Here is a 144,179-nt window from a genome sequence, read left to right on the forward strand (position 1 = left end):
GCTACTACAATGTAACTCATTTTTGGTACCTTTGTATGTATCTGAAACAAGAATATGTATTAAGCATTGTAGTCACCTGCTTAAGGTTTATGTTATTTGTAAGTTACTCATATGCTAATTATATCTATGCCTTATATATAGTGTCTGGAATATTAATATTATTTTATGTACTGACGAAGCCTATTTCATCTTGCATGATCAATGGCTAATAAAGAATCTTGAATCTTGAATCTTGAATCTATCTTTTTCGCGTAATATTCTCAAGGCTCTTTTCTGGAGTTTAAATACTCGGTCTACATGAGTTTTGAAAGCCCCGCCCCACAGAGCAAGACCATATGCTAGAAATGGACGTATTAAACCAAAATGCATCATCATCATTGTTTGGGTATTGACATATGGAGCTATTCTTCTTAAAACATACAGGCTAGATGATAGCCTTGCACATAGTCAATTTGTTGTGTCCATAGTTGCTATCTATGCATATACCTAGGAATTTACACTCACTGCAGATTTTCCCTACGATGTAACTATCTTGAGAATCAATAAAAGTTTGCAAATCACCAACATTGAAGGGGATTATATTTGTTTTTTGTAAGTTGACTTTTAGATTGTCATTTTCAAACTTTTCCTTTGCAATATCTATAAATTTTTTTACCTCTATGCCGAGATTGAGAATATCATTTCCCCAAGAAAGGCCTGAAGTGTCATCTGCATACATTGTAACGAAGTTATCATTTTTTACTATCTTTGGGAAGGGGAGCTATTAATATCAATGGGGGCTACTCTGGGAAGAAGGTAGAGCTGGCAGAGGCTGCAAGTAAGATGGGTCTGGACGTTTTAGCTGTTAGTGACATTCGGGTAAGGGGTGAGAAAGAAGAGGAAGTGGGAGAATACAAGGTCTACCTGTCAGGAGTCAAAGCAGGAATAGCACAATGGGGTGTAGGGCTTTACATCAAGAAAGAAATGGAACCCAGCGTAGTTGCAATAAGGTATGTAAATGAACGACTACATTGCTCTTAATAATTTAGGTTTAACATCAATAAAACTTCATGGCTTGTCAGAACAAAGTAAAGTGTCTTATTTTAAAAGGAAGGTAAGCAGTATTGAAAAGACTGCAAAAAAGGCGGTTTCAAAAGCATTAAAATATGATGCACCAAGTTCTGATGATGACGAAGAAGATACAAGTGTGGTTGAGAAAGCAAAGGATTTTGATGTAATGATTTCTCTTATGAAAGAAAAGATTTCATCTGTTGGGAGGTCTAGAAAAATCCAGATTCTGACCTTGGCTCCAGATTCTCGGAGTCGAAATAAAGTGATGAAAGAATTTAATGTAAGTGAGTACATGGTGCGACAAGCTAGAAAGCTAAAACCTGAAAAGGGTATTTTGGAAACTCCTGGTCCAAAAAAAGGGAAAACTCTTTCTGAAAATACAGTAAGACTTGTAACAGATTTTTATGAAAAGGATGAAAGTTCCAGAGTGCTACCTGGAACAAAAGACAAAGTCAGTGTTCAAAAAAATGTGTACATGCAAAAAAGATTCATTTTGTGTAACTTGAGAGAACTCTATTATTCTTTCAAACGGGAGAATCCCGAGGTAGAAGTAGGGTTTTCAAAATTTTGTTTCTTGAGACCTAAATGGTGTATCCTTGCTGGTGCTGCAGGCATACACACTGTATGTGTATGGAGTATCCACCAGAATGTTAAACTATTACTGGATGCTGTGAAAATTGAAGAATCTTATAAAGACCTAATTAAGATGCTTGTGTGCAACACAGAAAACCAAAACTGCATGCTACATCATTGCGACAGCTGTCCTGCAAATACTGCACTAACTGAGTACTTAACTGAAAAACTAAGTGAAGATTATGATTTAGAAGAAGAAATTGTGATCAGTCAGTGGGTTAACACAGACAGGGCAGAAATGATCAAACAGTCTATCAGTGTTGAAGACTACATTTCTTTATTGGTTAGGTCATTGGAAAAGATCACCCCGCACTCATTTATAGCAAAATCCCAATCAGCAGCCTTTAAAAGATTGAAAGAAGACCCACCACCCAAAACAGCAATTATTGTGATGGATTTCAGTGAAAATTATTCCTTTGTTATACAAAATGAGATCCAAAGTTACTACTGGAATAGAGGTGGTTGTACTCTACACCCAGTTGGAGTTTTTCTAAGAAATGAGAAAAACAATGTTTTTGTTTCCAACCACTGTTTTATTAGTGATGACCAAGAATATGACACTGGTTTTGTTAACTTTGTACAAAAAGAAATTACAAAGTGGCTGTCATTACATCATACTGACATTGACTCAGTTCACTACTTTACAGATGGTTGTGCTTGGCAGTACAAAAATAGAAACAGTCTTAAAAATTTGACTGAGCACTTGAGAGACTTTAATTTGAAGGCCCAACACTCTTTTTTTGCAACAAGTCCTGGGAAGTCTATTTGTGATGGCCTAGGAGGAACTATTAAAAGAATTTTAAGGAAAGTCAGTCTACAGCTTTCAGACGAAGAACAAATAATGACAGCAATCGATGTGTACAAGTTTTGTGAAAAAAATATTGAAAACATTCATTTTCACTTCATTGAAAAAAAAGAAGCTGATTTGCTACGGTTAAAACTAGAAAAACGTTTTTCAGCAACCCGAACCATTCCTGGAACAAGAAGTTTTCATAACTTCAAACCACTTTCAACAAACAACCTTGAAATTAGAAGGACTACAGATAGTGTAAAACCCTCCTTAGTCTTTTCTTTCCATTCTTCTTCTGATTGGGTTCGTGTTGAACTATCCATAAATAGCTATATGGCTGCAAATTATGATGGTAACTGGTACTTTGGACTGGTGAAAACAATATTCAATGATGAAGAAGATGCAGAAATTCTATTTCTACATCCTTCAGGACCAGCTGCATCATTTTATTGGCCTGAAAACAGATTCTTGCATAGTGCCTTTGGAGCACATAGTCTGTGTAGTTGACACACCTCAATCAAGCAGCACTGGAAGAATGTATTACTTCAAAAAAACTATATCAAAAGAACTGAAAGCTCTTGGATGAAGTGGAAAAACAGTTTGAATCAGCATTAATGTTTATTAAAAAGACAAAATTACTCAAAAAATTCAATGTTTCAAGCAATCAGTTGGGTTATACATAAGTGTTGTAAGTACACTATCTTTGTACATAATTCTAATGTAATCTACTATAATTAATAAACATGTTAAAAAGCCATGATTGTTTTTGTTTTATCAAGTAGCCTATATGTTTAAGAGTAAATTAAAACAAATTTGAGCATTCTATCAGGTCTGAGACTCTAGATATTGCAACTCTTATAAAACAAAACATCCGTTTAAAAAAAGAAAAAAATATATATCCATTTTTTCATAGAAAATATTAATATATTTTAATAGTATCATTTTTATCTTCAAATATGTGTAATAAATAAACTTGCTGCAAAAATTCATTATGTTATCTAAAAGAGTTTTTAAGATATGCAATTTTAAAGTTTTGAATACAAATTAAATTTACCATTTCTGAAGGTTCAGAAAACGCTAAACATAAAAACTTTAAAAATTTATAAAAAAAACTGTAAGAGGTACAGCAAAATAAATTGCAGGTGTTGTCAGGATGGTATTAGAACCATTTGAGCCAAATTTCATGAAAATCTAAGGAGGTGGGTGTAAAATTTATTTTTTATTGGGTGATTTGATATGGAATGACCCTAAAGTGATTTGGGTGTTAAAATTTGTTGGTCATGCGGCCTTTTAAAGCTGGCTTTAGCAGCTAGCCACTCAACAGTTCCGCCAAGGTCATTGCATGCACTCTTGCCATGGGATGTTGCAAACTCAACTTCAATATCAGTTTTATGCAACCACAAATTAAGGAAGTTTTTCTTACTTTTATATTATGCAGCACTGCCATCAGAAAAGTAAGTAATCTTTCTAAGTCCAAAAGGCTATTTTTGCTTTACGATTTCTAGCAGTTTTTTTCTGGAATACATAGAAAGCGACTGCATTATGTTTTAGGCAACCTGATATGAAGACATACTGCAGATGTTTTAGTTTCCCCTCCCATTTATAATATATGATGAAAGGATGCAGTGTAGCTTCCCCATTACATCAAGGTGGCCATAAGTGGGGTAGTGGCAAAAACTAGAGCCTCGAGCCTATATGAAAATTTCACATTTTTTTATAATAAAAAGTGAAGTCGTACAAAATTGCAAGATTCTTAAGTTATTATTTTTTTATATATTTTATTCTCACACTAAAATATCATTTAATGAATTAACAAACAATAAGAGGGTAATGTTGCACAAAAAGGCTAAAATAATAATTTAAGTTTGTTAGAATTACATAGGCCTACCTTAGTATTCATAGCCTAGAAATAGTCTGCTTTCACCTCACTAGTGTGTATTGTGGCAGTAAAATATTATTTTATACAAGAACCTATTGAGATCCCATCTTGAAATTTTGCATGCATGTGGACAGTTAGACTGGACAACACATACAATTTTTATAAAAAAATCCGAGGGTAGGTATTTTGGAAATTTCAAAAATTTTCAGATTTAGGTAGCATAGTCATGTTACATATCAAATTTAATCGAATTTTCAGAGGAAAAAAATGGTGCAAGTTTGAGCTCTCTACGTTGTATAGTCTTTGAGCTACAGCATTTTAAAATAATCATCAATTGCTCAAAAACGGAGGTTTTTTTGATTTTTAAACCCTTGAAACTCAAAAACCAAAGGTCAGAAGAACTTGAAATTTCAGATTTAAACTAGTGTTAGTGGGTACATTACCTGAAAACAATTCATCCATATCTGAGATATCAAGGTTCAGACTGTTAGTTGATTTGAGATGGAATGACCCTACTAAGCCTTATGGCAGTGCTGCGTTTCATTTTCCTCTTTCCATGTCATCATCAATAACACCGTAAACGGTATATTATACTCCTAATACACCCTTCTCATTCGCCTAACTAGTAAATCTGAAATAACTCGACCCACACCAGTAAGGTATGGAAATGGTGAGAACTAGAAAGATTTGCTCCAAACCATGAGCCACACAAATAAATAAAACTTCTCTTATAAGTTACCATGGGTCTGCAACAGGAAATTTCAAATGGCAATGACTTCAATTTCCTCTTAATTCAAAAACACCATTTATAAACAAATTTCGCGGAATGCTGTTGACAGTCTGTAACCACAATCATGATTCTGGTATTGTTGTACTCTCATATTCGAGCCACTGGGTGTGGCAATTAAAGAAACAGAGAGGGAGAAACACTATGTGACATACAGCCTACCCTTTCAAATAGCACCAACAGGTTCGGTAAGATTAAAAGGTTCCATCCGACTGGCACGTGTATCTCGTTCAACTGAATTACCATGCTACGTTGCCTTCGGCTATTCAGAAAACATTAAGATTTTGGAATTTTCTGTACGTGGACGATTCAGCAGGCACATCGATTTAATAATATACCATATAGAGAAATGAAAATCCTACATAGGGTCAGCTGTACGATAGCATTAACGTGGACCTCAACAACCAATTCGTGTTCGCTGCAATAACTGCATTGATGTAGATGATATGCGGAATATTCTAAAACAGGTCGTCCCTCATTAGTGACAGAAAACATCAACGTGATGTTGATATGAATCACAAAATTACTTATCTTTCTTCCGCAACGAGCAACAAGATAATCAACTCATGACCCAGTCCATTGACGAATTCAAACTATCGACAGCGGAAAGGGTATTGTTTTACAATTCAACCTCTAGAATTTTATAATATTCTTTTTCTTTAATATTTCGACGGTAACAATATCAGTGCGTTTCATCTTCAAACGCTTATAATCAAGACAAGTATTACAGCTATCCAACGCCCGTAAAAAAGAAAAAGGAAAAAAAAGGAAACTGCACTTGAATTACTATGATAATCGATAACCGCACCACTTCTTGATAAGATGCAAAATCTACAACACTGAAATCGTAGTCAGTCGAATAAAAGTTACGCTGTCCAGAAATTATTTTGACGCTCTCGCGCTTCGGGAGGTCTGTTTTTGTTTAAATTATTTCGACGCTCGCGCACTTCGGGAGGTCTGTTTCTTTTGAATTACAGATATGATAAACGAATCATTAAAAAGTATACAAAGATTTCCTAACCTTCGGCTACCGTCTAATTAACTTTTTTGAAAGAAAAATCGTAATCATCTATTCAAAATATTTTAGCCGTGTGCCTCCCATCATGTGTACACAACTGCAAAAATCTCTCTTCTTTATACATACTAATTTCAATTACCTTGCGAAGACGGAATACGTAAAGAACTGATATAGCTGCATTATCTTTTTAAGTAAGACGGATGCGTATTTGTCACACTGTCAACATGTCTTCATGCTAATTCAATGTAGTATGTGTAACTGACAGACGTCACACAGATCAGCTTGAAGGATGCAGTGTTACACATCTTTTACTCCATGATATCGCTCACACAAAATTCATTTGTTCCATTTTCATCATAAGAACAATATCTGTAAAATTTCGACTGCGGACTCAAAATGTGTAAGAGAATAACTATTGTCTATACGGTATAAATCACGACTAACATTCAAACAGAATTGTACGTCGTTTCCTTAAGATATACATCAAATTATTGGGTTTGAGTGGGAGGGGAGGGGAGTGAGCGGAGATACCGTACATCTATGGCAAGGATAAAATATTCATTTGGCTTTTAGCGTTGTTGTACCAAACAGGCATCACATTTTAAATACCGTACAAAATCTTAAATACACGAAGCATACGTCCATTATCTGAAATTAGGTATAGGACCTACCTGACATCTGTAATTTGAGTTTGTAAAACAATCTATACAATTAATTAACAGCGTTTATAAAATACTGACAACACATTATTCAAATTATTCATTATTGCTTCATTGTCCAGTCAGCTTATATTTTATTCTTTCTTACTCCAGATGAATATAGCTGTTTTTTTTATAAACGTCAGCTTTATACAGTATTTTCACGGCTGAACATTGTACAGAATGACGGTCTTCTATAACCCTCCAGTGGTCGCGCCGAAAAAAGTTACACGATAGATTATGTGAACGACAAAAGTCACCCATTGTGTTTTTCAGTGTTAGACGATTGTCACGAACGGTTCCAGAACACTTTTTTCGAACCGGCGACTTATCATTTAGCGCTACCTCCCTCACACTTTTCCCTCGTACACTTTCACACATGTCAGATTTCGCAGCAACAAATCTTGCACTCGGGCGTCCCTCGCACCCATCCCAGCTTGGCGCGGCAAGAGGCCACTACGAACGATAAGTCGTGTGTAGAAAGTTTCGGTGTCTCTGTCGCGCCTGTGAGCGTGGTACCCCAAGCCGTGGCTGTTGTCGCTTTGGCCTTAAACCGGGCCTGACGATTGTACAATATATTTTCATTTTTACCTTTATTAAAATGTATTATTACCATACTATGTGATTCAAAAAACATATTATACGTTAATGACTTATTGTTAAACAAGTATTACCTTAGCTTGTATAAAAATGAGTACGAATACCAAACACAAAATATACAAATGTAGTAAACTATTACAATGCACTTCATAAACGTATATTTGACGATATACGAGTTGAATTGGACAAAATTAATAAACGAAAATAAAAGCATTCAAAACATTCGTTACACACGTCGAAACAATGATGTGGGCATACCCAGTCTAGACATTTTGAGCAGGACCTTATCGTGATTTTATTTTTCTCTTGGCCACATATCTGGCATCATCCACTTGTACCTACTGCCCAGTGTTCAGGTGGATTCAATTTTGGTACTTCCATCTTGAGCAAAAGAGCCCCTCTTTTCCTAGTATCGACTGATACCCAAGTATGTTCCACACTTCGTTGTATTTGGGGTGAAATCAGTTCACAGCAAAATGACTCTATAATCATTTCGTTCGACTGTTCTGTAGCCATTATTTACTGAGCATATGCACAATGCGTTAATCATAGACAAGTTCTGGAGACTACAGCAACATTAACTTTTGTCTGATTGTAATAAATGACTATCTCCAGAAACTGTATCAATTGAATCATCTTCGTGCGTGAAAATCGTGACTTAGTTCTTTCTTTTGGTATACGAAACAAAAGTCTTATTTTATTGAAATCCAAAAACTGAAGTTTCTGTTGTTTGTTTTTATTTGGAAGGAACTCTTTCGGCAACTCTCTTTTATTTTTTTAAAACCGCACATACGGTAAGTAACATTTAAAAAAAATAATGCTTGAAAACCAATTATCTTCAGTAATGTGCCATAAATTGGTTTGTCAAGGCGAAGGGCAACACCTTTTCCAGCACTGCTGACTAAATACGGCCTTGGTTCCTGTTTTCCGCAATACACTTCTAAATCATCGTGTACGTCATTATATCATTATACGGTCTACAAGTGATAATTCTTTTATACCGCGTTTGGCACGTTTGCTTAGAATAAACTGCTGGAAGAAACACTTTCTCCTAAAAGGAAGCATTTCTTCATCATCCCTGAGGTATTCGCCTTGTGTGAAATATCGCTGAAAATTCTTTATAAATTTTTCCAAAAGATGGGAAATTGGAGCCAAATTTCCTGATTTTCTCCTGTCTTCTCTCGTTCTGTAGTCAGTAAAGCGGAGACATCGCACCAAAAAACGAAATTTATACTTGCTCACTGCTAAATAGCAAGCTTCTGTTCCGCATCCTTTGCAGTTTTACCATAGTTTATTAGTACTTGTCCTGCTACAACGGCGAGAACAGATAAGGAAAATGATTCCTATCGGAACGCTAATTTCAATTTCATCTCTCAGACGAACATCGCTATCTCCAAAGAAATCATCTTTATTTTCTGAATGTACTGATTTGTATTTTCCTGATGATATAAAGTATTCTGTCAACAAGTAAACACAGTTTATCTATTTCTGTTTTAGCATCTTTAGCTCTGTCCATCGGTCCTGGTAAGTGGCTTATTATGTTATGTGAGTGAATTTTCACCTTTTTCTGGGGCACATTTTTACTCCGCTTAGTGGTTCTGTGGCAGCCGTACCACAGAATAGCGCGGACTGTGGTACGCCAATATTCGCCCGTGAGTGCAGATTTTACTGCAGGGAAACTTTGGCAACGGTGCAGTGCCCACGGGCGCGGAAGAGACAATGCGAAAGCCAGAGCAAGCTGGACTTCTGTACTGTGTAGACATTTACGCCGATCGCAGTTTGTCAGCTGCAGACAACGGAGGTCGAGTAAAAAGTGTGCTCCCTACTGAAGCGTTCGCGTATTTGAACTCGCGCCGATCGTTCGCTCCGTCCCGTCGCATACACGAATTAAATGGCGCCCCCCACCCCCGAGATGAGAGGTAATTTGCGCCTTCAGCTGGACACACGTCCGGTGTCTCTACGCGACCATGAGATCATACTACGCGCTCGAGCATCGATGAGTGTGCATCCACTAGAGTTAATGGTCGAGCTATTTAGCGCAGTGACGCGATCGCAGCGTGTAAACATTTCAGACACTTTGTGAGTTTGTTAGTGTACTCACCTTTACCAATACATGTATTATTACATAATCACGTCTTTAATCAATTACCGTCCCCTAAGCCTACACCCTGAACTTAGTGTGAGGCAATAAAAGACGGCTCGCCACACAGTGGGCTTAGAAATGGTACAAATTACCTATTTCCTGGTTAAGGGGCTCCGGAAAGGCTCAAAATCATGAAAAGTTCAATTTTTACTTTTTTGCGTTTTCTGAATCTGCAGACTATTACCTTTTAATAGATATATAATTTATTCAATTCCGAAGACTACAACTATTTTTAATTTTTTTTTGAAATGTGTTCTACATGGGCGTGACCCACTGTGGCGCTGTTAAACTGCTGTCAAATGGTGTTATTATTAACCAATTATTAATAATTATTATTAATAATAATAATTATTAATAATAATAATAACTGAACTGTTGAAAAAGTGTATTCACAGAAAAACTCAAATCCCCAATGAAAGTGTAAATAGTGTTATATGGTCGAAAATCCCCAAGACTGTATTTGTTGGAATAGAAACACTTCACTTTGGTGTGTATGATGCTGTTGTGACTTTCAATGATGGCAACATTGTAAGGTGCAAGGTATTTAGAAATATGGGAATGAAGATAGGTTCTAACATGGTACGAGCGATGCTTGCTTTAGACAAGGAACGCCTTCGGGCTGCAGACAGGGCTGTAAAGAGTCTAGAAATACAAGCAAGAGTAAACAGGAGGAGGAACAAGAGGAAGCTGGAGGAGGAGTTTGCAGAGGATGAAGATAATCCATCCTATGGACCTGGAATGCACTAAAAAGTTAATCCAATCTTTGTCGCTCGATTCCCAAAACTTTTATTTTCTCATACTAATTACATGTTTTCTAAGGATCTTCCAAACATATTTGTTTCAAACTTTCAGTAAATGTTACACAGTACCTTCTGCATAATTTAACACAGCCTTTTTCTAAAAAAACTGTATATTTTTGAATATATAAATAAAAATTGCAAAAAAATGTTGTGAATTTTCATTACAATTGAAAAAAAATCATCTTTAATAACTGAACTAAAATTTTGTAAAATCCCTGTGTTAAGTTGTAGCCCATATTCCAATAAATAATCTGTAAAAAGTTCAACTTCCTACCTCAAATACTTTGTGAGGAAAGACGTAATTTATAAGCGTTATTTTAACATTGCAAGTATAGGGCGTTCCGGAGCCCCTTAACTGGTTACCCTGACATGATCTGTAGGGAAACACGTGGTGATGCACTGGATCGTTAGAAGTGACACAGAACCATACTCCAGGAGTAATGTTTCTGTGTTGGGCACTGCTGTGCATGCACATGGTCTGCATGTTGAATGGATATTCTTTTTGTGTGCAGGTTTTCTTCGTGCACGTTTTCCGCTGTGCATGAATACTTAGCTATTGCATTATGACGACTTTGGAGGAACTCCATGAGGCAATAGAAGAGCTGTCAGCACACAATCGGCCCCTGGAGAATGAGCTATAGACATGGCGTGCACATATGGAGCTGGCCCACCTGGAACCAGCTCATGAGAATTTGCACTGGCAAAACTGCAACACATTCAACACCACCCCCTATCAATGGGGCAACAACTAGCTCAGGTTAGGCTGCCCCCATTTTGGTCCCACGACCTCTTCATGTAGCTTAGCCAAATGGAGGTGGTTTTACTAAGTAATGATGTTACTTGCAAGCTCCCCAAATTTGGACAAGCAGTGAGTCAGCTCGGTCAAAACTACATAGCCGAAGTACAGAACATAGTCACCATTCTGCTGATGCAGTCCTCATATAAATCACTAAGGAGAAATTATGATTTCGTCGTCCAAAGAACAAAGGGTGCACCAGGTATGGTGCCAAGAGGAATGTGGTGACCAGAAATGTTCTCAGTTCCTGCCACAGGTGCAAGTGGTCGTAGCCATGCAGACAGATAAGCCCCTGGACACCATCGAGGACTTGGCTGATCACGTAGACGACATGCTGGCAATGGCAGCTAGCACCACAGCCACAGCAGCCTTCTACACTGCATCCCCATCTCCACTGCGGCACACATCTCCTGCATCCATTGACTCAGAGTCCTATCTACAGCATGTGGCACCACTCACCACACAGGTCGATTGGTCAGCACACTTACAGCCACAGGGCAGCAGGCATCAGAGCAACAGCAGATCTGGCTATAAATGACCCAGCTCTCGCAATCAGAGACACAGCAACAGCCATTCTAATGTACCCTGTCGAGAATAGAAGCACCAATGGGCCATTAATGTAGTAGTAGGGAGATGGCTGCAGCATTCCAATTTTTATATCAAATTGATATGCAAATTAATTAAATTGCTCAATTAATCACCCCGCGCCCATGACCATGCCTAACCCCACCTCTGGATGATGTCATGTGTTTTTCTCAGCCTGCACATGGGCCTCAGCCTCCTCCCCTCCCCACCCTCCTCCTTCTTCAACCTGCCCTATTGGTAGGAATTTCGAATTTTGGCGGGAATTTCGAATTTGGAGGGAATTTCTTCGTCCCAGGGCTGTGCTGACGTCCCACCCAACCCCACACCCACAAATTGGTGGGAAATTAAAATTGGCGGTACCCTTTCCGGGACTTGAACCCTGGTCCCCTGGACGGAAACCCCAAGTGCACACACCCTGACACAATTATACCATCATAACACAATTATACCACCAAAGGCATTTGGAATTGAAGGGGAATTAAAAAGTGTGGTGCAGTTTCAGGGACCTGAACTCAGATTAGGACAATCAAAGCCCAAGTGCTCCCCTCAACACATGTAAACTGACCAGATGCAAGAGAGGAAGGTTAGTGCATTTTATTTATTTTGGTCAGGAAAATGAAGTAAAATAGGTCCTAATTACATATTTAGTCATAAATATTGGACGTAATTACACAAATATATGTGTAGCGCTACACAAGAATGACCTAAAAGAGGAATACAGCCCAAAAACTGACGATACCATACAACTGGTGTCATCCTGCTGCGAAAAAATTTCATAATACCACTCAAAACTAATGACAGACACACTCAAACTCTACCCTTCACCTACAAGCTGGCGGGAAAAAGGCAGGGGTATAAGGTACTATCTTTATTCTTTTTGGCTGGAAATATGTTCAAGTGATAGGATGCTGGTGTTGGACAGAGAGGAGTCTAAAAAGTGTATTACCTGTAAGCATACAGTATCTATTGTCATTTGACATCAGAGTTTGCTCCAGACGCCTGCTCAAAAAGCATCCTGCAGCCCAGGTAACTGAAGCCAATAGACACTACCACATCTGATAGAAAAAAATGCTTTGTATAGTGGGGGTCGATACTGAATGGATGTAATATTATAAAAATTTAATTTTTTATATTTCAATTAATGTTTGCCAGTGCCTTCTGCCTTGTGGATAGTTTCAGCTCGTAAGTCATGTTGCATTATACTGGACAGAACCTCTTCAAAACTCACGTGTTGAGCCATCAGCAGCTAAGCTCACATATTGCTGACGAGGTAACGCTACTGAACCATGCGTCTACAATTTGGCTGTTCAATAGGGAGGTTTGGAGGTGGTCACATGGTGGTGGAGCCACAGCCAGCTGCCGGTAGTGGACACGCCATCCCTTCTCTTCTACTGGCAGCTTCCGACCTGTGATGGCTTCTCTAGGCCTGCCTTCAATCACATTTTACTGAAATAAACAATCATGTCCATCATAAAATGTTTAACTTCATCACCTCAATGGGTGCCTACTGCTTGCCCTTCCTCACCAGTCCTGACACATTAACATCTGGTGTCAGAAGTGGGATCGCTCACTGTTAGGCCCGTCTTATCGACCTAACTGAAGTTCTACATGCCGTACCCAATGAAGCTGCCAGATGCAACGTGCAATAACAAGAGCACGAATTCATGGTTCGCCACTCAGCCTTCTGTCATTTCGGCGTTCTCTCCTAACAGCTGCCACAGGGAATGCCAGGCCATTAGTTGGGGCTCGGCACGCAGGTGTCAACACCGCTGCTGTTTCCTGCCGCCATCATCCAACGGGATGCAGCTATCGACAACCCACCACCGCTGCAACTACAGCTTTTGTATGTTCTTCAATCAATTTTACTTCGTCGCCGCCTCCTTGCTGCCAGCTAAGCCATTATCTTGTTGAGTGTAGGCCCTTTTTTTGTGCTCTAATTGTAAAGTTTTCAGCGAGCACTACGTGTCCTAATATTGTAACCATGCCTCAAACCCATAGTACTGGCACTGGCGAAGGGTACTCCCCACCTATAGAAAAACCAGACCTAGTAGCTGCCCTTCAAGTAGAAGTCGATAAGTTAATGTTGAGAAAGATAGAATTGACGGAAGAATGCCAAAATTGGCTTAAACCCAGTCCGCCGATATAAGTGCGTCAGAAACACACCCTGCTGTGTTGCAAATGACAGCTTCAAGGACCTTTAGTAGCACAGTACCCCAGCCATCCGTTGTAACAGTTTCCCTACAGTCAGTTTCGTTCTGACATTTTCCAGGAAACCTAATGAACAAATAAATTCTTTTCTACAAATTGTTCGAGATGTAGGCCACGTTTGAGCTTGGCCAAACGATTTCCTATTAAATGTACTGCACCTTAAATTGTCAGGTGACATCTGTACATATATTGAATACCATCTCTTTTGCCACATTAGAGGCGGGGTTGAAAGAGAGGTATTTGGACAGGAGCGATGCCAGCTATTACAGTGACAAGTTGTCAACCCTCTTCCAGAAGCAAGAGGAGGATGTAGAGACATTTGCTGACGGAATCTGCAGTGTGGCTTGCCACACTTACTCACTGGGTTTGGATTCTGCCCGTAATGAGGTGTTAATCGATCATGCAGAAGCCCGCTCGATTGACGTATTTATACGTGGAATTGACCAATATGTTGGAGGAGAGGTAAAAATAGCAACACACACCTCGTTGCAAGATGCCACATGACTTGTGATGGTGCGAGAGGAGGTAGGGCATTTTATTGCCAGTTCAGTGCATCTGAATGAACAACAGTGTCCAATTTTTAAATACGAGCAGGCATGCCAACGCTGCTGAAAGGCAGGCCATGCTGCTGCACAGTGCCACACACTTTATCATACTCAGTATGGGACCATAGGGCATATGAGTAGAAACTGCCCGCAGAATCCGGGAAATGGGGGCCCCTTACACAATCAGCAGAGGGAACAAATCACCAACAATTCACCATGACCCCAAAATCAGCTGGGAAATGGTTGGAGAGCCCGACCGTGTCCCCTGTAAAATTCACGCACCCAGCCCACCATGGTGTCGTAAATGAGGCGGCGAATATCCTCCTCAACACAAAGTTCGAGGAAAAAATGTACGAGTGCTTATCGACACTAGAGCACAAACCAGCGTACTATTCATAGGACATGGGGACAGACAAGTGTTAAAACCACCCTGTTACCACATTAACGGTCTGAGTGAAGAAATAATCATACCCGCTGGGTATTGCCTAGTTAAATTGAAAATCAGAGCCAGCCACTACTGTTTTGACATGGATGTAATCCGAAAACGAAGGCAAGATTTTGACGTCATCCTGGGCAATGATTTCCCCCATCACTATCAGTGTGTAGTAGATTACAGGATGCAAACTGTCTGTCTCGGTGAGGAAACCCATCGTTTCAGTGGCCTCCACATCATTCCGCCGCAGGGTGCTTGTGAAACGCGGCCGCTTCCACAAGTTCCTTCCGCGCAGTCATGGACATTATGTACAACTACCTATGTTAGAATCAGCGGTCGCACGGAATCCATTCTCTGGCTTGGGGTCACATCTGACGAACTTCCGAGAACAACTGTATAGGTGGACCATCTTCGTCAAAACGACAGATTACAGGTACATGTTAAATGTGGTTTAATGACAGTGGAAGTGCAGGGAAAGAAATTATATGTTCCCGTCTATTTGGACAACTTTGGAATGAAAGAGGCAGAAATTTCTAGTGGCACCATTATAGCTAGCGGCCATGAGACTGAAGATAACCACCCTGTACAAGGGCAGTTAAAACCTAACTGAAAACAACGGTTTCCAGAATGCAGCATATGTCATACTGCTCCTGTGCTCAGAGACAAATTTAAAGATAAGTTAGCTCGTCTGCCTGCTACTGACCAAAAAAAATTGTACTCTGTCTTGGAAGAACACTTCTAGTTATTCAAGAAAAGACGTTATTTGCTGGCTACTGACCTTGTTTACCACGAAATTCCCACTGGAGATGCAAGACCCATTGCGCAGAAACCATATACACTACCATATCACCTTCAGCCTGTTGTGTAGGAAACTATCCAAGGCAGCTAGAGGCAGGGATGATACAACCCACCGCCAGCCCCTGGTTGTCTCCAATCATTGTCGTCCCAAAGAAATCAATCAATTGAGAGAAGACCTACCATCTTTGCACTGATATGAGAGCAGTAAATAAGGTAACCACTCCTGATACTTACCCTCTCCCATGTATCGACAAAACACTGGACAGGCTAGGAAATTGCAAATAATTCACCACCCTTGACATGAAGAGTGAGTATCACCAAATACTGATTGCACCACAGGACAGGCTAAAAACACCATTCATAGTTCCCTCCAGTCTATATGAATTTTTGAGAATGCCATTTGGGCTGCGCAATGTGCCAGTCACCTTCCAACACTCTGCTGACTTACTTTGAAGAGGACTGAAACCTACAATGTGCCTAGTTTATCTAGATGATATCATTGTCTTTTCCAGAACCATAGATGAACATGTTACTAGGTTAAGAAATGTTTTGTCTAGATTAAGAAATGATAATTTAAGCTTGAAAATAGAAAAATTTTCCTTTGCTAAGAGTCAAGTACAGTATCTAGGGCATATTATTAGTGCTGGTGGAGCAAAGCCAGATCCCCACCTAATTGAAGCAGTTAGAACATTTCCTTCCCCTAAAAATGTAAAAGAATTGCAAAGCTTTATGGGACTCAACAATTATTATAGGGTGTTTTGTAAAGGACTATGCCACAGTAGCCAAACCCCTTACCCACCTGTTCGAAAAAGATGTACCCTATCAATGGACCCCCAAGTGTGAAGCTGCTGTGCAGCATATCAGAGATGTTCTGACTAGTTCCCCCCTTATTGATCTATCCCGATTTCGACAAATCATGCACTCACTCCTGTCACAGGTCCAGTTTTGTGGTGGGGGCTATTCTGAGTCAAATTATTTATGGTGAGGAAAGACCAATTGGCTATGCATCCCAACAGCTGAAACAGGGATATTAATTACAGTACTACAGAGAAAGAATTGCTGGCTTTAATATTTGGAGTCAACTACTTTAAATGCTGTCTTTATGGGAGAATGTTTACTGTGGTAACAGCACTTCAGTGGCTATTAAGTTTAAAATACCCTAGCAGCTGTCTCACCCACTGGACCCTGAAGTTGAGTGAGTATGATTACCAAGTGAAGTACAAAGATGGAAAATTGCATCAAAATACTGACGCCCTTAGTAGAAAAGTGAGAGTAGCTCAAACAGACTACGTGTTAATTAACGAATTAAAAGGCTCACAGGAGAATGACACAAAATGTTGCCAGTATTGCTAGCATACGGATTTTGTTACAGAAGATGGAATTCTATACCGCAAGACCTTCCTGGGTAAACGTATGGTAATACCTAAAGACCTACAATCCAGAATTATTGGCCAGTGCCATGACAGCATTCAAGCTTGCCATAGTGGATGAAGAGCCACAAACGCCCACATTGCCATGAAGTATTGGTGAGACAAAAGATGGTGAGATGTTGCTAAGTATATAAAAAAAAAACTGCCTATCATGTGTCCAAAGAGCACCACTCCTACGGATCAAAATTCCCTTACAATCTCTTCCTGAGGCATCAAAAATCTTTCAGTTTGTGGCTTTGGACATAGTCGGGCCATTCCCCATAAGTACACAAGGACGTAAATATATTCTATCCGTTATTGATCACCTTTCCCGATACCTTATTTTGGTACCCATTGCTGACATGTCAGCAAAAACAGTAGCACGAGATTTTGTGGATCATCTTGTCCTTCCTTTCGGAGGCCCTAAAGCCATTATAACAGGTCAAGGAACCAATTTTATGTCCGCCTTATTTGCCCAAGTTTGCAAATTGCTGAGAATTAGAAAATGGAGAACCACCCTTTTTCACCTCCAGGCAAATGGCTGCATTGAGCATGTCCGTTGTACTGTGAAATGAATGGTTTCCTATTACATCAACTCAGCCCACACTTACTGGCAAAGATACTTTCCGTATGTGGCATGTGTGTACAGTAGCTGTTTCCACAAAGCCACTGAACATACCCCTTATGAGATAGTGTTTGGCCACCCAATGGAATCTCCCTTTGAGATCGATAAATTATCTCTGGGAATCGATCACAGCCGTTAAGGGGCTAGCCTGCCACCTTAAGGCCATTTGTAAGAAGTTGCAAGGGACTGACCGCAAACCAACAAGGAAACAGATCGAAAGAAGTAAACCTGGTGATTTGGTTTTGCTAAAAAAAACCTAGTATAAAGAAAGGAAGAGTGAAGAAACTTACCCCTGTGTATGACGGACCACATTCAATCATTCAGCTCTCTTCCCCTGTCAATGCAGAATTACAACTGCCTGACCACAAGGTGGTCGTCAATTTTGATAGACTAAAACCCTGTTCAGGAACTATGCCTCTCCCGCTGCCTTCTGAGACAAGCACCAGACCTGCAGCAGGTTCTGCCACCCTAGATATACTCTGAGATCTAAACAACCGTATGCCCTTAGATCCAGGGACTAAACACCAAGGTACTGTTTCTTACTTTGGAGGTTCCCAGGTATATCAACTAAAAGATAAAAGGGGAACAAGGCTTAAGCAACCACGTTGTTACTTTCCTTTGCAAATGAACATTCTGCCTATACAATACATATGTTATGCTGCCATGCTATGATAACTAAGATGTCACCCTAGCCTCCCTCTCTGAAAGAGGTTATCAGAGCTTTACCCACCCAGTCTGTTCTGCAATGCTGGCCTAGCCTAGTTAATCCATAGTTTTAACCAGTATTTTTATTATGTTCCCATGATATGCCTAGTGGTCAGACAACTGCTCTATTTTCAATACCAATACATTTAATTCTAAATAAAAGTATCATATGGAGAAGTTATGGCTCAGTATCAGGATATGGTATGAAGTAATGAATGCAATAAGTCTCTACCTTTTCATTCCAAAGACTTTCTCCCTGAAATGGTACCATGTTTCAATAAGTAATTTTCCCATTTGAACACCCAGAGTGATGATTAATAACATGCAGTACTAACTGAGAAATTTGCTCTTAACAAAGATACATAACTTGTCGCTTTGACACCAAAAGAAATGTTAGATAACTCAATGATTATTCTTGTACCACAGCCGAGTGGCCTACACACAACAGTAACACTCTAAATTACCCCTACCATCCCTCATGGACGCCCGTTCTTTTTCAGGTTAACTCAGATGGTAAGTACAGCCGCTCGGTGGTATTGCGAAGTTGTAAACATGTGTGCTCCGCCTGTCAGAATCAGGTGAACCCGTCAACAAGGAGTCGCACGTGCGGCGGCCATAATATGAAGGGCGGAGTCACTTCAAACACTTGGCACTGCTGTTACCTCCCTGCCCCTTCCCAACCCATGCTGTCCCACTAGCATGCGCTGGCTGTCACCATCTGATTCCCCCCCTTTCCCTCTCTCCGTGCACTGTCCGTGTGCCTGACTGCCACCGTTAAAGAGACCTTACACATATTAGAACATACTATCTTCACTATCAACCAATGCATAGCAATTTAATACAGAAAGGTACCATCTTCTTATGTAATATCTATTTCAAGCGTGATTTCTTCCATCCTACCATCTCATACCTGGGTAACTTCAACAAGTTGAAAACCCACACGTAAATTTACTTGCACTTCTACACCCTTAACATGCCCGCTGACCAGACTATAACTCTGAGGGGAGTATTGAAGTAAGCGACCTCCAGCTGGTAGAATGCAGAGGGGAAAAGCATTGCAATAATGAAGTGCGTCACTATGGGGTGTCTTCCCGTGCACCGCCATTTAGCTTGGTGGCACTCTGCATTTCCCAGCCTCTTCCGAAGTATAGTACCACCATGCCACCTTCCGTCTAGTCTGACACATCTTAAGAACCAACTACCTGCTCCCTTTCCAAATCCTTCAATGGTTTCACCATTACATGCCCACCACAGCCTATTTACTTTTCCCACCACAAAAGTAATAAAAAAAATTATTTATAAATGAGCTATAGTAATTTTACCCAATAAACCCATATAAATTGATTCATCCGAGAAAGGAGTTAGAATACTATTTGCAACATTCACTAATCCCACTCTAATATTATTAATTTATGTGAAATGCATTTTATAAATGGTTAACTCAAACATCCCAAGCAGCCGTGAAAATCTTTCACTTAGAAGATGCTGGAGCTGTTGCCATGACGTGCTACACATGCTGCGCAGCCGTTCCACTATCTTGGCATTAACCTGAAACCTGCTTCCATCGCAGCACATCTGCTTGTGCCTCTTGCCAGTTTTATAACACTACCTGCTTCACCATGTACCGAGTTTGATAAATTGTTTTACCACTCAGTTTGGCAGCACCTAAAAAAATCTTACCATACACGCATCTCCACCAATAAGAGTACCCCCAAACAGACAAACTTAAGAATTAATACCGCGAATTAAATATTACGTAGCTATTCACTATACCCTGCACCTCAAACATAAGACTTATGAAAATCGACTATTGAATTGTCCCCTTTATACTCCCGATAACTTTACAGGTATTAGGAGAGAGCACACGACCCAAGAGAACCAGGCTTCGAGCCTCGGCCATAGCCGACAAGAAAAAAATAATTAGAGGTAAGTCCATCCCATCATTACAACATGATACACCACAAGAACACTAAAACAATTACACCCCACCAGTAAATGGTGCCTAACCTCTTCTTACCCATCCAGAACACCATATACTAGAAGGCTCAGTATTATGCACATTTTGTATGATTAGGGGTGTTGAGCAATGTCCGACCCACTATGCATTGCCAGTTACTAGCTGATTAATAATTGATACCCAGTAACTTGTATTTTTTCTCCCCTTATGATTTTGTGTTATGTTTAAGCATTTCACAGTCATTTTGCTGCACAGCAAAGCCCTTGCTTTACCCTATGTGTTATACACTGCATGTATTTTTATAATTTATGCCATTTGTTTTGTACAATATGCACTTGTATTTTATATTTATGACCCCAGTTTGTAAAGGCCCACCACAGCCCTGGATTCTGGATATGTTGCACTATATCAATACTCCCATTACATAGGATCCCCCTTCAGTCATGAATTCAGTTGGGAGCAACATGCTAATGAACTGCTAAAGCATCTAAACAAGTCTGTGTCTGCAATGCAAATGATGTCAGACATAGGAGATATATAAAAAAAACTGGCATATTTTGCTTATTTTCAGTCCATTATGTCGTATGGTTTCATACTTTGGGTTTAACTCCACAAACAGAGAATAGTTTTTTAGAGTACAGAAGCGTATAATAAGAGTAATGAGTAGTGTAAATGCAAGAACATCATGTTGAAACCTATTCAAAGAATTGGGCATATTAACCACAGCTTCTCAGTATATTTATTCCTTAATGAAGTTTGTTGTAAATAATATATCTCTTTTTCCAACTAACTGCTTAGTACACAGTATCAATACTAGGAATAAGAACAATATACATAAAGATTTAAAATCAATCACTCTTGCCCAGAAAGGAGTCCAGTATTCACCAACGCATATTTTCAATAAGTTACCAGCAACCAATACGAGTTTAGTTTCAGACAAGGCACAATTTAAACGCAATTTAAAAGAATTTTTGGTGGCCAACTCCTTCTATTCCATCCATGAGTTTCTCAACAAGTGCAGTAGACCATTTTAATGAAAATTTATTATACCTTAATTTTTGACAATACTTGGTTGTAACACCCAAGTAACTACCTACTGTGTGAATGATGGATGGATGGAAAGCAGATGTAAGTCTTAAGTCTGTAAATAGTGGAAGTTTAATTTTAAATTTTGTACATAATCGGACTGTTCTTAACTGAGGATCACTGAAATGAATAATTTACTTTAATTTTTGACAATACTTGGTTGTAATAGCCAAGAAACTAGCAAATGTTTGAATGATGGATTTAATGAAAGCAGATGTAAGTATTAAACCTGTAAATATTAGAAGTTTAAATATAATTCATGTATGTAATTTTACTGTTTATTGACTGAGGATCATTAAAATTAATGAAACTCAAGTTTTTCTAATTACATTTTTGTAATGTGTTTATCTGACATGTTCCACATCCAGGAGGATTCCCTCTTTTATGGGTCTATGGAATGAATAATTAATCTGATCTAATCTAATCTGAGGCAACTCTCACATTGTAGCTTGGTTGAGCTTGTGTCCAGATGGCTTGAGACCACGATTATTTGGATACTAAGATTCACCTACCAGTCACTTGTGCTGACTGTGAATTTGAAAGCTGCCGTATCCACCTTTTTCCAGTATACTGGCCTGCCATACAAGTTCACGTTATGTGGAAAAACCACAAAATCCTTGTTATCAGTAAGAACTGCCAGCCCCATAAAAAAGCGTGCGAAGTCACGTTGTTTGTCACTGAGCAAGCAACCCCCATCTGCAGCCATCTGGTTGTACCAATAAATGAATCCCAGTTCTTTGCTATAGGCAACAGTATTTTATACACTGTACCCCACCCAGTAACAGCCACTATCATGTGTTACGAGTACCTTCGAGCAATTCAGCCCTACCATGTGCTACTCAACGGTAACAGTTTATTATTTAATAGCTCTCACTGCGATATCACTACCCCCACTGAGGAAGTGTTTGCACACTTGTCTTACGCCCATAACATGCAACTCCCCCCTCTCCTGTGGTATTTACCTGAGCAACCGATGGTATTACCACTGCCTGACAATTGGCCATCTCTCCCACTCTCTCACATTCCCAGCTGATCCAGTCTTTCACTGACCTGGTAAACAAAGAGTCAGGGCAGATCACACTAGACCATGCCACCACGCATATCATGGTTTGCACAACCATCAGTATCTCAGTCACATAGTCATTCCCAGTTCTGTGTGTACACCTCTAATAATTATCCTTATTAGTTTATTGCTATGAGTAGCTTTTAGAAAAGCACTTTTTGCACTACTTTGATCGCCCCTCCCTGCTGTCCCTGAACAGCAGGCTCTGGGGGAATATCACACTTAAGTTTTTGTAATGGGAACAGGAATTTTTCTTGTTGCCTCATACTGTAGTAGTCCAGTAGAAAATTGCCATGGTCTGAGTACCATGTGAGTAGAAAAGGAATAATAAATAAGTAAAATACCTCCAAAAAGAAAAGGCCTAGCCCTCCTTTAGGTATAAGCAACAAAGTGAATCACTGTATGCGTGTGAAGTAATGAAAAAGTGTTAATCCCCTTCTCTCCTGGTGATCTGTGCTTTGCCCCTTCTGGAAACCCCCACTTATATGCTCCAGCAGAAGTTGCAGTGTGCCACAGCCTGCCGCTGCCACCGCTGCCATTGACCTTCGCTGCTGCCAGCGCCAACAGCTGATCGCCACACCTTGCGCTGCCACTTGCAGTGCCTCACAACACCCCCACACAATCCGCTGTCATCCAAATTTTGTCATGTAAGATATTAATAAAAAAATATTGTCATTCATTTAATACTTTTCCTAAGCAAAAATTCAAAATAAAAAATGTATTGTCAAATATTATGTAAGGCTGTTCTTCACAGGAGCCCCATAGTAACTGTCAAATTGCCTCCCCATGCTTCACTCCTGCAGAGGGGTCTGTTACAAATGGATGTAATATTATAAAAATTTAATTTTTCATTTTTCATTTGATGTTCTCCAGTGCCTTCTGCCTGGCAGCTAGTTTCAACTCGTAAGTCATGTTGCATTATACTGGACAGAACCACTTCGAAACTCACATATTGAACCATCAGCAGCTAAACTCACATGTTGCTGATGAGGTAATGCTACCGAACCGCGCGTCTACAATTTGGCTGTCCAATAGGGAGCTTTGGAGGTGGTCACATGGTGGTGGAGCCGCAGCCAGCCACTGGGAGTGGACACACTGTCCATTCTCTTCTACTAGCAGCTTCCAACCAGTTAGAAGCTCTCCTCTCCTGCTCCTTTGGGCAGCAGCCCACTTAGTTTCGGTGGCTTCTCTAGGCCTGCATTCAACCATTTTTTACTGAAATAAACCATCATGTCTATCATAAAATGCTTAACTTAATCACCTCAATGGGTTCCTACTGCTTTCCCTTGCTCACCAGTCCCGACACATTAACAGCTTCACAGTTCTAATTACAGTTCAAAATTGTCTTGAAAAAACCAGCACTCATAATGAATGAGTCATAATGCCACACATGTACTGGGGAAAACTGTCATCCCAAAAGACTGCAGAGGGATTGGTAATTGAATGTGCGTTCTCCTTGAGAATCATTCACAAACTCCTGAGAATCGAGGCACTCCCCACTCCCACCCTCCTTCCTTCTATCCACCTATGGGGGGGGGGGGGGGCTTTTTCAAATGGTCAACTGCTCTGCCGACCACCTTATAATTTTTCTGTGGCCAACAGCCATCGCATCGTGTTCGCTGATCACACCAGGACTTCCACTACCCTCCACAGTTGCTTGCGGTGCATGGCATGCCTTGAGGCAATGGCCTTAGCCAACACAAAAGGGAAGTTTAGCAGCATCACCCTGCCCTTCTGGAGAACACTCCAGATGGCTTTTTCAAAGTCAGCTCCTTGCCAAACAGGAAGCCTTCTGCCTAAAGTGACCACAGCCTCACAGTGCAGTGTCTTCAATACAATGTGCTCTGGCAAGCATGCTGCTGGGCAATCAGCATTATTGACTCCGACAAAAGCTACATATACAATAGAGTGCACCAACGGCATCCCTCAGAACAAAACTGTGATAAATGAGGGCTATTCTGACCACAAGTTGTTTGTCTAAAGGGACAGCCGAGACTTCTTAGGTAATTCGGCCACCATGCTGTTCTGAGCACTGGACTGTAACATTTGTATTTAACATCAATGTGACTCCTATTACAAAGCAAGTATTAAAAAAGGGAAAACACAATCGTGAAATAATAAATGTCTGCTTTCCATGAAACAAGGCACAGACCAATTTTTTTAGGTTTATGAGCAAAACTCTTATAGTTTTTACATTCAACTGCAGGATACAATTTACATCTCATTATTTTGTGACATCCAGTGATATGCACCACTGCTGATCACAGATGATCACGTGTGTATTACAGACATTTCAGTCATGTGAAATAACATTAGAGAATACAATTTTTTGCATTAGCTCACATGTTGGAAAAAAAGTACACAATCATTTTACTTTCGACAGTACCAAGCTATAATTCAAGAGGACGTAGCTGTTTTGTACACTATGACACGTCTCATTTTACCATTGCGATGCTGTATCGTACAGGCATTTACAAAACAAATCATGAGAGTCTGTCTTGTAATAGAACCACCTATAAGATTTTACCACACTTCTCTTCCGTTACATCGAAACCAAAAATGTTATCAGCATGCTTACATTTCACATTTTTGGTGCATAACTCACCTCTTCCAACATGTCTGTAAAGTTTCTGTCATACAGAAGGAGATTCTTGCATTATAGTTTTGAAGGAATGTGATCATTAAAACCTGTTTCACACAATCTACTCACATGTTGAAGAAAGGAACCACTATCATTTCTAGATTCCACAATGAGTTATAATTCAAGTGGTGTCTACTTTATAATTAGAGGTTATGAAGCATGAAATAACACCTATTTTTTAAACATGCAGTCATGATGACAATAATAAAAAAAGAACACAGTCACAAGTCCATGAGAATAGAGGCGGCTGATTCGTATTAGTTTTATGAGCAAAATTGGTGTAGTTTTGAGTGAACTATCTGCTTCCAAACTTTAACCAGTTATAGCATTCCTTTTAATAGTATCTCCTGTAAGACTTTGTTGCATCTCTCTCTCTCTCTCCTGATATATCAAGAAACAATTACCATCTGCGAGTTGTCATTGAGCATATTACATATACCATATCGCTCCACTGGAACTGGAAGTCAGTGCTCGAAGTCCTTTGCACAGTTCTGTACAAAATTTTGTCATCTGTACTGGAGGAAGACCATATGCAGAAAACTATTAATCATACAAGCGGGCTCCTGTATTGTTCCTTCATAAGCAGTGTAAAAATTTTTCATTCCCCTTACGGTTCTCATAGTTTTCCATGTCAAATCCATACCTTCCCTTACGACAGGACATAGTCATTTTCTTTGCACATGTCGGAACACCCATATACTTTATAAGCCTGCTGCTCAAAGCTGATCTTTCACACATCCCCTACTGCTACTTAGTATAATACTTCACCAATAACTGAATATTGGCGATATAAAACAATACTGAGTGAAAATCAGTGATGGGTGGACATGTCTCTCAAGTTTTTTCCTTGTGCGTGGTACCACTGTGTCTTAAAGGGAGAGGCGTAATCATCTTACAAGCTGCCAGATTTAAAAAAACATGATCGCAATGACCATGTTACTATCACTTATGGTCTTGGTGCTACAGGTGCTCACAAGTATCACTAACGATATCCATGTTAAAAACTATACAAGCCATATAAATTGAGGTAAGGCATTACTTCCAAATGAAATGGTTTTTCCACACAAATACCTCAACACTGAATATAGACGGCGATCGCAGGAGTGTGTATTTACAGACTGACAGTGCTGACAATGTAAGCTCGTAATAAAATCATGGAATTTAGAAAGTGATTCGGATAAGGAACATGGTATGAAGCTGGTATGTCTCCAGTATTTGTAATGCGCTCTGTCTTGATGCCACATCAGAGGTTCTGCGATGTATCCATTAGGTTATAGGCTATGGCTGACTGAGAATGATCACATACAATAGATGGTATGTTGATTGAGGTCGTAAGAAATGTACACTGGCTTTTCAGATCTCTAGTGTTACACTTTCTGGTAGAAATGCTGTCTGCAATATGGAATCTAGTCTTTCCAATCAACCAAATATGAAAGAGATCTCCAGTTGCTTTCTAGTTCACCTTTCTCTCTCCCCGTATATTTTTATTTTGATTTTCATTTCAGCCTCATGTTACACTTTCCAGCTTCCACCTTTCCACCTTCTAATACCATGTCACCCTCACAACATCCCACAATGACCCCATTAAGTTTTATCTACATTCCTCCGCAAACATGCCTTCGCCCTAGCCAGATTACTCTCCCACATTTTATTTACTCAGGCTTGTCTGACATTTGGCATTACTCCCAAAGGCCTCACACTTAAAGTTCCCATCTCTGGCTGTAACCCTTCTTTCCATCAGTCCCTATACCAGTTCCAAACTGAACAATCCATAGGCCTCACCCACCTAATCTGTCACCTACACATCAACTCAGCCAATGAACACACCCGTCAACTCCTATCCTTAATAAAAGCCCTCAATCTTTCCTCTCCCACATCCACACTGGCTGTTCAGAGCATCCTCCTACAGGCCAACCACAAATTAGAACACCATGCCACCCTCCACCTCAGAAAACTATCCAATCTCCTGGTTTCCCACCTCCAGAAAGGCAACTCACTCACCCTCCACAACCTTTCCAGCAAACCTCAACCTCCTCTCATTGCACACAGACCCAGTCTCTCCCATCTACTCAAAGTCCCACTTCCAGCTCCACTCCCCCCAAAACCTCAAAATTCTAATCAACACAATCTGGAACCACAACATCCTAATTCAGTAGTTAACCTTTCCTCCAAACCTCTCTCCCAATCCGAAACCTCTGTCCTATCCAAAGGCCTCCCCTTCAGCCTCACTCCCAGATTTAACCAAACAGCCCTCGTCAAAGATTTACTGTCCTACACCCGTACTCTCTGCTGGAAATATCACTTTGCTATGAAGAAAAATGATCCTAATCCTACTCCTGATGATCCAACTCCCCAAGACACTATCCAAATTGAACCATGCCTGGAACAGTTCCGTCCTCCGTCACAGCGGGACCCACCTCCTCTTCCTCAAAATCACCCTCTCCTAACCTTCCAGGAATTTCTCACTTCCAGCCTTGCCTCTCAATCCTTCTTAAAAAACCTTAATCCTACTCCCAACATCACCACTGCTGAAGCCCAGGCTATCCATGATCTGAAGGCTGACCAATCCATTGTCATTCTTCCGGCGGACAAGGGTTCCACGACTGTGGTACTTGATCGTCGGGAGTATGTGGCTGAGGGACTGCGTCAGCTTTCAGGAAACACTACTTACAAATTTTGTCAAGGTAATCCCATTCCTGATGTCCAGGTGGAGCTTCAAGGAATCCTCAGAATCTTAGGCCCCCTACAAACCCTCAAATCCTGCCCTGAAATGAGATCCATCCTTCATGAAATCCTCCCCACTCCACCAAGAGTGTCTTTCCGACATCCACCTAACCTTCGTAACCTCTTGGTTCATCCCTATGAAATCCCCAAACCACCTTCCCTACCCTCTGGCTCCTACCCTTGTAACTGCACCCGGTGTAAAACCTTTCCCATGCACCCTCCCACCACCACCTACTCCAGTCTTGTAACCCGGAAGGTGTACAAGATCAAAGGTAGAGCCACATGTGAAAGTACCCACGTGATTTACCAACTGACCTGCCTACACTGTGAAGCTTTCTATGTGGGAATGACCAGCAACAAACTGTCCATTCGCATGAATGGACACAGGCAGACAGTATTTGTTGGTAATGAGGATCACCCTGTGGCTAAACATGCTTTGGTGCATGGCCAGCACATCTTGGCACAGAGTTACACCATCCGGGTTATATGGATACTTCCCACTAACACCAACCTATCAGAACTTGCCCTTCAATGTATCCTCTCTTCCTGCTACCCACCAGGCCTCAACCTCCGCTAATTTCAAGTTGCCGCCGCTCATACGTCACCTGTCATTCAACAACATCTTTGCCTCTGTACTTCCACCTCAACTGACATCTCTGCCCAAACTCTTTGCCTTTACATATGTCTGCTTGTGTCTGTTATGTGCGGATCGATATGTGTATTTGTGTGTGCGAGTGTATACCTGTCCCTTTTTCCCCCCGAGGTATGTCTTTCCGCTCCAGGATTCGAGTGACTCCTTACCCTCTCCCTTAAGACCCACATCCTTTCGTCTTTCCCTCTCCCTCTCTCTTTCCTGATGAAGCAACCATGGGTTGCGAAAGCTTGAATTTTGTGTGTGTGTTTGTTTGTGTTTGTTCGTGTGTCTAAAATAGAGAGAAACATTCCATGTGGGAAAAATATGTATATATATAAAAATATGCTGTAACTTACCAAACGAGAAAGCGCTGGTTGATAGACACAATGAAAAACACACAAACACACACACAATTTTCAAGCTTTCGCAACCCAAGGTTGCTTCATCAGGAAAGAGGGAAGGAGAGGAAAAGACAAAAGGATGTGCGTTTTAAGGGAGAGGGTAAGGAGTCATTCCAATCTCGGAGGGCGGAAATACTTACCTTAGGGGGAAAAATGACAGGTATACACTCGCACACACACATATCCATCCGCATATATACAGACACAGGCAGACATATGTAAATGCAAAGGGGTTGGGCAGAGATGTCAGGTGAGGTACGAGGGGTGGCAACTTGAAATTAGCAGAGGTTGAGGCCTGATGGGTAACAGGAAGAGAGAATATATTGAAGGGCAAGTTCCCATCTCCAGAGTTCTGATAGGTTGTTGTCAGTGGGAAGTATCCAGATAACCCGGATGGTGTAACACTGTGCCAAGATGTGCTGGCCATGCACCAAGGCATGTTTAGCCACAGGGTGATCCTCATTACCAACAAACACTGTCTGCCTCTGTCAATTCATGCGACTGACAGTTTGTTGCTGGGTATTCCCACATAGAAGGCTTCACAGTGTAGGCATGTCAGTTGGGTAAATCACATGGGTGCTTTCACACGTGGCTTTGCCTTTGATTGTGTACACCTTCCGGGTTACAGGACTGGAGTAGATGGTGGTAGGAGGGTGCATGGGACAGGTTTTACACCAGGGGCAGTTACAAGGGTAGGAGCCAGAGGGTAGGAAAGGTGGTTTGGGGATTTCATAGGGATGAACCAAGATATTATGAAGGTTAGGTGGACGGCAGAAAGACACTCTTGGTGGAGTGGGGACGATTTCATGAAGGATGGATCTCATTTCAGGGCAGAATTTGAGGAAGTTGTATCCCTGCTGGAGAGCCACATTCAGAGTCTGATCCAGTCCTGGAAAGTATCTTGTCACAAGTGGGGCACTTTTGGGGTTCTTCTGTGGGAGGTTCTGGGTTTGAGGGGATGAGGAAGTGGCTCCGGTTATTTTCTTCTGTACCAGGTCGGAAGGGTAGTTGTGGGATACGAAAGCTGTTTTCAGGTTATTGGTGTAATGGTTCAGGGATTCAGGACTGGAGCAGATTCATTTATCACGAAGACCTAAGCTGTAGGGAAGGGACCGTTTGATATGGAATGGGTGGCAGCTGTCATAATGGAGGTACTGTTGCTTGTTAGTGGGTTTGATGTGGACAGATGCGTGTGAAGCTGGCCATTGGACAGATGGAGGTCAACGTCGAGGAAAGTGGCATGGGATTTGGAGTAGGACCAGGTGAATCTGATGGAACCAAAGGAGTTGAGGTTGGAGAGGAAATTCTGAAGTTCTTCTTCACTGTGAGTGCAGATCATGAAGATGTCATCAATAAATCTGTACCAAACTTTGGGTTGGCAGGCCTGGGTAACCAAGAAGGCTTCCTCTAAGAGACCCATAAATAGGTTGGCGTAAGAGGGGGCCATCCTGGTACCCATGGCTGTTCCCTTTAATTGTTGGTATGTCTGGCCTTCAAAGGTGAAGACGTTGTGGGTTTGGATGAAGCTGGCTAAGGTAATGAGGAAAGAGGTTTTAGGTAGAGTAGCAGGTATCGGTGTGAAAGGAAGTGCTCCATCACAGTGAGGCCCTGGATGCGTGGAATATTTGTGTATAAGGAAGTGGTATCAACGGTTACAAGGATGGTTTCCAGGGGTAACAGATTGGGTAAGGATTCCAGGCGTTCGAGAAAGTGGTTGGTGTCTTTGATGAAGGATGGGAGACAGCATGTAATGGGTTGAAGGAGTGGATCTACATAAGCAGTGATACATCCTGTGGGGGCTTGGTAACTAGCTACAATGGGGCGGCTGGGATGTTTGGGTTTGTGAATTTTAGGAAGTAGGTAGAAGGTAGAGGTGCGGGGTGTCAGTAGGGTCAGGAAGTTGATGGAGTCAGGTGAAAGGTTTTGTAGGGGCCTAAGGTTCTGAGGATTCCTTGAAGCTCCGCCTGGACATCAGGAATGGGATTACCTTGGCAAACTTTGTATGTAGTGTTATCTGAAAGCTGACGCAGTCCCTCAGCCACATATTCCCAACGATCAAGTACCACAGCCTTGTCAGCCGGAAGAATGACGATGGATCGGTCAGCCTTCAGATCACGGATAGCCTGGGCTTCAGCTGTGGTGATGTTGGGTGTAGGATTAAGGTTTTTCAAGAAAGACTGAGATGCAAGGCTGGAAGTGAGAAATTTCTGGAAGGTTTGGAGAGGGTGATTTTGAGGAAGAGATGGTGGGTCCCACTGTGACGGATGTGGGTTTTAAGTGAGAGGGTAAGGAGTCATTCCAATCCCAGGAACGGAATTTAACGGTATTGGAATGACCCCTTACCCTCATCCTTAAAACCCACATCCTTTCGTCTTTCCCTCTCCTTCCCTCTTTCCTGATGAAACAACCTTGGGTTCGAAAGCTTGAAATTTGTGTGTGTGTTTGTATGTTTTTCATTGTGTCTATCAACATACCAGTGCTTTCTCGTTTGGTAAGTTACAGAATCTTTGTTTTTCATATATATATATAGAGTGTAGAGTAGAGAGAGATAGAGAGAGAGAGAGAGAGAGAGACAGAGAGATAAAAAAATCTACTCACCAAGAGGAAGCATATAAAACTATGAAGTGTTCTGATAATCTCACTTTACATAACTGAATAAAGCGGAAAAGCAGATTTTCATAATCCATTCATGTTAGGTGAGTGACACTCAGAAATCGATATGTGATCAGGTTAGCAAAATAGATTCAGGCCTAACAAGTAAACACAACAGCAAACATCTCATTCACATCTTGAAATTTGATTTTCACCATCCTAAAATTGTGTCACTTTCAAATGTGGTGATGATGGGTGGTGTGTAGCTGCATGACATTGCTGCACCTGTAAGAATAATTCCTCTACCCATGGCAGGCTGTGTGGGGAAGGGTTCTCACCCTCCACTCCCCACAACCCCTCCACCCTGGCAACAGCCAATTTACAGCTAACACAGTGTAATAATTCCTGACAGAGTTATTTACTTGCTACTCTCTCCCAGCTAAATAATTTACAGGGTTTACTGTCCTCGTCCAATAATCAGAAGCAAACAGAAATTCCCTCAGTACTATTTTTACTTTGTTCTGCCATAGAGAAATGATCAGAACCACAAGAAAAAGTTAACTGATATCCTTTCAGTAGGGGTGGGGGTGGGGGTGGGGGAGGGTGGGGAGGGGGTGGGGGTGGGGCTTAACAACTGGGCCTGAGTTGTTGTGACGTGCCACTGACTAGAAATCTGTACTGGAACTAAAGTTCTGTTGTACATGTCATAGTTGGCTGCAAGAAGGAGTTTCAATAAAGGAAGAGTTTCTCTAGGGCCACATACTCTCCTCACAGCTTTTCAACATCTATTTTGAAAAGATTTTCCAAGATGCTCTTGAGAGAAAGTATAAAGAAGTAGTACTTGATTCATATATCACCAGTAACTTCAGACATGCTGATGAGACTGTCTTGCCTGCAATAAGACTGGAAGATCTACACTGTTACTTAAGAGAGCAACACCATGGAGTACATTTACTTTGAACATCAAGAAGACAAAATGGATGGTTGTCAGCAGAAACTGAGATGTAGTCCAGAGCACTTTTACACTTGTTAATCATACAATAAAAAGGGTTTCATCATTTAAATGTTTGGGGTATCAAATAAACGATAACTGGGACTTCTCTTGAGAGATTAGTTGCAGAACGGAACAGATCAGAGGTACTTTCCAATAAATGAAGAAGCTTCTGACTAGCCATGATATTAAGTATTACATTTTGCATTTGACTACTTGGATGCTAAGTGTTCAGTATCCTACTCTCTGGAGTTGATTCATGGACACTTGCCACAGTAGTTTGTAAGAAATTGGAGCAATTTGAAATGTGGGCACATTGAAGGATATCAAGGATATCATGGGCAAATAAATTGACAAATGCATCACCACAGCAGCTTGTGAACTAATATTTAGAAATTCACAATAACATCAAGAGAAGAAAACTTGAATACTTTGCCCATACAATTCACAACAGATCCCACCTGTTGCAGATAATACTTCAAGGGAAGACCAATGGGAGATGTGGTTCAGACTGCAGAAGATTATCCTGGCTAAATAACATAAGTCAGTGGTTTGGACTGAGCACATAATTGCTGTTAAGAAAAGCCAAGAACAGTCAGCAGATTGTACTACCAATTTCCAATGTTCTTGGAGGATGAGGCAGTTAAAGAAGAGGAAGAACAGTCAATGCTGTCTGAACACAGAATAACACTAGATGAACTTTATTCTTTTTTCCCATTATTTTAACCATAAGATTAGGCTGTCTGTCTCTCTCTCTCTCTTTTTATCCAGTGCAAACAACAATCCAACATGTGCTCCTGAAAAGAGTTAAAGAATGTTCAGCATACCCTACAGAATAGACTTGTCTCAGCTTCAACTGTGCAGGACACAAAATATGATCCTAACACCCTCCCCCCTATCCCCATCAGTCTCCTGAACCTGATAAGCAGTTTCTCTTAAGGGTTTTAATATTTTTCAACATATTGGTATAATATAAATCTTTGTCTTTACCTGTTCTGAACTCTATGATGGGGAGTGCCAAATATTTTATCTGGTCCACTGTAACATGAAAAGAACTTACTAATTTCCTTTTTCAAGTTTAACAGTAAACAAATAAATCCTTAATAAGGCTAATGCACCTCAGGTAACAAAATAAAGCAACAAATGTATTAATAATCAGCTCATGACCTAAGTAAATGTCTTCCCAGTTCTGTCACTGATAATGCATCATCAATGATTGTATGTGCCCTCAGTATAAAAAAACATAACCATTCCCTGGCTCTGTGCAATAGGTATGTCTTAAATCTTTACCAACAATCGATCTGTTAAACAGTGCACTCTTTATTAGTCAATGCATTTCCTTTACATAATGTAGAATGTCTGAGATTACACAGAATCCACTAACCATAAACCTTTCTTCCATAGGCAGCGAGTCACATAACAGCATATGCAGTATACACCCTGCTTTAAAAGTACACCCTTGTATGCATTAATGTTCACATTCCCATTGCTGTAAAGCTGAAAACTACTGTACGCATTAGTGTCTTCACTCGTAATCACTCTTCCTTGACACGCACGTGTTCATGAGCATATTCCTTATAAAATAAATATTTCTCATACTTTATCTTATGATATTCATAATACATTTTACTATATTCAGATGACAGGTGTCCTAGTAAACATACTAAAATGTATTATGACTATCCTTATTTATTTACTGTTAAACTTGAAAAAGGAAACTAACTTGCTCCAGACACTGCGAGAGGGCTGTACAAGCAATGATCACACGCACGGCACAGCGGACACACCAGGAACCGCGGTGTTGGCCGTCGAATGGCGCTAGCTGCGCAGCATTTGTGCACCGCCGCCGTCAGTGTCAGCCAGTTTGCCGTGGCATACGGAGCTCCATCGCAGTCTTTAACACTGGTAGCATGCCGCGACAGCGTGGACTTGAACCGTATGTGCAGTTGACGGACTTTGAGCGAGGGCGTATAGTGGGCATGCGGGAGGCCGGGTGGACGTACCGCCGATTTGCTCAACACGTGGGGCGTGAGGTCTCCACAGTACATCGATGTTGTTGCCAGTGGTCGGCGGAAGGTGCACGTGCCTGTCGACCTGGGACCGGACCGCAGCGACGCACGGATGCACGCCAAGACCGTAGGATCCTACGCAGTGCCGTAGGGGACCGCACCGCCACTTCCCAGCAAATTAGGGACACTGTTGCTCCTGGGGTATCGGCGAGGACCATTCGCAACCGTCTCCATGAAGCTGGGCTACGGTCCCGCACACCGTTAGGCCGTCTTCCGCTCACGCCCCAACATCGTGCAGCCCGCTTCCAGTGGTGTCGCGACAGGCGTGAATGGAGGGACGAATGGAGACGTGTCGTCTTCAGCGATGAGAGTCGCTTCTGCCTTGGTGCCAATGTTGGTCGTATGCGTGTTTGGCGCCGTGCAGGTGATCGCCACAATCAGGACTGCAAACGACCGAGGCACACAGGGCCAACACCCGGCATCATGGTGTGGGGAGCGATCTCCTACACTGGCCGTACACCACTGGTGATCGTCGAGGGGACACTGAATAGTGCACGGTACATCCAAACCGTCATCGAACCCATCGTTCTACCATTCCTAGACCGGCAAGGGAACTTGCTGTTCCAACAGGACAATGCACGTCCGCATGTATCCCGTGCCACCCAACGTGCTCTAGAAGGTGTAAGTCAACTACCCTGGCCAGCAAGATCTCCGGATCTGTCCCCCATTGAGCATGTTTGGGACTGGATGAAGCGTCGTCTCACGCGGTCTGCACGTCCAGCACGAACGCTGGTCCAACTGAGGCGCCAGGTGGAAATGGCATGGCAAGCCGTTCCACAGGACTACATCCAGCATCTCTACGATCGTCTCCATGGGAGAATAGCAGCCTGCATTGCTGCGAAAGGTGGATATACACTGTACTAGTGCCGACATTGTGCATGCTCTGTTGCCTGTGTCTATGTGCCTGTGGTTCTGTCAGTGTGATCATGTGATGTATCTGACCCCAGGAATGTGTCAATAAAGTTTCCCCTTCCTGGGACAATGAATTCACGGTGTTCTTATTTCAATTTCCAGGAGTGTATATTCGATTATAAGTACCAAGTTAATTATTGATGTTTATGAGATAAGATGATGATCCACACTACTCTCATCAAATGGAACATCGCAGCCATTGTGATAATGAATAATTCAATTAAATTCATGCAGTTAAATACTACAAGATGGTCCAGAACACTAAATATAATTTTCTGAGGAACACAATGCAATCTAGACTAGGTTCTTAGATGGAAACTTAGTGATTCTTTTTCCCTTTCTTCCAGTGAACTTGTATGTATGTATGCATCACCTTATGCAAATTCGTGAAAACATATTAAATTTTATGTGGATATTCTGTATTATGGGATTTGATACTTTTTCTTTCCTATTACAAATATTATGGATGGTTTATTAATAATTTTTGTGAGGAAAGTTAAATACTGTAAGGATCAGGTAATCCAATCTCATAGATTATCTTACCTTTTGAAAAATTTACACTGGTAAACATCCAGCTACACCAGCTATACGCTATTAGCAAAACATAATTTTTTTCTGTGTCTTGTTGTTCTCTCTCCATTGGCTCACAGTAGGGAATTGTTAGGATCACATTTCAAGGCCTGTACAGATGAAGTTAAAACAAATCCATTTTGTAGGGTATGTTGAACGTTCTTCACCCTCCAGCATTGTGGTGAAGCACCTGTCAGGGAGAGGTTCCTGGGGTGGGGTGGAGGTGGTGGTATGGGATTCTGTCTTTGGGCCTGTGTTGACTTTTTTCTTCAGTTCTAGGAAACCTGTTCTAAATTTTCCTTTTCTTCCTCCTCCAACACATGTACTGGTCTATCCTCCCTCTATTTGTATTCAGTAGTTGCTTTTGCAGAGACCCTTCTTAATTCAATTTTACACTGTGATATTCAAAACCTGTTCTTACAGGATTGTCCAAGGATTACACACACACCCACCCACCCACCCACCCACCCACCCACACACACACACACACACCCACACACACACACACACACACACACACACACACACACACACACACACACACACATACATAATGAATTATTTCACATCATTTGGCACCATTCTGAGATTTTCTAGTACATCAAGGACATTAATATTGCAGAAAATCATATCAAGGTAAAGTGCTGCATGTCAGCAATGTCACGTCGATTGGGGGAAAGAAAAGAAATCGCATCCATTGCATAGAATGGCCGCATTTTGCCTAAGAGTACAGTGAGGGTGAGACAGTCAATTATGCAATTACCATTAACAGAAGACATAAGTGGACGCATTTTTAGTACAAAAGAGAGAATGAGGATAGTGCCATTTGTAAATAGGTTCAATAGATCAGCTAAAGTTATACCTGCAAGAAGAAATTTCTTCAAACTAGGTAAATAGAGATGGAGGAAGATACTTAATTTTATTTCACTGATGCAGTGTACTTCACATAAATTGTATGTCGGAGGAAAAGGTTAGATGGATCCATAGAAGGGATAACCTATTACATGTTACGGAGATAGATATCGATAGGAACACCAGCACTGTAAGGATTGTAAATGGTTAAGAACTGTCATCCTGCAGAAGACAATGTCCAAACTGTTCTTACAGAAGTATGGAACGTTAGAGAATTTTGTTTTCCCAATGGTGAAGAGTTTTCCAAACTAGTAAAGTATAATGAAACTTACCTTGATGATGCAGATTAGTGAAAGAGATGTATCCATACATGCATGAACATTGAAAGTAGTTAGAGCTTTGCCACAGATGATACAGGCTAGTGATTACCTCACTGCATGTACCTCCCCAGATATGACAGAACCAAGTTCATTTAAAAGAAATATACACTGATGAGCCAAAACATTGTGACTCCCTGCTTAATAGCTTGTTTGTCTGTCTTTGGAATGAAATACAACACTGATTCTGAATATCAGGGATCCAACAGTTTGTTGGTAGGTTTGTAGAGGTATGTGGCATTAGATGTCTACACACATCATGTAATTAATGTAAATAATGGGCCACTGATTTGTGCATGTGATGATGGTGCCCGATAGTGACCCAGATGGGTTCCATAGGATCTACATCAGGTGAATTTGGCTGCTGAGACACCAAAGTGGGTTCACTATAATGCTCCTCAAGCCACTGTAGCATGGTTCTGGCTCTGAGACATAGACAATTATATTTCTTAAAGATGACATCACAGTCGGGGCAGACATCAAGCATGAAGGGATGCAGGTGGTTCACAGCTGTCAGTGTGTCTTTGATTACTAGCACAGGTCCCATGCAAGTGCAAGAGAATGTCTCCCATAGGATATTACTACTTCCACCAGCCTGTGTCTGTGGTGTCCTGTACATTTCGAGCCACTGTTCACTTCAGTGATGGGGTTTGGGCAGACGACCATCAACCTAGTGTAGCAAAAATGTCTTTCTTACTTTGCAGAGCAGACAAGCCTCTGAACCCCACATTCTGTAAAGAGTTGTGGACATCCAACCAGTACCTAGTGGTAGTTTCACTGTTCCCCTACGTCCTTCTGTAGATGCTCACAGCAGCAGTATGTGAACATTTAACCAGCTATGCCATTTCAAGAACTTGTTCACAGGCTCCGTGCAATAATAATCTGCGCTTTGTAAAGGTCACTAGTCTCAATGGATTTCCCCATTTGCAGTCCATGATCTTCACTAGGATGATCCTCCGTCTGTGTCTGCTCTGCTTACAAACTTTAGTTATCATGCCACGTGCCCATAAACACCATCAGGCAGCACCCAGCGTCACTGTGGGCAGTGGCCATAATGTCTCTGCCCATTAGTGTAAATGGCCTATGTATAAGCTGGGGTACATGACTGCAACATGTCAGTGATGACCTCATTAAACATATAGTGGCAACACTTAATTTTTCCCATATGTGTACTATAATGTACAGCAATGATATTGATGTAACAATTATTTAACCAAGTGAAATGGAACCATTTGATTGTTTGTAAAGCTAGAAAAGCAAATGCTTTGCATATTTTCTTTAAATTTAGCTAAAACGGGGCTCAAAATATAGGAATGTTATGAAATGATTGTGTGCTGAAATAATTGCTATAGCTGTAATAATTTCTGGACTGAAGAAATACCACAAATGTAAACATGTGACAAAGACATGGTTAAAAACTGTAAACAGCATGTTGCCATGCTGCCATTTGCAATAGGCAACACAAGAAAAATCTCTGATGAACTTAACTGACTGAGTACTTCTTATAAATGAATGACATTCATGATTCAAAATTTAATTCATTTGAAGTAGTTAAATATCTAATAGAAATGATAGATTCATGTGTAAACTGTAAGTCTACAAAAAGTTTGCAGGAAATAATTCTTTTATTTTGTTATGAATGTTACATGCTTAGCACAACATCAGTTCTAAGAAGAGGGATATGAAGTGTAACATATAACTTCCATGAAGTTATTTGTTGCTCAATGTCAACAGCATTGATGAATAATGTTCACCATATGCATACTGCATTGAGAATTTATATTGTTTGTGCATATTAATAAGTGTGATAGAAGTATTGTTTCTGCCAGAAGGGGGAGCTCTGCAGCTTGGTCAAGCTTTCCAGCACCTGCTGATTTGGTGGTTACTCTGTGCAGCAGCTCTGCCTCTGAGACATGTTTTGCTCCATAGAGCAACACACACCTCGACAGTGTCCAACGTAATTGGGGGGGGGGGGGGGGGGGGGGGAGTGAGTTCTACTGGAGAGTCTGCAAGAATAGAAGCATGTCTTCAAAAAGAAACTTCAGTTATTTGGTAGCTTGCTGAATCTAGACAAGCTTTTATTTTGCCTCCAATACAGGCCAGACAGCATAGAAGATGAAGTAAAAGGAAAGAAGAAAGAAAGTCCAGAGAGGGGAATTGTAATCCGAATAATAAGTCGGTAACTGCAGATCTATACAACACATTATCATAATCATTAAATGCAGTTGCTCCCTCTTGGAACATGTTTCAAGTACAGCAGAAAACACCACAAACTACATGTCATCCAGAGATATAATAGTGTTTTTTCTGATAACATCTACAATGGCTTAACTTGGAAACTATGGTTTTTGTGCTAGGTTACTTCATTTCCTCTTGATAACTATGATAAAGGTAATTTACAGAAGTTTGTATCAGTGAAGTAATAGTTGTTATTACAAAAGTCAAGGAAATACAATATTTGTTAACAAACAATTTTCCACAAATCATGAACTCCTAAGGTCCATCATAAACAAGCCTTCATGAATTAAATTGAACGTCCTTGTTTTTCAGTACAAATATTTAATTCCCACATCATAAGACATTTAAACATAATATACAAACTGATTAACATTTCTGTTTATAAAGTGAAAAGTTATTACTACTGCTGTCAAAGTACAATATTTCTTTATGGTATTTGTTTTGAAACACTCTCTGTAGGTTAACCTAACCTACATATACAAATACATTTCTCACATGGAAATAGCATAATGTTTGAAGTGATACTGAGAAAACTACATCAGTGAAATGGCAGGAAAGAACCAATCTCACAACCTTGGTCTAGAATTAAAAGAATGTTGTTAATTTAGATATTTGAGTCGATGGCAGATTATCACTTGGTTCACCTAAATTCAATATTTTAGAGATGTACAAGGAGTGTGATTGCTTTAATTTTTATAGTATCAGTTCCAAAAAATATATTATAGCCTATTGCCTTGCTGAAAACACATTTATAAAGTGACAGAAAGCTTTCTTACTGACGATTATCATTCATATAAATTATTGGCTTTAAGATGATAATCACACAGAAAAATTCCTCTTTATGCATGGCATAAAAGGAAGGTCAGGTTGCAATATATTTTATAGTGTCTCCTTTGTTATCTCTCTTAGTCTTATGGAATTTCATACCTCAAATAGGAAGAGTCTTTATTGTATTATCATTATGAAGTAGATTCCAATGGACAAGCATTCAGGGTTTAGTTTCAAAATTGACATTATGCTTGTCAAATATGAGGTAAATGATTCAGGTCTGTAGAATTTCTTTATCTGATTGCAGTATGTGTCACCTGCTCTTCATACTTACATTACATTGCAGTAAATGTATTATTTTCAAGCTTGCATTTTTTCATAATTGAAAAGTTTTGACTGTTTTCCATAACTGGAATTTGGTTCTCAAAAGCGTTCATCAGTGTACTATTCAGACAAGAAACTGATGTATTCCTATTTCTGTTTTCCGTTCTTCTATGACAGAATCTTTCTCTTTGCCTTGCATTGTAATATGAATGACACCTTAGTAGTTGATGCTCATTCTTATTCCAGTAAACAGTCGGTCTCTTGCCATTGCTTGTGTGTTTTGGGTAGCTAGGCACCTGGAAAAAGTTTTTAAGAAATGAACTACGTGAAGTACAAAATCAACACTACTGATGTAAAATGCAGCAAACTAGCTCTGAAACATATTATATATACAATACAATGTACACAAGAAAACAAATACAAAGTAATACTTTTAACTATCAAGAAGGAATGTATTATTCAGTCTCCAACCTGCTTTTTGTGAAAACTGCACTATGTTACAGCTGCTCCAAATTTAGCCATGAAAATCTGCAGATAAAGTAAAATATTTAATCAGAGAAAAATCTCCAGTTACTCAACAACTGGGCACTTTTTCCACCAAATCTGTGTTATTTAGTGAAGTAAATTCTGCTTACAATTTTCAGTCGGGGAAGTTTAATTTCAGATTTCCTCTGTATAAAAATTAGTGCATAATTGTATAAGACTATTACTGTATGTTTTATGAGGAGAATGTTTTGCTATGAATGTATGTGGTTGATTGTAAAGTGCATAACAGAATCTTGGTTTTCACCTAATATCCAAATATTATTTACAAACATACATGTGCCATATGTGCCCTGAATTGAAATGATGCTAATTTCACAGTGCAATTTGCAGGAAAAAGAATTCTTGATGTAGACGAAGTTTGAGACCCATATCAGTGATGTGAGGCTGGAAGACAAGTATCAGGGGACAATTTAAAAGAAAGAAGAATGAAGATCTGACAAATAACTTTATAAATGATATTCTTGAATTTTATTATGTTTCATTAACACAGTTTTGACTGCTATAATGAGGTATTGATAACAACTCAGACAGAAACTCTTTGCAGAATTACCCGTAACAGATAAATACCCAAGCTTATTCAGTTTGGCCAGTGTCAACATGGATTTTTGTTCATAATTGTTTACTTTCACTTTTAGATATTTGCTGTAACACTTTGATATGAGTAGAATCTCAGGCATAAGTGCATTACATGAACTTCTGTGGGAAAGGGGTTTGTGTGAAATGTAACAACCTTAGACTTCTATTGGTGTATTATCTGAGCTGTATCTTTAATGAAGGATCCGATAATCATATATTTCTATCTCATAACTTGTCATTTCAGGGTATTGGCAATAACATACAATTCTGAACAGACAATTAACATGAGTTGCAGACAATACAGAATCTGACTCCCATGTGGAAAAGGGGCAGTCGCATTCTTCTCCTTGTTATGAGTTACATGTTTTGTACTGTGGGGTATTCAGTCTCCATTCACACAGGTCAGAATTTATTTTCCACATATAATGCATCTGCATCATAGGTGAACTATATAAATCCCTTCTTCATTCATCTAACAATTCTTGGTATTTTCCTCAGCTTCTTAAATATTTTGTGAGTAAGTTCTTTGCTAAGCAGTTATAGAATGCCACTTGGTTCATATAAAATTAACTGTGTTCTTCCATGTACTGTGAGCTATGTTCTGAATTGAAATAATCAGTAATGTACATGCTCTCTGAATTTATTCACACTCCTTCCCATTATTAAAGATATAAATTCATTTAATGATTCTATTTAGTAAGCCATACGCTCATGGATTTAACAAATTATATGATATTGGAGATTCTACCATGATCATTGCTTTCAGAACAATTATTTGTTCACTGAGAGTTACTTGCACAATTAGCACTCATTTATTCAGAACAAGATTGCTAGTAGTGTTTTCATATGATTCTTTCAGATTGCAGACAGTAAGCTTACATCAAAATCTTTGGAGCAGTGAATGATATTTGAGTATCCATTTAGAGCTCTTATGTCATTCAGTATTTTCAGTCTTTTTGTGGAATGGTTGAAACATGGTGAAGTGGAATTACTCCATGTAATATTAGACAGTATAATGTATTTGAATAGATAAACAATCTACTCACCAAGTAGCTGCAGAACACACACATTAAAGAAGATAATAATTAGGCAAGCTTTTGGAGTTAGTCGCTCCTTCTTCAGGTAGAAGGTTTGAGGGGGAAGGAAGAGGGGTGAAGGAAAAGGAATGGGGAGGTCTAGGAAAAGGAGCAAATTTTGGAAAGGTCATCCAGAACTGTGGATCAGGGGAGACATACCAGACAGGATGAGAAAGAAAGACTGATTGTTTGGGACTGCACAGTACAAGATTTGAAACCTGGGTGCTTCGAGGAGGAATACGTGGTAATATGCAAGACAGAGATTACTGCTAAAGCATTGCGTATGAGTTAATAAGAGTGAAAAGCTAAGTGCATTGTGTGTGTGTGTGTGTGTGTGTGTTTGTAACAGAGGAGGATGGGGGATGGCAAAAAAAGACAGGTAAGAAAATGAAAGATGTAGAAAACTAAAATGGAGTGAAGAAAGGAGTAATTACTGTGAAGAAGTGCTGAGACAGAAGAAATTAACGTAAATTAAGGCCAGGTGGGTGGCGAGAACCTAGGGCATGTTGTAGTGGTAGTTCCCACTTGTGGAGTTCTGAGGAATTGGAGTCTGGGGGAGGAATTCAGATGGTGCATGTGGTTATACAGGTGCCAAGGTCATGATTGTCATGTTGTAGAGCATTGCCAGTGTTGTTTTTTTTTGGGGGGGGGGGGGGAGAGGTCAGCAGTACCAGGATTGGATGTGATGAGCCAGGAAATCTGCTTCTGACCAAGGCTGGTTCGGCAATTATGTCCAGTGAAGGCTGAGGTGAGAATGGTGATGTATTGCTGTAAAGAGTCTCCATCTGAACAAATACATTTGCCTCGAATACCAAAGCTGTATGGGAGGGAACATTTGACATGGAAAGGATGGCAACTGTCAAAATGTAAAGACTGTTGGTTGTTAGTAGGTTTAAAATGGACAGAAGTATGTAGCTGGCCTTCGGTGAGGATAAGATCAACATCAAGGAAAGTGGTAAGGGATTCAGAAAAGGACCATGTGAAATTTAATTGGGAGAAGGTATTTAGACATTCCAGGAATTTTAACAGGTCAGGCTCACCATGGGTCCATATGATGAAGAAAATCAAAAGCAGAGGTTGAAGACTTATGAATTCCAGGAAAGCCCCCTCCAAATGACACATGAAAAGCTTGGCATAGGAAGACGCCATTCCGGTTCCCATGGCTGTACCCCTGATCTGTTTGTATGCCTGCCCCTCAAAGGTGAAGTAGTTGTTGGTAAGTATAATGTTGATTAAGGTGAGTAATATTAGTATTAAATATGGGAACTACATGAAAAGTAATGCCACTGACAAGTGATTTTTCTTCACAGCATATAATCTTGACTCTACAGCATGGGGAGACAGTATAGTCTACATCTTCTTGTAAAGTGGATAGGTCTTACCATTGTGTGCTAGTTGTGCAAAACAAAGTGTCATTATTCCACTACACTGTATCATGTCTCTATTATACTGTCTCCCATATCTGATGGGACTACACTGGTGACTGGTGATGACCACAAATTATGGCAAATACGTCCTCAATTGGATATAGCATAACAACAATGCAGCCAATGTCCAGCCATTGTGTATCACAATTTGCAATGTTCAGCCACAAGTGCAACGCTACATCATAAAGTGCTCCATGATCAGCCTTCCCACAGTGACACTCAACAGTGCAATGACTCAATGAACATCAGTGTTGAACAATGGTGTCCTATTGTGGACATATTGTGTGGCTTTGACACCACCATGCCTCCACACATGGTACATCCCGAACATTTATCACATGATCTCTTGACCATGTGACCACCTTTTGTGATCAACAGTTCTACCACACAACATGAACCAAATTTTGAACTGGTGCCTCCACAGCTGCCCATGCATTCACACAATTTGCTTGTGATACCCACCATACTGTGTACTGCTATCGGACATTCAATTGCATTACCCCTGGCAACAGATGCAACCAACTACTAGTTTCAACCCTTCACGATTTGGCATTCATCTGAAGCTTCCATTATTTCACTCAGATCAGCCCTTCATATGGTTCACCATAGTGGACAGCATCCTCATCATCCATAACATCATGAGTTATACAGCTACACTCATCATGCTCCTTACCAACCTACAGGAATATGCAGATGTGTGTAGCTACAACATCTTGGCTCCACTGGCAAAAAATAAATATTCAACAGCAAAATCAACACTACTACAACATCTGTCCAGTACAGTGGAAGAACAATTACAACAAGTAATATACAATGAACGTTTGAAGAACGACACATCTTCCCATATTCAAGTTGCCACAATCACCAACAAGTGGAGGCCATTTGATCTAAACTTCAAGTGGCAGATAGAACTTTCACTGTTATGCAACATGGATGATACATTAATTTAGTTGAGAACAATGCCACAATTTTCAGCCAATGGCACCAGCCTCACCATGCACAGCTTTCTGCAATGCCAAACCATTCCAACATTGCAGCCTCTTCTTAGAACAGTTACTTCCATCCAGCTGAGACAACACAACACACAAGTGGCAACTACAGTCTGATGGTCACCATCTGCACAACTGCTTGTGTCACACACAATTCTGCAACACTGCCTGCAACTGTCGTCTACTCTGTAACCATGCAAAAGATATGAGCGGCTCATAATAGGTGCATCAAGTCATGATGCCCATGCAAGTCTCCTTGTTTCATGTGTCAAGGATTCATCAAACACCCCATCCCTTGCAATACCGGCAGGCACTACATCCTCGACTTGATCAGATGAGAATACTATTTGATTGTCTCTGGTTCAGACATCAGCACGACATCTCCAACTGTCATTCCCACAGCCAACAGTACAACAGCCGTCCAACTTCATGGAGTGAACAATTCTACAATTACTGTTTATGGCTCCAAAAGAGGCAAAATGACCTTTCCACGGGACTTTCAAATTGCATAAGTTACCAAACCCTTCCTCTGAGCTGATTACCTCCATCATTATGGGCTCCTATCAGATTTTGACAAAGGCATGCTCATTCAACATGACACTGGCCATGTAGTCTCTGGCATGATCAACAACACCCTCCCTCCAAAGAGACACAACCTCTCTACAACTATCTCTAACAAAGAATGACACAATACCAATACAGATGATCATTAATGCCATCTCCTTGACTATGTTATCACACTTGAACAAATTCAATGAAGCCAATTACATCAAAGAATGCTTGGAATCTCTCTGCCCGCAGATGGAGAACTACAAGTTTCAACTGGTGATACAAATGACATCCAACAAGCTTGTCGCAGCACATCTTCATCTTCTTGACCCACAACAAACTCCCATTGTTGACAATGACTCTACTATACAGATGTCACACTGCCTTGTCATACCTCCACCCACCTCACAGCCCATGCTACTGCCTACACTACCTTCATATAAGAATGAGGTCATTAACATGCTTCTACTCATGCACACTGCTTTATTCCCCTACTCATTCCACATCTGTGGCGTCCACCACTCCTTCACATGTGGCTTTTTCCCCACTGTATAATGATAAATGGTATAGTGCATGAAATCCTTACCATGCCAGGACCCCCCGTTCAGAACAGACAACACTAACTCATGGTCAGTAAACTTTGCATGGTGAAGGCAGCGTTCAATGAACTTTCAAAAGGTGGAATTGTTCAACCCTTGGAGAGCCCATGGGCTTCACCCATCATGCCAGTGCCAATAAAAGGTGGTACTCTGCACTTAAATGGTGATTACAGAATCCTTAATGCATGCACTATCACTGATAGTTAACTGAACAACATACAAGACTTTATCCACTATCTCGTGAGTGCAACTGTTTTTAGTTTGTTGGTCTGTAAACAGGCTTTTTACCAAATACCAATGCATGCAGACAATATTCAGAAGATGGCAATCATTGCACCAATTGGCCTGTTCGAATATTTCTCTATGCTGTATGTCCTCAAAAACTCAGCAAAGACATGGCAACGATTCTTAGACAATATTGTCTTCAAGCTGTTCTGCTATGCATACATAGATGACATTCTCATTTTCTTACAAGATAACGACATCCACGAAACTCATCTCAAACAAGTTCTTGATGCCGTTTCTACAAACAGTGCCATTATCAAGGATGGAAAAAAGTCAACTATGATGAACCAAAGTTACTTTTTTGGGCCATGTTTTTTGTTGCTGGCATTGATCCAACACCACAATGAATGGAACCCATCCATTAACTACCTCACCCTAAAGACTACTATGACTTATACCATTTCCTAGGGATGATAAATTTTTACCGGTATCACTAACCACAAGCAGCCACCTCACTGGCCTCACTGGAGGAAGCACCAAAAGGCAAAACCACCAACAGCAAATAGAAACTGCAGTGGACTACAGCCATGCACATAGCCTTTGAAAACCTAAAAGACAACCCTAGTCAGGTGATGAATCTGGCATATCTGCTCTTTCACGCACACTTATCAATAATCGTAGACATGAATGACATTGCAATCAGTGGTTTTGTTCAACAGGGGGCGGCAGGTACACAACAACCCATCAGATTCAATGATGGTGTCATGTGTAGGTAGTTAACTATGTACCTCTGAAAGTAAATTGAAAAATGCAGAAAAGTGTACAAAATGCATTAATTTTGCTGCATATTGTGGTGATAAGTGTATTTCATGCTTCAATGTATCAAAAGTTACTGAAAATATTGAGGCAGAAGCAAACAGAAAAGTTAATTACTTGTGTGATGCAAGCATGTCACACACATATCCATCCGCACAAACTCTTTGCCTTTACAAATTTCTGCTTGTGTCTGTGTATGTGCGGATGGATATGTGGGTGTGTGCGAGTGTATACCTGTCCTTTCCCACCCTAAGGTAAGTCTTTCCGCTTCCGGGATTGGAATGACTCCTTACCCTCTCCCTTAAAACCCACATCCTTTCGTCCTTCCCTCTCCTTCCCTCTTTCCTGACGAAGCAACCGTTGGTTGCGAAAGCTTGAAATTCTGTGTGTGTGTTTGTGTGCTTTTTATTGTGTCTGTCTACCAGCGCTTTCCCGTTTGGTAAGTCATGGAATCTTTGTTTTTAATATATATAATAGAGGGAAACATTCCACGTGGGAAAAATATATTTAAAAAGAAAGATGATGAGACTTACCAAACAAAAGCGCTGGCAGGTCGATAGACACACAAACAAACACAAACATACACACAAAATTCAAGCTTTCGCAACAAACTGTTGCCTCATCAGGAAAGAGGGAAGGAGAGGGAAAGACGAAAGGATATGGGTTTTAAGGGAGAGGGTAAGGAGTCATTCCAATCCCGGGAGCGGAAAGACTTACCTTAGGGGGAAAAAAGGACAGGTATACACTCGCACACACACACATATTCATCCACACATACACAGACACAAGCAGACATTTTCCCACGTGGAATGTTTCCTTCTATTATATATATATATATATATGTCTGCTTGTGTCTGTATATGTGTGGATGGATATGTGTGTGTGTGTGCGAGTGTATACCCGTCCCTTTTTCCCCCTAAGGTAAATCTTTCCACTCCCGGGACTGGAATGACTCCTTTCCCTCTCCCTTAAAACCCACATCCTTTCGTCTTTCCCTCTCCTTCCCTCTTTCCTGATGAGGCAACAGTTTGTTGCGAAAGCTTGAATTTTGTGTGTATGTTTGTGTTTGTTTGTGTGTCTATCGACCTGCCAGCGCTTTTGTTTGGTAAGTCTCATCATCTTTCTTTTTAAATATATATATATATATATACACACAAAATTCTAGCTTTCGGAACCAACGGTTCCTTCGTCAGGAAAGAGGGAAGGAGAGGGGAAGATGAAAGGATTTGGGTTTTAAGGGAGAGGGTAAGGAGTCATTCCAATCCCGGGAGTGGAAAGACTTACCTTAGGGGGAAAAAAGTACAGGTATACACTCGCACACTCACACATATCCATCCACACATATACAGACGGAAGCAGACATATACACAGGCAAAGAGTTTGGGCAGAGATGTCAGTTGAGTTGCAGAGGCAAAGATGTTTTGAATGACAGGTGAGGTATGAGTGGCGGCAACTTGAAATTAGCGGAAATTGAGACCTGGTGGATAACGGGAAGAGAGGATATATTGAAGAGCAAGTTCCCATCTCTGGAGTTCGGATAGGTTGGTGTTAGTGGGAAGTATCCAGATAACCTGGACGGTGTAACACAGTGCCAAGATGTGCTGGCCGTGCACCAAGGCATGTTTAGCCACAGGGTGAACACTGTGTCCATTCATGCAAATGGACATACAAGCAGACACACACACATATCCATCCACACCATCCATGTAGATGGATATGTGTGTGTGTGCGAGTGTATACCCGTCCTTTTTTCCCCATAAGGTAAGTCTTTCCGCTCCCAGGACTGGAATGACTCCTTACCCTCTCCCTTAAAACCCACATCCTTTCACATCATCTTTGTTTTTAGGTATATATATATACAAAGATGATGTGACTTACCAAATGAAAGTGCTGGCAGGTCGACAGACAGACAAACGAACAAAAACATACACACAAAATTCAAGCTTTCGCAACAAACTGTTGCCTCATCAGGAAAGAGGGAAGGAGAGGGAAAGACGAAAGGATGTGGGTTTTAAGGGAGAGGGAAAGGAGTCATTCCAGTCCCGGGAGTGGAAAGACTTACCTTAGGGGGAAAAAGGGACGGGTATACACTCACACACACACACATATCCATCCACACATATACAGACACAAGCAGACATATATATATATATTGAAAATGTCTGCTTGTGTCTTGTATGTATGGATGGATATGTGTGTGTGTGCGAGTGTATACCTGTCCTTTTTTCCCCCTAAGGTAAGTCTTTCCGCTCCCGGGATTGGAATGACTCCTTACCCTCTCCCTTAAAACCCATATCCTTTTGTCTTTCCTTCTCCTTCCCTCTTTCCTGACGAGGCAACCGTTGGTTGCGAAAGCTAGAGTTTTGTGTGTATGTTTGTGTTTATTTGTGTGTCTATCGACCTGCCAGCGCTTTTGTTGGGTAAGTCTCATCATCTTTCTTTTTAAATATATATATATATATATATATATATATATATATATATATATATATATATATATATATATATATATATATATATATATATATATATATATATATATATATATATATATATATATATAATAGAAGGAAACATTCCACGTGGGAAAAAATATATCTAAAAACAAATATGATTTGACTTACCAAATGAAAGCGCTGGCAGGTCGACAGACACACAAACGAACACAAACATACACACAAAATTCAAGCTTTTGCAACCAACAGTTGCTTCATCAGGAAAGAGGGAAGGAGAGGGAAAGACGAAAGGATGTGGGTTTTAAGGGAGAGGGTAAGGAGTCATTCCAGTCCCGTCCAGCTCCAGCCCCGGGTGCGGAAAGACTTACCTTAGGGGGAAAAAGGACGGGTATACACTCGTACACACACACACACACATATCCATTCACACATATACAGACACAAGCAGACATATTTAAAGACCTTGGTCTTTCCCTCTCCTTCCCTCTTTCCTGATGAGGCAACAGTTTGTTGCGAAAGATTGAATTTTGTGTGTATGTTTGTGTTCGTTTGTGTGTCTGTCGACCTGCCAGCACTTTCATTTGGTAAGTCACATCATCTTTATTTTTAGGTATATTTTTCCTTCGTGGAATGTTTCCTTCTATTATAACTATAACTATAACCTTCTATTAAAACTATATATATATATATATATATACAGTGGCGGTCGAAATAATAGAGCCACCTCTATTGACGAGATTAAGAACTAGGATATCTATTAGTACGCGAAATCGCCACGAGTGCCGTGTTGTCAGTCCCTTGTAGACAACATCAGGGAAGACGTTGCTGCTATCTTTAGTCGTCCGAAAGGAAGCGTTTGAGCTAGACGTGTGACAAGAGGCATAAAGGTAAGAATCTTATGGGTCAAAATAATAGAGCCGCTTTACACATGTGCCTTTAAATTGATTTTTATGCAGTTGTTTTGTATGTAAATTGACGTGTGGTTTTGTTTACATTCGTCTAGATGGGCAGAGCAAAGCATACCAGTGAAGATGAGCGTATAGTAATGTTCCGGATGTTCAAAAGTGGGATGTCCATGAATAAAATAGCCAATGTCTTGCACGTTTCGCGAAAACGAGTCCAGAATGCCATGAGACGGTCAAAACAAACAAAGCCGCAGGTGGAGAACAGGGGGCGACCTCGTGTAACTACTCCTCGCGTAGACAGACTCATCACTAGGGAAGTGAAGAAAGACCCATTTTTGTCAACACCACGACTGAAAGCCATTTTGTTTAGCGACGAACATGATGTTCAACCATCAACCTCAACGATTCAAAGACGACTGAGATCTGCAAAATTGAATGGGCGCATTGCAAGAAAGAAGCCACATGTTTCACAAGCTAATGTTCGGAAAAGGTTAGCCTTTGCCCGGAGAAATGAACAAAAACCTAATACTTGGTGGAGGAACATCCTTTGGTCCGATGAATCCAAGTTTAATAGGTTTGCCTCAGACGGAAAAGTCTATGTGCGCCGCCCACCAAACCAGGAATTTAATCCCAAGTACACTTTAAAAACTGTGAAATACGGTGGCGGAAGTGTTATGGTATGGGGATGTTTTTCGTGGTACGGCATTGGTCCAATACACCGTATCAACGGCATAATGAACGCAGAAATGTACAAAGACATCTTGGCAAATGTGATGCTGCCTTATGCTGAAGAGGAAATGCCGCTGAAATGGAAATTTCAGCACGATAACGATCCAAAGCATACTGCAAGGATCATAAGGCAGTTTGTTCAAGAGCACAATATCGAAGTATTAGAGTGGCCACCTCAGTCCCCTGACGCATCACCCATTGAGAACTTATGGGAGATCTTAGACAAGAGAATTGACCGCTCAAAAGCTACATCTTCAGAAAAACTGTGGGAAGAAATCCAGAGAGCCTGGTATGCGATCAGTAGTGACGAATGCAGGCGTTTAGTAGACTCTATGGGTAAGAGGTGCAGGGCAATCCTCAAAAATAAGGGTTACCCCACGAAGTACTAATGCAGTCCTATGCAAAAAAGACTGTTCCTGTACGTTTCATAAGACTGAGATCAAGTACAATATATTTGTTTCAATTGGCTCTATTTTTTTGACCCTGTGGTCTGGTATTCTTTTGAATATTATTGATTATTACTGATTATTTTGTGTTGTGTTATCGATATAACTGACTATAGTACAATGTGACTCGGTTGTAATGGTTTCCATCATAGTTCAAACATGTCTAGTAATAAATGTGCACTTTATTCCAAACCTTTGCCAGGTGGCTCTATTATTTTGACCGCCACTGTATATATACATACACTCCTGGAAATTGAAATAAGAACACCGTGAATTCATTGTCCCAGGAAGGGGAAACTTTATTGACACATTCCTGGGGTCAGATACATCACATGATCACACTGACAGAACCACAGGCACATAGACACAGGCAACAGAGCATGCACAATGTCGGCACTAGTACAGTGTATATCCACCTTTCGCAGCAATGCAGGCTGCTATTCTCCCATGGAGACGATCGTAGAGATGCTGGATGTAGTCCTGTGGAACGGCTTGCCATGCCATTTCCACCTGGCGCCTCAGTTGGACCAGCGTTCGTGCTGGACGTGCAGACCGCGTGAGACGACGCTTCATCCAGTCCCAAACATGCTCAATGGGGGACAGATCCGGAGATCTTGCTGGCCAGGGTAGTTGACTTACACCTTCTAGAGCACGTTGGGTGGCACGGGATACATGCGGACGTGCATTGTCCTGTTGGAACAGCAAGTTCCCTTGCCGGTCTAGGAATGGTAGAATGATGGGTTCGATGACGGTTTGGATGTACCGTGCACTATTCAGTGTCCCCTCGACGATCACCAGTGGTGTACGGCCAGTGTAGGAGATCGCTCCCCACACCATGATGCCGGGTGTTGGCCCTGTGTGCCTCGGTCGTTTGCAGTCCTGATTGTGGCGATCACCTGCACGGCGCCAAACACGCATACGACCATCATTGGCACCAAGGCAGAAGCGACTCTCATCGCTGAAGACGACACGTCTCCATTCGTCCCTCCATTCACGCCTGTCGCGACACCACTGGAAGCGGGCTGCACGATGTTGGGGCGTGAGCGGAAGAAGGCCTAACGGTGTGTGGGACCGTAGCCCAGCTTCATGGAGATGGTTGCGAATGGTCCTCGCCGATACCCCAGGAGCAACAGTGTCCCTAATTTGCTGGGAAGTGGCGGTGCGGTCCCCTACGGCACTGCGTAGGATCCTACGGTCTTGGCGTGCATCCGTGCGTCGCTGCGGTCCGGTCCCAGGTCGACGGGCACGTGCACCTTCCGCCGACCACTGGCGACAACATCGATGTACTGTGGAGACCTCACGCCCCACGTGTTGAGCAATTCGGCGGTACGTCCACCCGGCCTCCCCATGCCCACTATACGCCCTCGCTCAAAGTCCGTCAACTGCACATACGGTTCACGTCCACGCTGTCGCGGCATGCTACCAGTGTTAAAGACTGCGATGGAGCTCCGTATGCCACGGCAAACTGGCTGACACTGACGGCGGCGGTGCATAAATGCTGCGCAGCTAGCGCCATTCGACGGCCAAAACCGCGGTTCCTGGTGTGTCCGCTGTGCCGTGCGTGTGATCATTGCTTGTACAGCCCTCTCGCAGTGTCCGGAGCAAGTATGGTGGGTCTGACACACCGGTGTCAATGCGTTCTTTTTTCCATTTCGAGGAGTGTGTGTGTATATATATATATATATATATATATATATAAAACAAAGATGATGTGACTTACCAAACGAAAGTGCTGGCAGGTCGATAGACACACAAACAAACACAAACATACACACAAAATTCAAGCTTTCGCAACAAACGGTTGCTTCATCAGGAAAGAGGGAAGGAGAGGGAAAGACGAAAGGATGTGGGTTTTAAGGAAGTGGGTAACGAGCCATTCTAATCCCGGGAGCGGAAAGACTTACCTTAGGGGGGAAAAGGACAGGTATACACTCGCACACACCCACATATCCATCTGCACATACACAGACACAAGCAGAAATTTGTAAAGGCAAAGAGTTTGTGCGGATGGATATGTGTGTGACATGCTTGCATCACACAAGTAATTAACTTTTCTGTTTGCTTCTGCCTCAATATTTATATAAGGCCTTTGACCTTTACAAATGTCTGCTTGTGTCTGTGTATGTGCAGATGGATATGTGTGTGTGTGCGAGTGTATCCCTGTCCTTTTTTCCCCCTAAGGTAAGTCTTTCCGCTCCCGGGATTGGAATGACTCATTACCCTCTCCCTTAACACCCACATCCTTCCGTCTTTCCCTCTCCTTCCCTTTTTCCTGATGAAGCAACGGTTTGTTGCGAAAGCTTGAATTTTGTGTGTATGTTTGTGTTTGTTTGTGTGTCTATCAACCTGCCAGCGCTTTTGTTTGGTAAGTCTCATCATCTTTGTTTTTAGATATATTTTTCCCACGTGGAATGTTTCCCTCTATTATATATATGTTATGTACAGTTTCATATGCCACATAAAGAACTGGTGGATATAAATATAGAATGTAATGGACAACAAATAAAGCAAATCGACTCACCTAAGTTCCTGGGTGTGTACAAAGACTGCAAACTAAATTGGTCCAACCATATCCTAGATCTAGAAAAAAGGCTATATTCTGCAACATTTGCCTTACACATAATTGCATCAAACACACACAAGGAGGCCACAAGAGCTGCTGATTTTGGATATTTTCCTGCACTTTTGTCTTATGGAATCATCTTTTGGGGCAACCAGACCTCGGCAAAAAAAAAATTTTTCTCAGAAGAGAGCTATACATATCATGAGTGGTGTGCAACCAAAGCACTCATGTGGGAATCTGTTTAGGAAACTACAGGCATTTACAATGATATCTCACTACATATACTCCCTTGTATGTTTCATTAATAGAAACCACTCTCTCTTCAAAACCAGTAGTGAATATCATGGTCTCAACACAAGGTCAAAAGATGACTTTCATAGTAACCAGTCAAACTATACCCTTGTAGAGAAAGGAGTAAATTATACAGGCATCAAAATTTACTATGCTCTACCCAGTGTCATCAAAAGTCTTCCTCCTGAAACACCAAAGTTCAAGAGCAAACTGAAGGAAGGCATTCTATTCAATTAGGGAAATTTTTAGTGCATAGGAGCAAGTTTTTATTATACAACCAAGTTAGCCATGCAGTATAAGCATAAATGTAAACTATTTGTTGCTCTAATGTTATAATGTTGCTCAAATACTTTGATATTGTTAATCTGAATGTGTACACATAAGTGTTAATTCTGATATATGTAATATGTTTTTAATTCTTCTAGTGTCCCATTTTGTTACTATGAGTCTTGTTATGAATTAACCATATCGTGGGCTCCTGTTTTGTTAACATTGTAAAAATCTGACTTTTTCCACATCCTTACAACTCGATTGCTATCAGAATCAATGGAACTACCAGTAAAATAAATACAAATAAATAAATTCTTTTCTCCATAACTCATTGCCTCACAATGCAATTGGTCAGCTTACAATTATGAAAGACAACCCGCCACTTTAAGGATGAAGTTGCAGGTTGATCTTTAACTATCTTCACAGACACAGGCCACTATCGGACTCCATCATAACCCATCAAAAGATTTATCCCAAAGACGTTTTCTGACACTTAATTACATTGATCAATTCTCAACAGTAATGCACAAATGCCATCTCCATACAAATTAACTACGATGAGTTCACAGAAGCACAACTACAAGATGCTTCAAAATGCAAATGGTCAGCTTACTATTGTGAACTCCTCATAGTCTAAAAGAAAACCCGCCACTTTAAAGATGAAGTTGAAGGCTGATCTTTAACGGTCTACACAGACACAGGCCACTAGCAAACTCCGTCATAAACTGTTAAAAGATTTATTCCCATGACACTTCTGACACCTCGATTATATTGCTCAATTCTCATAAGTCATGCATCAATGCCATCTCCACACAAATTAACTCTTATGATTTCACAGAAGCAAAACTACAAGATGCACAAATCCAAAAACTAGTTAGTGACACTGCAACAAACCTATAGATTGAAACTTGCTTCATTCCAGGCATAACAAGACAGGTATTATGCAACATCTTACAGAACCAAGTTCATCACCTAATAACACTTCTGAAAATTATTTTCAATCAAATGTACAACTCAGCACACTGTGGCATTTGACCAATGACAAAACTATATGTAAAACATTCTCGGTTTGCTTGCCATATCAGTTTGGGTTAAAATCTCAAGATTTCGATGATAGCCTCCATCATCATCAACTGACTGTCTTCATTGCTGCTGAGGTGGCCTTATATAGCCTGTGGATGGCTTCTGATTGGTCAGCTTGTGATTGGTCAGTGATTATGTACTGCTGTCGCAGACGATGTCAATATCTGCACTGGTGGTGACACTACTTCCATGGGAGCATAAACCCTCCAAGGAATTTCTCTGCTGCTTCGCTGCATAGAGAGCTCATTTCTATGCACTGCTCAGATGGTATCCACTATCACGGTCAAAGTTCTTCTTGCTAATTCCTATTTCAACAGCGTCCTTAATAACGGAATCTCAGCATGTGGAGGCAGGGGGCAAAATTTTTGTTTCATCGAACAGTATTTTATGTTTATTCATGAGGCTGCACTCCACAATTGCCGATTTCTCCAGTTCTCTATTTTTAATATACGGCTGGCGTTCTGCACAGTGGTCGGAAATGGTACGAATGGTCTAACCTATATAATTGCTTCCACACTCACAGGCGATATTATACTTCCAGGGACCCTGAGGCTGAGACTGTCCTAAACAGGGTGCATCACCTCCCTAATTTTCTTAGAAGGACAAAAAAATCGGTCTTATGCCCCGTCTACCCAGGACTCTTTCTATTTTGCTGGATATAGCACTACAAAAAGGAAGAACTGCAATCGGTGTTTCATCCTGTGTGCATGCAGCATTTTCATGCTTCCTTTTCTTGTAGAATGCTGCCTTTATATCGTGTGCACCATATCCATTCTTTCAGAGCACGTACTTCAGATGGTTAATTTCAAACTTCAAGTGGTCCTCATCAGAAACAGTTTTTGCTCTATAAACCAATGTGTTCAAAATGGTTCTCTTCTAAACAGGATGATGGAAGCTCTGTGCATTATGGTGTAGATTGGTATGCATCGGCTTAGGGTACACAGAGTGGCTGAGACACCTGTCTACCTGTCATTGTACTAAAACATCTAAGAATGGCAACCTTCCTTCCCTCTCCAATTTGACAGTGAACTGGATGTTTGGATGTATGCTGTTCATCTGTTCCATGAATTGTTCAAGAGCTTCTGCATCGTGTGGCCAGACTGTAAATGTTTCGTCGACATAACAATAAAATAAGGATGGATGGAGGGGAGTTGAATTTAATGCATGTTTCTCAAAATTCTCCATAAAAAAGTTAGCTAATGATGGAGACAACGGAGATCCCATCGCCATACCATCTGTCATTTCATAAAATAAGAGATTCTGCATCGTGTGGCCAGACTGTAAATGTTTCGTCGACATAACAATAAAATAAGGATGGATGGAGGGGAGTTGAATTTAATGCATGTTTCTCTAAAATTCTCCATAAAAAAGTTAGCTAATGATGGAGACAACGGAGATCCCATCGCCATACCATCTGTCATTTCATAAAATAAGAGCTTCTGCATCGTGTGGCCAGACTGTAAATGTTTCGTCGACATAACAATAAAATAAGGATGGATGGAGGGGAGTTGAATTTAATGCATGTTTCTCAAAATTCTCCATAAAAAAGTTAGCTAATGATGGAGACAACGGAGATCCCATCGCCATACCATCTGTCATTTCATAAAATAAGAGCTTCTGCATCGTGTGGCCAGACTGTAAATGTTTCGTCGACATAACAATAAAATAAGGATGGATGGAGGGGAGTTGAATTTAATGCATGTTTCTCTAAAATTCTCCATAAAAAAGTTAGCTAATGATGGAGACAACGGAGATCCCATCGCCATACCATCTGTCATTTCATAAAATTTATTACCATACAAGAAGTAGGTGGTCATCATCACAAACCGGAACAACTTTATAGTTTCAGGAGAAAAAAGATCCTCCGGCACTTGCAAAGTGTCCTCCACAGGAACTTTTGTGAACAGTGATACCGCACCCAGGCTGACTAAAATGTCATTTGGACCAACTCTAATCTGTTTGGTTTTCTCAGTGAACATCTGAAAGTTTTTGATGTATGAACATCTGGAAGTTTTTCATGTGATGTTCACACTGGCTGACTATAGGAGTCATAAACTGTGGTATGTATGTGGCCAGCTTGTGGGTAGGAGAACCAATTGCACTGGTCACAATGGAACATTCTAGTTCAAGTTCACTTTGTCTTCTGCACTGTGCTCCATTTGTGACATCCATTGCAACTGAACTATTGCATCTACATCTACTTCTACATGATTACTCTGCTATTCACAATGAATTCCCTGGCAGAGGGTTCAACAAAACACCTTCAAGCTGTCTCTCTACCATTCCACTCTTGAACAATGTGCAGGATAAATGAGCACTTAAATTTTTCTGTGCAAGCCCTGCTTTCTCTTATTTTATCATGATGATCATTTCTCCCTATGTAGGTGGATGCCAACTGAATGTTTTCACAATCGGAGGATTATTTTATCATGATGATCATTTGTCCCATGTAGGTGGGTGCCAACAGAATTTTTTCACAATCAGAAGAGGAAATTGTTGATTGAAATTTTATGAGAAGATCCTGTTGCAACGAAAAATGATTTTGTTTTAATGATTTCCACTCCAGTTCACATATCATGTCTGTGGCACTATCTCCCCTATGTGATTGTTCCAATTTAGATTATTTGTAATTGTAATCCCTAAGTATTTAGTTGAATTTACAGCCTTCAGATTTGTGTGACTTATCATGTAATTGAAATTCAGCAGATTTCTTTAGTACTCATATGGATAACTTCACACTTTTCTTTATTCAGGGTCAATTGCCACTTTTTGCACCATACAGATATCTTATCTATATCATTTTGCAATTCGTTTTGGTCATCTGATGACTTTACACGACAGTAAATGACAGCATCATCTGCAACCAATCTAAGATGGTAACTCAGATTGTCTCCTATGTCGTTAATATAATTCAGGAACAATAGAGAGCCTACAACACTTCCTTGGGGAACACTGGATATTGCTTCTGTTTTACTCAATGCCTTTCCATCTATTACTATGAACTGTGACCTTTCTGACAGGAAATCATGGATCCAGTCACAGAGCTGAGACGATATTCCATAGGCACACAGTTTGGTTATAAAACGCTTGTGAGGGATGGTGTTGAAAGCCTTCTGGAAATCTAAAAAATATGGAATCAATTTGACATCCCCTGTCAATAGCACTCATTACTTCATGAAATCTGTGCTGACTATGTGTCAATAAATCGTTTCCTTCAAGGTACTTCATAAAGTTCAAATACAGTATCTGTTACAAAACCCTACTGCAAATCGACGTTAGTGATATGGACCTGTAATTCAGCAGATTACTCCTACTTCACTTTTTGGGTATTGGTGTGACTTGTGCAATTTTACAGTCTTTAGGTAGGGATCTTTCTGTTCAAATGTTCAAATGTGTGTGAAATCTTATGGGACTTCACTGCTAAGGTCATCAGTCCCTAAGCTTACACACTACTTAACCTAAATTATCCTAAGGACAAACACAAACACCCATGCCCGAGGGAGGACTCGAACCTCCGCCGGGATCAGCTGCACAGTCGATGACTGCAGCACCCAGACCGCTGGGCTAATCCTGCGCGGCGGATCTTTCTGTGAGCAAGCAGTTGTATATAAGTGCTAAATACGGAGCTATTGTATCAGCATACTCTGAGAGGAACCTGATTGGTATACTATCTGGATTGGAGGTCTTGCCTTTATTAAGTGATTTAAGCTGCTTTGCTACACCGAGGATATCTACTTCTATGTTTCTCATCTTGGCTGTTGTTCTTGATTGGAATTCAGGAATATTTACTTCTTCTTCTTTGGTGAAGGGGTTTCGGAAAACCGTGTTTAATAACTCTGCTTTAGAGGCACTGTCATCAGTGACTTCACCATTATTAAAAGCATCTTGCATTGTAGTCCGGGCTATATTTCGAACTTCTGCAAAACTTTGCCAGTCTTCGGGATTTTTCATTCTTTTAAATTTGGCATGCTCTTTTTTTCTGCTTCTACAAAAGTGATCTGACCCATCTTGTGTACCATGGGCGATCAGTACCATCACTTATTAATTTATATATCTCTCAATTGCTGTTGATACTATCATTCCACAACTTTTCTAAGCTTACATGATCAGATCATAACGAGTGAAGACTATCTCTTAAAAAGGCATTAAGAGTATTTTTATGAGCTTTTTTTAAATGGATATACTCTGCGTTTCTTTCTGGAGGTTGTAGCTGTTACAATATTCAGCTTAGCAGCATACAACCCACAAAGCAACAGTAGAGTGGAAAGGTGGTGTCACACACTAGAGGTTACTTGACTGAAGTACTGCCATGGATGTTTCTAGGAACATGCATCACTCACAAGAAAGAACTAAATGCATCCTCCGCTGCACGCTTATATGGTGAACCACTCGCCCTCCCCACCATCAATTTCATGCTTTAGGTATCACTGATGGATACCACTGAACCTCCTGCTCTCATTACAAGAGTTAAATTACACATTTCTTGCCTCAAAATCCCTCCTCCACAGCCTCACAGTATCCCCAAGGTTTTCCTCCAAAAGTGTTCGCAGGTTGCGCACATATTATGATTGGTGACAACACAATTTGCTCTGCTCTCCAGTCCCCTTACACCGGCCCACACATGGTGATAAACCCAGCACACAAACCTTCGACAACCTGCTCAACAGCAATACCACTACCATATCAGTGAACCACCTGAAACTAGTGTGAACCTTTCCGGGCGACCTCAATCCACGCACAGCCACCTGACAACTTGACTGTACAGATCATGCCCACCACTGACTTCATAGTCAAGAAGAACACCAACTGTTTTCAATCCGACAACCTGGGTGTTAAATTAATAGACAACATTCTCATTTTTGAAGGCAACCACCCAGAACTCCACACCAAGAACAGGACAGTCAGTCACAGCTTCACATACCAGCTGCCGACATTGACACGATAGCAATCTCAACACATCTAACCTCTAATGGCTTCCTCAGAGTTACCATACATCAGATGGCACTACCCACCATGACAGCAATCACAATGAATGTGGATGGTTCATTGCAACCTGATGTCAACATATCGTCCACACAACTGATTGCTCCACAACAATCCCACTTTGGCCAAATGCTATGCCAACCTGCATTACTGCTAGGTTTTCATCTCCATGCACTGAGACCTTCATCCCCTTCCCCTCCCAGTGTTCTACGGGGTGGGGGGGGGGGGGGGGAGGGAGGCCCTGTGGAAAGTAATGCTGCTGGCAAGTGATTTCTCTCCACAGCCTACAATCTTTGATACCACTGCACGGGGAGACAGTATGGTCTTTTTGTAGTACAAGCATGTCTTAGCACTATGTATTAATTGTTCAAAATAAAGTGACGTTACTTCGTTATACTGTGTTGTGTCTCTGTTATATTGTCTCCCATACCATACAGGACTATACACATGGTAACTGATAATTTGTTGATTCAAATGAATTCATTACATTTCCATAAAACATTTTTCTATATGATAAATTAGTAAAACGAGTTATCCCATTAGCATGAAACCATTGGAATAGTGTGAGCTAGTAATTGTTTCTTCACAAAAGGATCTAACTCAATGAAAAACCTTAATTTCATGCCCTTCAGTAACTAGTTTAGTTTTTCCAAAACTCATTAATTTAGAAATTATACATAAGTAATGTTTAGCCATATCCTAAAATAATTCTGTCATTCGAATCATTAAGTTTGTTTATTTCCTGAATTTGATATTATACTATTGTTGCCTTAATTTTTCTAAGCTGAATAGTGACTTTAGTCATCCAACTAAACCAATAATTAAGACACAGTCCAATTTAGCAAAACTACAAATATAGAAATTTTACATTAAAAGTAGGTAATCCACCATCTAGGTACATACTGTGCCATTCAAATAGCACCTTGAACTTTAATACTTTTCTTGTCATCTAACATGCAGTTAAACCAAATTATTATTGGAACCAATAGATCAACAGTACTAAATGTTCATCTTGCAGTGTTGTAAAATAAAATGTTATTCTTTTGTTCACAAAACATCATTACATCAGTCTTTACCACTGCCACCTCAACTGCAAATCCTCGGTGCTCAGCTAACTATCACCAAAACAACATCTCTATATCACTTCACATAATCATTTCAATGACAATATATTTCTAAAAAGTCTGCGTCAAGGTAGAACACTGTTACATAGTGTCACTACCCATTCTTTTAGAAAGTATAAAAAAGTAGAGAGAAATCCACCATGAAGTACTGCATTAGTATCTGTAGGCTAGAGGCCACAGTATGGTGACATGTGGTTTAGAATAATATGCATGTAAGGGGATTGCGAGACAAGGTGAGCCCCACTCAGAGAAAAACTGCGCCCTGCAGCAGCAACAACTGTAGTAGAAGGGTCAATCACCACATCAGGACAAGTATCTTGTCAAGGGTGATATGACTAAGTACCAGGTCTAAGTGAAACAATTGTGCCTCAGAATGATGTACAAATAAGTCTGAAGTTTGAGGCAGAGGCATTCCTTTTGGCAGAATCCAGCAGCACCAACACGGCACCAGGTCCACACAGAATTGTAGCATCACTAGACATTGCTAGCAGCAGCCATGGGTTAGAGACTGGGCTGAGCCTGTTGCTGCCAGCACTGAGTTTCCCTTGGGAAAGTGCCATGGCGTCATCATCTTGCTGTCTGTGCCTGCTACTGCATGCAATGAGTTTCCCATAGGACTGAGTGCCTCAATACCAGCTGCTGTCCAACTATTGCCAGAGGGCAGCAGCTTGAATGTCACACACAGCAGTCTTCTTATGCTGGCATGGTGAACACGTGTGGGATCAAGGGACTGCTCCAGGCACTATTACCAATGGAGAAGTAGCATGCCACTGATGTCAAGGCTGTGACCTGCAAAGGCACCTGGGTGTAGACAGGCCTGCCATCAGCAAGTCAGGACTCTTGTGCAGCATTCTCTCACCAGGGTGGAAGCCCCCACCTGTGTATCAGCATCTGCAACTGTCAACAAAGTGAGACGTATTCTGCCTTGCTGAACCATGGCAAAGTACATACCAAAGTTGAATAAATCATTCTTTACTGTCAGCAGTGTTTATATTGGACCCTCCAACATATCACCACCACCACTCACTCCACTGAGTGCACCTGCACTCTTCAGCTATTATTTCTATGTAAATCACACATAGCTACCACAGAGCCAGTTTCTCTTTTTTAAAGTGTGCGCTTCATGCTAGCTAGTAGTTAAAATTTCTAATTTGAATAATTGATCCTCTAAGTGCAACAATTCTCAATTGTATTGTAGCTTTATATTAATATTTATGTGAGAGGACTATTATGCAAATAATCATCAGCTCATGACTTGTTGCAAGTGAATATTTGTGCTGACTTTGTTATATGTGAACTCAGTGTTACATTAAAGTAAGATGGTGAGGGATGTTAACAACAAACTCATTCCAAAGCTACCACTCAGTTATTGTACTGATGTCTGATGTTGATGAGTAGGATTGCTGGCTTGGTTGACTCAGTGATGCACAATGTACTAATAATTATGTGAGGAAATGTATAAAAACTGGTCATTGCTCATTTGGGTTCAGATCAAAATAAACACACCAATACATGATGATAAACCCATGGCACTGAGTCAGTTATTTTTCAATTTTAGTTAAACAGTTTGAGCAGTTTTCAGCAGGAGACTTTAAGTTTAAAGGTGCTACCAAGGAAGAATAATCAACAACCAAGTAAGTAACCTTACAAAGTATTTGGGATACAATTACGAATGAACCAAGCTCATCAATAATCTTGACATCAATAAGATGGAGCATTTATCTGTAAGTCAAGTGATAGATTCAATGATAAGGAACTGGATCATTATGGTGTATTTGAATATTCATTTAAGACTGTTGATTAACAGGTGCATGAAATGTGTTATATTGTTCTTAAAGTAAACTCTGATAGTGCTAAAACAAAACTTTCATGGGTCAGTATTCACAGTTTATACAGACAGTTAAATCATTGTTACATGTATTTGGACTTTAACAGAAACCAGGGAACTTATATCAGGTTAGTATTGAGACTTTAGTTTCACATTACAGCAGCCACTTGGCACCTCCAACCTCTCCCAGAAATCCTCATGGCATTCTCTCATTCAACTGTATTTTTAAGAGAATGGTTTGTGGTGTTAAGTAAATGTTGTCATGATCTCTTCTTGCTCATCTTAAGAATTTGACCACTTTTTTGTTCTCATTATCAAAAAATCTGAAAGGTTATCAACAGCTTACACACACCCACCCACTTGCCCCTGAAAGCAGAGTAGCATTCATTACTCCCCCAGAGAACAGATTGCCTTTGCAGTTGGTCTGCAGATTAAAGAGTAGATGCTTCAGTTTTGTGGTGGAGTGTCTTGGTTTAATGCTGGTAAAATGTAACATGTCAACTGTATAGAGTCCAATTTGCCTTACTCAGTGTCGATTGTGGCAGTTTCAAATACTGCTCTGACTGATAGGTGACTCTAGATTAGGAAATGATCAATTGAGTGCAAAGTTGTCAACTACTGTGCAACAAGCAGTGTGTGCAAGGCCTGGAGAGAAGACTGAGAGATCAGTAGCAATAAATGACCCTGTTCCAATGCTGAAGTATTTGCTTCACCTCTGTTTGATAGGCATGTATTAATTGAAAGTAAGAGGCTCTCGGTGGCTCCGCCAATGGGATAGTTAGTTTCTGAGCCCCATGGCACATTGTGTGCATTCATAGAAGGAATGGTTGGGGGGAGCTGTTTAATGAGTTCAGTGAAAGCTTTTTGATCCAGAACTTCATGGGGGTTATGGTGGAGGAAATATATTATTAAATTTTGAAGACAATGACTGCTTGTAAACTGATGTTCAGAGGGAGAGATAAAGGAGTTGTATGTAGCATTCATAAAAACAGCTGTTCCTCCTTTAGCTCTTTCCTCATTGAGGTCATCCTTTCTGTGGAGGCTGTAAGTAGCAGAGGGGCATCAGATTTAAAATGTGTCTCTTGGACACATCTGCACACATATCTTCCATATGTTGGAAGTTGTACTTAACACACTGATGTTCCATTTAAGTGTGGAAGCCATCTCAGAGGTGAGGTTTTCTTGTATCTCTTCCCATTCTGCCAAGGAAGTACATTTGCAATGGAAAATATGGTGGGGTTGAGGGGAAGATACATGAGGAATTTACCAGCTCCCTCAAGCAGACATCTACATCCACACCCCTATGTGAATTGTCATCATCTGATCTGTCAGACAAGATCAAGGTCGGATGATCTGACTCTTTTATACCATACGTTTGAGGTCTGTGGTTCTTGTTCCCTTCTTTGAATTTTGGTGATGGTTTTATCTGGGTCATTTTTGTTTCTCTTTATCTGCCTCTTATGAGAATACATGTTTCTTCTCAAGAATACATTATGTGACCACTATTTTTCTGTAGTATGTGTACTTGGTTTAGTCTATGATGCAAGTTTGTAACTACATTTGCAGGTGCAAGTTGTAGTGCTTTCATCAGCTGTTATCTACTTGTGAGCCAACACTAGTCTTCAACACAGGCTGATTCACTGCTGAGGAAAATGAATTTATGAATGTAAATGGCTGCGAAGCCTTAAAAACCATTTTGTGCCTTGGGGTATGGGATATGTTGGTTGAAGTTGATTTTCTGTATCTTTTTCTCATCTTTGCACACAGGACATTCTCTGATCCATATAGGATGTTGTCACAAGCAATTCACACACAAGGGTGCACATTTGAGCAGCTAAGCCACATCTCCCTCTTGGTGTCTGCCCTTTATATTCCACTGCAATGTGTCCTAAATGTTGGCATTTTAGCACCGCATGGGGATATGAGCTCTAGCCTTCAGGCTGCATTATATTCTGGCAATTTAGGTAAACTAAATGTGAGGATAAAGGTCTTTTCTAACTCACAATTTTCTCTATTCATTATGTTTCTGACTTCAGTCACACCTTCATTTTCCCACCCTTCTTGCAGTTCTTCAGAGTCCACACATTCTCTCTGCAGCTGACTGCCCTTTACTTCAATTTAGGTCTGTATGGAGCTATGTAATTATGACATATTCATCTAGTGATTTAGTGTTTAACTTGCTTACTTGGGTAGTCCTTGATGTCTCAACAAGGAGAGTACCAATTTCCAGTTTCTTAGTAGATTTTAGTAATCCTTTAAGCCCCTCTGAAGCCTTATGTAGAAAAGTGGTAATTTTTCAAAAGTTCCTTCCTCTCTTTGAATGAATAACAATGAATACTGTTATATCCTAGCCAGTAATGCCAACCGAGTCCGCTGCCAAAAGGTTGGCAGCATCAAAGTCCGGACGCCGTCCGCATAAGCAGCGCCAGCGATACAGGAAAACGCCGCAAGTCTGCGCGCGCCACCGCTGGCTTCTGGCTTCTTAAGCGCTGGAGTCGCGAGCGCTAGGACAGTTCTGTATTCGCCGCTCAGTTGTAAACTCACCACCGATTTGTGTACTTGCTAGTCAGTTGTGTGTTCATCGCAGCAGAGTTGTTGTTTGTCGTCAGCTGACGCTGACCTAGCCGCTCCGACTCGAACTAGACAGATTTCTGTAGACACGGAGTTCACTACTGTGTTTCTGTATCTTCCTTAATAAAGATAAGTACCGACTTTTATTTAATCAGAGTGTTTGGGTTTTCATCTTTCTGTTCACTGTTCCAGCGGACTGGTCGGCCCGCTATTAAAAGTGTGGCGGTGACTCCGTAAGCCGTTTCTACAGCGAAGTGTTTGTCGCTACGAACGCCACCACAAAAAATACATTGTTTACCACTGATCTTGGTGCATTGCTCAAGTATTTTCCAATAGTCTCTGACAGCCTCTCTAGTAGAGGAGTCTTATCCTTTTGGGTACGATTGCTACTGAACTGATCATGAAAAGTGCTGAAAGGGTCTATAGTAACTGGGATGAAGCCCTGTTTGCATGGGTTAAGCTCCATACAGCTGTTTTGCAGCAGGTTCCCCAGAGGTTAACCATTAGCATTCGTTTCAACTCAACAGCCATTTACTCCACCAGCATACAGCATACATTTTGGTTGAGGTTTGTACCAACTTTGCAATTTGGGTAGTTAAGCCAAAATCATCACTCTCTGTGGCATACAACTTTCCACTGCAGTCTTGCATGGTGGTGCAAAAGCATGCACAAAGTTTATGGTTACAGAGTAATGGCAGTACTCACCAGTTCCCAGCTTGGGAAACATAACTTCACCAAGCCTGAACTCAGGCATAAAAGACTAAGCTCCCTGAGGTCCTGAGTAACACTTGCAATTTAATGCATGGAATAGTATACTACCTTTTAGATATGTGCTGCATATATGTATATCACACAAGAATGGACATTATTAATGCAAAATTATTATACAAATAACATATAAAACTTACCAAAGAGTTTGTTTTGTCCATCTTTTCCATTACGTTATCATCCCCAGAAACTGACTTGTGATGAAGAATGTCGTTCTGTTGAATTTTACTGTCTGTTTTGTGTGGCATGTCAACTGTTGCATTTGCATTTTTTGAAAAACATGTTTTTATCTCACTCAGGACTTTTTTGTTATTAATTCCACCAGCAGAATCTGGTTTAAAAGAAGAGTGGTATAGTCCCTCACTATTGCAAGTTTTGTTGTGCACCTCAGCAGAATGTTTCATCGGTACTTTATAGCTTCCTGGTCTTAGATATTCATATGTTTCAGAATTATCTGAATCACAGTTCTGACTGTGCTCAAAGTTCTTTGTTCTTTTTCCTCCAACCTTACTGAAAGGCCTCTTCATTTGTTTCCTTCCACCACCTGTCATTCTCCCTGAGTAGATTTTCTTCTGTGATAATGTATTTTTTAATTTCTGGTGTTCATCTAAATAATGCTTTTCTGGATGATGTTCAAGAGTACTCTCTGTCTCTTTACACACATTACAATCAGAAGTAGACATAGAATTTGTTTTTTCGAGACATTTAATAGGAAGTATACCTGGATGTTTTGTGGTAAAATCAGATTTACTGAATTTTCTGCTCAGAGATGTAGACCTGTTTTGTGTATGCAGCATGTTAACACTATCTGAGATTCTGGTTCCTACATCAACATCTTTCTCTTCAGAGTTAGTCTTGGTATTGTTGTAAGTCATAAAACTTTTATCATCATTTGATGAATTGTAATTCTTAAAATGATAAATGAAAGATCTAGAAATTTTTGCATCATGCATTTTGTGCTTTTTGTCTGATAGGTGTTGTACTTCCAAAAATTCAGATGAGTGAGGAACATTCTCATTTTCAGTTCTGTTTGTTGGTCTCTTAATCATATGTTCATCTTCATTATTCCCAAGGTGAAATGTATTGACACAACTGTTGCTTTCATTATCGTCCATTATGCATGAATTATTTATTTTAGAAGTTTTGTCTTTATTTCCAACTGTATCAGTGTGCAATCCATTGACACAGCATTCACTGGGTCTCTCAGAAATATACTGACAATCTTTGAAATTAGGTGATGAAGCCTTCTCTGACAGAATTTGAGAAAGAGAAGGATATATTAGAGCTTTAAAATCAACCATTTGATTGCAATCAGAGGCCAATAAGTGATTACTATGGTTGTCTATTAAGAAATTCCAGTTATTTATAGCAAATATAAGAACATCCAGCAGAGCTTCTGAGCTGTTCTTCCATTTCATTAGCTGATTTTTAAGATCAGGATGGAAAAGACTGATATCTTTCATGCTTTCATGAGAAGCAACCCAACTGTATGCTACTTGCAGAAAAATTGTCATTAGGTTCTTGAAGGCATTCCTTGATATTGGGGCTGAATGGCTGTATTTTTCACAATATTCCTTAGCTGTTTGACAAATTTGAGATACGTGGTTCAATGTTGAAGATTGTGGAACTGTTCCAAGTTTTGAATTTATTTCATAAATTAATTTTGCCATATCTTCTGGAAAATAATGACTGGCATCTAGTTTCAGTTCATTCACTTTGTAACAGGAATTAATATTTGGATTATCTCCTATTTCATTTCCTTGTCTAGGTGCCATATTGCATACATTTATTGCGTCTGAAGGTAGTATGCTGTGGATATCTTGGCCGATCTCTGTAGTAGAGCCAGTTTTAATGAAAATTTTTTGAATTTCATTCTCACACATGTATGATACAGCTGTATTTAGCATGCAGATTTGCTCTAATGAATCATTTTGGGGTGCATTTGGAAGAATAAAACAGTTTGGTGACCCCGAGTTTGAAAAATCTGGCATTGTATGGTCTACATAAACTTGACCTTTGTCAAATGTTGGCTGTGGCTTATTGTAGTTCTGCTTAGTAACAGTTTCAGGAGTTACATATAATTGAAAGTAATTGTTGGAGTTTTTATTTTGTTCTTTAGATGCTTCCTTGTTTGTGTCAGCTACTGTTGAGTCATGTATAACCGAAAATCTTTTTCCTGCTTCAACAAGTTGTTCTTTAGCATTGCAATTAATCTTCAGTTGCTCATTTTTGCAAAAATCTAAGTTATTTTCTCTTGGCAGTAACCCATAAAGTAGTCCTGAATTCAAGGAATCCTCATGTGAGTTTCTGGTGGCATATGTTACATCACTCTTAATGCACAATTCTTCTCTGGGTATGCAGTTACCACATGGAGGACTCAATATTTCTGTTTTGGTAAGTGTAACATTATCACATAAGAATGACAAGCAATTGTTATCTAAATATTCAGAGAGAATTTGTTCACCCTGTGTCTGCCTCAAAGTATTAATCCTTATATCAGTGGGGCACTGATTACATCTATCACTGCAGTTCCATTTAACCATCATGTTGTAACTGTAGTCTTCACGAGGAGGAGGTTGAAATACTGCAGATGTCATTGAAACATTCTCACAAAATTGTTTGTCACATGCTTCAGTTGCGCATTTTTGAGAAAAAATATTAGCACCTTCACTGCCTCTTTCCATTTGTATTTTTTCAAAATAAAGCCCATGAGGTTCATAAAAAGGATGTATTCACTTGCATAGGAAGAAAATCCACCTCTGTGCCTCAATGAAGCCAGTTTCTGAAAATGGAAAGAATGTTAATGTATTAACAAGCTCATAACAAAGTGCATCAATATCGATTTATCAGTTATGTTAATTTACTACCACTTCTCCTTATAAACATACGATGAAAAATATCTTTTTTAAAGCTTATAAAGCAGGATGTAATAATTCTAATGGAATTACATGAAATTAGCTGAGAAACCAGCAAATTTAATTTATGATGACAATTACTTTTGTTTTCCACAATTATGTTGCTTCAGTAAAATTAAAACTAAAATAAGCTGATTTTGAGATAAGTATTTTCACAGAGAACAAAACATATGGAATATAACAGACATAAATAATGAAGGAAGAAAACATATGAAAAATATAGAAGAGTCTGTGTGACATATAGAACATAGAGCCAAACTTTCAAATCAAATTATTTAATTCTCCTTCTGCCAGGTGAATAAGATTTAACAATGAATGACCCACACACATTTTGACTGTAATTCAAATATGTCTACTTCAGCTACACTGCATACTTGAAAAAGGCTACACAGCCAAAACTGTGCAGTAGTGGAGAATTTAAAATAAACAGATATTTTAAAGCAAGTAACAGCAGCCAGTATGGCAGATCACTATCACTTAGAAATTTTGCTTTGCTATGGATCCCATTAAAACAAAAATGTTGAAACAGAACTGAGTAATTCTTCTTGCATAAGTACTTTTCCTTTGAGGGCACCACTTAACACCCAATCCACGCCACTGCCATGGGCACTTTAATTGAACTGTCCTATGGAACTCTGTTCAGGAGCCATGAATGGGAATCATCTCAAACCATCTGTGATCCTTAATTCTTAAACTATCTGAGATTCACAGATAAAATCTTTATGATCTGAACCCCAAGGAAAAGACATTGTTTTTATTCTCTCTGAATTCCAATAGTACTATTTCAACAGTGCTGGTCTTCATCAGCTCTGCGAGTTTGTTTCCTGGATGTTCACCATCACATCAGGTATGGCACTGTAGGAACATTTGTTGAGATTAAACCTACCAGTTACCAACAATACATCCATATCAACAGATGCCATCTGTTCCATATCAAGAAGTTCATCATCCCCTACAACCTGTCCACATTTGCATACTACACCTTTAGTGGGAAATGCCCTTTTCTCCCTGTATGGTGATGGTCTTGTCAAAGAGTTTGCAGAACAACATTACCCTTCTCAACTTTTTAAGAAGGAGTATCTTTCCATTTACACACAACATTCCTTATGAACTAGTTGTGAAGCAGTACCTGCTTCATCACAAAAGACAACTCGGAACTAAAACAGGTTCTTTACTCTCTCCTGACTAGCCCCCCTCCCTCCCCACCCTTCAGCTCTCATATACTTCTGTATACCGCTGGCCATCCATGTAACATCCCCACCACTCTGTTCTTAATCCCCTACCTCATAGATCAAATCCCTGTAAAAGCACAGGTGCAAGATCTGTGTCAAACAACCTCCCACCACCTCATATTATAGACTTACCTGTCACATTATTTTTCCCCACATTAGTGGGGCCACTACAAACACAGGTACATCAATCAACTTTGCTATAAACAAAGCTCAATATTCTATGAGGGTGTGACCACAAACCACCAATTAAGTTGGTCCTATTAACTTGGTTCAATAACCACTGCCAAACTGTAGTGAAGTGCAAACTGTACCATCCAGTAGTAGGGCATGCCATTAAGTCATCTGAATTCCTACCATTTCCAAAACCTCATGGCCTCTGAGTTGCATGTGTGGGAACTCTCCCACCAACATACCCCACACTTCTTTGAACCTCTTGCCTCTGTCTTCATAGTATGTGCCCTCTACCTGCCTCTACCCCAATACTGTTCCAACTGCATTCCACCCTTCTCTTCTCTACGCTGGTTGGACAGTATCTTCCTTTTGTTATCTCTTTTTCCCACTTCGGGTTCTCCACTTTCTCCTGTATTATTTTTTCAGCATTTCTACATTAGTCTCCAATTATAATCTCTGCCTTTCTGTGTACATGTGAATCATGTTCCCTACAAGTCAAACATCAGCACAGTCCTCAGTTCTCCTCCACCACCTATGCCTCCCTCATGTCTCGTCTCAACAAAGATCATTATTCACCCCAATCAGGCAGCACTAGTCATTCATTCATACACTCATTTTGCTGTTAAAACAAAAGCTGCTACTTTCTAAGTTATACTTAATAGCTGCTATACCTATTACCACTTTCTTATAATTTATATGACTGCGCTGATACTGCTGAGAATGAAAGTTTTCTACATACATTACAAACAGGTGGCAGGTTGCTATGTGTCACTGAGCTAAGAGGAAAAATCAGTAATCAAATCTAGACAAAAAGATAGTTTGTAGAATCAATGATTAATCAACTGATTTAAATTTCATTTTGAATTTATAAGTATTTCTAGTTTATTGATTTATGTTTGATGTGATGTTGCTGAAAATTTTCCTCCTGGACACTTAATCTCAGTCTGAATCCCAGACAAGTAGGCAAACTCCAAGGTGACTGTTATTTTAGTATCTGGTTATTTCTGGTTGTGTAGAGCACAATTCAGCTGAAACTGATTTGCACTATATCATCAAACGTCTTCAAAGTGTAACTACATTGAGACATGAGTATAAGAGTTCCCAGATCTTTGCAGACAACTTTGGAAGGTATTCTTTTTTTGCTTCACACAGTATCCTTACTGCTAACTTTTGACAAATGTTTTATTTGCTTTAGCTCTATTGCAATTTAAGAAAAGTTCTAAGAGAGCATGGAGTGAAATTACACAAAATTAGCTAGCAACAGTGTGTTAAACTTAACATGATTAGATATACCACCAAGTAAAAAACATGATCCCAAGCAAATTTAGACATGGTTTCCATGTAATGTCAATTTCTCAATACTGCAAGTCATCTTCACTTATTTGAAAGTGTGTAATTGAGAAATTAAGATTTAACCTGTGTAGCTGTTGTAGAACTATTTAGCTATCATATGAGCAGCATCTGGTTAAGTTTTATCATTCATTGGTATACTTATGTCACCAATATATATTTCAGTTTTTGAACAGTTACTTAAAATTTTTGGTGGGTTATTTACATAGATTAAAAACTAGAGTGAATCCAGTCTCAGATCTTGTGGGACTCCATATGGTGTTCCTATGTGACTCTCAGAGTCAGAGAAATTGTTATGTCTGTTTGCTTAGTTTGTCCTTGGGGTGGGGGGGGGGGGGGGTGGGGGGGGGGACAGGAGAGGGGGTCAGATCATACCCAAGCCAAATACCAGTATTTTTGTAATCAGTCTTTTGATTAGTTTGGTGCTTTCTTATCTTGTGACAGTTATTTGATCTCTACATAACTACAACATCCAAGAATTTCTATAATGTTGTGTTGTTGTCTTCCATCCAAAGTCTGGTTTTTATATAGCTCTCCATGCTACACTATCCTGTGCAAGCCTTTTCTTCTCTGAGTAACTACTGAATCCCACATCCTTCTGAGTCTGCTAACTGTATTCATCTCTTGATCTCCCTCTATGATCTTTACCTTCCACACTTCATTGTAGTACTAAACTGGTGATACCTTGATGCCTCAGAATGTGTCTTACCAACTGATCCCTTAGTCTAGTCAAGTTGTGCCACAAATTCCACTTTTCCCCATTTCTATTCAGGATCTCCTCATTAGTTACATGGTCAACCCATCTAAAAAAATTCTTCTGTAGCACCACATTTCAAAACCTTCTATTCTCTTCTTGTCTAAACTGTTTACTTTCCATGCTTAACTTCCATATATGGCTACACTCCATACAAATACTTTCAGAAAGGAATTCCTGACACTTAAATCTATACTTGATGTTAACACATCTCTCTTCTTCAGAAATGCTTTTCTTGCCATTGACAGTCCACATTTTATATCCCCCTACTTCAACATCATGTTATTTTGCTTCCCAAATAGCAAAACTCATCTACTACTTTAATTGTCTCTTTCTTAATATAATTTCCTCAGCATCACCTGATTTAATTTGACTGCATTCCATTATCCTAGTTTTGCTTTTTCTGATGTCATCTTATATCCTCCGTTCAAGACACTGTTCATTCCATTCTACTACTCTTCCACGTCCTTTGCCTGGATACTTAAGGCCAAGTGCAGCCTCCAGCAGCAGCATTCAACTGATCACCTAGTTCCAGGCCATGACTCTGTTACACTCATAGATTATCAATTATAGCTTGCCGAGTCCAGCCCTGATGCTCCGCTATACACCATACCGTCTTCACACTGCTTCACAGTAATCCACACAGCATGGTCCCCATGGATGCCACTCTCCTGCTGCACAGGATGATGCTTCTCTTGGAATGGGTATCATGCCAGTGAACTTTGTTTCTGTTACTTTCAAGTGATCATGAACAATCTTTCAGTAGTTATTAGAACTTTACTTATTGTGAACTTGTTCTGTGAAAAAGTGTCCTTAAATTTAAATTGGGAATCATAGATACTACATAATGAATCACCCAAATAAGATTTAACAGTAACAGTGAAGGCCTCCACCAAGTACAATTGAAAAGATGATATTTGTTAAGATGGGCATGCTTTGTGCAAAAGTAATAATTTATTTAACATGAATCAAGACATAATTAAAATTACCTGGTTCACTGATAATACAATAATGAAACTGTATTGCAATGAAATACCAAGTAATAACTGTATGATGAAGTTCATTTACTGCATCATTCTTTCAGCCAATCTGCATAACCTGAAACAGTTGAGTGTCAAATTTAGTCTAAATTTCTTTGCACCTAGCAAAAAGGGAAAGGTAAGATTGTTTTCATTCTGCAGTGACAGTCACATGTTTTCAGATCTATGTTTCATCAATACCTAAAAACTACAGATAAAACTGGATGCACGTACATTCAGCATAAGTACTGAATATGATTGTACTTAGAGCACTTAAGTGAATAGAATACAAATATAAATAGACAAAGTAATTTTGTAACCCTAAACTAACACACCATGAAGAATATTACAAATTACCAATTTCAGCTTTTGCTACATTAGAAGGCACAAGATTAACATAAAGGATTTTAGATCAACATGTCAAGACACCAAATTACCAGTCACAGTATACAGATTTTAAATCTGTGGAGAGGAATGTGAAGGAACTATGAAAGGAAAAATACATGTTAATGAATAAATATTCATCTGGTTCATATAGAACATCCTGTGTGATTACTGAGAGATGCTTAAAAGAAAATAAACTGGCAGGCACTTTAAGACAGATGTCAACTATCCTGAGTACGCCTATTTGCAAAGTACTGAAAATCAGTATTACGTGATGAATCTAAGAATATACTAGCTTTCTCAGTATTGCTCCAGTAGAGATTTCAAAAATGGGATTAGACTAGTTACGGTGGATTAGACTAATTACAGTGCACACAGAAGCATTTAAGCAGCCATCTAACTGTACTCCATATGCAAATGGAGCACGAAGGATCCCTAATATGTTGTACAATGGGGAATACCCTCTATCATGCACATCACAGTATTTTTACAGTACGTAGATTTTGATGTAAATCTTGAAATCTCTTACCTGTCTTACTAACTATGTTATTAGAGACAATACATAGCCAGCTGCCAAAAAAATGAGTATGGCCAAGCAGGAGTGTGTAATGGGAACTAAGGAAAGTAATTTAATTTACTGACCAATATCATTAATCTTTGCATTTAAGATTCTACAAGTTGGGTTTGACATATCTAGTGAATGTGCTCAGAAAATGAAAGAAACAGGAGTTACAAACAAAATACCTTCACTGACTTCCAGGATGATCACCATAACCTGCAACACACTTTGACATTGGTTGTAAAACTGTGAAAACTGTCAGCAAATGCATCTTGCAGACTCACTCGAAACACCGTGGTCATTCATTGCTGAACATCCGTAAAGTCTGTGAAGTGTAAGCCTTTCAGGGCTAATTTAAGGCAGGGAAACAAAAAGAAGTTTCCTGGCATCAAATCTGGAGAGTAAGAAGCATATTAAGGAAGTCACTTAGCATTGAGTGAGATGGGCTTTGACTTTTTACTCACTCTTCAACACTGTACACTAACATTCCATGGGTCTCCATTGCCATTTACATTAATTTGAAACAAAACTCCATGTTAACAAGCTCCATTTTGCAATGGCATTAGTTCTCACACTGACTCTGTTAGCTTGGTTGCTGTGTGGGCCATTTCAGACAATAGCACAATAGGGGGTGACTTGCTGATATCTCGCTCAAGGCATATGTGTGGGTACCCCACCCGAACCAGTGCATTTTCTAACATATGGGTTCATTCACCAAACTTTCCAGATTCATTTTGTATTTGATACTATTATCCAGTTTCAGTTCAGTGCCTTTTTCATAAGGTACAAGCTGCTTACTGAATTATAGCATGTTTTTAGAAAATATCTAAGTATTACTACAGCAGTTACACAGTTCTTTGGTGAAGTATGTTTTCTATTGCTGACAAAAGTGTATGCTTGTAGATCTGAGAAAGCAGTCACCTCCATGTGCCACAGGTTCATCTTAATAAGGCTGCATACAGCAGCATATAATAAGGCATATAACATCAATGACAAATCTTTGTATCTTCTGGTAATAGTAATTGTAAGCTGTGTACAAAAGTGACATATAAAGTACACAACAATAAAATGTGCAGTCCACTAATGAATTTGTATTACAAAGTGTACTTCTGAGCTGAATTCTTGGTCTCTTCCTCCTGTGTGTTACTGGATGTCATTTAAAAGATACAGGAGAGATCAAATATGTAGCACAATTCAGTAACCTATCAGCAAAATGGAAATGAAGATGAGAATGATACCAAACCAACTGAACAAACAAGTGAGTAATGGTACCATTCAAAGTGGTCCACCTCTAAGCTGAGTGGTCAGCATAGATGACTACCATGTGGAGCAGATGGATTCAGTTTCTGGTACTACCAAGGATTTTTTTTAATGGGAGGAGTGGTATAGGGTTCACTCAGCCTTGTGATGCCAACTGAGGAAGCTATTTGATCGAGTAGTAGTGGCTCCATGATCTGGAATGTCTGCACAGCAGCTGGGAGAGCAGTGCACTGACGACATGGCTCTCCATACTGTATCTGAATGCACTGCATGGCAGAGAATGACATGGTGGCCAGTAGATATCCCTTGAGCCTTCACAGCTTGGTGAGGAGGTCATAGCTTGTACTACAAAAAGGAAGCTAAATGATAAAATTGAAAAAGACAAGCAGGAGAACCCAAGCTACTCTGAATGTTGTTGTTGTTGTGGTCTTCAGTCCTGAGGCAGGTTTGATGCAGCTCTCCATGCTACTCTATACTTGTGCAAGCTTCTTCATCTCACAGTACCTACTGCAACCTACATCCTTCTGAATCTGCTTAGTGTATTCATCTCTTGGTCTCCCTCTATGATTTTTACCCTCCATGCTGCCCTCCAATACTAAATTGGTGATCCCTCGATGTCTCAGAACATGTCCTAGCAAACTGATCCCTTCTTCTAGTCAAGTTGTGCCACAAGCTCCTCTTCTCCCAAATTCTATTCAATACCTCCTCATTAGTTATGTGATCTACCCATCTAATCTTCGGTATTCTTCTGTAGCACCACATTTCGAAGGGTTTTATTCTCTTCTTGTCTAAACTATTTATCGTCCATGTTTCACTTCCATACATGGCTACACTCCATACAAATACTTTCAGAAATGACTTCCTGACATTTAAATCTATACTCGATGTTAACAAATTTTTCTTCTTCAGAAACGCTTTCCTTGCCATTGCCGGTCTACATTTTATATCCTCTCTACTTTGACCATAATCAGCTTTTTGCTCCCCAAATAGCAAAACTCCTTTACTACTTTAAGTATCTCATTTCCTAATCTAATTCCCTCAGCATCACCCAACTTAATATGACTACATTCCATTATCCTCATTTTGCTTTTGTTGATGTTCATCTTATACCATCCTTTCAAGACACTGTCCATTCTGTTCAACTGCTCTTCCAAGTCCTTTGCTGTCTCTGACAGAATTACAATGCCATCGGCGAACCTCAAAGTTTTTAATTCTTCTCCATGGATTTTAATACCTACTCCGAACTTTTCTTTTGTTTCCTTTATTGCTTGCTCAATATACAGATTGAATAACATCAGGGATAGGCTACAACCCTGTCTCACTCCCTTCCCAACCACTGCTTCCCTTTCATACCCCTCGTCTCTTATAACTGCCATCTGCTTTCTGTACAAATTGTAAATAGCCTTTCGCTCCCTGTATTTTACCCCTTCCACCTTCAGAATCTGAAAGAGAGTATTCCAGTCAACATTGTCAAAAGCTTTCTCTAAGTCTACAAATGCAAGAAACGTAGGTTTGCCTTTCCTTAATCTAGCTATCCAATATAAGTTATAGGGTCAGTATTGCCTCACGTGTTCCAATATTTCTACGGAATCCAAACTGATCTTCCCCGAGGTCAGCTTCTACTAGTTTTTCCATTTGTCTGTAAAGAATTCGCGTTAGTATTTTGCAGCCATGACTTGTTAAACTGATAGTTCGGTAATTTTCACATCTGTCAACACCTGCTTTCTTTGGGATTGGAATTATTATATTCTTCTTGAAGTCTGAGGATATTTCGCCTGTCTAATACATCTTGCTCACCAGATGGTAGAGTTTTATCAGGACTGGCTCTCCCAAGGCTGTCAGTAGTTCTAATGGAATGTTGTCTACTCCGGGGGCGCCTTGTTTTGACTCAGGTCTTTCAGTGTTCTGTCAAACTCTTCATGCAGTATCATATCTCCCATTTCATCTTCATCTACATCCTCTTCCATTTCCATAATATTGTCCTCAAGTACATCGCCCTTGTATAGACCCTCTATATACTCCTTCCACCTTTCTCCTTTCCCTTCTTTGCTTAGAACTGGGTTTACATCTTAGCTCTTGATATTCATGCAAGTGGTTCTCTTTTCTTCAAAGGTCTCTTTAATTTTCCTATAGGCAGTACCTATTTTACCCCTAGTGAGATAAGCCACTACATCCTTACATTTGTCCTCTAGCCATCCCTGCTCAGCCATTTTGCACTTCCTGTCAATATCATTTTTGAGACGTTTGTATTCCTTTTTGCCTGCTTCATTTATTGCATTTTTATATTTTCTCCTATCATCAATTAAATTCAATAAATCTTCTGTTACCCAAGGGTTTCTACTAGCCCTCGTCTTTTTTCCTACATGATCCTCTTCTGCCTTCACTACTTCATCCCTCAAAGCTACCCATTCTTCTTCTACTGTATTTCTTTCCCCCATTGCTGTCAATTGTTCCCTTATACTCTCCCTGAAACTCTGTACAACCTCTCATTTAGTCAGTTTATCCAGGTCCCATCTCCTTAAATTTCCAACTTTTTGCAGTTTCTTCAGTTTTAATCTAGAGTTCATAACCAATAGATTGCGGTCAGAGTCCACATCCACCCCTGGAAATGTCTTACAATTTAAAACCTGGTTCCTAAATCTCTGCCTTACCATTATATAATCTATCTGAAACCTGTCAGTATCTCCAGGCTTCTTCCACATTTACAACCTTTTATGATTCTTGAACCAAGTGCTAGCTATGATTAAGTTGTTCTCTGTGCAAAATTCTACCAGGCAGCTTCCTCTTTCATTTCCTACCTCAAATCCATATTCACCTACTATGTCTCCTTCTCTCCCTTTTACTACTACCGAATTACAGTCACCCATGACTATTAAATTTTCATCTCCCTTCACTATCTGAATAATTTCTTTTATTTCATCATACATTTCTTCCATTTCTTCATCATCTGCAGAGCTATTTGGCATATAAACTTGTACTACTGTAGTAGGCATGGGCTTCATGTCTATCTTGGCCACAATAATGTGTTCACTATGCTGTTTGTAGTAGCTTACCCGTACTCCTATTTTTTTATTCATTATTAAACCTACTCCTGCATTACCCCTATTTGATTTTGTATTTATAACCCTGTATTCACCTGACCAAAAGTCTTGTTCCTGCTGCCACTGAACTTCACTAATTCCCACTATATCTAACTTTAACCTATCCATTTCCCTTTTTAAATTTTCTAACATACCTGCCCGGATAAGGGCTCTGACATTCCACGCTCCGATCCGTAGAATGCCAGTTTTCATTCTCCTGATAATGACATCCTCTTGAGTAATCCCCGCCCAGAGATCCAAATGGGGGACTATTTTACCTCCGGAATATTTTACCCAAGAGGACGCCATTATCATTTAATCATACAGTAAAGCTGCATGCCCTTGGGAAAAATTACGGCTGTAGTTTCCCCATGATTTCAGCTGTTCGCAGTACCAGAACAGTAAGGCCATTTTGGTTAGTGTTACAAGGCCAGATCAGTAGTCATCCAGACAGTTGCCCCTGCAACTACTGAAAAGGCTGCTGCCCCTCTTCAGGAACCACACATTTGTCTGGCCTCTCAACAGATACCCCTTCGTTATGGTTGCACCTACGGTATGGCTATCTGTATCGTTGAGGCACGAAAGCCTCCCCACCAACGGCAAGGTCCATGGTTCATGGGGGGGGGGGGCTACTCTCAATAAGTGGTGCAAATGACTTCAAAGTAGGAAGAGAATTTGGAATATTTCACAAAGAAAGAGCAGTGTAATAAAAAGCAGATATACTATTACTACCCAGAGAAGGGTAAGAATTACCAAGTATATCCAAAGTTTACAGAACTGATGGTTTTACTTATTTATTAATTTCTTATTCTGTAGATCTACAAATGAGCTAAATTGCAACTATTTGTAATGTGACAAGTATTTAAATTAATTCATACATGATGTTTTAAAGATTTAATCAAAACACAAAATACCTTTATTAAAGTGCCAAATAGATATGCACAGTACAATTTAAATATTGTTATAGAGTGTGTAACAAAAAGGTATGGACAAACTTCACAAAACATTCCTCAGATACAGAGGGATAAAAAATCAAAACATTGTCGGCCCAGGGCTCGAAACCCGCCACTGCTTGAATTTTGGTTAATAATCAGTATTAGCGGCCAAAGACTTCCAGTATAAGAGGTCACCCTCATTCTGCCAACAGCCTTGGCAAAGAGGGCAGAAGAGCAGACAGAGGTTCAGGGCACTCTCTTATCCTTGGGGTAGGAAACTTCTCTTAAAGGTGGAAGACTCGGCAATGATAAATGGCATGAGGATGCTGAAGGCAGTGAAAAACACTGCATTAAAGACACATAGCGTGTATCCACAGAACATGTGGCCTGTAATTGAAAAAAAAGAAAGGTCATGATGCTCTCTCCCTTAGCAAATGATCCTGGAATGGTCCCTCATTCAGATCTCCAGGAGGGGACTGCCAAGGGGTAGGTGACAATGAGAAAAAAATTGAATAACCGATGAAAGGATAACATTCTACGAGTTGGGTTATGGAATGTCAGAAGCTTGAACATGGTAGGGAAGCTAGGAAATCTGAAAAGGGAAATGCAAAGGCTCAATATAGATATAGAAGGGGTCAGTGAGGTGAAACGGAAAGAAAACAAGGATTTCTGGTCAGATGAGTACAGGGTAATATCTACAACACCAGAAAATAGTGTAATGGGAGTAGGATTCATTATGAATAGGCAGGTAGGACAGAGAGTGTGTTACTGTAAACAGTTCAGTGAAAGGAGTTGTTTTTATCAGAATCAATAGCAACCTACACTAACTACGATATACAGGTATACATGCTGACATTATAAGCAGAAGATGAAGAGATAGAGAAAGTATATGAGTATATTGAAAGGATAATACAGTACATAAAGAGTGATGGAAGTCTAACAGTCATAGGGAAGTGTAGAAGAAAAGGTTACAGGAGAATATGAGCTTGGAACAAGGAATGAGAGAGGAGAAAGACTAATTGAGTTCTGTAGTAAATTTCAGCTAGTAATAGCAAACACTCTGTTCAAGAATCACAAGAGGGGGTAAACTTGGAAAAGGCTGGGTGATAAAGGAAGATTCTGTTTGATTACATCATGGTCAGACAGAGATTCTGAAATTAGATACTCGATTGCAAGGTGTACCCAGGTGCAGATATAGACTCAGATCACAATGTAGTAGTGATGAAGAGTATGCTGAAGTTTAACCAATTAGTCAGGAAGGATCAGTACACAAAGAAGTGGGATGTGAAAGTACAAAGGAATAACAAGATACACTTGAAGTTCTGTAAGGCTATATCAATAAGAAATAGCTCGGTAGGTACTACAGTTGAAGAGGAATGGACATCTCTAGAAAGGGTAAACACAGAAGCTGGAAAGAAAAACATAGGTACAAAGAAGGTAACTATGAAGAAATCATAGATAACAGAAGAAATCCTTCAGCTGATAGATGAAAGAAGGAAGTATAAAAATGTCCAGGGAAATTCAAGACTAAAGAAATATAAGTCACTGCGAAATGAAATAAATAGGAAGTGCAGGGAAGCAAAGATGAAATGGCTGCATGAAAAATGTGAAGACATAGAAAAAGAAATGTTGTCGGAAGCACTGAATTAGCATATAAGAAAGTCAAAATAACTTTCAGTGAAATTAAAAGCGAGGGTGATAACATTAAGAGTGCAACGGGAATTCCAGTGTTAAATGCAGAGGAGAGAGTGGATAGGTGAAAAGAGTACATTGAAGGCCTCTATGAGGGGGAAGGTTTGTCTGATGTGATAGATGAAGAAAAAGGAGTTAATTTAGAAGAGATATGGGTTCTAGTATTAGAATCAGAATTTAAGTGAGTTTTGGAGGACTTAAGATCGAATAAGGCAGAAGGGAGAGACAACATTGCATCAGAATTTTAAAATCATTGCGGGAAGTGGCAACAAAATGACTATTCATGTTTTTGTGTAGAATGTATGAGGATGGCAACATACCATCTGACTTTCAGAAAAACATCATCCACACAATTCCAAAGTGCAAGAATTATCACATAATCAGCTTAACAGTTCACACATCCAAGTTGCTTACAAGAATAATATACAGAAAATTGAAAAACAAAACTGAGGATGAGCTAGATGACAATCAATTTGGCTTTAGAAAAGGTAAAGGCACCAGAGAACCTATTCTGTAATTGCAGTTGGGAAAAAAAAAAAAAGACATGTTCATAGGATTTGTCGATACAGAAAAAGCATTCGACCATGTAAAATGTGTAAGGTGTTTGAAATTCTGAAAAATAGGGGTAAGCTACAGGGAAAGATGGCTAATATACGATATGTATAAGAGCCAAGAGGAATAATAAGAGTGGATGACCAAGAACAAAGTGCTTGAATTAAAAAGGATGTAAGACAGGGATGTACAAGGTGCATTCAAGTTCTAAGGCCTCCGATTTTTTTTCTCCGGACTGGAAAGAGATAGAAACATGCACATTGTTTTAAAATGAGGCCGCGTTCATTGTCAATACGTCTCAGAGATGGCAGCACCATACGGCAGATGGAATTTTACCGCCAGCGGCGAGAATGAGAACTGTTTTAAATACTTAAAATGGCAACGTTTTCCTTACTTGAACAGCGTGCAATCATTCGTTTTCCGAATTTGCGTGGTGTGAAACCAATTGAAATTCATTGACAGTTGAAGGAGACATGTGGTGATGGAGTTATGGACGTGTCAAAAGTGCGTTCGTGGGTGCGACAGTTAAATGGAGGCAGAACATTGTGTGACAACAAACCGAAACAACCTCGGGCTCGCACAAGCCGGTCTGACGACATGATCGACAAAGTGGAGAGAATTGTTTTGGGGGATTGCCGAATGACTGTTGAACAGACCGCCTCCAGAGTTGGCATTTCTGTGGGTTCTGTGCACACAGTCCTGCATGACGACCTGAAAATGCGAAAAGTGTCATCCAGGTGGGTGCCACGAATGCTGACGGATGACCACATGGCTGCCCGTGTGGCATGTTGCCAAGCAATGTTGTCGCGCAACGACAGCATGAATGGGACTTTCTTTTCATCGGCTGTGACAATGGATGAGACGTGGATGCCATTTTTCAATCCAGAAACAAAGCGCCAGTCAGCTCAATGGAAGCACACAGATTCACTGCCATCAAAAAAATTTCGGTTAACCGCCAGTGCTGAAAAAATGATGGTGTCCATGTTCTAGGACACCAAGGGCGTAATCCTTACCCATTGCATTCCAAAGGGCACTACGGTAACAGGTGCATCCTACGAAAATGTTTTGAAGAACAAATTCCTTCCTGCACTGCAACAAAAACGTCTGGGAAGGGCTGCGCATGTGCTGTTTCACCAAGACAACGCACCCGCACATCGAGCTAACGTTACGCAACAGTTTCTTCGTGATAACAACTTTGAAGTGATTCCTCATGCTCCCTACTCACCTGACCTGGCTCCTAGTGACTTTTGGCTTTTTTCAACAATGAAAGACACTCTCAGTGGCCGCACATTCACCAGCCGTGCTGCTATTGCCTCAGCGATTTTCCAGTGGTCAAAACAGACTCCTAAAGAAGCCTTTGCCGCTACCATGGAATCATGGCGTCAGCGTTGTGAAAAATGTGTACATCTGCAGGGCGATTACATCGAGAAGTAACACCAGTTTCATTGATTTAATTAGAAAAAAAATCGGAGGCCTTAGAACTTGAATGCACCTCGTAGTTTTTCACCCCTACTGTTCAATCTGTACATTGAAGAAGCAATGGTGGAAATAAAAGAAAGGTTCCTGAGTGGAATCAAAATTCAAGGTGAGAGGATATCACATGATATGATTTGCCAATGACATTGCTATCCTGGGTGAAAGTGAAGAAGAATTACAGGATCTGCGGGGTAGAATGAACAGTCTACTGAGTTGAGAATATGGATTAAGAGTAAATCAAAGAAAGATGAAAGTAATGAGAAGTAGCAGAAATGAGAACAACAAGAAACTGAACATCGGGAGTGATGGTCACAAATTAGATGAAGTTAAGAAATTCTGTTTCCTAGGCAGCAAGATAACCAGTGACGGATGGAGAAAGGAGGACATCAAAAGCAGACTAGCACTGACAAAAAGAGCATTCCTGGCCAAGGGAAGTCTACTAGCATCAAACACAGGCCTTGATTTGAGGAATAAATTTCTGAAATGTGCATTTTAAGCACAGCATTTTATGGATGTGAAACATGGACTGTTGAAAAACCAGAACAGATGAATGTTGAAAATTAGGTGGACTGATAAGGTAACAAATGAAGAGATTCTGCCAGAATCAGAGAGGAAAGGAATATGTGGAAAACACTGACAAGGTGAAGGGACAGGATATCATCATCAAGGAATAACTTTCTTGTACCACAGGGAGATGTAGAGGGCAAAAAATGTAGAGGATGACAGAGATTGGAATACATCCAAGTAATTGAGGATGTAGGTTGCAAGTGCTACAGAAAAAAGGACATATGTCTGTAAATGTTTTATTTTCACTTTAGGCTTCATTTTCTACTTCTCTTCATAGTAACATCAATCATGGGAAACACTGCTGATTCGAATCATAACTAACAAACAGATTGCAAAAACTCATGCTGAGTAATTCAAACAGTGCTGGAGGGACAAAAAAATTTAGTGACAAGGGAAAAATCACAAAGAGAGTCTCAAGTTTCAGTTTTGAGTCCACTCCTATTCCTTGTTATGGGCTGTGAGACACACTGAGACACGATTTTCCACTCAGAATAATAATTTTCCCATTTAAAGAATCGTGGAAGATGGCTATATATGTGAAAGAGACATAAAGGCACTGGTACATTCCAATAGATTATGTATAATAAGACACAGATTTCAAAACCATATTCTAAACAGCAGAACATTTCCAGTGATGGATGTGGTCTCTGAGCATAATTTGTTAGCTATGAATTGCAGATTAAAACTGAAGAAATTGCAGAGCTGTAACAACTTAAGGAGGTGGGATTTAGAGGAAGCAGACGTTACTGAGAGTTTCAAAGGGAGCACTGAGCAAGTACTGACTGAAACAGGGCAAGAATTACAATAGAAGATAAATGGATAGCTTTGAGAGATGGAACTGTGAAAACAAGATCAACTAGGTAAAAGACAAGACCTAATAAAAATCCTCAGATGATGCATGAGGCATCGAATTTAATCAATGAAACAAGAAAATATAAAATGTAACATATGGCACAGGCAAAAGGAAATACAGCATTTAAAAAACAAGATCAACAAAAACTGCAAAATGGCTAAGCAGTTATGGTTAAGGATAAATTCATGCTGTAGAAGCACCCATGATTTTTGGTAACAGATGAAATCTAAAGGTTGGTTAAATGAAGGAGATCTTTGGAGAAAAGAGAAGTAGCTGTTTGAAAAGAGTGTAAATGGCAAACAAGTATCAAGCAAAGAAGAGAAAGGTGAAAGTAGAAGGAAAACCTAGAAAGGCTAAAGAAGGGAAATGAACTTGAAGATAATATTTTGGAAAGGAAAGAGAAAGTACATAAAGATGAGGGTGACATATGTTATTCGGAGATGAATTTCAAGCAACACTGAAAGATTTAAATTCAAATAATGCTGCTGGAGTAGACATCATTCCCTGAGAATTATTGAGATCCTTGGAAGAATCAAGCATGACAAAACTATTCCACCTGGTGTGAAGACATATAAGACAAGTGAGGTACCCTCAGACTTAAAAATAATGTAATTCCAATTTAAAAAAAGGCAGGTGTAAATATTACAGAACTACCAATTCAATAGATTTGATATTAGCAGGGAATCAATACATATCTTTGCACTGGAATAGCAAACTCCATTCAGGGCTAATTTGAGGCATTTTTGCTGTCTATGGACATCATACGTATTTTTAGTATTGTAGTGTTCATTCCATACAGCATAAAATTATTGGGAAAAAGTACATAAAAAGAAAGAATGTACTGAGATCGCATAGTGAGGACACCCAAATGTTTCAGCACATTTTTGTATGAACACCTTAGGTGAGCTTCATGCAGTTTATCACTGTTTTCCTTGTGATGATGTGACAAATAGAGAAAATACAGTGACTGGATTAACTAATAACACAAAGATTCATACAAGGCATTCCACCAAATTACAAATCATGAACACAAAGAATATACAGGAAACCACGTGAAACACAGAAGGACAGTCCAAAAAGTTCTGAAAAGCTATGAGTAAATGCCTAAGATGTCTTATATAAACTGATAATCATGGAAGAGGAACTGCAGAAATTGTGTGCTATGAACAACACTTAGTGGGAATTCCAGTATGGAATAACAACAGTACCATGAAAAAGATAGGTTACTACTCACCATAGAGAGGAGACACTGAGCTACAGACAGGCACAATGAAGAGACTGAAGCCGCAGAAATATTCAGTCAGATATTGATAAGATTTCAAAGTGGTGCAGAAATTGGCAACTTGCTTAGAATATTCAGAATTGTAAAATTGCACTTCACGAAGCAAAAAGAATGTTGTTGTTGTTGTTATGGTCTTCAGTTCTGAGACTGGTTTGATGCAGCTCTTCCTGCTACTCTATCCTGTGCAAGCTTCTTCATCTCCCAGTATCTACTGCAATCTACATCCGTCTGAATCTGTTTAGTGTATTCATCTCTTGGTCTCCCTCTATGATTTTTACCCTCTACGCTGCCCTCCAATACTAAATTGGTGATCCCTTGATGCCTCAGGACATGTCCTACCAACGATCCCTTCTTCTAGTCAAGTTTGCTACAAACTTCTCTTCTCCCCAATCCTATTCAATACCTCCTCATTAGTTATGTGATCTACCCATCTAATCTTCAGCATTCTTCTGTAGCACCACATTTCGCAAGATTCTATTCTCTTCTTGTCCAAACTATTTATTGTCCATGTTTCACTTCCATACATGGCTATACTCCATACAAATACTTTCAGAAACGACTTCCTGACACTTAAATCTATACTCGAAGTTAACAAATTTCACTTTTTCAGAAACGCTTTCCTTGCCATTGCCAGTCTACATTTTATATCCTCTCTATTTCGACCATCATCAGTTATTTTGCTCCCCAAATAGCAAAACTCCTTTACTACTTTAAATGTCTCATTTCCTAATCTAATTCCCTCGGCATCACCCGACTTAATTTGACTACATTCCGTTATCCTCGTTTTGCTTTTGTTGATGTTCACCTTATATCCTTCTTTCAAGACACTATGCATTCTGTTCAACTGCTCTTCTGAGTCCTTTGCTGTCTCTGACAGAATTACAATGTCATCAGTGAACCTCAAAGTTTTTATTTCTTCCCCATGGATTTTAATACCTACTCCAAGTTTTTCTTTTGTTTCCTTCACTGCTTGCTCAATTATACAGATTGAATATCGGGGAAAGGCTACAACCCTGTCGCACTCCCTTCCCAATGACTGCTTCCCTTTCATGTCCCTCGACTCTTATAACTGCCATCTGGTTTCTGTATAAGTTGTAATAACCTTTCGCTTCCTGTATTTTACCCCTTCCACCTTCAGAATTTGAAAGAGGGTCAAATGGTTTATCTACGTCTATAAATGCTAGAAATGTAGTTTTGCCTTTCCTTAAGCTATTTTCTAAGATAGGTCATAGGGTCAGTATTGCCTCACGTGTTCCAATATTTCTACGGAATCCAAACTGATCTTCCCCGAGGTCGACTTCTACTAGTTTTTCCATTCGTCTGTAAGGAATTCGCGTTAGTATTTTGCAGCCGTGACTTACTAAACTGATAGTTTGGTAATTTTCACATCTGTCAACACCTGCTTTCTTTGAGATTGGAATTATTATATTCTTCTTGAAGTCTGAGGATATTTCACCTGTCTAATACATCTTGCTCACCAGATGGTAGACTTTTGTCAGGGCTGGCTCTCCCAAGGCTGTCAGTAGTTCTAATGGAATGTTGTCTACTCTCGGGGCCTTGTTTCGACTTAGGTCTTTCAGTGCTTTGTCAAACTCTTCACGCAGTATCATATCTCCCATTTCATCTTCATCTACATCCTCTTCCATTTCCATAATATTGTCCTCAAGTACATCGCCCTTGTATAGACCCTCTATATACTCCTTCCACCTTTCTCCTTTCCCTTCTTTACTTAGAACTGGGTTTACATCTTAGCTCTTGATATTCATGCAAGTGGTTCTCCTTTCTCCAAAGGTCTCTTTAATTTTCCTATAGGCAGTATCTATTTTACCCCTAGTGAGATAAGCCACTACATCCTTACATTTGTCCTCTAGCCATCCCTGCTTAGCCAGTTTGCACTTCCTGTCAATATCATTTTTGAGACATTTGTATTCCTTTTTGCCTGCATCATTTATTGCATTTTTATATTTTCTCCTTTCATCAATTAAATTCAATATATCTTCTGTTACCCAAGGGTTTCTACTAGCCCTCGTCTTTTTACCTACATGATCCTCTTCTGCCTTCACTACTTCATCCCTCAAAGCTACCCATTCTCCTTCTACTGTATTTCTTTCCCCCATTGCTGTCAATTGTTCCCTTATACTCTCCCTGAAACTCTGTACAACCTCTCATTTAGTCAGTTTATCCAGGTCCCATCAACTTAAATTCCCACCTTTTTGCAGTTTCTTCAGTTTTAATCTACAGTTCATAACCAATAGATTGCGGTCAGAGTCCACATCCACCCCTGGAAATGTCTTACAATTTAAAACCTGGTTCTTAAATCTTTGCCTTACCATTGTATAATCTATCTGAAACCTGTCAGTATCTCCAGGCTTCTTCCAGATATACAACCTTCTTTTATGATTCTTGAACCAAGTGCTAGCTATGATTAGGTTGTTCTCTGTGCAAAATTCTACCAGGCGGCTTCCTCTTTCATTTCTTACGCCCAATCCATATTCACCTACTATGTCTCCTTCTCTCCCTTTTCCTACTACCGAATTCCAGTCACCCATGACTATTAAATTTTCATCTCCCTTCACTATCTGAATAATTTCTTTTATTTCATCATATATTTCTTCAATTTCTTCATCATCTGCAGAGCTATTTGGCATATAAACTTGTACTATTGTAGTAGGCATGGGCTTCATGTCTATCTTGGCCACAATAATGCGTTCACTATGCTGTTTGTAGTAGCTTACCTGCACTCCTATTTTTTTTTTTTTCATTGTTAAACCTACTCCTGCATTACCCCTATTTGATTTTGTATTTATAACCCTGTATTCACCTGACCAAAAGTCTTGTCCTTCCTTCCACTGAACTTCACTAATTCACACTATATCTAACTTTAACTTATCCATTTCCCTTTTGAAATTTTCTAACCTACCTGCCCGATTAAGGGATCTGACATTCCACGCTCTGATCTGTAGAACGCCAGTTTTCTTTCTCCTGATAGTTACATCCTCTTGAATAGTCCCCACCCGGAGATTCGAATGGGGGACTATTTTACCTCTGGAATGTTTTACCCAAAAGGACGCCATCATGATTTAATCATACAGTAAAACTGCATGCCCTCAGGAAAATTTACAGCTCTAGTTTCCCCTTGCTTTCAGCCATCTGCAGTACCAGAACAGCAAGGCCGTTTTGGTTATTGTTACAAGGCCAGATCAGTGAATCATCCAGACTGTTGCCCCCGCAACTACTGAAAAGGCTGCTGCCCCTCTTCAGGAAGCACACGTTTGTCTGGACTCTCAACAGATACCCCTCCGTTGTGGTTGCACCTACGGTACAGCTTTCTGTATCACTAAGGCACGCAAGCCTCCCCAGCAACGGCAAGGTGCATGGTTCATGGGAGAGGGGGGGGGGGGGGGGAGGGGGGGGGGGGAAGAAATTAGTATTCCATATAAATTGGAATTGGGCAACTCATAGAAACACCTGGGTGTAACACTTTGCAGGGATATGAGATGGAATGATCACATAGGTTCAGTTGTAGGTAAAGTGGGTGGTAGACTTTGGTTTATTGGTAGAATAAGGGGGAAGTGCAATCAATCTACAAAGGAGACTGCTTACAAATCACTTGTATGACCAGTTCTAGAATATTGCTCAAGTGTGTGAAACCTGAATCAAATACGAATAACAGGGGATATTGGACAGATACAGAGAAGGACAGCACTAATGGTCACAGGTTTCTTTAATCCATAGGAGAGTGTCACAGAGATACTGTTATGAACTGAACTGGAAGACTCTTGAAGATAGATGCAAACTATCCCGAGAAAGTCTGTTAACAAAGTTTCAAGAACCGGCTTTAAATGATTTCTTTAAAAATATACTATGATCCACCATGCATCACTCACATACAGATCATAAAGATAAGACTAGAATAATTACTGCAGGCACAGAGACATTCAAACAATCATTCTTCCCACACTCCATACATGAATGGAACAGGAACAAACCCTAATAACTGGTTCAATGGGATGTACCCTCTGCTATGCACCTTATTATGGTTTCCAGAGTATAGGATACACATAAGGGCACTGTCTCTGGCCACTGTGGCCACAGCAGCCAGAGACAGTGGCCCTGTGTGTGCGAGTGGAACAATATTTAAAAGCTGTGGCTACAGTGGGCAGAGACAGTGGCCCTGTGTTTGTGAGTTGAACAACTCTTAAAAGTGATGAGTGTTAGGAAATTTTGGGTGTCAATAAGAGGAGTCACAAAAGACTGATCTGAAAATGCTTCATACATTCAATTCTTTCTAATAACAACTGACACAAGCAACATCTATTACAGTGAACTCAAAGAAGCTGCTTATTTTTTACAAGAGACTATGGGGGGACTAAGTAAATAAAATGTGACTGTCATGGGCATTCCTCATAGAAACGGACTTCAAAATCTCTCCTGTGTGAATGTGGGAATTATGAAAGCAAATAAATTGTACCAGAAAATCTGCCAAGTCTTTCCCACCACCTACTTTCTTGCTACAGGTGAAATGAGTAGGGATCTGTATACCAATGGCTTGCATGTCAGTGCTGCAAATATATCTTACATTTATCGTAGAGTTGATGATTTGTATGTGTTCTATGTCTTCAATTCAACTTTAAATACTGTTATCCCAAGTTAACAATATACTGTAACAGAGTTGTAAATTGGATTGAGAAATTGTCCTGAAAGTACTTTTACATATGGTAACAAGTACAAACAGCAATTTATAAGTTCATGATAGCAGATAGATTGACACTGAACCCAGTAACCACACTGAGAACTTACCTGAGTCTCCAATCAATAATACTTCTACCAGAAACTACTACCTAATAATAAGTACCTATCCAGGGAACAAAATTTATAAATGGAACAAGAAAAATCACCCAGGGAGTAGCAACATTCATCATAAGGGAATCGCTCACTGGCTGGGGAATGTATATGAGGCCAATAACACCTTCCACATTAACTACACCAGTAATTAGAAGAATTCTGTCATGGTGGCTTGTGGCCCCCTACATTCTTGCAGCTAACAAATAGGCTAACCTATTTTCCCTCTTTTTGTTAAGGTGTGGGCCACACTTCATCTACTCCCACTTTCAAACTGCATCATCTGAGACAGCACTATTGTGAAGTCAGCAAATAGGCCCCTCCATCCTAGTACCTTGTACAGATTTGTTAAGTCAAAGCTGATTATGTAGTTGAAGAAGCCTGACAAGACTAACATTTGTGTGCACAGTGGCTGCTCTGAGTGTGTCCAGGTTGCTCCTGTTACTATACCTCGCATTCTTAAGCTCTTAACTGCTCTCCCAACTACTAGTGACTGATCCAACTAATTTGTATCCCTAGTTAATGCCTTAATATCCTCTATTACCCGGTCATGGCTCACACTTAAGTTCACAATACTTGTGAACCTGGTACTGCTTCTAATTTTTCTGCAATTTTTGGTATACACCCCACCCATGGCTACCCTCCAGCAGGACAACTTTTCTTGTCTGACTGTATTTGTCATCTTGCTGTAATCTTTTTCCTACAGGTCTACTGCACCCTGTTTTCATTGACTATTGGATGAGGCTCTTCATCTCCAACCTCACACAATAAGTCACATTTATTATTCAATTTGACAGTGAATGAGCTCTGCAAACTAACTCATTTTCATCCATTCTCTGTTACCTTTCCCCACATCCCAATTTCTCTCCCCCCCCCCCCCCTTTCCCCCTCCCCATAATTCAATTTTCATGGCCACAAGTTCTGTCTGAAGGGCACAAATTCTAACCTCCGTTTCAAGGATTTTTCTGCATCTGCTGCAAATTACTGAATGAAAATATGCAAAATATGTCAACTTGCTGATTTGTCTCTTCCTGAGATTTGCAGTGATTCTATGTAAAAATGTAGATGAACTCAGCTGTTCTAGGAGTTCAAAAATATGATTTTTCCAGTTTAAATTCTCATCAATATTGGCACCTAAGAATTTTGAAGTTTCCACCTTATTTATTCTTCCCTACCCAGTGTTATATTTAATATTGAGATGCTGCTAGATGTGCAGAACTGAATATGTTACATCTTTTTAAAACTGAAGGTGACACCATTCTTAGAAAACCACTCAATGACACTTTTAAGAACATTATTTTCCATTCCTACTGTTCCTGTATGTATGTTTGGACTGATTACAACACTAGTGTCATCTGCAAAAAGAACTATTTCTGCTTGCTGTATATTAGATAGATGATTGGGAAAACATACCTCATCGCTACAGCTTCCAATAGATTTTATCAGGATAGTGGAAAGTTCAGTACTGAAAGATGAGTTGTCAGGCAAGAGCATTCCATGGCATCAAAACTGTTACCAGCATCCCTAGAGAGAGTTCATGGATTCTTAAACTGAAAAAATTATAGAGGAATACATCTTAATGGAACACATGTGAATCACTTTGATTTCGCTAATTATAAGGTACTGTTTGCCTCCCATTGAAGAACTTAACAGAGCAAGATTGGAAGTAGGCCTGAAAATAAACTGCAATATGACTAAAAGAAAATACAATGAAGACACCAAAAGAAAACAGTATCAATTAGCAATCAAGTCATAGAACCATCTGAACAGTGCTTTTTTGTTGGGGGGAGGGGCGGTCACCATCAAAGACAATAAATGGATGGGTACAAAAAGGAATAAACAGAAGGATAAAACATGGCCTGGAATGCTTTTGGTAAACTAAACAGTGTTTTTTTTTTTTTAAACCAGGCTCCTGGTGTGTCTCAAATGGGAAGCTTTCAGTCAGTGTATATTATCAGTTTTGGTTTATGGCAGTGGAGCATGGATTTTAAGTGTAAAAAGTCTGTGGTCTGTGTGTCAGAGGGTGTGGGCGGGAGTGGTCAGGGTGAGGGTGAATTAACAATGGAGGGATGTATAATAAGAATTATCAGAAACATAAAACTAAGCAAATTGATCAGGGACAAAATGGAGTTGAGGAGCTAATCATGATGAGCAGGCATATAGCCAGGCAAATGTATAGCAGTCCACGCATCACCCATGATGAATATGTACAGAGGTAACACACAAGACAAATAAATGTTGTACGGCTACGTATACAACAGACAAACACAACATTATTTAAAAAAGGTGTAATCCATCCCTGTATCAAACTGTATAATGCATTACCAAACAGACAGAAACAATTTGAAATCAACAGTGAAGAATTAAACAGTCAGGCACAGACTCTACACATCAAGGGGGTACCTAGAAAAACAAAACTGCAGCATCAATTAAGTGTATAGAGTAATAAAATAGTGTGTAATATTACATTTAGCTAAACTGATGCTTAGAATGCTTTCTACATCTACATCTACATCTATACTCCGCGAGCCACCTTACGGTGTGTGGCGGAGGGTACTTATTGTACCACTATCTGATCCCCCCTTCCCTGTTCCATTCACGAATTGTGCGTGGGAAGAACGACTGCTTGTAAGTCTCCGTATTTGCTCTAATTTCTCGGATCTTTTCGTTGTGATCATTACGCGAGATATATGTGGGCGGTAGTAATATGTTGCCCATCTCTTCCCGGAATGTGCTCTCTCGTAATTTCGATAATAAACCTCTCCGTATTGCGTAACGCCTTTCTTGAAGTGTCCGCCACTGGAGCTTGTTCAGCATCTCCATAACGCTCTCGCGCTGACTAAATGTCCCCATGACGAATCGCGCTGCTTTTCGCTGGATCATGTCTATCTCTTCTATTAATCCAACCTGGTAAGGGTCCCATACTGATGAGCAATACTCAAGAATCGGACGAACAAGCATTTTGTAAGCTACTTCTTTCGTCGATGAGTCACATTTTCTTAGAATTCTTCCTATGAATCTCAACCTTGCGCCTGCTTTTCCCACTATTTGTTTTATGTGATCATTCCACTTCAGATCGCTCCGGATAGTAACTCCTAAGTATTTTACGGTCGTTACCGCCTCCAATGATTTACCACCTATGGCATAATCGTACTGGAATGGATTTCTGCCCCTATGTATGCGCATTATATTACATTTATCTACGTTTAGGGAAAGCTGCCAGCTGTCGCACCATGCATTAATCCTCTGCAGGTCTTCCTGGAGTACGTACGAGTCTTCTGATGTTGCTACTTTCTTGTAGACAACCGTGTCATCTGCAAATAGCCTCACGGAGCTACCGATGTTGTCAACTAAGTCATTTATGTATATTGTAAACAATAAAGGTCCTATCACGCTTCCTTGCGGTACTCCCGAAATTACCTCTACATCTGCAGATTTTGAACCGTTAAGAATGACATGTTGTGTTCTTTCTTCTAGGAAATCCTGAATCCAATCACAAACCTAGTCCGATATTCCGTAAGCTCGTATTTTTTTCATTAAACGTAAGTGCGGAACCGTATCAAATGCCTTCCTGAAGTCCAGGAATACGGCATCAATCTGCTCGCCAGTGTCTACGGCACTGTGAATTTCTTGGGCAAATAGGGCGAGCTGAGTTTCACATGATCTCTGTTTGCGGAATCCATGTTGGTTATGATGAAGGAGATTTGTATTATCTAAGAACGTCATAATACGAGAACACAAAACATGTTCCATTATTCTACAACAGATTGACGTAAGCGAAATAGGCCTATAATTATTCGCATCTGATTTATGACCCTTCTTGAAAATGGGAACGACCTGCGCTTTCTTCCAGTCGCTAGGTACTTTACGTTCTTCCAGCGATCTACGATAAATTGCTGATAGAAAGGGGGCAAGTTCTTTAGCATAATCACTGTAGAATCTTAAGGGTATCTCGTCTGGTCCGGATGCTTTTCCGCTACTAAGTGATAGCAGTTGTTTTTCAATTCCGATATCGTTTATTTCAATATTTTCCATTTTGGCGTCCGTGCGACGGCTGAAGTCAGGGACCGTGTTACGATTTTCCGCAGTGAAACAGTTTCGGAACACTGAATTCAGTATTTCTGCCTTTCTTCGGTCGTCCTCTGTTTCGGTGCCATCGTGGTCAACGAGTGACTGAATAGGGGATTTAGATCCGCTTACCGATTTTACATATGACCAAAACTTTTTAGGGTTCTTGTTTAGATTGTTTGCCAATGTTTTATGTTCGAATTCGTTGAATGCTTCTCTCATTGCTCTCTTTATGCTCTTTTTCGCTTCGTTCAGCTTTTCCTTATCAGCTATGATTCGACTACTCTTAAACCTATGATGAAGCTTTCTTTGTTTCCGTAGTACCTTTCGTACATGATTGTTATACCACGGTGGATCTTTCCCCTCGCTTTGGACCTTAGTCGGTACGAACTTATCTAAGGCGTACTGGACGATGTTTCTGAATTTTTTCCATTTTTGTTCCACATCCTCTTCCTCAGAAATGAACGTTTGATGGTGGTCACTCAGATATTCTGCGATTTGTGCCCTATCACTCTTGTTAAGCAAATATATTTTCCTTCCTTTCTTGGCATTTCTTATTACACTTGTAGTCATTGATGCAACCACTGACTTATGATCACTGATACCCTCTTCTACATTCACGGAGTCGAAAAGTTCCGGTCTATTTGTTGCTATGAGGTCTAAAACGTTAGCTTCACGAGTTGGTTCTCTAACTATCTGCTCGAAGTAATTCTCGGACAAGGCAGTCAGGATAATGTCACAAGAGTCTCTGTCCCTGGCTCCAGTTCTGATTGTGTGACTATCCCATTCTATACCTGGTAGATTGAAGTCTCCCCCTATTACAATAGTATGATCACGAAACTTCTTCACGACGTTCTGCAGGTTCTCTCTGAGGCGCTCAACTACTACGGTTGCTGATGCAGGTGGTCTATAGAAGCATCCGACTATCATATCTGACCCACCTTTGATACTTAGCTTAACCCAGATTATTTCACATTCGCATTCGGTAATAACTTCACTGGATATTATTGAATTCTTTACTGCTATAAATACTCCTCCACCATTGGCGTTTATCCTATCCTTGCGGTATATATTCCATTCTGTGTCTAGGATTTCGTTACTGTTCACTTCCGGTTTTAACCAACTTTCCGTTCCTAATACTATATGCGCACTATTTCCTTCAATAAGAGATACTAATTCAGGAACCTTGCCCTGGATACTCCTGCAGTTTACCAATATTACGTTAACTTTTCCTGTTTTTGGTCTCTGAGGACGGACGTTCTTTATCAACGATGATAATGTCCTCTCTGGTAAGCCGTCAGGTATTTTATCGTTTCGCCCAAGGGGGGGTCCCTCTAACCTAAAAAACCCCCGTGTGCACGCCACACGTACTCTGCTACCCTAGTAGCTGCTTCCGGTGTGTAGTGCACGCCTGACCTGTCTAGGGGGGCCCTACAGTTCTCCACCCAATAACGGAGGTCGATGAATTTGCAACCATTATAGTCGCAGAGTCGTCTGAGCCTCTGGTTTAGACCCTCCACACGGCTCCAAACCAGAGGACCGCGATCGACTCTGGGCACTATGCTGCAGATATTAAGCTCAGCTTGCACTCTGCGTGCGATGCTGGTTGTCTTCACCAAATCAGCCAGCCGCCGGAAAGAACCAAGGATGGCCTCAGAACCCAAGCGGCAGGCGTCATTCGTTCCGACATGTGCTACTATCTGCAGCCGGTCACACCCAGTGCGTTCAATAGCTGCCGCACTGGGTGTGACCGGCTGCAGATAGTAGCACATGTTTTGGTAAACTAAACAGTGTTTTTCTTTTAAAACCTGGCTCCTGGTGTGTCTCAAATGGGAAGCTATCAATCAATGTATGTTATCAGTTTTGATTTACGGTCATGTGTAAAAAATTTCAAGAACTGTGTATAGCAGTTAAGGGATGGTCCAATGCCTTTGTACACTGTACAGTCTCACATTCTCAGGGCCAGTAAAGGAATAAATATAAGATGGATGAAGAAAGTAACTGGCAGGATTTCAAAAAATAAGAAAAGTCCTAGGTGATGACCTAACTGGAGATTGAAAGACGAAATAAGAAAACATGCAGGAGCAACATAGGTGCTTATTTATTCATTCACAATTAGGAATCTTTAACTTCATCACGAAGGAAAGTTTTCAGGAATGTGGAGTGTATCAAGTTACATACTATCAAGTAGAAATATCTACTTCTTTAATGTATACTGACAAGAATGACTAATTCTAATCTACTCACACTGATAATTATAGGAATTACTTCTAGGTTAGCTTACATATCCACCGGCTGATAAAAGAAGTGAAACATTCAAAAGGGGAGGAGGAAACAAAATGAAACTTCATGGGTTGATAGGGTATGTGAAGCTATTTCTGAAATTACAAAATAGAGTCAAATTTACAAAGAACTTGGCAGCAAGGGTCCACTTACCAGTATGATACAGCCCCTCTGACCTGGATACATGAACTGATTCATATCAGTATGTGGGGTCTGTTCTTTCAGACACGTCCAAAAGAGAGCAGACACCACACAGATGTGATACATATTATGTAATTAAAGGTGGAGGGGGGTGGAGGGGGGGTGGAGGAAAAGAAAGGGAAGGAACTAGTGATATTAGCTGCATCAGGACTTTATGCAAAATGAATCACAGCTGCAAATTCTGTGTGGTGTCTGCTCTTTCCGACATGTCCGAAAGAACAAACACCACACATTCATATAACTGATTCACCTCAATAGGCAATGAATCTACCACCTTCAGTGAAGGTGCACAATCACATTTGACCTCCTGGATGGAGGACATGGACAGGGACTGCGGATAGGTGGTGCTAGATGGGAGTGTGGGTTGACCGAGAGGCACGCCGAGATAGTCTGCGGAATTGCAATAAAAACTGAGTTCAGGTCATGCAGTGGTTAATACAACTGCCTAATAGGTGGGAGATTCTGGGTTCGTATCATGGTCCAGCACAAATTTGCAATTGTCACTGCAGATTCTGCATAAAGTTCCAATACAGCTGATATCATTTGTTACTTCTCTTTCGTTTCCTCCCCCCCCCCCCCCTCCCACACACCACACACACCCATCTTCAATTACATAATATGAAATGTTCAGCTGGGAAGGTGTCATAAAGCTGTTGTATCCTCTCCTGAGGCACACAACTGTTATACGGTTACAACTTCCTGTGTTACATTCTGCTTCCTTGGAATTCTGGACTCTGATACTGGGATGGAGTTGATGTCTAAGCTGGTCCCACATGTTCTTTTGGGAATAAATCTGGGGATCTTGTTGGCGAAAGAGTTTCTGCAACATCATGCCGACAGTTCATAGAGACACATGCTATGTGTGGACAGGCACAGTTCTGTTGAAAACTGGAACCAAGATACTGCCACATGAGAAGTAGCACATGAGGAAGCAGGATGTCCATGAAGTACCACTGTGGTGTTGGAGTTTCTTCAAACACTACCAGCTTTGACATAAAGTCATACCCAATGGTTCCGCACACCATGACACTAGCAGTAACACTGCTGTGCCTCTCCAATACAATGGAAGAATGGCACATCTCCCCAGGTTGCCACCATAATAGCTTAAAATAGTCATCCAGTATGGTGCAGAACTGTGATTCATCACTGAACACAATGCAACAACAATCATCAACAGTTTATGCTTTCTAGTCCTTGCACCTCTCCAAATGCAGTCACTTGCATTGTGGCATCAATGGCAATCTACATGCTCGATGGTAATTCCCTAGCCCAGCTGCTGCTAGTCTCCGACCAATGGTGTAGGATGACACAGAATTTTGCACGGAGTCATTTACTTATTATTGGATGGCAGGCACAAATGTGAAGGGGTTACAATGTGCTTGGTGCACAATACAGAGATCATTCCATGTGGTGATTAGATGTGGCCTGCCAGCCCTCACATTCCCATGTAATCCAACATTGGGCCGCTGTTGCATCTGAATTCCCCACAAGTCTAGATATTACATGATTTGACCAGCCTGGCAAATGGAGATCCACGATGAAGTCCCTTTCAATCTCTGTCAGGTGCTGATTGCTGATAGTGTCACTGGAGTACATATCATCTCAATGTCTTTGAGAGAATATCTCAAGCTGTTCACTCCACTAAGAGGCCTCGTAACAACTCTAAACATGAACAACACTAACATACCCTCATAGCTGCTCTACATGTCACAAAGAGTTACAACTCTAATCATTTACATTCAGTTCCTCTAATATTTCAAACAAAATATTTATGTAATTTTACATAAAATGGTATCAGCTGTCTATATATCAGTAAAGTCAACATCTGTTTAATAGAAACATTAGAGTTATGCAGAAAGTACATCTCTGAAGCCAAAAGTTCTGATTAACAGTTGAAGAAATGGATAAATGCCATTCTCTTAACTTGTTTTTGAATATCTGAGGATTCTGTCTGGTGTTTACTGGGAACCATAGATAAGGATGCAAATTCTATATGGAAATTATTTGTATTTCTAGCACTGTGGTTGTGAGCTACACAGTTCATGCTAAATTCACTTTTATTGTTATCTTAAAATACCACTAGGCAATCATGTAAATGTAAGAATCCCCAGTACTCTGACAAGATTTTTGCAAGCTTTCCCATTACAAGCTTTACACAATACTTTTACAGAACAATTCTGAATAATAAACACTTTTTCTACGTGAATTGTATTGCCTTACAAAATTATGACATATGATAGTACTGAATGAAAATATGCTAGAAAATCCAACTGCAGATCAACAAAAAGAGATTTCTCAGAGTGAAACAAACAAAACTGAAAGTTTTGGTTAACTTATCCACACGGTTAGGCTAAATCAGTTTTTTTCCCACCTGGATGCCTAGAAAATCAACACATGCAGTCTTATCCAGTTGATCTCTACTTCTGGTTCCTGTAAGTTATTTTTATTTGTTTGGAACTGTGTAATATGAGTCTCTGTAAAACTATGGATAAAGCTGTATGCTGCAACCAGTTATTCAGTTCCATTATTTGGCTAATAATGTGTTTCAACTCTTTATCTATATACTGGTGTTATCAGCAAATGTCATAATTCTTGAAGAGTCCTATACCTCACATAATGAATAAATCTTTTATGTAGTTCAAGAACAGTAGCAAGTCAAGTAGGGAAGCTTCTGGGTCTCCATGTCTAAAGTTTCCCCTCCTGCATTTCTTATGTATCATTTGTTAGTAACAAATCCTACCATGGACCCTGGCAATTTGGGGCAGCTAGTATGCCTCAACGATAAGATAGCTGTACCATAGTAGCAACCATAATGGACAAGCATCTGTGGAGAGGCCAGAAAAAGTTGCAGTTCCTGAAGAGGGGCAGCAGCATTTTCAGGAGTTGCAGGGGCAACAGTCTGAATTACTGACTGATCTGGCCGTGTAACAACTGCCAACTTGGCCTTGCTGGGCTAATACCATGAATGGCTGAAAGTAAGGGGAAACTTCAGTCATTATTTTCTCCAAGGGCATGCAGCTGTACTGTATAGTTAAATGATGACACACACTTGGGTAAAATATTCTGGAGGTAAAATAGTCTTCCATTCAGATCTGGGGTGGAGACTATCCAGGAGGATGTTATCATCACGAAAAACAAAAACAGCATACAAGTCAAAACATTGAATGTTAGATCCCATAATTAGGTAGATAGGTTAGAATATTTTAAAAGGAAAATAGACAGTTTGAAGTTCAATATAGTGGGAATTAGTGAAGTTCGGTGGTAGAGCTTCTGGTCATTTGGAGTACAGGGTCAGAAGTACAAAATCAAATATGGGTAGTGCAGGAGTAGATCTATATAAATAATAAAATAGGAATACAGGTAAGCCACTATGTGCAACGTAGTGAATGCATTATCATAGATAAGATAGACACAAAGCCAACACTTACCACAGTAACACAATTTCTATGCCAAATACCTCCACAGAAAATGAACAGATTGGAAGCATGTATGATGAGATAAAGGAAATTATTCAGATTGTTAAGGGATAGGAAAATTTTATTGTGATGGAGGACTGTAATTCAATAGCAGGAAAAGGAAGAGAAGGAAAAACAGTAGGTGAATTGGACTGGAGGAAAGGAGAGAGAAGAAACAGCTGGGTAGAAGTTTGCACAGAGTGCAGTTTAATCATCGCTAACTTATGGATTAAAAATCATGAAAAAAGGTTATGTGCATGGAAGAAATCTGGAGACACTGAGGGTTGTTGAGTGTTGCAAAGGGAGTATTTAGTAATGATTGACTGAAACAGGGGAAAGAAATATAGTAGAAGATGAATGGATAGCTTTGAGAGATGAAATAGGGAAGGCAGCAGAGGATCAAATATGAGGGTTGTACCAAAAGTAAGGTTCCCAATGAGCTACAGCCTCGAGGGAAGATGCTAGGCTAAATCCTACAATGGTGCCATGCGCAGTGGTTCCTCCACTCTTCAGCCCACCTGTCCGTGATTCACTATGTTGCTCAGTGTTGGCTTGGCAGCCATCAGAGATGGAAGTGTTGATCGCCGCTCCCACCAAATGCAAGTTTCGAGCAGTAATCCGGTTTCTTCACACAAACAAGTTACCGCCCATGGAGATTCATTGGCAACTGGCTGAGGTTTATGGTGAAGAGTGCATATCCATTCAGCATGTCCACAAATGGTGCAGGGCTTTTGCTGAGGATTGCACAGAAGTTCATGATGAAGAACGGAGTGGAAGACCACTGGTTTCAGATGCGATTGTCCAGAAGATCAACAGTGACCTGCTCGAAGATCGGAGGGTCACTGTCTGTTGAATGCATTCCTGAAGTTTCCCACAACACAACTGAAAGAATTTTAACAGAAACATTGGGTTATCACAAGGTGTGTGCTTGCTGGGTTCCCCAGATGCTGACTGACGGACACAAGGAGCAACGCCTTGACTGTGCTTGCAAGTTGCTTCAACAATGTGAGGGGGGAGGCAACAAGAAGTTGCTGGACTCTATCATCATGGGAGATGAAATGTGGGTGTTTCATTATACCACTGAAACAAAACAACAATCTCGTCAGTGGCATCACCTTGGTTCACCACCACCAAAGAAATTCAAACAAACATAGTCAGCAGGAAAGGTTATGGTGGCTGTGCTTTAGGATTGGAAGGGGAGACTCCTCATCAATTTCATGCAACCTGGGACAACAATAAACTCAGACAGATATTGTAAAACATTAACCAAACTCCAGCGAGCAATCTAGAAGCACTGGAGAGGATGACTGAAGGAGGGAGTAGTGCTTCTTCATGACAATGCTCAACCCCATGTTGCTCAAAAAACACAGGAGCTTCTGAAGAAATTTGGGTGAACTGTTGTGCCCCATCCCCCATATAGCCCGGACCTAGCTCCCAGCTCCCCAAGCTAAAGGAACACTTAGGTGGCAAACACTTCAAAGAGCGACAATGAAGTCTGAGCAGAGGTCACACGCTTTCTTAATGGGTTGGCAGGAGATTTCTTTGGCTTAGCAATACAAAAGCTGGAGCACCATCTTCTAAAGTATGTTGAAAAAAATGGAGACTATGTTGAAAAATAGACAAAAGTGTAAGCTTTTCAATTATGTATAAATTAATAACAGTAAACAATGTTTTCTATTTGTAAAAAAATATGAGAACCTTACTTTTGGTACAATCCTCATAAATAAAAAGACAAGGCCTAGCGATAGTCTCTGGATCACAAGAGATATTGAATTTAATTTATGAAAGGAAAAAAATATAAGAATGCAATGAATGAAGCTGGATGACACCTAAAAATGAGATTGATAGAAATTTCAAAAGGGTTAAACAAGAATGGCTAGAGGAAAAGGCAAGTCTACAGAAGCATGTCCAACAAGGGAAAGACAGATGGCACCTCTAGGAAAATTAAAGAGGCTTTTGGAGTAAAGAGAAGCAGCTGTAAGAATATCAACAGCTCAGATGGAAAACCAGTACCATGGATGGCAAAGCCAAATCATGGAATTAAGATACTGAGGGGCTATATAGAAGAGAAATCAACCTGAAGGCAGTATTATAGAAAGGGAGGAAGAAGGATATGAAGATGAGATGGGAGACATGATACTGTGAGAAGAATTTGACAGACCACTGGAAGATTGAAGTTGAAACAGGACCTCTGAAATAGATGACATTCCCCCAAAAACATTGATATCCTCTCTGTCACTGAGCCGATCTCAGGTATGACTGAGCTGGCAGGCCCACTCTCACCTCAGTGTGGGTGGCGGTCTGTGTCAAGGTCTTGAGCCTCAAGGTGAAGGCTGCATGGGGGACGTAGGCTCCTGCCAAATCCCATGCACTCTGCTAATAGATTCAGTGTGTTATCTGAAGCTGGGGCAGGGGGGGGGGGGGGGGTGGCTGAGTCAGATCAGAATGCACCTTGCTGCAAGGATAGTGGCTGCTCCTTCAGCAAGGTCCGGACAGGCACGTGGGGGTTTGCTAGTTATTGGGAGCTCCAGTGTTAGGTGGGTCATGGAGCCCCTCAGGAACACAGAGGCTAGGGTGGGGAAGAAGTCCTATGTTTTCACTCTGTGTGCTTGTTGGGGGCCCTTGTCCGGGATGTGGAAGAGGCTCTTCTGGAGGCTATCGAGAGGGTGGGGTGCAGTCAGCTGCAGACTGTTGCACATGTCGACACCAACGATGCCAGTCATTGGGGTTCCGAGGAAATCCTAGGGTCCTTTCGACAGCTGGCAAAATTGGCAAAGGCAGTCTCCATCTCTCAAGGAGTGGAAGCCAAACTGCCAATTTGCAGCATTGTACCTAGGGTGGACCAGGGTCCTCTGGATTGGATTCGAGCGGAGAATCTAAACCAGAGGCTACGTCAACTCTGTGACGAAAATGGTTGCAGATTTCTCGACCTACACTATGGGGTGGAAGGTTGTAGGATGCCCCTCAATAGATCAGGGGTGCACTACACACAGGAAGCAGTTACATGGGTAGCACAGTACTTGTGCCATGCACATGGGGGTTTTTTAGATTAGGTTCCTCCCCATGGGAAACAAACCATTGGCCTAAAAAATTAGCAGTTCATGACACTAATGTGGGTGTGCCAACTGTAAAAATTGTTAGTTCGCCTAAACAGGTCATTCCAAAGGATTTAAATATGCGAAATCTCTTGCTAGTAAATTGTCGAAGTGCCTGTAGCAAGATTCCTGACTTACTCTCCGAAATAGACAGTAGTAATGCCAATATTGTATTAGGTACCGAAAGCTGGTTGAAACCAGACATAAATAGCAGTGAAATTTTGAACTCAGATTGGACAATGTTTAGGATAGACCTGATCATATGGGAGGTGGTGTGCTCATTGTAGCTGTTTAAACACAGTTGAGATCGATACTTGGTTGGATAGCCTGGATAAATCTGTCGATCAGACAAGGAGTGACCATTGTATTAGGATGTTTTTATAGATCACCAACACCTGCAACAAACGTCACAGTACATTTCAGGGAAAGTATTGAGTACATAGCAAATAAATATCCAAATTGTCCATTAGTTATGGATGGATACTTTAATCTCGTGTCCATTGATGGGGAAAATTACACGTTTATCACAGGGGGCAGAAGCAAAGACTTGTGTGAAGTTATTCTAGGAGCGCTCTCAACATACAACCTTGAGCAATTAGAAAACCCTCTGATTAGATATCTTGGTGACTAACAGACCTTATCTCTTTGAGGAAGTTAATCTAGAAGAAGGTATTAGTGATCATAATGAGGTTGTGGCTTCTATGTTGGTGGAAGTTTAAAAAAAAATCCAAAGAAACAGTGTAGAGTTTTCTTGTTTGGAAAAGCAAATAAAAGTATCATTAATGAATATCTTCATAGTCAGCTCCAAGCATCCACCGCGGGATACAAAGATATTGAGCATCTTTGGTCGGAATTTAAAGGTATTGTCCACCACATGCTAGAGAAATATGTGCCTAGCAAAAATGTAGGGGAGAGAAAGGATCCTCCCTGGTTTGACAAAGATATTGGGAAGTTTCTGAGAAAGCAGAGAATTTTGGACAGTCATTTTAAACGTAGTCACTGCCCCACTGACAAATAGAAATTATGCAAAATGAGAGCAGCTGACAAAAGGTCAATGAGAGATTCTTTTAGTGAATTTGAAAGCAATATTTTATCTGCAGATTCTAAAAATAACTCCAAAAAATTTTGGTCATACGTAAAATCTATAAATGCTACAAATAATTCAATACCTTCTCTTGCTGACAGTAAATACCAGGAAGGCATCTGGACCAGACGATGTCCCAGTAAGATTTTATGTTGACTATGCTACAAATATAGCACCATTCTTATCCATCATCTATCAGAGATCATTGGAACAGTGAAAAGTTCCATGGAACTGGAAGAAGGCCCAGGTCATAGCAATCTATAAAAAGGGTAGAAAATCGAGTGCACATCATTACCGGCCAAGTTCACTGACATTGATTTGTTATAGAATCATTGAACATATTTTGTGTTCAGACATAATGACCTTTCTAGACTCTGAGAAGCTCATCTGCAGAAACCAGCATGGTTTTAGGAAACAGCGGTCATGTGAGACACAGCTGGCCCTCTTTGTGCATGATATACAACAGGCTTTAGATACCGGCTCCCAGGTTGATGCCATATGCCTAGACTTTTGAAAGGCATTCGACTCAGTTCTGCACTGTTGCTTGCTCCAAAGAGTGCATGCTTACGGTCTATGCGATGACATATGCAGTTGGACAGAAAGTTTTCTAACAGGCAGAGAGCAGAACGTCGTCCTGAATGGGGAGACTTCAACAGAAACAAGCATAAAATCAGGTATGCCACAGGACAGCATAATATCTCCACTGCTTTTTATGATTTACATAAATAATCTGGTTGATGGTATTGACAGTGGCATTAGACTGTTTGCCGATGATGCTGTAGTTGTGAACAAATCAATGAGGATTTTCAGAAAATAAATGCATGGTGTAATGACTGGCAGTTACCTCTCAATATTGGTAAGTGTAACCTGCTGTGTATAACAAAGCAAAAATCCCCATTAAAGTACAAGTACAAAATAAATGCCCAATCTTTGGAAGCAGTAACATCCGTCAAGTATCTGGGTGTGACTATTTGAAATGATCTCAAATGAAATGATCAGATTACACAAGCATCGGGTAGGTGAGCTCTAGATTGCGGTTTATTGGGAGAATCCTGAAATGATGCAGTCCTTCAACAAAGGAAATTGCTTACGATACTTTAGTTTGTCCAGTCTTAGAGTATTGTTCATCTGCATGGGACCCTTACCAGTTGGATCTGATTCAAGAGATTAACAAAGTCCAAAGAAGAGTGGCAAGATTCGTGACTGGTGCATTTAGCCATCACGAGAGCATTACAAATCTCATAGAAAGTTTGAAGTGGGGCACACTTGCAGGTAGACGACACACTAAATGGAAGGGGCTGCTCACTAAATTCCAAAATCTGATATTTGCGAGGACGTAGAGCATATTTTATTACCACCAACTTTCATATCGTGCAATAATCACCATTCAAAGATAAGGGAAATTAGAGTTCGTACTGAGGCATTCAGACAGTTGTTTTTCCCTTGCGATCTGCGAGTGGAACAGAAGGGGGGAATAGGACTTTGGTGCGAATAGTGCCCTCCGCCACACCACACTTGGTAGCTAGTGGAATATATATGTAGATGTAAATGTAGAAGTCAGCCATGACAAAACTGTTCCAACTGTTGTGGAAGATGTATGAGACAAGGAACACATCCCCAGACTTCAAGAAGGAAGTGATAATTCCAATCCCAAAGAAAGCAGGTGCTGACAGGTGTTATTATTACTGAAATATTATTTTTATAAGTCATGCTTGCAAAATACTGACACGAATTACAGAAGAATGAAAAAACTGGTAGAAACTGACTTCGGGTAAGATTAATTTGTGTCCCAGAGGAATGTAGGTACTTGCAAGGCAATATTGACCCTATAACTTACCTTAGAAGATAGATTAAAGACAAAAATGAAAACAATACAGTATTTAGACATGTATGGAATCACACATTAACAGTAGAAAACAGAATATTGCATTAAAAAATATTGTTGTTATTGTGATCTTCCATGTGAAGACTGGTATGATGCAGCTGTCCATGCTTTTCTAATTCATGTAAGCTATTTCATCTCCTTGTTTCTAAAGTAGAATTTTATAATCCTCAAAGCAGACCCTGGAAAGCTCACACAAAATGCCAACAGGGTAATTTTTCTTGTTTAGTTTTTCCAGAACTGAGTTCCTAGGATATTCTATTGTTTTATCAGTACAGAGGCATTATAAAAATCAAACTGAGTTGTTAAAAGGTTATTCCCATATAATCTTTCAATATTCTATACCTGTTGTAAGATAATGTCTCAAAATTTCTGAGAACATGAGAAGGAGGTGGATGGATCTATAATTACAGTTTACTTGCTTATCTACACTTTTATAAATGGATATTAATATTACTTTCTTCGGTTTTACGGGAAATACACCTTCAGTCATCAACACATTTCAAATGTAGCTCATGAAGGTACTACTAAGTCAACACAAGAATTTAGTAGTTTGGTTCAAATGTCATCACAGCCAAAAGACCTACCACTTTTCAACGTCCTTCCTTTTCTTTTTATCTCTTTTACAACCGATGTCGTGTAGTGAAGCATGCAGACTTTGTCTAATATAATCTGAAGGATGTGCTTTCAATGGAAGACTTTTTTCCCTGTGTTAGAGAGAATTCATTGAATTTAGTGACCAGTGATTTTAATTTGTCAATGCTGCTTGTAGTACACTTTCCAACCTTAACTAATTGTCTGCATTAAATACAGTTCTCTCTCTTCTTGTACAATATGCCCCAATCCCACCCTTCCTCTCAGTCTTCACTCTGTAATTCTTACTGACCTGTTGTAAGGGAAAACCAAATTCATAGTGTTGTAGGAGTATTTTTAGGAAAGAATTATACTGTTCATCTAATGCATCTCCAAGGCAAACTTCTTACTATAATCCTGCAGATTCTCCTGAATAGTGTAACCAAGTAAGCATTTATGATTCTTTGAAAATGCATGTTTCTCTCTATTAAACCCTAATTGATCAAGGTGCTATATTGCTATCATTACGGTCAGGCAGATCCTGGCTTCACATCCAATTCATGAAAGATTATTGACTCTAGAAATAAATTATCAGTCTTCTTGAAAATGTTACTCTGGATAATGAACGAATGTTCGAAATTAGCAAATCTAAGTGCCCTTGATCAGAACAATTGGGGAAGTTACAAACATTCAAATCTTTACATACAATCACTTCACCATTATTTCCTTATTAATACCCTGCCTAATTGTTTACTGGTACATCTAGTGTGTTTCCTAGTGCAGTAAAGTACTCAAAGAACTATTCAATACAGTCTTTGTTTAGGTTTATGACCTGAGACTTTTTTCCTTAAATTTTGCCTGTAGTAATGGTACAAACATGAATCCATTTAGATGCATTGTTCAATTTCTGTGAATTCCAAAGTGATGTTCTGCCATACATAGCACATTGGCAGAAACATCATTAGATTCTGAATATACTATTGTGATATGACAGTTTATCTTTCTCGTTTAACAATCTTTTTATGTTTAGATAGAAAGTCCAAGTGCATCATGTTTTTTAATCTTTGTGTTGTAAAAGCTGTTATTGTTCTGTCATTCCTTGATTGTTACTACTATGACTATAGTTATTTTGCATTCTGTTTCTCAGGAGCAAATGTGGATGGCCATAATCTATGAAGAAGTTTGCAGGTGGCCTTCTGCCAGCAGTGAACAGCAAATGTCTGATGACGGTGTGATCTATATTGTTGTATATTCCAGGGTAACTCTGGAGTACATGGAAATATTTTTATCTTCTACACAGAATCAAATGTAAAAGAAATAATTATCCCTTGTCCTGGTGGTTTAAGAAAATCTGCCTATTTAAATGCATACATAAAAATACATTTTTATATGATTCTTGAGGGCCAGATAAATGAGTGGAGTTTGTAAACAGATGAAGTAATTGCTTGGCTATTTATTGATATACAATAAGGTCACCTTGATTTTACACTACTGATATGCTTGATCCTTATACTAACAGGTTGGTATGAATAAGAAATCAAGTAATTGGGGAGTGGGGGGGTAACCATACAGTTAATAAATAAATCTGTAGTTTGTGGAAGTGTGTATGTTTTGGTCACTTTGTCTTGGAAGAAAAGCTACTGTTAGACTCAAGTTCTCTAGAGAAATAATTGTCAAGTGCAACTAATCAGCAGTCATAACATGCAAGTGCGTGTGTGTGCGTAGTTGTGGTAGGTAAAAACTGTGTTCCAGCAGGGTTGCCAGGTTTTTCCATTCTTCTGTAGCCAACTATTGAACAAAAATAGCCAAAACATCACAATCTTTTTATCAATACAAACAGCCAAAATATTGCCATTTTAATCAGTTAGCTTAGTTGTGCTATTTATGGACTAAATTGTCATCTGACTGAATAGCGACAATCCTGAAATAAGTTCGATGAGCTGGTTGGTTACTGAATGACTGGTAACAATCACTCCAGCACACATACACATCCACACATGGCAGACTAAAGATACCAAGACACCTTTTTCTTCAAAGAAACATTTCTCAAGCCCAACTGGGAATTGAACCCAGGCACACCACCAACTGAACTATGAAGCCAGTCAAAATATAGTCATACTGTAAACACAGTAGTGAGAATCTGGAGGATACAGCGGTTACTAAATTCAAATACAGTTACATTTAATTATCATATTTATCAGTTTGAATACTTGTAACACCAGAACATGAAATTGTTCATGTATCATTATACCAAACTTATAGAAGAGATATTTACACGCATAATTTCAATTACCAAACCATCACTTCCATCTTCTTTGGTACTGCTGTTTACAGCTATTGAATAAACTGAGTTACTGAATTTCCCAAAATTTTTGACAACACACAATAACATTCTGAATCTATCAATATCTGTATTATTTAGATATTTTAGATTGTTTTCAACAGAATCAATTATTTATTGCAAACCGTTTTGCACAAAAACAGGTTTGAATACCATTCTAGATAGCAGCATGATAAACATTTTAACATCATCTTCAGCCTTTCCAGTTTTGACATTTGTGTACTGAAAAATTATTTTGACTTTATTTATCTCAAAATGATTAGGTTTCAGAACTATTAAATATACATAGTTGACATCATCTTGAACCATATTGTTTAGCATACTGTTCATAAAGCATTTTTTTTTGTCTACAACTTTTAGATCACCATAGTGTTCTAAAATTATGTTTAGGGTCATTCCATGGTAACTCCCATTACAAAGTGATGTTTATATTACAAGTTTTGGACAATTAACAGAAGGAAATGTTTCTGTTAAATATTTTTTATACCTCAAAACATACTTTATACAGAATGCTCTATAAACCTATACCACAGTAACTGTTACATTACTATATTTATAAACCAAATCTTAAAATTATCCTTTTTAATTCATGTTGTATTTCCAAGAAATGGCTTGTGCATATGATAAAGAAAATACAAAAGTCTGCTCTGTTTTATGTGAACATTTCTTATAAGTTTTACACACAATACCAGATGATCTTATAAGTACACTCCTGGAAATTGAAATAAGAACACTGTGAATTCATCGTCCCTGGAAGGGGAAACTTTATTGACACATTCCTGGGGTCAGATACATCACATCATCACACTGACAGAACCACAGGCACATAGACACAGGCAACAGAGCATGCACAATATCGGCACTAGTACAGTGTATATCCACCTTTCGCAGCAATGCAGGCTGCTATTCTCCCATGGAGACGATCATAGAGATGCTGGATGTAGTCCTGTGGAACGGCTTGCCATGCCATTTCCACCTGGCGCCTCAGTTGGACCAGCGTTCGTGCTGGACATGCAGACCGCGTGAGACGACGCTTCATCCAGTCCCAAACATGCTCAATGGGGGACAGATCCGGAGATCTTGCTGGCCAGGGTAGTTGACTTACACCTTCTAGAGCACGTTGGGTGGCACGGGATACATGCGGACGTGCATTGTCCTGTTGGAACAGCAAGTGCCCTTGCCGGTCTAGGAATGGTAGAACGATGGGTTCGATGACGGTTTGGATGTACCGTGCACTATTCAGTGTCCCCTCGACGATCACCAGTGGTGTACGGCCAGTGTAGGAGATCGCTCCCCACACCATGATGCCGGGTGTTGGCCCTGTGTGCCTCGGTCGTATGCAGTCCTGATTGTGGCGCTCACCTGTACGGCGCCAAACACGCATACGACCATCATTGGCACCAAGGCAGAAGCGACTCTCATTGCTGAAGACGACACGTCTCCATTCGTCCCTCTATTCACGCCTGTCGCGACACCACTGGAGGCGGGCTGCACGATGTTGGGGCGTGAGCGGAAGACGGCCTAACGGTGTGCAGGACCATAGCCCAGCTTCATGGAGACGGTTGCGAATGGTCCTCGTCGATACCTCAGGAGTAACAGTGTCCCTAATTTGCTGGGAAGTGGCGGTGCGGTCCCCTACGGCACTGCGTAGGATCCTACGGTCTTGGCGTGCATCCGTGCATCGCTGCGGTCCGGTCCCAGGTCGACGGGCACGTGCACCTTCCGCCGACCACTGGCGACAACATCGATGTACTGGTGAGACCTCACGCCCCACGTGTTGAGCAATTCGGCGGTACGTCCACCCGGCCTCCCGCATGCCCACTATACGCCCTCGCTCAAAGTCCGTCAACTGCACGTACGGTTCATGTCCACGCTGTCGCGGCATGCTACCAGTGTTAAAGACTGCGATGGAGCTCCGTATGCCACAGCAAACTGGCTGACACTGACGGCGGCGGTGCACAAATGCTGCGCAGCTAGCGCCATTCGACGGCCAACACCGCGGTTCCTGGTGTGTCCGCTGTGCCATGCGTGTGATCATTGCTTGTACAGCCCTCTCGCAGTGTCCGGAGCAAGTATGGTGGGTCTGACACACCGGTGTCAATGTGTTCTTTTTTCCATTTCCAGGAGTGTATTTTAACAAAGTTCCAAACATTTAATTTCCAATAAAATAAATATTAAAAAATAATGAACAGGTAACTTGCATTACAACATACGGTAACTCACATTACATTGTCACAGATCACAGTCAAACTTGAAATAATCATGGGAATTTACAACACTTGGAGGTTCACTTTTCTGACAAGCTTGTCTTTAGTGTAGTATATCTTATCTTTAATTTCAGGTCACTTCCAAAACTTCCCATCTTTCATCATAACATCAACTTTAAACTCACCATTTTCAATTTTAGTAACATTACCAGGAAAATATGAATTGATTAAGGCAGAGAGATGTAGTTTTTTGCTTCTTTGGCTAAAGTCTTCTTCACCCATAAGAACTGCTGTCACATTAGAAGAAGAATTCAACAATGCTTTTACAATATCTGTTGCAATGTTTACAACATATTTCCTTTTTTCACACGCGACCAAACTTTGTGTTTGACAGCCACACCAATTCCATCCACTGGCCCCTTCCCATGAGAAGTTGCAAAGTACTTCCATGTAATCTTTCGGCATGACTCTTACTTAGAACTTTTATAGCCTCTGCAATATTTTTTTAAACTGGGAAGCAGGATCATCTGACCAGATTGTAACTTCTCTAATATTTTTTGATAGTTCTTCAAGAAGTCTATCAACATACAGAATGACAGTGTTTTTTGTGTGGTCCAGATTATCAGATACCAACACGTAGGGGTGAGAAGTACCTGAATGCTAAATCATGGCAGTAAAAATACTAATTTGATTCCGCTGCCAATGTGCACTTTGAATTTCATCTTGACTTGGACATGTAAAATTTTCAGAAAAATTGATTTGTGTCATGGCAGTTAGCATCGCAGAAGGCAGTGATTCCTTATCACTCTAATACATCTTTGATTGTTCTCTATTAAAGTAGCAGTACTCTAAAAATATAGGTCCCGAATATGACCAATAAGATTCTGTAATTCTTCCTCTCCTTTCAAAATTCTGCCATCAGTCTCCTGCCACACATACCATTTCACACCATACTCTTGTACAACAGTATAATTCAAGAAGTTTAACTGCCAATAAATCTTTACATTTCATGCACTTTTCCAACCAACAATCAGCTGTAGGCTCTGCACATAGAAAAAAATTCTGGCCAGTTACTGGTGTAATTAGGTATTTGAGGTACAATTCTATGAAGAGAGGTAATAGCACAGATGAAATTCTCGTGATATCTGCAGAGACACATGTTGTGTGGAAGTTTATTGGCAAGCATGACATGTTTGGGCCTTAATTCTGCGAATTTACTTTTACCAATCACTTTGCCATTTTCTTCACAAAACAGTGCAATGGGATTCTTCCAAAGAAAACATCAAGTGCCATACTTGTAACTTACTCTTACCTTTCTCATCCTTTACAGTCACAACATCTTTGTATCCAGGGGCTTGTCTGCTATGTCATCCCTTTCATAGAATTTGCTCACAGCACTTGTTATTTCATCACTTACTTTTTGTTTAGAGATTCTTTATACTTCTAAAGGTTCAACAAATGTATGATACAACCTTCTAATAACACATTTTTGTTTTCTGGGTGATGCTGGAAGTACACGTTTCACTTTTGAAATGGCTTTTCCCAATGAAGACCTATTGTTACGTGGTGGAGAGGCAGAACTACTTGGTGTAGCTGAAGATGCTTCCTTTAGCCGATTCCTGTACTTGGCAACTCTTTCTCTAACATTCCATTTCCTGTCTGCAGCAATCCTTTCTAGTTCTATTTAACTCTATCATTTTTCCTGTTCCTGCTCTTTTGTCCTGAATTTTTTCATAGTTTCCTTGAGTTTGATTTTATACTCTTCATATCTGCCTTCATCTTTCAATTTCTGCCTTCTTCTTCTCATCTTTTCAGCTGTACTTACAGGCATTCTGCAAAAATTGCAGGTTGTTGTAAAGTAGAAATAGCTATTTCCTATGGGATTTTATGTGGCATATGGAGATAAATTTACATTGAATATGTTGAAATATATTGTTAGTTGTGTTGTATGTAATTCAGAACCAATCTGACTGCTTAAAATTATAACTAATCCTACAAAAATTACGGAGATAAATTTACATTGAATATGTTGAAATATATTGTTAGTTGTGTTGCATGTAATTCAGAACCAATCTGACTGCTTAAAATTATAACTAATCCTACAAAAATTAGTGTAACTCACGTTACATAAATAAAGGTAACTCACATTAAGTGAATTAAATATCCGATGCCAGGTGAAGGCTCCCAGGAGGAAATTTATTTGAGACTCCAAATTATCAGGTACACTTATGTGAAGGACCACATGGCACATAAGTTTCTATACTTTAATGTATTTTGTGAAAATCTTAAAAAAATTGCCATTTGGTAACTCATGTTACACATTTTGGGTGAGGTTATATAAATGTTTTTGTATTTATCATGCTTAAATTGTTTGCTTCTAAAAATATACCAAAAAGAAGAAGAAGTTATGCACTTTAAAGTGATATAAAAACCATAAGGAATTATTATAAATTTCATGATTTTTTTTCTTACCTTGAAATTGATCAAATCTTCTGCATGAACAAACTCAACAATATAGTCTTCAAAACAGTGGCTACCACAAGTAAACAATAGCTTTTAGAGGGAAAAATCAATCTTGCCAACAAAATTCAATGCCCAACCTACATATGTAGCAGAAAAGTTAATTTTTTGATGATTTCTCGTTCACATGGCATGACCCTTTACATTAAACCTACATAGATACCTGGTTGCACTTTGCTGTACAAAGCTGTGAAATGTTTTCTCTTTATTATTGTGCATTTTAAGTAACCTTTGGTATTCTAGTTTCTGCAACTGACTTGAATTAAACCTGTTGTGACTTTCCCTGCACACGAAATCTAGGTTTGCTGAAAGTACTCCAGAAGCCTGTTTAGTAGCAATGTTGATTTAATGACAAATGCACTCGGTTAAGTGGATTTTATCATTATCTTTCGTGAAGAGAGCGAAGACTTAAATCTGTACACCACATAAATTGCTATCACCATCTGTTCCCATCCCTGTGATCGTATTTACACCCAATGACAACTTCTGAAGATATAGCTCTAATGATTCATAGAAAATCATTGCCGTAGCTTTTTCAACCTCTACTAATCCAAGTATGTCTATGGTTAATGTCCTTTTTAGCTTGCTGTAGTATCTCACACAAGTACAATGGTACTGCGTGTCCCCTCACATCGGTGCTCTTGTCTATAATTAATGAATGGGGTTCGTTACCAACGTCATGCCAAAACATATCAAGTAAACATGGTGTAATGACATATTTGTTAAAAGCACAACATTGGTTCTGTGAATTCTTAGTGTTTTCTTATTACTAAAACTCCTAGACGATCAAGGGTTTTATTGCTGAGTGCACTGCTACAAGTTACTAAAGACACCGAGTGAGGTGGCATGGTGATTAGCACACTGGAAACACGCATTCGGCCATTAGGTTTTCCCTAAATCATTTCAGGCAAATCCCAAGATGGTTCCTTTGAAAGGGCACGACCGACTTCCTTCCCCGTTCTTCCCTAATCTAATGGGACCGATGACCTCTCTGTTTCGTCCCCTCCCACAAATCAACTAACCAACCAACGGCACTTTCTCTTTCCTGGTATCATTAACGACTTGTACAAAATTATTTAATCCCTGCAGCTATTTTTTTTAAGGTAGCGAATATTCTTTCGTTTTTAAGATATGAGATATCCTTTTTGCATGCCTCTGCAGATCAGTCTTACGTGCACGCCGATATTTCCTACAGACTCTGCGATAGATTTCTTCGGAGCTATTGGCATCCTTTGAACTGTCGGTGAGCCAGCCTACGACACAATAGTATATATCATAGCCGAAATTAATGTTTATTAGCATAACCGTTTGTTTAACTCTAATTAGCAATCTCGGACCGTAATGGTAGAATTTCGCCCAGTCCTCTGCTTCGCATTCTCAACGATCTTTGCTAAGGGTCATGTTGCATGGATCTGAAAACGCACTAAACATAACCCGCACTCACACAATTCCTCCTCTACATGAGCACATAACAACTGTTAACTGTTGGGTCAACTCAGTAACGATATGTGACGACAGCGAAAACTGGGTTAGCTGGTACTACATCATGAAAGAATGCAAGACCAGTGCAATTAAGAAGGGAGAACCTTTGTTTTGCTTGTTGAGTGTCAGGTTTTGTTGCCTCGTGAAATATTGCAAAATCAACTACGAGAACGACAGGGAAGCTATCCTATTTTTAGTCGTTATACATTAACAATAACGACCCAAGAGGGAACGTTCTCAGTACGTTTTATTTGCGCTAAAAAAAGAAAATAGCCGTTAAATTCACCAACTGATTCTTTTACTAGCCACATGTAATCACCAGTCGTCAGAACGTTCCACTGTATGCCAGTAAAGGTGTCGCGGAAAGAAATTTGAAAATGGACATTATTCTCGTTACAAGCTTTTCTGAAAAATTATCGGTACCGCTGCGTTATCTTTCTGTTAGAGTCAGTCAACAAAGCAGGCACGCCACTTCTTGTACCATAAGAGGAATGATGTAAAGGTAATATTAGAGTACATATATTACAACATTAGCTTGCATGTTACCATCTTTTAGGTTGCACACACCAACGGGACATCAATTAAATCATAATACGCAAAGGAACTGTCTTCATTATGCATCCTAGCTATTTACGGCACTTTAATTTCAAATAGGTGACTTTATAGTTTTAAATTGTCTGTTTTCATCTGAACTGAACAATAACTTATAAACGACGTCACGTAGATTAAATCCAACAATCATGCTACGGCACGCGATCAGAAGGAATAAATCCAGGAACCACACTGCGTTAGTCAAAGCAGAAGTCCTGATCTGTGGCGTTTCGAATATTTTCCCTCGCTCTAAGTAAAACCACCATACATTTTACCAACGGCAGCTAATATCGGTTGCTCTTATTGGAAACTAATTTTATCTATGAAGACTTCAGGACTATTCTGTTGTATAAAGGATCACTGCGAACCGCCACAATTTCCTCGAATTAATGATTTATATATGAGAAATTTTGAAACTAACTACAGGTTAATTACTCATTCATCCGAAGAAATGGTGACTGGTTGCAGCTTTTTCTCACTGACAGTTTAAGAAAAGTCCATGTTTAAGCACCTACATGTTAGTTACCGTTTTATACGATTTTTAGTACCTGTAACAAATTAAAAATGGGAAAATGTTGCCGTGACATACTCACACATTTTATGGAACACAGAAATATATATTATTTCAAAATATTACGCCCAGGAAACAGAAACACAGTTTGTTATTTTTCGTGGCATTCCTAACTTCCGCGAAGTATCAGACAGTGACACACCATGCAAAACTTTTGTCATCTGACTGTCATTGTTCTTTAATACAAAAAAACAACAAAATCATATAATTTACCTGAAATTTTAGCTTGATGTAAATCCTGTAGTCATTCAAAAATTTTCTAGGCTAATAATAATGGAGTAGTTTGTCAACAGATTTATTCCTTGCAAAACCACATACTGTTTCTGAATTCGCAAAGAATTTGAAGTTCTGTATTTAACTCTAGATATGTTTACCTCTGGAAAGGAGGAATGCACAGAGGAACAGTTTGCATAGCCGTCAACTCTGTACAGGTTGAAACTTTATGTTTAAAACCGTCGTTGTTGGAGTAAACGATAGCGGGAACGAGAGCATTAAGATTTAGTTTGTAAATTTGTTTTATTTTGCGTCATGTTGTCGCAATGGTATTATATTCGCCGTAAGTCTGCCTTTGGTGTTAACGTGATTACCTGCGCAGCTCAATATATATCTTTAATTAAGTTGCTGGTTATTGATAAGTAGCTTGAGGCCCTGTAAAATAACCAAATTTATTTTTCAAATTAGCGGTTTACTTTCCACGAGTTTCTCAAACAAGCGCGCAGACGCAGACGCAACCTTCAATGACTACCGTAGCAGAATATTGTCGAAAGATCTTTCACAAACCACAAAGAAATTCTGACCGTATGTAAACGCTGTTAGTGGCACCAAAGTTAGTGTTCAGTCAATCAGGGACGAGATAAGAACTGAACCTGAAAGTAGCAAAGCAAAAGCATAAATGCCGAACTCTGCTTCCAAATGTTTCTTTTCAAAGGAAAAATCCAGTAGAGCTGCCCAAATTTAATTCTTGTTCGAGTGAAAAATGAATGACATAGAGTTGGTGTCAGCGGCGTTGAGAAACAGCTGAAATCGGTGTAACAGAACAAAGCCTCAGGGCCCGATGGAATACGTATCAGATTCTACACCGAATTTACGTCTGAATTAGCCCCTCTGTTAATTAAAAGCTATCGTAGACCCATAGAACAAGAAACCGCGTCCAGTAGTTGGAAGAAACCCCAGACCACTGCCGTCTACAAGAAGGGTAGCGCAAGTGACCCACAACACCACCGTCCAGTACCCTTGACATCCATTCGTCATAGACAAGGACGTCCATTCGACAGTTTGTAAAGGGGAGGGGTGGGGACTAGACCCGGAGGTGTGGAGTATTTTTAATATTTTGGAAGACGAATGGCAAATAGTCAGAAACCTTAAAAAAGTTCCAGTTCCGACCCTGTTGAAAACCTGCTCAATATCGACTTATCGACTTTTAAATAATTTTCTTGAAAGAAAAACACCTGACTACTCTATTTTTCTTACTTTCCCTGAGAGCTAGGGGTGGAGCCGTCCTGCCCACTCCTCTTGCCCCTGGGTATGGGTGAACATGGTTGTAGACTCTTACAATAGGCCTATATTATGAGCTCAAACGTAATGAGGTATTCCGAACATAATAACGTCCTCCATGCCAACCACCACAGATTTCGAAAACATCGATCATGTGGCCACAATTCGCGCTTTTATTACGTGATATGCCAAAAGCCACGGGTCAGGTAGATGCAATATTTCTTGATTTCCGAAAAGCATTTGTCTCAGTATCACGCTTACACTTATTACCAAAAAAATTATTATGTGAGGTATCAAGTGATATTTGTAATTGGGTTGAGAATTATTTTGGTAGGGAGAATTCAGGAAGTTATTTTGAATTAAGTGTCATCCACAGGTGCAAAATAGGGCTGTTAACCATACCGGGAATGGCCTGCCAGAGTTGTCGAGCGGTTCTAGGCGCTACAGTCTGGAACCGCGCGACCGCTACGGTCGCAGGTTCGAATCCTGCCTCGGGCATGGATGTGTGTGATGTCCTTAGGTTAGTCAGGTTTAAGTAGTTCTAAGTTCTAGGCGACTGATGACCTCAGAAGTTGAGTCCCATAGTGCTCAAAGCCATTTGAACCATACCGGGAATCCGATATAATGATGTTTAAAAAGCATCATTATCGGAAGGTGATTTACCGTGAAGTAATAACGATATATCGACGGAAAAAGTATCGACGTTCCGGCCTATAAAAGTATCGGCTGCACATTGAAAATATACTGCTGGTTCTAGAGCTGCATATATAGGTACTGATTTATTATTGGTTACTCAGTAAATCAACAAGCTAGCAGCCTGCTTATCACGCGTAGAGCAAGAACTGAAAAGGAAACGATACACGGTCACATCTGGCGATAACCAGTTTGCATGTTAAGTTGAACAAGAGAAGGTGTCCCAAGGGTCCGCCTTTCGGATCGTCACACATCGGATTTGTCCTGAACACTGAATGTCGACTTCCCCATTTTTTCGTTTCTGCAAACGCCAGCGACCTAGCAGTTGTAGTGTCAAAATTGCGTGCTGAAGTTAAACTTTACAGTTTCTGTTGGTAGCGCCGCGTCCGGATTGCGTCAGCATTTTCCCTCAATTGTCTCCACCAACGGCAAAGACCAATCTTGTCATTTAGAATTTTGTTAATCATTTTCAGCAACTGTTTTTGAAGAATGGCGATGTGAAGTAATAGCACACTAGTTGCGTTAAAAATTGTTTTTCAACGCAACTAATATGCTATTTCTTCACATCGGTAAGCTTGTTATTCCGTCCACATCGCCGCTTCCAGTACAAGACGACTTCTTTTGTGCCATCTGATATTGCTTCAGACAGTCAAGAGGAAAACTAGACGTGATGAAAGCTCAAAAAGTAGCAAGACTTCTTCACACAGTGAGAGTAAATTTGTGTTCTATTACAATTTCAAAAGAACAGTTTCCAATATTTACCGAAAATTGCGAACAAAATAAAATAAAACAATATAAAATAAAAATATCGGCACGCAATATTGCCATTTCGATACCGATAAACCGCGAGTATATGTTATGTCGAGATATATCGATATATTTTGATAACATCGATATATTAACAGCCGTGTAGAAGTGACTCCATATGTGCGCCAGGAAAATGTGTTGGGCCTCTTGCTGTTCGTATTGTGCGTTAATGGCCTTGCGGGCAATATCAATAGTAAACTCAGACTTTTTGCGAATGATACAGTTATTTGCAATAAGTATAGTCTTAAAGAAGCTGCACAGATATTCGGTCAGATCTTCAGATTTCGAAGTGATGCAAAGATAGGCAATGTGCTTTAAATGCTCAGAAATATAAAATTGTGCACTTCACAAAACGAAACAACGTTGTGTCCTACGACTATATCAGTGAGTCACAGCTGAAGTTGTCAGTTTACATGAATACCTGAATGTAACACTTTATAAGTACATGCAACGGAACAACTACGACTTAGGTCTGTGGGACCCGGACCAAACGGGAACACCAGGAGATACTAAACATATATAGAAAAGGGCAGCACGAATGGTTACAAGTTTGTTTGACCTGCGGGAAAGTGTAAGAGAGGGACTGAAAGAATTACCTGGCAGACTCCTGAAAATAGACGCAAGCTATTCCAAGAAAGCCCACTTACAAAGTTCCAAGAATTGGCTTTAAATGATAATTATAGGAATATACTACATCCCCCTAGATGTGTTTGTCATGAGGACAAGATTAATTATAGCACGCATAGAGGCATTTAAACAGTCATTCTTCCTGCGCTCCATACGTGCGTGGAACGGGAAAAAGCCTTAATTACTGCTACAACGGGACGTACCCTCTGAGATGCATTTAATACTGGTTTGCAGAGTGTGGGTGCAAATAAGATGAAGACGTACCAACCACCTGTTGGCTTGGTCAAACTTAGCCTCACTTTAGAGCCAGCTCTCACGACTCACGATGTGCATATTACGTCACGGAGTGTTTTGACTCGTAGAAATGGGTACCAGTGAAGGCAAAGCATTTCTGCATTGACTTTTAGCACTGTGTTTAAAGAAGAAAAGCAAAACAAGGGGCTGGTTCAGTTAATAGTTGATACTGAGAGATAAAAATACCCATGAAAATCTGCTAAAGGAAATACGGGGTGTTCAAAATGGCTCTGAGCACTATGGGACTTAACATCTATGGTCATCAGTCCCCTAGAACTTAGAACTACTTAAACCGAACTAACCTAAGGACATCACACAACACCCAGTCATCACGAGGCAGAGAAAATCCCTGACCCCGCCGGGAATCGAACCCGGGCGCGGGAAGCGAGAACGCTACCGCACGACCAGGAGCTGCGGACTGTGTTCAAAAAGTCTCTCCACAGTGCCGTATGATTGCTAGCCGCGTGTGCCGTATGCCGCAGTGAATATATCGAAATGAAACTCAGTGAAATAGAAGTTATTAATTTATTGAATATTCATTTTTACTTACAAATTTTCACATTAAATGTTGAAAGTGTCCCCCCTGTTGCTGAATACACAATTCAATTCGTCTAATCATGTTCCCAAACACAAGCTGTAACATTTCTTATGTAACAGAAGCAGTGAAAGTGGATATTGCAGTTTTCAGTTCATTTTGGACGGTTTTTATAGACAGTTGCTTTCGCTGCGCCCCAGAAGAAAAAGTAAGGTGGTGTTACGTCAGGCGATCGTGGAGGCCAAAGTCCCTGTGAAATTATGCGATCACCAAAAACATCAGCAAACAGTGACATTGAAAATAACAGTTCAGTATTTCACTTAACACAAGTTCTCCTATGAAGGGGTACAGAATATCACTGGAGTATCGTTGTTCGTTTATTGTTTCGTTGAAAAATATGGGACCCACAATCCGACGTCTAGAAATTGCAATCCAAACTCCTATTTTCACAAATTGAAGTGGTTCCTCATGAATACACAATGAATTTGCAGTACTCCACATACGAGAATTTTGCGACTTCATGTACCCACATAAATGAAACCACGCCTCAACAGTGAAAAACGTTTCATTAAGAATATCCCTTCGATTTTGTTGAACGAAATTTTAGAACCATTGACAATAATGCAGTCTCTTGCCATGATCAGTATTCTCCAGTTCTTGCACTACTGTCACTTTGTATGGGAGAAGTTCTAATTTTTTCCTTATAGATGTGTGGACCGTTCCGACACTAACCTCGATTTACTGGGCGAGTTTTCTTACTGATGTGTTCCGACTCATGGACATTTTATCGGAAATATCGAGTAGGCTATCCTGAGACAAAACGCTAGGACGACCACTTCTCGGTGCATCTGTCGCTGAACCCATACTTCGAAATTTTTTAATCAAATCTCGCACAGTTTCGCGATGTGGGAGTGTTGTGTCCGGGAAAACAGAATTAAATGTTTGACGAACTGAAATTGTGTATTTATCGCCAGCTTTGAACACGTTCTTCAATGATTAACATTTTGACAGTGACAAAAATGTCGAAAAATAACAAATAATCCAGTTAACAAGATGTAACTGACGTTTTCTAAATAAATGTTCTGTTTAGGGACTGCGTGCCATTGTACCTTTACTTTTCGAAATGCCCTCGTATTTGCTACACAATCTATACATTTCTTCCTCTCTTTAGGCTGAAATGCTCAACGTCAATTTATTACATACTGCCCAACTGTAAACATCCTTGAGGGTGTCATTTGCTTTCTCTAATAAAAGTTCCGATGTCTTTTCAGTGACTATGATGTCACTGTCATCGGCAAAGAGAACTTTTTTTCTATGTTTTACACTGCCTGATAGTTCATTGATATATATTAAAAACAGAACTGGAGCCAATACAGTAGCCTGATGAATACCTATATTTGTATATTTCTTGTCTGACAAGCGTTTCACTAAAACTTTATCATCAGGAGACATATAAACAAAAATCCTCTTTCTGCACCCTGTTTTCACAGTAATCCAGAAACCACCCGTTTGCTATTTCCTTTATACCTAGCACTTCTAGCTTGCTGAACAGCATTGCATGGTCAGCAGTGTCGAAAGCCTCGGACAGGTCTAACAAAATGCCTTTAGCACAATCATCCCTGTCAAGAAATTCAAGTACCACTTTTCTGAAATCTGCAACGGCCAATATTGTACTTCTTCCACTTCTGAAACCAAACAGTGCTTCATTAAAGAGGTTGTATTTACTCATGTATCTTATCAGTCATGGTTTCACGATTGCTTCTATTATTTTTGAGAATGAAGACAGCTGTGCATCTGGCATGTAGTTCTCAGTGGCTTCCGCATTACCTTTCTTTAACAATGGCGTCGCTCATGCATGCTTCAGGTGTTTTTGTGCTCGTAGAATACACTGAAAGAAACAGCTAAAATTTTAGTCACTAAGACACATTGCAAATATTTTTAAAAATGCTGAAATTGCTAAATTCGTTGCTCCTACCGTAGTTTCAGCAGTTAGCGCATGCTCAATACGGCAAATGCACATCCTTGGTTGTCGGATTTTTTTTTATTGGCTCCATGGACGTGCTCATACAGCCATCTCAATAGTGAAATATCAATTATGACGATACGGACGTGGGGGCAACACAACACTCAGTCCCCGACCAGAGGAAATCGCCCACTCGGAGGGGAATCGAACCCAGGTGCTACGGTTGGCAATCCTCTGTCACCACATAGGTAAACTCATAATGCGGCGAGACGCGATCGCAATTTGTAAAGCACATTTCAGTTTTCGTTGATAGTTTCTGTGTCGTAATTGCTCACAGTTACTATTCACTAGAATTCGCAACTCATTTATTATCCACAATAATTAGGAGATCCCTCTGGGTATCGCTAAGCGTTAACAGTGGAGATGAATTTGCTTTTCTTTGTGTTTTCTTCTTGTATGCTTGTTAATGGCATCTGCATGGTGCAGGTTCCAGAGTTTCACAGTAATGTGGCATCCAGTAAAGTTTTAAGCCTAGTAAAGATGAAATATGAAGAACGTGGTATGCAATCGAAATCACGTACCTCTTCTGAAGACCTGCATGTTTGTTATTTGCTAGTCAATTTCCTGGAAATTATTCATTTGAATGATGTCGACATTTCGTTAGAAATTCTGATAAATGTTAGAAGAAACAGGTATTAACTTTGACGATTTCGTGATCGGTGACTATTGCAATAAAGTCCAGAACAAAAATACAATACCTTCCGAGCCTAAAAAAACATGTACTATAATAGCTTTCAATGACAAAGAAAATGTAGTAAATTTTTTAGTTAAACGAAGGAGGGAGAAGACGCTTGTACATAAGCAGTGTTCAAAGCCGGCTGTGTTTCGTAAAATCTGACCTAAGTTGTGTAAATGGAAGAAAGATTTACTCGAAATACGAAATATACGCCAAAATAAAACTCGCAAAATTCTTAAAGAAAGGTATTCGAAAGATTTAGAACTGCTTGTGACAGCCAATGCAACGTCACCGTTGTACATCTGCAAGACTTTGCCATATGGTTACACAGTTTCAGGCAATTATATGGAAAAAGGAAGTCGCAAAATTACGAAGTTTACCTAAGGTAAACGTGTAGGGATTAAAGTTGGAGCTCCTTCTTATCCCTTAAAATACAGGTTACGTGCAAGCTCTACTTGCAGACCGCATTTTAGGATTTTGAGTGAAAAAAGACAGAGTCGCTTGTGCAGTCGATGAAGCTATGACGCATTCGTATACAACAACGCCAGTTAAAAGTGTCAATGGATTAATGTTTCCGCAGCTTTATATTTGTCATCACGAACCTCAGAGCAAATGAGTACCAAAAATTAAAGAAAAAGAACTGCTTAGTTGCAGAATTCTTGTAATCGATGCAGCAAAATCTGGAAAAAACAAGAGAGAATAATTTTCAATGTTACAGCTGAAACGTCTTCTTAATTCTCGCAGAAATTAATTCATTCCTTTTGGTGGACTCTTGACCTGGACGCAACGACACCTCTGGCTTTAGGAGGATGACAAAAAGATTGTTAATATAATTCGGATTTCACCCGAAGCTGATTGCGTGATACATCCTCTCAATAAAGAAATGTTTCCACAATATAAAGCACATTTTTAGAAAATTATCAGACAAATGTTATAATGTTAAACGTCAGTCATTTGTGCATTGCCAGTTTGCATCACCACATTTCACGAATTTGACCAAGTTTGCCTGGTATACAGTACTATATGTAGAACACCCACAACCAATTCTTTCTAAATAAAATTAATTGTCACAATGAAGTACCTATATGCATTAATTTTTCTTTTATCAGGTGTGATTGATGTTAGGAAAATGTTTGTTTTCGCCATCCAATAGAGTCTTCGCATTTTTTGGTGACTGCAGGGAACAAGAAAGGAACCGTTTCAATGTTAGTAGAGCAAACATTATTAAAATTATCATAAGAACTGTGCTACAAGAACTGCTATGAAATGTTTCATGTCAACAAATTAAACTCTATATTTGATTTCGAAGTCGTCTGTAATGTAACATCATACACTGCCTTGATTTTTTAGTCACTTATAGCCGCAACAAGAAGAGAATAGAAGCTTTCGAAATGTGGTGCTACAGAAGAATGTTGAAGATTAGGTGGGTAGATCACGTAACTAATGAGGAGGTATTGAATAGGACTGGGGAGAAGAGAAGCTTGTGGCACACTTGACTAGAAGAATGGATCAGTTGGTAGGACATGTCCTGAGGCATCAAGGGATCACAAATTTAGCATTGGAGGGCAGTGTGGAGGGTAAAAACCGTATAGGGAGACGAAGAGATGAATACACTAAGCAGATTCAGAAGGATGTAGGTAGCAGTAGGTACTGGGAGATGAAGGAGCTTGCACAGGATTGATTAGCATGGAGAGCTGCATCGAACCAGTCTCAGGACTGAAGACCACAACAACAACAACAACAACATAGCCGCAACAGCTTAGCTGTAGATATGAACTGCAAGCTATTCAAAAAATTAACTGAGACTTTTTTCTGTAGTTCAAGTGTTTAAAATTCGCGTGTGTGCTCTTTGGACTAAGCGCTATGCGCCGCCACGTTCTCTTGTCACAGCTGCGTCTGATTATTCGCTGACTCGCGTGCTAAACGTGCAGCGCTGTAAAGACCGCTGTTGTAAGCGGTTACTCGTACGGCACAAATGAGTACCTTACAACATTAAAAAAAATACTTGCAGTGCGCCTTAGCAGTGAATTTCTTTCGGTGTTCTCCTCCTGTGAGAAAAATTTCAGGGTAGGTTTCGGCATGTCAGAGTGGACCGTTCACTTGCAAGGCTGGCTTCGCACGGGGCCACTGCCAGAGCTGCTCAGTGGTTCCCAAGCAGCGCTTCAGCTGACGTAAGTGGCGCTACTATCGAACGGCAGCGGCTCCGCTACACTACTGGCCATTAAAATTGCTACACCAAGGAGAAATGCAGATGATAAACGGGTATTCATTGGACAAATATATTATACTAGAACTGACATGTGATTACATTTTCAAGCAATTTGGGTGCATAGACCCTGAGAAAGCAGTACCCAGAACAACCAACTATGGCCGTAATAACGGCCTTGATACGCCTGGGCATTGAGTCAAACAGAGCTTAGATGGCGTGTACAGGTACAGCTGCCCATGCAGCTTCAACACGATACCACAGTTCATCAAGAGTAGTGATTGGCGTATTGTGACGAGCCAGTTGCTCGGCCACCATTGACCAGACGTTTTCAATTGGTGAGAGATCTGGAGAATGTGCTGGCCAGGGCAGCAGTCGAACATTTCCTGTATCCAGAAAGGTCCGTGCATGACCTGCAACATGCGGTCTAGCATTATCCTGCTGCAATGTAGGGTTTCGCAGGGATCGAATGAAGGGTAGAGCCACGGGTCGTAACACATCTGAAATGTAACGTCCACTGTTCAAAGTGCAGTCAGTGCGAACAAGAGGTGACCGAGACGTGTAACCAATGGCACCCCATATCACCACGCCGGGTGATACGCCAGTAAGACGATGACGAATATACGCTTCCAATGTGCGTTCACCGCGATGTCGCCAAACACGGATGCGATCATCATGATGCTGTGAACAGAACCTGGATTCATCCGAAAACATGACGTTTTCCCATTCGTGCACCCAGGTTCGTCGTTGAGTACAACCATCGCAGGCGCTCCTGTCTGTGATGCAGCGTCAAGGGTAACCGCAGCCATGGCCTCCGAGCTGATAATCCATGCTGCTGCCAACGTCGTCGAACTGTACATACAGATGGTCGTTGTCTTGCAAACGTCCCTATCTGTTGACTCAGGGATCGAGACGTGGCTGCACGATCCGTTACAGCCATGCGGATAAGATGCCTGTCATCTCGACTGCTAGTGATATGAGGCCGTTGGGATCCAGCACGACGTTCCGTATTACCCTCCTGAACCCACCGATTGCATATTCTGCAAACAGTCATTGGATCTCGACCAATGCGAGCAGCAATGTCGCGATACGATAAACCGCAGTCGCGATAGACTACAATCCGACCTTTATCAAAGCCGGAAACGTGATGGTACGCATTTCTCCTCCTTACACGAGACATCACAACAGCGTTTCACCAGGCAACGCCAGTCAACTGCTGTGTGTGTATAAGAAATCGGTTGGAAACTTTCCTCATGTCAGCACGTTGTAGGTGTCGCCACCGGCGCCAACCTTGTGTGAATGCTCTGAAAAGCTAATAATTTACACGTCACAGCGTCTTCTTCCTGTCGGATAAATTTCGCGTCTGTAACACGTCATCTTCGTGGTGTAGCAATTTTAATGGCCAGTAGTGTTCAAGGACGAGACCAAGTCTCATATTTTGCGTTTATTCTGAAAATTTCCATAAAGAACGATAAACCATTTTATTCGACATTGATTTTCGCAGACCACTAAGAAGCGCCATGTCCATATCTCCCTTCACCCTCCAAGGTCGTTTTACACTTTTCTTCTTTCAATCTGGTTTTGAGCTGAAGTTATCAGGAGTGAACGAGCGCAATTTTTTAGGAACATAGTGATTGTTACCGACAGTGCTTTTGGAATAAAGAGATCTCTGTTCGACAGAGAAGCTAGAACAATTTTTGATGGCAAAAATGCAAAGAATCTGTAATTATTCAACCTTACTCTTTCCCAAACTTCCTCATTTCAGTATGCATCTACTACTTCTTGCAATGAAAGAAAGAACATTTTCTGCACTAAAGAATGTCCCAGAATTAGAAACGTATGAGCCTAAACGAGGAGAATTTGGATTATTATTTATTTATATTATGGCTTTTAGTTCAGGGAGTTACCGAAAAGATCCACCGCTCACCTTCGATGCAACTCTTTCCATTTAATTAGAGGGGCTGCATCTTTAAGGGAAATGCAATCTGTCAGGAAAGATAGGTATTCATAAGGAATTGGCCGTGGCCTATGGTTAGGGACCAGTCCTGGAATTTGCCTAAATTGAAAATAGGAAACCACAGAAAAACATTATCAAGGTTGCCGGCGGATAGATTCAAACCACCCTCCCTCTCACCCCCCACCCTCAAATCCAGAGATTGCTTTCTCAGTAGCCCAACACGCAGAACTACCCCACGTCCGTGAAGAACTTGGAAAAAGACTGATTGCTGTACATTGTTTTAAAATAAAACAAAAAGCATCGCAACAAAAGGTTGAATTCTGACAATGCTTATTTTCTCTATAATTGTGCATGTTTAGTCATTTGATAGTACATGAACGCATTTTAAGATATAGTTGTGCAAAGAATTGCTGGCTTCATTATTACAAGGGTGTGAATAGTGTTTGGTCGAAACGGGGAGGGGGGGAGGGGGTTGCAGGGCGCAGTCGGCTCGGATGAATTCAAGCAGCCCGCTGAAAAAAATCTTTTAGAAACGGAATATAGAATGTGTTGTCTTCACATACCCCTTCCACTCTACACGAAAACCCCACTCCATCGTCTCGCAAGGGATTGGTTTTCATACCTGAGTACCGCCCAGATGACCATATTGGGCGATATTTTGCCACTTGGGCTACTAATTATAGAATATCGAGCAATTTTTTTTAAGGAAATGCAACAATCGCCATTTGGGTGATCTTTTGTTGATCATCGCGATCTTTGGGCGATACAGAAAATCCGAGTGTATTTTTAAGCACTGATTTTAGTTTAATGTTATTTGTAATGATATTTACCACTCCGTTGCCTTGTGAAATATTGCGACCCCCAAGGTATACCAACTTCCAAATAACGTCTCCAGCGCTAAAATTAAATTGCTAGGATAGGTAAGTAGGCCATTGTAGTAGTACGTACATATTTTTAACTTACCATAACCTTAGCGAGCGAATGAAAACCGGGTTTCCTCTTCTTTCCTGTTACAGACATATCCACATTAGAAACTATCACAGCAGCACACAGCACAAAATAAACGGTAGAACTTACATTAAATTCAGCCGCAAGTAAGAACTGAACTACAGTCTGGAACCGAGCGACCGCTACGGTCGCAGGTTCGAATCCTGCCTCGGGTATGGATGTGTGTGATGTCCTTAGGTTAGTTAGGTTTAATTAGTTGTAAGTTCTAGGCGACTGATGACCTCAGAAGTTAAGTCGCATAGTGCTCAAAGCCATTTGAACCATTAAGAACTGAACTGGTTAACAAAACAACTGAGCTGAAACAGTGCCAGCAGCTGGTCTTGGATAAAACGGGGGTAGGCGATAGCCGATAGTGCTATGAATGTACTGATAGTTTAAATCTATCGTTGGCCTTGCTGACTACCTATAGTGCATATCTGTTTTTCGTCGTATGAGCAGGAGGTGGCAGAAACTATGTTCCGCACTGTTTTTAAAGTCACGCAAAAGAATCAACCTTTCAGTGATTTTGAGATCGACATTGACCTGCAAGATCTTAATGATGTTGAATCGGGACGCATTTTACTTTCTGGAAATGCGTGTACTAACATTATTAATCGTAGTGCAGAAGAAATGAAAACCACCTTGCTTAAAACAATTACGGAAACAAGAGCAAAAACATCATTAATTATCGATAAGAGGCCCAAAATTAGCCAATTATCATCTTCAATAACCAAACTCCCCGACACGAGACAGCCCGCAAACATTTTCATTGATATAGTTGAGCTAAATAATGTTACTGCTGCAGGTATTTGTAACAATTTGCTAAAATGTTTTGAATCCACGGGATTTTATAATTAGTTCCTAAAAGAAAATTTTGTTTCATTTACAACAGATGGAGCAACAGTGATGATGGGAAGAAAAAAAGGAGCTATTACATTAATGTAACAGCATTTCCCATAGATTTTGGTTTGGCACTGAGCTAACCGTGGACCTGAATTGTCAGTTGGTTATGTAATAAAAAGAGACTTCCTATCCTATGTCAAACACTTCAGGTCTCGAGAGTTACAGCACCATGTGAAGCTAATTAAAATTGAAATTTTGAAAACAGGTAGGATATTGGGCACCAGACAGGTAACATCGAACTTCAGAAACGTGTCAGCAGTGTGCAAAAACTTTAAAGCTTTGGTTGCTCAGTTCAAAACTGCAAAAGATGATCAATGCAGGAGTCAACTGACGGAGGTATGTAGGGAGGTTTATTGAAGTGCATCACTAAAGCTGATTTCATCCTCGACTTCGCTCTAATGTGTGACACCCTTCAAGAATCATCAGAACGAAGTCTTGAACTACAGTCACGAGGCATCACGCTGTATTTTGACGATCAGAAGACCAGAAATCTGATATTGTGCTTCCAAAAAAGGGAGCAGTGCAGTGGTTCCCACTACCGTGAAGCTCGCAAAGCAATAGAAGAGCGGAGCTTCAGAAGAATTACGTTGGGAAGGGGAACAAAAAGCAGACATCTTGAGCCTAGCAGAATTTACAATTGTCTAAAACGGCGAATCATCTTTTGCAAACAGAGGATATTGCTGTGTCTGAATGTGTGGAAGTGTTGGACTCATTGACTTGGCCTTGGCGTACAGAGGTTAATAGTAGTCGGCGCAAGGGCGTCATGCGCTCAACTCCCTTTCTGTGAACCACCTATTAATGGTCCTTGTGGTCACTGAAGCACTGCTGCGCGCCCGATCGATGATAATGAGGAATCTTGGTCTCTGAGTGCCACTCTGACGATTGTTCGGTCGTTATTTTCGTCGTCTCTCTAGGTCCACCGTTCCCTTCTCGACGCTGTGTTCGGCCATGGTTCATCCATTCCTGCCAATATCGTCGAATAGTGGCATCGATTCTATTCAAATGTCGAGCGATTCGCCACTTACTCCAGCCGGCTTCTGTGAACCCAGTTAAACATTCCCTGTCGAATGCCATCTGCATATATTTTTCACGTCCCTGTCTGCGAGGCATAGTTATTGACCAACTGTGTACACGGAACGAAGTTCGTAAAGACGTTATCTCTTGGTATCGACATGTCCCCTGTTTACTATATTTGCAGCTGCAGGATGAAATTGCGCTGCAGCGTCACACTTTCATCCGTCAGCCATAGAAGTTTAAAAATTTTCATTTTCATCGATGCCTGTATGAATATAAATTTGTGACCAATTTGCATAGCTCCTTCGAGGTGCGTCGTATTTCTGTCTTAGAGTATATTTTTCACCAAAGCGAAAGAACACAGCCTAAAGAAGATTTTAAAGAATAAATTCTTTCAGTTTTGATAACAATGACTTTTTTTGTCCATTGCACCTTTTCGTGGCATTCACTAGTGAAAATAATGGTACTCTCTATTTCGTTACTTGGCGTTACTAATTTTTATCACTTCTGTTATTTTGGCATTAAGGGATATTCCTTATTTAACTGCCTCATCCTTTAGTGGTTTATGGACTTTCCCATTCACTGTTGCAAAATATTTACAAGATGACCGCCGAGTAAGGTCACAGGCATTTTCTTCTTCCGCCAAAAGAACTTATTTAAGAGGAAATAGTGTCAAATTTAAATTTTCTTTGTTTTGTATACTTGCTGTAGTGTCCTATCTTGTCACACAACGGAATATTAGCGTCCCATCAGCGCTTGTTCTTGAAAAAACTTGTTCTTTACCTGAAGTCCCGATAATCGCGACATAACCCGAAATTTTGCGTGACATGAACACAAAAAATTCTATTCAAGTTCTCTTGACAATGAAAAATTCGTTTAAAAAAGACTGCTACTAGTTTCAGCAGCGTCTTTGCCGCAGTAAAAGTGTAATTAAACGTTTCTAAATCGTATTTAACTAACACATTTTGTATTGTTTACTAGTTAGATAGACGCGATCTAGGCCTAAATTTTCTGAGTTATAAACGTTTAAAAACCTGACCAAAAACGTCTGATAACGCAAATTCTCTAAAAGCCAATTAATTACAAATTCATTCTTCTGTCAATGTATCTTCAACTCAGTACAAAAAAACAACCACCGCAAATAAGACCTTTGTGTCGTTTTTTGTTTACACACAGCCATTCTCGCGTCCTTGACAAATTTAAAACATTATTTAAACTTAATTATTCCTTAGAAACTGACCATGAGTGGGAAATGTGAGAGCTGGCCGGCCGAAGTGGCCGTGCGGTTAAAGGCGCTGCAGTCTGGAACCGCAAGACCGCTACGGTCGCAGGTTCGAATCCTGCCTCGGGCATGGATGTTTGTAATGTCCTTAGGTTAGTTAGGTTTAACTAGTTCTAAGTTCTAGGGGACTAATGACCTCAGCAGTTGAGTCCCATAGTGCTCAGAGCCATTTTTTTTGTGAGAGCTGTTTAAGGGTAGTGAGTAGGGGGATTTGTTGCCAATCTTGTAGGAAATATTTTCACTGGGGAGGGGGGGGGGGGGGGGAGGGGAGGATGCAGTGGGGAGAACGTTGGGAAAACAGAAGAGGCTCTCTCCTGGAACTGCAGAGTATGGAGTAGGAATATTTTGATTGGGGAACAGGGAACGGGAAAGGAAAATCTGTGCTCTTCAGGCACTGTTGGAGGAAGCAAGGCAGGAACTCATAAGGATCAAGGGCGAGAGGGGGAGGAGGGTGGTTGGGAACTGGCAGCAATAGGAGGATAGGAAGAAAGAGAACGCGATCTGACAGTTTTATCATCAACACCAAAAACAGGTATCTACCACTGCCAAAGTTAAGTGGAGAAGAGCCTCATGTAGAATGAGGTGCAGGAAATGTGCAGCACACTTCAACCGGGACCAAGAAGCCTAGGAATGTACAAAGTGTTAGGTAGTAGCTATAGGCGAAGTGTATGCTATCAGTTACAGGAAAGTTTAAGGGCACCAGTTCAAAATGGTTCAAATGGCTCTGAGCACTATGGGACTTAACTTCTAAGGTCATCAGTCCCCTAGAACTACTTAAACCTAACTAACCTAAGGATATCACACACATCCATGCCCGAGGCAGGATTCGAACCTGCGACTGTAGCGGTCGCGCGGTTCCAGACTGTAGCGCCAAGAAACGCTCGGCCACCCCGGCTGGCCAGGCCACCAGTATCTACAAGCCAAATACAGGGCTAAGTCATGTGATAGAGGACCTAGGGTCTTTATGTAAGGGCTTTACAAAACAGGACCATGTAGTGATAATGGGTGGGGCAGGAAACAGTTTGGACAGGGATGGGGTGTATGACATATGTGGTGACCTGGACAAGATAGCTTCCCTGACTCATGGCACCAACGTACACTTTGTTGAGCTGTTCTGGCGTAATGATCGACCACACCTTGATGGAGCTGTGAGGCGAATCAATGTGGGGTTAGGGGTGGCTCTGAGGACAGCCAACTTTGTACATGTTTCTCTGGTGCCTGTCGGGACTATCAACAGATGGGGTTTCGCTAGGCATGCCCTACACCTAAACAGGTCTGGGAAGGGAAGATTGGTACAGCTGATTTATGAAAGTGTGGGGGGTGGATCTCGGGCCACACATGGTCAAATACCTATTGTCATAGGTAGGAAAAGTAGGTCTATTTTAGGATAAATCCAGACAACAGGTTCCCCTGCCTAAAGAGTATCTCCAGCACTTTGAAAAATACTTAAACAATCACTCACAAGACAGATTTTAACAAATGGTTCAAATGGCTCTGAGCACTATGCGACTTAACTTCTGAGGTCATCAGTCGCCTAGAACTCAGAACTAATTAAACCTAACTAACCTAAGGACATCACACACATCCATGCCCGAGGCAGGATTCGAAACTGCGACCGTAGCGGTCGCTCGGTTCCAGACTGTAGCGCCTAGAACCGCACGGCCACTCTGGCTGGCTGATTTTAACACCTCAAATATCACATATACCAGATGTCACAAAGAAAAACAAACCATTGGAAAGAGTACATCAGGCATTTCACAGACTTAATAATCCTCTATCAAAACATGCAATCAATAAAAAATAAAATATAACAATCAGAAGTTGAGCTCCAATCTTTGAGCTGCACAGTAGTTTGTATTACTGAGCACTGGTACAGAGACACAGAAATCCAACATGCAGTATTAACATTGTGTGAAAAAGCAAACTCTTACTGCAAAACTACTTCAAGGGGTGGAGTATCATTCATTTATATCAGAAAATGAACACAGTTCAAATCAAGACATGACTTCAGTACCGTAAGTGAAGAGAAACACTTCAAAATATCAGCTATTGAATTAACTGGGCTTGATATCAATAAAAAATTAATCATTTTGTGTGTGTATAGATCTCCCAGTGGGAGTGTGGACACTTTTTTCAATAAGTTAACAGAAGTTCTAGATGAAGTCTCAAGTACAAAGGTCAACACAATTCTGGGTGGGGAGATTAACACCACCAGTACTAATATCATAAATGAATCCAGAAGCACCTTAATAAACATCCTTCAAAGTTTTGGCATATCTCTATTGGTCAATAGTGCAACAAGGGTTACCACAACGACTTCATCAATAACTCACAACGTGGCCACAAATATAGAAAGGGAAAAATGTGATGTAGCTGTAAAAGATCTCAGACTATCAGACCATCTCTGTCAAATAAAAACAGTAAAGCCAGGCATCGACTCATTCCCTAAACTACAGGCCTACAAATGACATCTATCAGAAATCAAAATAAAAGATTTTTCGAAAGAACTAGAGAAACAAAGCTGGGATGAAGTGTATAAGGAAACCAATATGAATATGAAATTCTCTAAATTCTCCACATTGTTTAAATTGAACTTTGAAAAGGCATTTCCAAAAGTATGAATGTCTGTATCAACAGCTCACAAAAACAGATGGATAACAGCAGGTATCAAGAAGTTCTCCCAAACACTTAAACACCTCAGTTCCATGAAAGATTCGCAATGATCCAGAATTCTTAAATTTCAATCATACATGCAAAAAGATCTATAGGAAGATGCTGATTGCTGCAAAAAGGCATTTAATGACAAAATGATACATAGCACAGAGAATAAAAGCTAAGCAGTCTGGGATGTTATAAAAAAGGAAACAGGGAGCGGCAAACAAATACAGAACAACATACTGCTAAGGGAGGGGGATAAAGTAATAAATGATCCGCAGCACTTAGCAAACTATGCAAACGAGCATTTTTCAAGTGTTTCAGAGAAGTTACAGCAAAAATTCTCCCAAACAAATATAGCACCTGTAAATAATGTTGCACTAAATACAATGATGTTACTTCCAACCACAGGGAATGAAGTCAGTAAAACAATACACTGAGAAAACGAGAGAACTCCTTGTCGAGAAAGCAAATGAAACTCTCAAGGAAGTTTATGACTGGTCAATAAGTAATAAAGTGACATTGAACATAAAGAAAACTAATGCCATGAATTTCAGTTTGAAGAGGAAAAATGACAATGTTAAATTAAATGTAGATGGCACCTCAATAGACTGTATAACAAAAGCAAAATTTCTAGGAATGAATATAGATTCTTAGTTGAAGTGGTGTGAACACACAAAGGTACTTGCAAACAGGATGTCATCAGCATGTTATGCCTGTAGAATCCTATCATCAGTGTGTAACATGTAGTGTCTTTTAGTTACACATTATTCATATGTACACTCAATTCTTAGCTATGGCATTCTTTTTTGGGGAACAAATGCACAAAATATGAAAATAATTTTCAAACTCCAGAAAAGAGCCATAAGAATAATAACCAAAAATACTAGTTGAGCTCATTACAAAGATCTGTTCAGAACACTGGAGATTTTAACTGCTCCATGTGAATACATTTATCAGTCAGTTGTACACATCAAAAATAACATTGGTAATTACTGCACAAACAGCTCTGTCTATGACCATGCAACAAGAGATAGACTCAACTTACATTTACCAAGAAAAAATAAACATAAAACTCAAAACAGCGTTTCCTACCAAGGAATAAAACTGTACAATAAATTACCTAAAGACATTAAAGAAATTGCCAAAATACACTTATTTAAAAAGGCAGGTAAAAAGTACCTGTTATGTAATACATTTTATACACTGAAAGATTACATACATAAAACAGAGTAGGGGTTTGATAAAAAATGTTATACACATAATAATAATAGGTGGTTATAAAGTAGCTAACTTTCTGTATAACACCTTCTCTTTATGTTTTTTTTCCTTTCTAGAAATACTTACCCCCAAGCTATGCATAGCACAATACTAACATCTCTTCCTCTTTCTGAGATCAACATCTTACTCATTAGGGATGGATGCTGATTCAGCTTTTCAGAATAGCAAATGGGAAGTTGCGGTACAGAAAATGGCCCAGAGATCACCAGTTTGTGTGTGTGTGTGTGTGTGTGTGTGTGTAGTGAGTGAAGAATTATGAAACAATGTGTGTATGATGTGTGCAGTGACTGATAGTGAGATATGAATGAACAATGTGGCATTACGTTATTTAATAAGTTATTTGTAAAAAAAGTATTGTATACCAGGTGTAAATCTAATGATTGTCTCTAACTAGAAGTCTGTAAATACATGTGTATACGAATCAGCTTATTTTACATTGATCTAAATTTGTAAATTCTTTGACATGTCCTATATCCTTGTAAAAAGAGATCTATGGATGAATAAAGGTAATGCTACTACTACTACTACTACTACTACTACTACAATGCTGAAAGGTAGTAAGGAATCGGCGGAAGTTAGATGAAGTACACAAAAGAATATAGCAGTAACATTATTAATTTTGTGTAGAACACATATAATATTACTGCAGCCCAGTCTTACAGTAGTTTCCACAATTTTATTCTGAAAAACCTTGGCAGCTTGGGATCCTCTTCTTTAACATTCTTTTCTTGCCTGCAAAAGGCATTAACGCTTCTAAAGTGTTCCTTCACATCTCTCTAATGAAACCTTCTACTCCCATGAAAGACATTAAGAAATGGAGTCCACCAAGTTTTATGATAACATTAGTAAGTTTATCTTGCACCATCAGATACAATAGCTAATCAAATATTACCACATACATATTATGATACAATTCTTGAATCTTTTCTACCTCATGCATAAAAGTTGTGAAGACGCGTAGTAGTCACTTCAAAGAGTATTTATGGACAACTGACTGCTGACAAAAGTTTTTTCCTAATGGACATCTTGGATGACTTTCTGAACGAATCCGTTCCACCTGGAATGTCCAATAGAGTAAAACTAGAAGAAATTATACAAAGAAAGATAAGAGCTTCTGAAGATGGATAAATATTACTAATGGTTTGTTTTGTTTTTCGCAGCAAATCCTGTATCTGTGGCTGAAAACGTCACTGAGCCAGATGCAGTCGCTTGTTCTGTTTGAGGAAACCTCTGAACCTGCAAGATCAGGGCAGTCACAGACGGTGGGTTTATTGGTGGTTGGGAGCTCTAATGTTACGCGCATTAGAGGACCCCTTAGAGCAGGGGCGGGCAGGAATCCCGCACGTGTGCGGTGCACTTGCACGCGTGCAGTTAACAGGTGTTCTGCGTGCACACAGGGGCAAGCTGGCCACCCGCTTACCTCCCCTCCCCAGCATACCTTTCTGTCCACTCCTTCCTCTGTACTGCGTTTTGTTTATCTAGCTTGCTTTATTGAATGATGGAATAAGGTTAGCAGGAGTGCTTGAAATGAATCATGGTTTGAAAGAGTACCTATTAACTACGATACGTTTTATTTAATTATCACAGGTGGAGTTTACAATACGTTTAATATCTGGAACAAAATTTCTGCATACAGACAAACGCAAACAGTTACGTAAATTTTCATCACTTATGTTTACTCTTAACCGAGGCTTATTACTTCAGCAAATGGTTTTCCTTATTAATTCAGCAATTGGTTTTCCAGCTCTCACTATATTAAGCGCAATTTTATAGCTTGCACGTACCGCTGGGCTATTATTGTTGTCGTCCTGAAAAACTGAAAACAGTGCTCCATAAAATGTTAAATCAGTTAGATGAGAGACATGACGGGAGAAAGTCGCAGATCTCTCGTGACAACGGCAACTAGGACAGATGCATCTAATGTCGTCAGGTCGCTCTTCTTAAGCTCAGTCAATTTCCCCATCCGCTCAGAATCCGACAATAAATTGTACTCGTCCTAGTGAAATTTATTATAATGGCCTTCAATACTAAACTTCCGCTGACCAGCGAGAATACTGCCACATATTAAACATTTCGAATTTTCACGTCTTTGCACAAAGAAAAAATGATTCTCCCATTACTTTTTAAAAGATAGCAAATCTCCATGTCTCCGTTTCCTTGATTCACTCTGCATTTTCCGGTTCTTGAAATACAACGTTCACTACGTAGTGGCCGCTTCGCATCAACGTCCGCGGCTTAGCCTTGTACTACACTGTCGCAACCTGCCGGCTGTCACCACTGCCCCATTCGACGATTGCACGCGAGCAGCACACGTGCAGCGCTGTGCGCTCACGAGCCGCGTGCAACGTTTGCCCGCCCCTGCCTTAGAGACATGGCTGCCAAGGAGGGGAATAAAGCCAATGTGCACTTCGTGTGAATACCAAGTGGAGTCATTCTAGATGTGGAACGGGTCCTTCTGGATGGCATGAAGAGCACATGGTGTAACCAGCTGCAGGGTGGCTCACGTCGGTACCAATGATGTGCGTCGCTTTGGATTGGAAGGGATTCTCCCTGGTTTCGAGCGGCTATCAGAAGTGGTAACGACCGCCAGTCTTGCTTGTGAGATGAAAGGAGAGCTCAACATTCGCGGCATAGTCGGACACAACCGGTTGCGGATCCCTTGCACAGAGTCGACTTGAGTGTCTGAATTAGAGTGTCAGACGGTTCTACCACCTTGTAGGTTGCAGATTCCTCGACTTGCGTGTTAGGGTGGGGAGTTTCACGTTCCGCAAAATTGGCCAGGAGTCCATTATACGCAGGAGGCGGCTACATGGGTGTAGCTTGGACTGGGTATTTTTTTAAATTTTGTTTATTGCTTAGAGGGCTCCTGGGAAACAGAGAAAGAGCTTCGCTCTCGAAAGGTGCAGGTCGAACAAAGGAAGAATTTCAATCCAGTAACCGTCCGTAGAACAACTGTAAATTGTCATGGTTGTGTTGGGAAAGTATCAGAGCTCCAAGCACTAATAGAAAGCACTGATGCTCAAATCGTTATAGGGACTGAAGAAAGGATGGGCTAAATACAATTGGTGCTGGCGTGTTTGTAGCTGTAGTTCATCTTGTAGCGAAACTGAAGTAGATATGAATAAAATAACAATTGAATCCTTTTACCGACCTCGCAACTCAGACGATACAATTGCTAAAAGATTCAAAGAAACTTGAGTCTGATTTCAAGCACATGTCTAACTGATACAATTACAATTGGTTGTGACTTCAATTTACCCTCGACATATTGGCGAAAATACATGTTTGAATCCGGAAGTGCACATAAAACGTCATCCGAAATTGTGCGAAACGCATTCTTGGAAAAGTATTTTGAGACATTAGTCCATGAACCCAATCGAATAGTAAACGGTTGTGAAAACACACTTGGCCTCCTAGCAACAAATAATCCTGAGCTAACAACGAGCATCAAAACGGATGTAGGGATTAGCGAACACAGGGTTGTCGTAGAGAAACTGAATACCGTAACCCCCAAGTCGACCAAAAATAAACGAAAAATACATATCTATTCAAGAAAAGGAGATAAAAATTAGCCCGACGCCTTCTTGAGAGTCTCCACTCCTTCCAAATTAACAATGAAAGTGTAGAACAGATGTAACTTGAATTCAGAGAAATAATATCAACAGTAATTGAGAGATTTATACCAAATAAATGAACAAATGACGGTGCTGATCCCCCATGGTACACAAAATAGGCCAGAACAGTGTTGCAGAAGCAGCGATTAAACGATGCCAAATTTAAACGAATGCAAAACCCCAAGATTGGCAGTTTTTTTTACAGAAGCTCGAAATTTAGTGTGAACTCCTATCCAAGATGCTTATAATAGTTTCTACAACGAAACTTTGTCTCGAAACCTGGCAGAAAATCCAAAGAGACTCTGTAAAGTACGCTAGCGGCAAGACAATCAATGACTTTCATGAGCCGCAGCTATGGAAATATTAATCGATGGCAGTGCTACTAAAGCAGAGTTACTATACACAACCTTCCGAAATTCCTTCACCAAAGAAGACGAAGTAAATATTCCAGAATTCGAATCAAAAACAGCTGCCAACATGAGTATCTTAGAAGTAGATATTCTCGGTGTGATGAAGCAACTTAAATCACTCAGTAACGGCAAGTCCCCCGGTCCGGGTTGTATACCAATTAAGTTTCTTTCAGGGTGTGTTGATGCAATAGCTCAGTATTTAACAGTCATATAGAACTACTCGCTCGACGAAAGATCCGTACCCAAAAACTGGAAAGCTGCACAGGACATCATCAAAATTCAAGAAGGGCAATAGGTTCAAATGGTTCAAATGGCTCTGAGCGCTGTGGGACTTAACTTCTGAGCTCATCAGTCCCCTAGAACTTAGAACTACATAAACCGAACTCACCTAAGGACATCACACACATCCATGCCCGAGGCAGGATTCGAACCTGCGACCGTAGCGGTCGCGCGGTTCCAGACTGTAGCGCCTAGAACCGCTCGGCCACCCCGGCCGGCAGGTCAATAGGAGCACGCCACCAAATTACACACCCCCATCATTAACGTCGATATGCAGCAGGATTCTGGAACATATATTGTGTTCGAACATTACGAATTAGCTCGAGGAGAACGGCCTATTGACATACAGTCAACAAGGATTTACAAAATACCGTTCTTGTGAAACACAACTAGTAGCTCTTTACTTATGTGAAGCGTTTCTAACATTCTGCGTGGTGTCTGTTTGTTCTAAGTCATGTCTCCCTACCACTTTCGCGCAACGACGCTCTGAGCGTGTTTTTTAGGGAATTGACTAGTTTGAACCTGGGACTGTTGCTGGTAAGGAGACGCCAGACCACACATGACATGTAGAGTTCAGAAGAGTTCAGTGGGACTAGCGATGATATAATCAAATACTTAATGATTTCAGCGTCAGCTCCACTGCATTCCATGTAAAAGAATCTTAATACTAACTAAATTTAGTGGAAAGGTTTCAAGACTTTCCTATTTTTAGTTAGCTGGTAAAATAACGTCGATAAAGCGGTTAAGTTTACCATTGGAAATTTTATTCTACTCACAAAACATTGTTTATAAATTGCACTATTGATAAAAGGAAATATTTTATTACAGGATGATAAAAACCAACTGCGTTCAACAAAAATGTGAACGAATATTCCCTGAATGAGTTTCCAAGTTCTACAATGGATCGAAGGATGACCTATGCCATATCACATCTATAATTTAGGTTTAAATTACTCGTTAGTTTCACAAAAGAGAAAACTATCAAAATGGTCTACAGTGACCCTCAATTATCTTAAATTACTTATTTAACTTGTCGTAAATTACAATGGCTGATGTGGCTTCTCAATAATTATATAACAGAAAAATCATCGCGTTTCAGATTTTAAGTTATGTAGCAAATGTGAATACCATGAGCTTTAATTGACGATCGACACTAGTATTACGCAAAAAAGGGGTGTAACAGATGAGACTTCTGCAGTTCTGAGTGAAGCTTTATGTGCTGTTATGCGACATTGCATGCGTTCATTACCTTGTCGTTGGTTAGGCAGCGTCAGGAGGTGGCGGGCGGCGCAGCTCCACACCTCGCCGTCTCGGAAGCAACTCACTTCTAACTTCTCCTTACTGCAATTTACCGAAGTTGGTTTAAAAAAAGCTATCTGGCTGTGTTTTCAACTGACCAATCAGGGTCTCAATGTTAACCTTAAGCTCCGCCTACAAAAATTCTGTCCATCCAATGAGAAACGTTATATTTTTCGTGGTGGGGCAATGTTTTTAACGTTTGCAACGTAACAGAGACGCGAAAAAGTCTCACGCTAAAACTTGCAGCTGGTGTGGCGCTTTTAGTGTTATCGTAAGATCTATACTGTTCTTCTGGAGGGCTCTATCTTTTAACATGGGCTGGAGGGCTCTATCTTTTAACATGGGC

The sequence above is a fragment of the Schistocerca cancellata genome, chromosome 2, assembly GCF_023864275.1.
Source record: "Schistocerca cancellata isolate TAMUIC-IGC-003103 chromosome 2, iqSchCanc2.1, whole genome shotgun sequence".
NCBI lineage: Eukaryota > Metazoa > Arthropoda > Insecta > Orthoptera > Acrididae > Schistocerca > Schistocerca cancellata.